The sequence below is a fragment of the Toxotes jaculatrix genome, chromosome 20 (assembly GCF_017976425.1).
Source record: "Toxotes jaculatrix isolate fToxJac2 chromosome 20, fToxJac2.pri, whole genome shotgun sequence".
Lineage (NCBI taxonomy): Eukaryota > Metazoa > Chordata > Actinopteri > Toxotidae > Toxotes > Toxotes jaculatrix.
Genome location: NC_054413.1, coordinates 11,939,636 through 12,083,814, shown reverse-complemented (window position 1 = coordinate 12,083,814; position 144,179 = coordinate 11,939,636). Strand labels below are relative to the sequence as shown.

General features: G+C 42.0%; 1 protein-coding gene across 1 annotated transcript; it reads left to right on the top strand.

Annotated features, from left to right (window-relative positions):
* Positions 1-71,787: 71,787 nt before the first annotated feature.
* On the top strand, positions 71,788-142,814 carry zfhx4 (zinc finger homeobox 4). Its single transcript, XM_041065337.1, is given in 13 exon segments — positions 71,788-71,877; positions 81,768-84,312; positions 84,802-85,014; positions 85,487-85,781; positions 87,565-88,106; positions 103,509-103,743; positions 123,246-123,344; positions 129,936-130,069; positions 131,397-131,597; positions 132,216-132,336; positions 132,530-137,938; positions 138,458-139,812; positions 139,814-142,814. Coding segments are annotated over 12 exon segments (11,322 nt in total). The 5' UTR covers positions 71,788-71,877; positions 81,768-81,813; the 3' UTR covers positions 140,033-142,814.
* Positions 142,815-144,179: the final 1,365 nt, after the last annotated feature.

Here is a 144,179-nt window from a genome sequence, read left to right as displayed (position 1 = left end):
GTGGAGGAAAGAGGAGAGGAGGGAGTGAATGCTTGAATTTGTCATGGACAGATAAAAAAAAAAAAAACAGGCTAGGGCCAGGCTGGAGGATGCCGTGATAGGGGCCCTCTTCTCTTCTTCTCTCCCTCCCTCTCTCTCTCTCACTGTGCCCTCCTCACTCTCTTTTTCAGGTTTATCTGACATACGATGAATGCAGCAATTTTATCTGAATAGACAAAGGAGCGGTGACATGCAGCCTCACTCTGACGATTGACCTTGAAGGAGACGAGGGGAAGGAAGGGAAAAGGGAGGAGGGAAGGAAGAAAGAGTGAAATGGCCACAGTCATTACTGCCTCTATCTGGTCTTAGCAACTCTCTGAGATATCTTATTTTCCAAATGCTGCTAATACTAGACAATGCAAGTGTGTTTGCTTAGCCATTTTTAAAGCAGCTGATGCACATTTGTATATTTCCAACATCAGAAAAAAAAAAAAAAAAAAAGTTCAATTCTTTACTAATTTAAAATGACAAATCTCATTGGAAGAAAAGTTAAAACAGAGCCTTAATTGAAAAAGCCGCCTTAAACCAGTTAAATGAATTCATGATAAAACCTTGAAAGTCTGTCTTGATTTTGTTTTTCTCTGTTGTATTTTTATTGCTGTATGACAGACTGATCAAACTCAGCTGATGTCACAGCTACAGCGTGAGTGTAGTAAAGAGAACGGTGGCCCATTTTCTGCAATCTCAAACAGTCCTGCAGAATTTAAGGGAAAGGGTTGCTTTCTAAAATTTAACATCATATCAGAAAATTGTAGTAGAGTACATTTTTCTACAAACAGCAACCTTAACAGTCCATAATGCAGCGGAGACACAAGAAATGTTACACTGTGAGTTTGAGGCAAAGCTCGCTTTTCTCAACTGGAAAATAAAAATAAAAAATAAAAAACAAACACTTTCTTCCTCTTACTATCCCTATATCTTGCGCTGATGCTTTCACTACCTACCTTAAACCAACAACTGGGTGCAACATGTTCATGCATGTTCTCTGGGGACTGCTGACAGTCATTCAGTGAAATGCAGGAAGTGACTCTCTGATGTTGAGGTAGACAAAGGAGGTTACTGTAGGACAGGCACATGAAAAACTAAACTACAACATTCCGTCTTGAAATAAAACCTGGAATCCAGTGAGGAAATTGCAAATTATGATCAGAACTTGCGTCTGCATCTGACAATTAACAAATTAGCGAATTATTTTGTGTGGATTTTTTTTTCCAGTGTATACTGGAATGTGTGCACCAACCTTTTAATAAAAATAGATTTTATTTGCTTAGTCAATCAAATCCATGTGAAGCACTGTTGATTTATCTTTTGTGACATAAATACTGAAATAGTGATAGAGTCAATAGAACTTACTTTTGTTTAATGCAAACTACTTTGATCTCTCATAATCAACTGCCTATGTGTACTAATAATCAACTGCCTATGTGTACTAATAGTTAATTGACTAGTGGTTCTGCTCACAGCAAGACATTAAACATACCAGACAGACCAGACTGGAAGAGATGAACAGTTTACTTGTTAATAACAGCAAACATCATCAAGAAGAACCCAGATATACCTTTCTTTCTTTGCTCTTGGTTGCATTGACCTGTCTTGTACTTTGCTTTCTGCACATGAAAAAAGATTTATTGACAATGTTGAGAAGGTTGTAGACAGATGACCGTATGTTCACTGTTATGTGAGGAATATGACCATAGCTGAATGTATGTGGCATCAACCTTTCCAACCTCTGAGGACTTTTAACCCAAGGTAGCAGCTGCTTGATGTCACCTGGAGAGCATGACTTTAGCTTAACACACTTTGGCACACCTAAACTTTATAGTCTATGGCTGCACATTGAAGTGGAACAGGGTTATATGTGCCCCAAAGCTGGCGTCTTCCCTTGTCATGGGACATTACCCGCAGCACAGACTTGAGTTCTGACCAAATCAATTAACAGATGTGTTCTGACATTGCTACGTAAACAGCAAGCTATGTCTCAGATATGATGTAAAAGACAGGCTGAGAAAATTGCTTGACTGAATTTGTCTGAACTTTCTTCTACTGCATGTTAGTAATTTTAAATGTCAGTAATTCTCTGTGTCACTGAGCTCAAGTCTGAAACAGGAAAGGAGTAATTTCATGATTGGGCTAAAGATCAAATATTATTTCAATGACAATATGGAATACAAACCAAGATAAACCCCAAGATTGGAGGAAACATTCATGACAACACAAAAATTACCTGTGAGTTCCAGGTACTGTTTACAATCACAAGATGAGTTTTAAATTTTACATTGCTTTGTGAGAAAAATACAGAAATAAACCCTAGGAGTTCACACAAAAATCAGTCTTACAGACATAATCATTACCTAACAATGGAGGTAACTTTAAACCTAGACTTCAGTAAAGTGTATTTTGAATTAACCAGTCTTTACTTGTTGAAATACAATTATCAACTTGTAAAGTTTAAAATGATATATAAATGCATGTACAGTATCATCTGCATAGAAATGTTAAGAGGCACTGCTGGGGAAAAACACACTTCCGTGAAGCTTGGGCCACGCCTCTTACCTCACCTGTAACTGCTGCAGTGCTGCTCCTGCCAGCCCTATCTTTCTGCCACGAGTTTGCCTTTGAGAATGTCCATCAATAATCCTTGATTTCATTTCACCTTTCAACTTTAAAGTATATTCTGTTTAGACAGAATAGAGAGAAAAAAGAAAGAGATCGAGAGAGAGAGAGTGCACTGGAAAACTACTGCCCTTCACAGAATGTTCTGTTAACCTCTTTACTTTTATGTAGGCTATTAAATATAGCCTACATTGGGCTTCTGGATAAGAGTATAGTACACATGCAGTCTACACTTCCTCCTTTAATAACATACAATTGCTAAAACAGAAAAATAATAGTTATTTCTTTTTTTCACGTCTGTGATATAATGTTAATGGTATGATTTTTGCTGGCAACATTGCACCTCAAATGTGAAAAATAGGCTGAGGTTCAGCAACCATCACTTACAGCTGAGCTAACTTTCACTGTAGCTGAGTATGAGAGATCTAAAAATGTATAGTTTATTTTACACACCTGTAAGTTTTTTCTCTTAGCACAAATAATTATCGATTAAAATTATTGTGACTTATTTTATTTTCATGCAAGAAGCAGCTGTTTCCCACTGTTTTGTATTCATCACTCATCATCAAGATAATGAACATGAAGTCGTGACCATTGCTTTGGATGTGTAACTTGCTGCACCACAAATTGACCAGTTGCACGTGATGTTAAGAATATCACCAGGCCGCCTTGTAACAGGTGTGCGACTCTATCCAGACAGTGATCTTTTAATCTGCTAATGTGAAGGGAAGAACAATCCCACATCTGGAAGTTTTACTACTCTGTAATTGCGGAGCTGCTGGTGAGCAGCCCCCCTCCCCGAGCCTTGCAGAAAAAGAATGACCTGCATTCAGTTCCAAACACAGACAGACGTGATAACATTTAGAGGGGATGAAATTTGTGTTAATTTCAGATGACTTGCCTTTTCCAAACCAATTTGGTTTCGCTCTGTTTGTTGACGTTGCTTTTAATGTGACGACTGTGACATGCATTTCCACAACAGATGGATTAATGTTTTTCTTTTCTCTGCATATCTTTTCCTCTCATTTCGTTCCCCTCTACTCCTCTCTCCCGCACTCTCTTTCTCTTGCAGGATTTCATCTAGACAGGTGCTTCCTGTACGAACTTTGACGTAAAATTAAACACAAGACCAGATGTGAACTGTGTGCGCCCATGTGTGTGTGCATGTCTAAGACAGAAAAAACAGAGAAGAACAGAGATAAGCATGTTTTAAAGTTGAAAGAAGAAGGAATGAAAAGAAATAAAGTAAGACAGACAGACGAAGAGAGAGGGTTATAAACAGTGTGACCATGAAAGAAAATGTACAAAAAATACAATCCCATAATTTGAACAAGTTAACTTTCTGTGAACCTGTTATTCTCAAAATTCCAGCACAGCAAAATGACATGAACTTTGTGTGTTCACCCCTTCCTTTATTTTAATTTACTTCTTGAAAAATAGAAGAAAACTTAACCTACTCAAACACCCACTTGAAATTCTGGCTTTTTGAATGAAGCGGTTTAAATTGCTCTAGCATTCTTCAACATATATTTGTGTGTCTGTGTTCATATCACATGCACAAAACTTTCATTCCTTTTATTTAATGTCAGCTTCAAGCTGATTCCAGGTTAATGGCATCACAATGCGACTTTCAGAGACCGATTAAATACAGTCGTCTAAAAGACGCGCTTTACCGTTCCTTCCTTTTGCTTTTTCTCGTCCTTGTCCTGAATGGAGAGACAGGAGAAGGGAGAAAGAGAAAGAGAGAGAGAAATGGAAAGGTCATGAGTGATGGATGCTTTGTGTGTGTCTGTCATTCCCAATTACTGAACTTTGCCTCTTAAAGCGTCGCTCAGATGCATTTCTCATTTCTGCCTTTCTGACTGATGAAGAGCAGGCTCTGACTGGGGGCACTGTGTGTTTTAAACACCGCCTCACTAGTCATTCAGTATTTACTTCAGATACAATACACTGCAGCAGCCGCTCCTGCTCTGCAGCATTCTTCCTCTACAACTTTCTATGTTTGTATTCATTCTCATGTTCTGTTATCAAATGTATAGCTCCCCCTTCTCTCAGGTCTGTTATGGTGCGATGCAATGAAAAAAAAAGAGATTACATATCATGTTTTTTTAAAGAAGTGTTCAAAGCTACAAAAATACACCACAGGGAACAGAGTCTTGGGGAGGGGGGGTGGTCCTGCTCTTTGATGCTGAGCAGTGCAGATGCATACAATACCTACAGTCAGTACCTCCAGCCCAAACCTAGAAATGCAAACAGTCTTATCGGCATCACAGTTATTAATTCCTCACATTTTGAAAAATGTTGAAACAAGATGAAAACAAATACAATCAAATATTATTTGGGTATTACCTCATTGAAGCAGCAAGCAGTTTATAATTGAATAGCAAGAAAAACAAAGTTACAAGCAGGATTTGAGTTTAGGAATTTTAAATCCTGTTTGTGACTTTTTATGCATTAAAAAAAAAAAAAAAATTCTGTATTCTCCTAATTCACATGTATACGCTACACCTATATTAGTGTATTTTACATTACATTATTTTCACTGATTTGCTTGATAAAAGTGTTTCAGATGCTTTCACTGCCCTATATTTAACACAATGTGTTATTTTGAAGGGAAAAGAAATAGAGAGCAGAGGGACAGGTGCTATGGCAGGCAGCTAGGTTAATCTCCTCTGTGCTCTGTCAGCCTCCTCGCAAAACTTTAAAAAGTGTCATGTTGACTAGCTGTAACACTGTGACAATATACAGGCAAAGGAAGAGGAGGTGGGAGGGAGAAAGGGAGGGAGGAAGCAGAGATTGAGACAGAGCAGGAGGAATGGAGAAAGAGGGATGGAAAGAAAACTGTTGAGGAAAAAAAATCCAAATATATACAGTGCTTTCAAAAAAACAGCAGAAACCTCCAACACCTTCCTCATTCTAACTTTTTTTTTCCACCCACTGACTATATTAAAATCATTCCCTGTTAATACATCTATTTTCTGCTCGTGAAAACCTCCCTAAGTGTCACGATAAAGGTGGAGGTGGTTTGCGAGGTCGGCCTGAGGAGAGCTTTACGAGACAAGCTGCACTGATATATGGCTCACAGAGACTCCATTAAAACCCTGGACCTGCGCCATTTGGGAAAATGGAGGTCACTCATGCTAGGGTCATGTGACATCTATAAAATCAAACTTTTTCTTAATATCTGGTCATATATCACTTGTTTTTCCCCCCTTTTTTCCATTTTTTTCACTAATGCTTGAATCTTAAACAATAGGGCCAGGGTCGAGGATGATCGTTTTTCAATTGGGGGTGTCTGTGTGTGTGTGTGTGTGTGTGTGTGTGTGTGGAGGGTGGGGGGGGGGGGGGGGGGGCTGATTTTGTGCAGGACGCCTGGCAAAGTGTACGGGGTGATGCTCAGTTTTTGATAAATGTACCATATCAGATCTGCAGAGGGGCATAAGGTTGGGTGGAGGGGGGGTCTGCAGTTGGTATTGTTGGAAAGACGAGAACAGGTGTGTAAAGGCATGGTCAGGAGTCCTTTTTTTCTTTCTCCATCTGTCTCTCCTTCCCTGTCCTCCATCATTCTCTTTTCCTCTATTTGCCATGCTCAGCTTCTCATTTCATCTATCTCTGCATGTAACCTAATTAAAGTGTCTTCACGCTTTCTCCCTCACTCACCTTCCACGTTTTGTCACGTATTGTCTCCGTCTCTTGCACTCGTTCTGCCGTCCTGTTATTTTCACTCACACTCTCTGTTAGAATCTTAAACTTGTCTTAAACGTATCCCTTTCCTTTTACTCCGGCTCCTGTCTCTGCTCATACTGTACACCCTTAAAACCCAAGAAATGTGTCATTTCCCATCTCTCCCTCCCTCTTCCTCTCTGGTTCTCCTTTCCCTTATCTTCATGTCTCTTTAAGCCAGAGTGGGTGTCCTGTCTGTCTACTCATGGCTCTCAGCTCCCCAGGGTAGCATTTCCAGGCTTCATTTGTTTGAGGGCTTTCTAATCTGGGGACTGGGACAACCTCAGTCCACCGTGCCCTCGTCAATCATCTCCATAGAGGAGCAGAAAGGAGGTGAAGAAGGAGTAGAGGAGGAAGGAGACTGGAGGTGATGGCATGATTAGTTATCTGTCCTCGCTCTCGCCCACCCGCCCCATTGCCAGCGACCACCGCTGCCTCCATTGTTCCCCTCTCACTCACTCACTCACTCACTCACTCACTCACTCCTTCTGCCTTTCCGTATCTTCCTCCCTCACTGTCTATCCATCTATCTTACCTTCTTATCTCTTTTTCGCTTGTTCCTCTCTCCTGCATCCCGTGCGCCAGCCTGTAGCGCCAGCCATCCCTCCATCCATCTGTCTATTTATCTGTCAGTCTGATTGTCTGACCTCAGCCCCGACGGTGGTCCCTTTTGTGTCTGCGGACAAATGAGGATGACCTTTTATTGTAAAACAGACACCTATGGGGAGGGATGAAACCGCCAGTGTTTAAATTAACAGCAGAGAGTAGAGAGGGAGAGGGAGGCCATTTCAAACAGAGAGAGGGAGTTGGTGAGAGGAAGAGAGAGTGTAAAGTTTTTGAAGTTCTGATAATTATAGAACAGTGTTTGCGTCAAACTAGCATGGCCACTGTTCAATAATAAAGTCCCCCACCTGGCTGGCAGCTATTGATGAACAGTGGTGGAACAGTGAGGAGCGGACCTCTTGAACGTGCCCCAGACCCATCAGTATGGGTGCATGAATTATAAATGGCATTGACAGTGGAGGCCATAAGAGTAGACAGAGTATTATTGCACATGAAGGTCCATTCTGATTTTGATTATTTTTATTCCAGGGGGCTCACAAAAGGCCAGGAGACCGTTGGTGAATATTCTAAAAGGGCACAGGGCTGAGATGGGCTTGATGGCTGACTTTGATTTCTGGCTAATAGCCACTTCAAACAGGCTTGGATGACCTGGAGACAGGGGAGGAAGATGACACTGGGGACAGAAGGACACATAGGGATGCACACAGAGGGAGGATACAAACCACACACAGACAGAGGACATGCTGCATTTTACAGTTTAAGTGTTGACATTCATATACAGAGCCTCAGGTTCAACTGTACAAACACAACCAGCCACACATGGTACATAAACATGTAAACACATTGATACTGTGTGTGCCATACAATGCCTTTTTGACTTTGTCCCAAAATGGCAGGATTTTTGCAAATAAGAGGTTGTTTGTTGCACCATGTTGCTAAGCAGTCTTGTTATGTTGTCCTTGCTGTGGGGGGAGACTAGTTCTCCAATTATAGTGTCTCCAATTTTTGTCCATTTTTGCTAATCCTTTTCACAAAGGTGGTGTAGGTCCTGTAGCTCATAACGTTCTCATCTTATGATTCAAATCCACTGCTTGAAAATGATGTCCATGAAGATTTAAAGATTCACCTATTAGTCTCTTATGATTGGTTGATACTGTATGCAGAATCCATTGTGTCTCTTTACTGGCAACAAACAGTAGACAAATTTAGGAGGGTGTGTGAGATCTAAAACCAGGCACAAGTTTGCTTTGAGGGTCATAGTAAAACGCATGTGCACGTATATGGTCATGTGTGCGTGTACACACACAAATAGACCTCATAACTCTGTGGATTAGGATGCTATTGACATTTTACTTCTTATCTCTTCCCAATCTCTCTCTCTCTCTCTTTTCCCCTCTCCACCTAGGCACTCACACTCATAAGCATGGAATCATGCAGACTGTCCTGTTGCCTTGGTGATCTGGAATTCTTTGTCTGCTTTGGCCCCAGTCTGATCTAAAGACTTCTGGGTAGGGACTCAAAAAGTCTGGATTATAGGATGAATTTAATATAACAAAAATTAATCTACCCCCACTGCAACACACACTCACAGCACAAACTCTCACACCCTATCACCTACACACACACACACACACACACACACACACACACACACACACACACACACACAAATACCCAACACAGTATTAATCTTCCTTAAGGTCCAGCTCCACCTCCTCTTCATCATAACTGCCTCTCATTCATTAGCCGCACAGTAACACACCAATGTGCACACTTGCGCGCATAAACACATCCACACACACTCATATACACACCCACTGTGATTGCCGCACGACTGAGATAGCCTCCACACCACAGTCCCACTCTTTCTCTTTTAATTACAAAGAATGGGCCTGGGTAGGTCACACAAAACAAATCAATATCTCTAAAAGAAATATTCAAATGTGACCTAGAAAACAGAGCTCGCGCACCCATTTTATCATTGATTTTTGACGCAAGGCGATTTAGTCTTTGAGGGAAATTTTTTTGTTTGTTTTTTGCATTGCGCCAAACAGCACATAAATATTTACTCCAAAGATAAAGCGCAAGTGCAAGAGAATGAATATTGAGTTTGGAGGTAAGCATGTGTGCATGATCCAATATCCATCCAAAGAAAGGCTGCACATTGTCTCAGTCAGAAAGGCAATATAAATATAAGCATATTTGTTAGAGGCAGGGTCAATATCATAAGGTGGATATGGTTTGTGCCTCTGAGGCTGCTTAGAGAGATAGTTTGAAATCAATGGTGTGGCTGGCACCCAGCTCATTGTCTGATTATTGCTTTGTTTCTTACAGCTACTAGATTAATTTATTTTTCAGATTCTATCAGGGTGGAAGATCCTGTCTTTGTTTTACTTACACTGATTTAAAACATTCACAACCTGTAGAAGCTATCTTTTTTAATACTTGGTTTATCTTCCCTAAAAAATCAAAAGTCTGTTCAAGAGTGATTGCTGAGCCTGTGAACCTTTTTTTTTTTCCCCACAGTGTGGTGCTTCACACTCGTGCCATCGCACATTTTCACCTGGGAGCTGCTCAGTTGGGCCACAGTCTTCTACCGTTGATGATAGCAGAGCAGTTTCACTGGGGCAGTTGGGAGTTAAGCTCTCACCCGTGGATTTAAACAACTGTCTCATTCCTACCTCTTTAACCTTTAGGCTTCTGCTGCCCTTCAGAAAACACTTTCAATCAACTGATTGTATTTTTGGAATTTGATAGATACAGCATTCATTCATGGTTTCTAAGTCTGCGCCGTTGAGATGTCAGCGTCTCCACTTGGGCGTTTTACTGAGAAAAAATTTCAATTTTCTTCTGGAGAAAGCTCAAATAATGATTGATGAGCTCCTCTATGAGAGAAGTTGCAACATTTGTAAGCCAGAAACATGATGGCAAATCCAAGCAATCATTAATGTCATACACTTATTCAATTTATAGTATTAGGCAATATTGGTGATGGTTTAAGGAGTGAGAACACAGATTACTTTCTATATATGCCTGAAGCTGCAAACTCAGCTGTTTATGATGGGTTTTACCCTTAGCTGGTTCTCTGCTCAGGTGTTCTGGACTTCTGTGTGTGTGTGTGTGTTGGGTTATGTCTGGGCATATATATGTGTGTGTGTGTGTGCACATTTTTTTCACGAGTTAGGAGGAAGAAGAGGATATAAGCCTGGATTAAGTTCAGAGGATGATTTTTATCCTTGTAGGGGGTCTCTAAACGGTAAGAGATGGATGCAAGGTGACCCTATCTGGACACACACACACGAACAGGCACTCTAAAAGAAACAATCATCACGCACTCGCCAATGAGCACACACAAACACATATAAACATACCCACAAGGGCAAGGACATACAGGAAGAAAGTCTAGCACAAACATGCAATCGTAGCTCTCTCTCTCTCTCTCTCACACACACACACATAAAAATACATACAGGTGTGTTGTGATCCAGTAAAATAGATTATATAGTGCTGATGTTAGAAGTAAAAGAAAGAAAAGAGCTCTGCCAAAGCTTCCTCCTCACTGTCACGGCGATAACGCTAACAGTATTGATAGTTCATAGAATCACACCTTCAGTAACTATTTCCTTTTCATCCTTTTTTCTTTCTTTCTTTCTTTTTTTAAATTTGTACCACCGACACTTATGTATGTATTTATGTTGTACTGAGAGTGTGTGTGAAAGACAGCAGCAGAGGACGGCAGAGAACTGAGAATAAACATGGAAACTCAATTAATCCAGAGGTGTGTGTGTGTGACTTCTCCTCAGCTCCTTTACCCTTACGTTCAGAGAAAGAAACAGCGCAATCATATGTTTCCTGATCGAACATCAGGTCGGCATCGTGGCATTAAAGAGCAAAGGAGCAGGTGAGCAAGAAAAAAAAATAAGAGAGAAAGAGTAGGGGTGCCCTGTGTCATTTCATCTTTTCATTTTCCATACTTTCCAAGTGATGGCAGTGTTTGATGGAGAAGCAGAGTATTGCGGGATTTCTCTTTGTTCTCGGCCATTAGAGCTCAAGATAATCGGTGGAAAAGCAAATGGAATTCAAATCCTCCTCCACCTCCTTCTCTATGACTTCCTCTTTTCTTCTCGTCCTCTTCCGCTCCTTTCTCTTTCTTCTCCTCATCGTCTTCCAGCTCTGTGTCCACGTCTGAGGCACTGATCAGATTTGGCCCTTGGAAATGAAATTTCAAGGGACTCAGTTCATCCCACAATGCTGAGCATGACCTTTGCTTTGTTTCCGTCTCTCTCTGTCTCTGCCTGTCTTGCAACATTTCTACACTATGCACACACACTCACGCACACTCACACAGGTGCAGACACTCAGGTCTGCACACACACTCGCACACACGGATTACTTCTCTTTGTAGCGAATTCGACACCAACTCTCAAAACAAAAGCACGTGGGAACAGGAACAATAAAAGAAACAAAGATGACAGAATGTGGATAAAACAGGCAACATAGTATAAACTGGGTGTTTGCTCTTACAAGACTGGGGGCCTTTGGGTCTTGACTTGGTCTTTGAGGTGGAAGTGTGGGCATAGGTCTGATCTAAAGAGCAGGTACAAAACTCTGACTCCCTAACATGCCTGCACGTATTGTTAAATAAACGTTTGAATCAGCATCAGTGTGACTTTATATTTGAAATGATAAACTCAGTGTAAGGCTGCAGCAGGAGGAGGAAACTAAAAATAATTTTGCCAGTTTTTATGGTCGCCTGTCTTTTTGCCCTCATGTCATATTGTCTTTAATTTTTTTTTATTTTAATTCACTCTCTATCTCCCTCTTCAGCTGTTAATACGAAAAAAAAGCTCTGAATCCCACCTCAGCTCCTCTGCTTCACATCGAACACATACACACAGTAATGGCAGTAAGTGATTAGGTTCACAGATGAGGGATCATTTTTGTCCATTTTCTGGGAAATGGTGATTGCTCCCAGCATTCATTAGCAAATCGCAGAGTTCAAATGATTCAGAGGCAGCACTCGCTCTTTTAAAACCACCTTGTGCAGTCCAAGATGAATAAAATGAGACCACAAATTAATAGACATACCACTAAACTAGTTCTACGGATGAAAAGGGCATGGTGTTATTACGTCCTTGATGTCTCTAGAAAGTTTAGTGAAATATGTAAGCACCAAAACTGCATTTCGGTGTTAATTATCAACGAGGCACATTTGCCATTTTTTACAAGAATATCTGTTTGTGGTGCCGTTGTAGCAGGTAAAATACAGCACAAGAGCCTATTTGAATGGCACCGTGTGTGAATGCATCATTGAAATGTGTAATCCCTGAGCAGCTCAGGAACTGTGTGTGATGGAGGGAGCTTGGTTTCATCATATCCGCTGCAGGAGACTGGACGAGTCCAGAGTGAGAGAGACAGACATAGACGTAGAGACTGAGAGAGAGAGAAGGAGGGAGGAGGAGAGACACCATACTGACAGTATGAATGATACATCATATGATTGTCTTGGACAGAGCTGTTCTCTCTGACTGCCTATACTGCACTCTCCAACTGTCCTCCATTTCACAAGCCCTGGTGGACTGATTTATTACACTCAACAAAACTGCTACAGACTAGACTCAATGTTGCTGCCCATAAGTTTTCAAACTTTTTATCAGATGAATGTTCCCAGAATATGTTTTTTTTTTCGTTTTTTTTTTTTGTTTGTTTGTTTGTTTTTCCGTGGCTTCTTTCACAGATTGCAGTGATTGCTAATCAAAAATAAGTAAATAAGGCCATAAAACTGTTTTTAGAATAGTCATATTTCAGCCACCATCACTGACATACTCATCAAGCATCATTCGAAAATCTTTATCTCTCTCATGACTCCCTTCGTGAGTTGTCTTGTATGACAGCCACTGAGAACTCAATCACAAAATATCCGATAAAAGTGGCATATGAAGACGTATTTGAGTGGATGTATCTAAAATGCATGTTTGTTTTTATTTACTATCATCTGTCAATAGTGGTTGATAAATCTTTGAAGAGCAAAGTCTTTCCCTTCCTTTTCTCCCACCGCTCAACAAGCAAAGGGGGCCGGAATAAACACATGTCATCAGTGGGATAACAAGAATGGTGTGTTTGTGGGATGTAGGTTACATTTCAAAGGTTTGAAAGGCCAGAGAAAGCTACCGTCTGTGAATTATTGAAGAGGTAAGGGATAGGATGAAGAATATGAGTGAGTAGCATTTAGAGTTCAGAAGTGAGAGAGATGGCTGGCTCACAGAGCAGCTCTGTGTGCATGACTACGATGGGAAATCTATATACCCTAACCTTTCTTTGTCTGTAGTTTTATTGAAATTGACTGGTCAGAGGGACGGTATTGCACTAGGATAGTTTGAGGTGAACCCAGTCCCTCTTGATTCCAGACCTCCACCACTCCTCAGCTTACAAACTGTGTTTGCACTGTATGCGGATGATGAAATCTTGTAATGTGAGACTCACTGCTTCCCAATTCTGTCTGGAACTTGTATCCCGCTCTTTTTTTTTTTTTTAGATTTATGGTGGTTGTTACAAGTATCAAAGCTGCAAGCCAGCACCACATTCAGTTTTTGTTTTTGTTTTTTTGTTTTAATGAAACACTTTTGTTTTCTGAGACTTTATGCAAACTCCACACAAATTAGATGTTCAGATATCACAGGTTATCGGGACACTTACGGGATTATGTTTATTTTGGACCAAAAGATATCAATTTTTCACTGCCATTTTGTACCTATTTTCTAAATTTGCCAATTTACCGTAAATATGGACAATCATCAGAAATGACAACATATGGCAGTGCAAAGAGGATTAGGCATAAACATCTCCCGTATCTCCACCAGCCACCCTGTTGAGGGAGGGCAGGTCAGCAAATAGGTTTTTCACATTTCAGACACCACAATGTCACTCCATCTCATTGCGGCATCCATTACTTGCTACCTTGGGAATGAGGAGAGGTCCATGCTGAGAATCAGGGCAGAAAATGGCCGCCTGCTAGGAGGGGTAAAATGGCCAGCATTATTATTCTGGCTCCCCCCAGGGGGAATTGGGTTGAATATAGATATGCAACATTATAAAACCAGGTTATTATCTGGGTGCAGGGTAACGGCCTCTCGCCTCTCTCCCCTATGACACACAGACTCACTGATAAACACATGCACGCACACGAGCATGCATCGTCTGTGCACGTATTCTAAAATCTGTGTGCAGTATCTGGGTAGTGTAGCATACTGTGATGATTGCAGCCCTTCTGGTGACTGAGGGATGTTTGCTGTCCGCGTTGTTGTTGTTTTTCTGTTTTCATCATGTGTCATTTGTGTGATTATTTTCTTGCTTCTTTATTTACAGAAAATTAACATCAAGCTTCCCGTCTTCCCATCTTCTTCCGTCTGTCTGTCTGTCTGTCTGTCTGTCTGTCTCTCTCTCTCTCTCTCTCTCTTTCTTTCTCTCAGTGTACATAATGTCATTTTATGGTGCAGTGATATTTCTGGTTTCAGTGATGTAGATGGCAGCTTCATATCAGTGAGCATTATTCATTTATGGGCTGTGTTCTTTAAAAACAGATCATTACTTTGGTAGTAAGATTGTTATTTGAATCAATATTTCTTTGTTGTTTGTGTGTGTGCATGTGTTGTGTGTGTGCGAGTGTGTGGAGTTAGGATTATATATAGATTTTTCAGATTATGCCTGATATGTTGAGCCATGTTCGCGATCACAGTGATTTAGCTCTTTTCACAAATGCACATATGGACAAATGAACATTTAGTTCTATCTCTACATGTAGCACAGGATTGACACAAGCAATTTAAATTAGGGGTAAAGCTACTGGCCATCCCTCTCTCCCTCTCTATTTCTTCATCTGTATCTATGTCTTCTTTCTATTTATGCTCTTATCTTCCTCTCCTTTTCTAGATCTTCCTCTCTCAGTTCTGTCTTCTCTCCCTCCTTCCTCTCTTGTTCTAAATTTCCCCTTTTTCTGTTGATCTATACTGATTGTGCCTCCCTTCACTAGATTTGCGCCTTCCTTCCGATGCTTTTCATACAATTTAATAGCTCTCTCCCCTCTCTTCCTCCACCTCTCTCTATCTGTCTATCTGACTTCTCCAGGTCCACTCTAATTCCCTCCTTTATTCATGAACCTAACCCTGCTGGGTTAGTTGGCTTGGTGTGTACAAGCACACGCTTGCGTGTGTGTATGTGTGTGTGTGCACCGCGCACAAGAGGAGAAGCAGACAGTAAATAGGAATATGAATCTTTAAGGGCCTGCTGCTACTGTGGCTGAAATGACTTTTCAGAGCCACAGTGATTTTCTAAGAAGGATGTTGATGAGGGCCAGATTGCAGGAGACGTGCGTGTGTGTGTACTTTGGTTGGTGTGTGTGTGTGTGTGTACATATATATATATATATATATATATATATATATATGTGAATACATGCAATCGCAGTCTATAAATCATTTTAACTTTATAATCTCCTTTCTTTTAATCAGACAGCAACATTTCCATTTCATTGTTTATCTACATATGGATTGGGTTCCAAAATGGTTCCTAGGTTTTAACAAAAGTACTAGATACATTGCAGTTAACTCTATGACTAAACAGCGTTTTTAGTCATCTCCTTGCCCGTCTAAAGGATGTAAACCCCAAGTGACATGTTTTCATTTTAACTCTGTAAATTTTCCCTACATCCATTCAGAACGACCAAATAGATTAACATATAATATAATAATATAGATAAACTTCACAAAACCTCCACTCTTGTTTTGGCAGGTTCATTTCTTTTATTTTCCAAAACCCTGAGCTCACGGGATTCCACCTCCCCTGTGAGTGCAGCGGACAGCATGAGGGACCAAACGACTATTTGAGCATCGCAGCCGTGTGTTTCGAGTCCAAAGTGTCAGACTAAATAGTCACCGCTGACCATGATGACTCAGCAATAATTCATTTGTGACCCGAGAGCACGGTTGGGGTGGCAGCTGGGGGGGATCAGGGTTAAGGTTGGAGGTTATATGGGAGGTGTTGCTAACGGAATAAAAATAAGTACCTAGCCTTGGAATGTGTTCGATCAAAATACGTGACATTTGATAGAATTCAGCGGTGACCTGAAATGTCAAAGGCATATTCAGAAAATGTAGATGCCAAATAGTAGATAGATGCACTGAATTTTCAAAATATGAAGATATCCTTAGAGATGATATTTAGTTACAGCTGCTTTTGTGTAATCTACATTTTCACTAATTTTATTTATGGAAAAAAATAATGGAATATGGATTTTATACAGATTAACCTTAAAATTTGGCTCATAATTTCATCTTCCAAATCGAGGCGAACTAGATTTGACTCTTTTTTTCTTAACTTGTGCATTTCGACTTGCCTCCAAACAATAGCTCATCATGCCTCACAAGGTTGACTCATAGGCTACAACTGTTTTTACATTAGATTAGATTTAGTTCTAGATGGAAAGCCTAGAAAGGTCAGTGGGTGAGATACTCCTGTTTCATAAACTAATCAAACCTGACAACCCCATCAAAAACGTGCAAGCAACTGCTGACAGATTCTAAAAAAAATCTGTCGTGTTCGTGTGTGTGTACATTTACTTCAATGGTGTGTGCGCCCATGACTGTGTGGATCTAATGCTCTACCGGCTAGAGTGTGCCTGCTACTCTGGGCTGTCTGTCACCAGTCTCTGTGTCATTACCATGCAGCCATGACATCTCTGGCAGCCTTCTGAAGCCTCAAATCTGATAAAAAACAGAGATAAATCTGATCTCTGATCTTCCTGATGAATATGATAAGACCTGCTCCAGGTTAATGGACCTTGACACCTATCAGGGCCCCAGGAACCGCTGATCCCGGATCAGAGGTGGAAGAGACTACGGAGGTGGAGTAAGAGGAAGTAAAACCCAGGAGGGGTTAGTAGAAGCTGCCCTAGAGAGATGCTTGCAGGCTGGGCTTGGATGACAGCCATGGCTGGGTGACGGTCCAAAGCTCCATGCAAAGCCCCCCTCTTGCCTGTGGAAGAGAGGAGGGGCTCATTCTCAGTCATCACACACGCCACACTTACTTGCCTTACCTTAGTTGTAGGGACACTCACTGATAATGCGTTTCCTAATTCCTTAACCCTAACTTTAACCAACACAAATAAATGCCTAACCCTGACCCTAACCTGATTCTATCCTGAACCTTAAAACCAAATCTTAACCCTCAAGCAGCTCTTTAAAGTTGTGAGGACCGGCCAGAAAGACATGTACATACACACACACAAGTTTCTGTCTGTCTTGTCCTGTTTTTAATTCACTCTTCCTATCTCTCTTCTCTTCTCTGTCTGTCTGTCTCTCATATTCTTGTAGACTCTCACTTGCTCCTATTTCTGTTTTCCCTCACTCGCACACACGAACACAGGCACTCACACACAGGGATCTGGGGGATATATAGGGGTGTGGTAGAGCTAGTGATGAGGCTCTGCTTTGATGCCCAGTGGGAGATTATAGGGCCAAGAAGCAGAGATAAAAGTACAACTGAAACACAGGTATCTGCTCTTGCTTATAACTTACAAACACATTCACACGTACACTTCCACACATCCAACACATGTTCCCGGGTTGAGGATCCACACACATGGAAACACACCTACGTACACACCAACATCTAATGGCTAGTCAGTGACACTGAGGTCTTTGCCCCTGTCTGCCAGGCCTCATTTGTTTCCCAGCCCCTCCTGTGTGTGTAGCAATAGCACTTGCTACTGGGTGTCTTGTTACTCCTCAGAAGGTCTATTGATTTAACTCTTGCCACAATCTATAACACTATTGTCTTGCCTTAAGTGTCTCATCTGTACAATTCACTGGCAGGAGTCTATACATCAAAAACCCCGCCTGCTTAAGGATATTGGTATTCTGCAACATGCTGGGAATTCTTTTTTTTTTCTTCTCAGTGAATTTCACATTTCTTGCACACTCAACTTTACTTTTTTAAAGCAAAGACGCTCGCAGCTAGGCATAACACCGGCTGGTACGGGTTTATTTTTACTGCTGTTGTGTTTATGAAGTCAATATTTTATTTCACAATATCATATAGCAGTGGTGTAGACCAGAAGTAATATTTTAGATTTTTCCGTGTTGGGACATAGATGAAGTACTCTAACTAGATGTGAGATTTTGACTCATAAAATAAGGGGAGAAAAGAAGAATAAAAAAAGAAAATATGGTTAAAATATACACATAGGCCTACAGCTGAGGAAAGGAAAATGTTGAAGTCACAACTGTATGACATATTTGCTGATAGGCTTGGATCTAGGCCTCAAAAGGCCTGTTTAAGTTCTAAATACTCTTCAGTGCCATTTTGAGAATATATCTACTGTATGTATGTGTTGGTATTTGAACATGTACAGATCTTTATGATCCTTTTTGTCCAAGCAGATCAAATCTAACTGAAAGAAACAAATCACCCTGGTATTCTGATAGAAAAAGGCATTCGCATTTTCTGGTGTGAGAAATGCTTACTTTCAAGCATCCTACACACTCAGGTGTTTGGCCAGCGCTGAAGACATTACAGTCCTATATTCTTTACAGTAACTCTAAGTCTTTTATTGATATTGCTTTTATACGTTTCTGAAGCAATATAAATGGGAACTATAAAGAATTTAAGTACTTACATAGTTATTCAGTTGATGCAAGCGCAATATTTTACTAGCTTTAGCCCACAGTGCACAAATCTCAAGGTTACTTTTCAGAATCCGGCAAGATCTTACAATTGATTACCTTCAAGTGGCACCTCAATACAAATTGTTACACAAGGGACTCTGGCCTCTTCAGAGCAGTATTAATTGATCTGGTAAGAATGTTTAGAGAAACAAGAATGGATGGTCAGGCAGGTGAATAGCACTGAAGCTGAATAGCAAAATTCAGAGACGATGCAGTTTCTTTACCTTTTTTCAGAGACCCAGGTGTCTTTGACTATCTCTGCTTCCCTGAAGTGTTGCAGTGTTGTAATGAAATACGTCCCTCAGTAGCATTTGCTCCAAAAGTATCATTAGGTGTCTCCTGTTGCATTGCATGCAAAACTGTAAGCGGCTAATTGGTGCAATAACAGTGGTTTTAACTAACAAAATGCTGAAACATTGCCAGAGAGAAACAAAAGTCACTTAAAATAAATACACAGAACAACTCTGTCTCCTGATTGTTTGGAGTCTCACATCTTTGAATGAAAGTTGTAGTACAAATACCACAGAAATTTAGGAAAACTGTAACTGTTTGCACATTTGCAAACCTGGTGGTAAAGAGCAACTCCATGCTACACCTTCTGTGCTCTTAGGTTGAAAGATTTACCTCTGTTGAAATGTGGGAGTGATGGAACACATATGTAAGTATTGACCTAGATCTCTGAGACATGGAAGACTGATTCTTACTTTTCAGCATTGTAACATGATGTTAGCTAGTTATTCCAGGCAAAGTCGCGGATAAATCATTGCCAAAAAAAAAGAAAAACTGAATCACAAATGTAAGAATCTGGGACATACATTCTGTTCCACAAATAAAATAACATGTAGTACACTACATATGATAGCATGCTGTGTCAGTCCATTTGGATACTAAATGCCAGTGATTGAAATCAAACAATCAATGAATGATCCCAGAGCAAAGTCTAAATTTTTTATAAAATCCTTTATCTTGAACCACAGTCAGCTGGTTTGTTTCAGATAATCTGTGATTGTGAAATCATAAATTAGTGTATGCTGCTTATTTTCTTTTCTTTTTTAAATTTCTCTCAGTTCATACTTCACTGGCATCTGTTTCCTCCATGATTAACCTGCAGATTCTATCTCTCTTTCAGTTCTGCTAGTGCACAGTGCTGCTGATCTCCATCTGCCAGTCCAACCACCTCACCATCACTTTGAGAACCCAAAGTCACACAGAGAGCTGGGAGTCAACATGAGGGCCTCTGTCACTGTGGAGACATCAGCAGTGTAATCTGCAGGAGGTACATGTTCCTCATCCTAGTTACCGTCATCAGGCTCGGCAGGATATGACACAGGCCCAGCAGGAAGGGGTAGTGATTAGAGAGGGACTGGGTTACGGAAATGCTATTACGCTGGGAAATGATCAGAGGTGTTTCATTAGGTTGTTTTTCCAGCATCAGTAGGCAAGCTGCTGTGGCATTAGAGTAATATTTATCTTTCTATGGCAAATCTTCATGTTTTAATAGAAACTAATGCCACAAATTAGAACAATTCAATAATATTTATCTATTTGTCCATATATCTGTCTGTCTGTCTAGTATTTCCTCTGATGCACACATTTTCACAAATAAGTCATTCCACCTCTGTATTGGTCCAGAGTATTTACACTGGAAATCAAATTCTGTTGTTGTTTGTGGTGCGGGCATGAATAAAAACATGAGGGTTATTTTTCCAAGGCGGAATAATGTGCCATTGGCGCCTTTTCCTCTGGAGTTCCATTGCCCTAAAATGAGGCCGGTCAGACGGGGAGCGATGCCGTTCCATGATGGTATTATACGATTGCTACCTTCACACGCGCTTCCCTCAACCTCTCCCGTGCTCCCTCTCTTCCACCCCCCTGTATTCCTCCTGCCTCATTTTAGCCTCACCCGAGTGTCCAAATACTAAAACTAGCCATTTTGGATCTGCATCACTGTCATTCCATTATGATGGCAGCGTGCAAGCTTGCATGCACATGTGCAAAGTTCACAAATACATATGGAGTAATGCACACGGGGCCACACACTGGCATTGTTTCACAGGGGTAAAATCCCCCCAAAATATACCCACCGTTATAAAACCAGTATTTGGTAGAAAAATATTGCAGCTACAATTTGTTGACAGGCATTCAGCATTATAACAGCTTTGAATGTCAGTTTACAGCACAGCTGGAAGGGAACGCGGTGCACTGTGACTCCACAGATCTATTTCCGTAGTGGCCTAATTGGACTGATACCCCACATAAAATAAATACATATAGGTGCACTATAAATTTTACATTTTTTTTTAACATTTTTTAACTTGACTACTGGCACCATAGTTCTACTAAACACATAATTTTACCAGAGCTCGCTATCCAAATTATGTGTATCACTCTCCCCTTGCATGGTGTTTCTTTGGTGCTGTTGTCCTTGAAACATGTCAGAATGTCTTTTATTAGTCTGCGAGCCATCAATATGTCTCACTGAATGTTCAACGTTCCTCTATTCCTGTACTTTAGCCATTATAGTGATTCTAATTCTTATTCTGTCTTTGAATAGGGAGTACACCTGAGACAGACTGTTCATTTATCCGCGTTGAAGGTTCCTATTGAATGTTCCAACGGGGCCTACGCAAAGTAATGTTCATTGCAGGAACTTGATCCTTGGATGATGGCTGTGTTAAGATGGCAGATAGGGAAAGAAATCCCTCCCCAGCGGTGCCTTCAGCTTTGATATGCAGGCCCTCCTCACATATGGCTCCCTCTATGAATGAATTCACATGTTTGTTTATATATATATATATATATATATATATATATATATATATATATATATATATATATATATATATATATATATATATATATATATATATTCATTAGAAGGAATTATGTCTTGGAAATGTCAAGGTTAATTTCCTGGTGGGGAGAGGGAGTGAGACAAGGGGGCGAGGCCTGCAACAAGGGGAGGAATGTGGAGGATTTGAAACGTGTGTGCATGTGCATGTGCATGAGTGTGTGTGTAGGAATGAATCACTTGGTGGGTGCATGTCTGTGTTAAACAACCACACAAGAGAAGGACAGCAGCCCATGTGGGAAAGATAGAAATACCTTTATTATTTACATATGCTTGTCATAGGAAGCAGTTGTTCAGATTTAGGAGGAGAAAGAGAGCGAGAGAGAACAGAAAGAATGAATAACAGGAATGAAAAGAGGAAAAGGGTGTGTAGAAAAAGTATGCACAGTAAATATTTTCAATATTTCCGTTTCAGCTCAGGCTTAAAAAGAGGGGGAAATATATATATATATATATTTATAATGGTTAATATTCTAAAAGTATATTTTCTTCTACAAGGTAATTCCAGGCAGCACAATAAAAAAAATATATTAACTCAGTAAATTTGTTACCCACATATAATAATGCAGAAGTTTCAGTAAAAAAAAAAAAAAAAAGAAAGAAACATGAATTGACAAAACGATATGGACATGAATGCAGCTGTCATGGTAACATCCTCGTCAGATAAGTTTTACCATACAGTGATGACAGCGAAAGTTCATCACAATGAAAAAAACAAGCAAGAAAATGAGTAAGATGAAATAGTTGGTATTCAGTCAAAAACAAAATATCACTGTACCCTGGCGCGCACAAACAAGCAATGAAGTGCATGTTGCTGTTTCGTGGTGTGCCCCTGCCTTCTCTCTTCCTTCCATCCAATTTACCCTCTTTCTTTTTTGTTTGGTGAGACATTTTCCCCTCCACTACAAAGCCAATGTCATGTTCAGAGCTTTTCTACATAAGTGTTTCATGTCACTTCTTTTCCCCTAAAACACACTTGCCTATTCTATGTGCTCCTGGTCTTATATTTGGGTTTGAGAGTGGATAGGTAACATTAAAGAGCTATCACTTTCTCTCGCTGTCATTCCCCTCCTTCATACACCATTTGATCTGAAGCCAGATATGGCTTTTAGATGTGAATGCGGACACACACACACACAGACACAGAGAGAATACCTGAGTGCACACACACACACAAACACATGCACTAACGTGCATGCTCTCTGTTTGACTGACAGATAAACAGTTTGAGGGAACACGCGTACATACACACTCAAACGTGCAAAAACACACCTTTATCTTGCAAGGCTTTTATTTTGTGTATTTTCTCCTAGCCAAACATCAAAAGGCGAATACCATCTCACATCACACAGACAAACAAGAATATTACAATTCTCGGTACTCGACAATGCCATTTTAAATGCTCCACCCTTGACAACTTGTGGAACGGGTTGAAGGAAAGGAAGAAAGAACAAACAGACATAAATACACAACAAATACCACCTACAGCCAATAAAATATGCATGGCAGAGGATGACTGCCTTTAAACTGACTACTGTCAGAATTAATAAAAAAATAATAAAACACAGCAACAGTGACTGCCTTCCACAGGTGTTTGTCTGTGTGTCTTCATATTCTATTCTATCCATGTTCTATTTTTGCACTTACGTGTGCGTGCATGTTTCAGCAGTCAAATATAATACAGCTCAATAGTGTGATGTCAAAATGCAGGGTAAAGATTATTAGACAAGTTGCAAGAAAAAGAACAAAAGGCGTAAAGTAAAAATACTTTTTTTTCCCCCCATATTTTTCACACTTTTTTTGTTTTACAAATTTTCATGCATGACTTTTACATATGATTTTGTAAAATACAGCTTCTTAGCATGACTTAAATCATCTCAATGACCAAACGGAACTATGAGACAAACTCTCCAAATGTGCGAGTGCAAAATGTTCTGAAAGTCAAAATTAATGCACTCAGATTTTAAGAATGTGCCCCTCAGAGAAACCTTGATATGTTAGATCCCAATAACTCATCTTTTTCTTTTACTCCTGCCTTTGTTCACTCTCTTTCTGATCTGTAATTGAAAAAGCATTCCATTTTTATTTTTCACCGCTATCCAAAGGCTAAATCCAAAACACCAGCCAAGAGGTTAGCCTGGTCACCTGGCACCCACAGGCACTCTCTCTCTCTCTCCCTCTCCTTTTCTCTCTCTATTTCACACACACACACACACACACACGCACATGCACACTGACACACGCATGCACACACATATACACACACATACACACACCTGGCTGCTGTGCTTCAATAAACTGTAAATTCCTCCTCTGCACCCACCGTACCCAAGCTAACCCTTTAAAAGTCACCCGCCTCCACCTTGTGATGCATGAACACACACACACATACATACTTACCCACAGTCACACACAACAGACGAGCCCAAACACACAAAAAAACAATGTGGCTTAGTGGATGGTATCAAATTTAGTGGCCACGGGGATCTGGCTGTGGTCATAAATCTATATCTAACATGTGAGAAAATCTCTACATGAATATCTGGAGACACAGAGGGAGAGGGAGACAGAGAGACAGACAGCAGGATAGAGAGCGAGAGACAAAGGAACAGAAGCAGAAGGCAAAGTAAGAGTCTTGTAGGGAGAAGGAGGGCCACAGACAAACAACATCAGTAGGAGACAGGAGGCTGAGCGAGGTATAGAAAGAAATAAACAAACAATTGCAAGACGGTAGAAAAACTGAGTGGGAGAGTGGGCGACAAAGCACAGCGGAGGAGAGAGGGAATAAGTAAGAGAGATAAAGATAAACCAGCAGAGGGAGAAACAGAAAGATAGACAGAGCAAGAGAGTCACAGATGGAGACTATGACAGTGAGAGATATATGGGCGGAGGGACAAACCAAGGGAGAGAAAGAAGGAGGGCTAGAGATAGATAGACAGACAGACAGACAGAGAGAGAGCGAGAGTGATACATGACTCCTCTTACTCTAACAATGGCTCTTCATGTGGTGCCCAGCTTAGCAGGCGAGCCGCTGGAATCAGGAATGTGGAATGTGGGATTTTAGGCTTGGAAGTGATAGCTACTGTCTGTGTGTAATATTTAGGGCCGACACAGGGAGCCTCTGGCACGCCATGAAACACATGGACAGCCCTGCTTTTCCTGCTGCGAGTCGGTTTTATGTGTGCGAGTGCATATGTACGTGGAAAAGTGCAGAAACATTTGTGAGTGAAGAGCTGGAAGTATGTAAAGCATTGTGGGTAATCTTAATAAAATGTACGTCTAAGAAAAACATTAGTGTATTTGTCTTCTCACTGAATTGTCTCTACTTTCTGTCAGCTTAATAATAATAAAAATAATAATAATAATAATATTAAATAATAATTAACATGCACAAACATTACATGTGGGACAATAAATATCCAGAACTTTTACTAAGTAAAATTATCAGTCCCACAATGTCAAAATACTATGTGACAGGTAAAATCCTGCATTAAAAAAATTTCAAATTCAAATTTTTGCTTCAGTAAAAATGTATTAAAAACATATTTAAAAAGGTTTTTCAGTATTATATTATTTATAAACTTTTATAAATCTATTAAGAATGTATTAAATTCTAAATGTATTATACTATTGCAAATGTGCCATAGGATTAAGATTACTGATGCAATATTTGAACCAGCATTTTAATACATCTGGTTGAGATCAGGCTAATTTAAATTACTTTATACACTGTTGAATAGTTTAATTTATAGCAATACATCCTGTTTTATTTGTTGCACATATGTTTTACATGAAAACACAAATCTGCGCAGCAGCTACAGCTATAAAATATATCCATCGGAGAAAGAAGTACAGTATTTGCTTTTGTAACATAGTGGCAGAAGTAGGATAAAATGGCACAGTGCTGAAAGTACAGAACTGGAGTACACTTGGTTATGTTCTACCACTGTACTGTGAATGTGTATCATAAACATAAACAGGACATTCATAAGTGTCCAAACTAAGTTCCACAAATAAAAGTTGAGCAAACCCTGTTCAGGTGTGTCTAATCTTCGCAAGTTCCCTGCATGAATAAAAAGTTGCAAGCATACACACACAGTATATTGTTGCTCTTTGTCTCTCACTCTCTGTCTCTCTCTCACTCTCTCTCTCTCTCTCTCTCACACACACACACACACACACACACACACACACACACACACACACACACACACACACACACACACACACACACACTGCTGCTAACACAGGAGACAGTTGTTGCTGGCCGCCCCAATGCCTGTCATGGCTGTCAGGCCAAATCCCATGAATTATGGCTCTTCCAGATGTAAGAGATTTCTAAGCTGCCTCCAACGGCCTGCGGTCTGTGGTGAGAGAGAGAGAGAGAGAGAGAGAAGAAAACAGAAAGAGAGAGAGAGAGAGGTGGAGAGAGGGAGAGATTTGGGTTTATGCAGTGTCATCCAAAAATCCATCTTCCTTTCTCTATCCCTCATCTTTATTATCTTTCTGTATTCTATCAGTAGAAAAACTGTCATTACTTCCAATTACCTTTAGACAAAAATAAAATATCATTTTGCGTATCAGACGTTTGAAATTTCTCATGAATATGTGACTTACATCTGTGAGAAAAAAAGAGTGACAACCCAGCACACTCACATTTTTCTTTTCTTTTTCTCTTTTTCTTTTTTTTTTTCTTTCTAAAGGGAGCTGGAAATTGGATATTTTGGGGGGGGGGGGGGGATATATATATTTTCCAGCTGAATAGTGGTGTTTGTGGGAAATGAAATCAGGGCGCATTCTACATTTTCCATTTCTGTTTATTACCTGTTGATGTTTGTAAGAGTATTGGAAGGAAAGTTAAATCATATTTAAAGTAACAGTGCAGTACAGCATTTGTATTTTTGTGTCCGTCCTTAATTATCGCATTGATTATCAGAAACTTAAAAACTATTTCTTAAAAACTACCAGTTGCTGCAAGATTATTGACGCATTGATCATTTTGTCTCACCCATGCATTAGTTTAATTTCCCCATATGCACGTCAGCACTTAAAATTCACTCCCCATCGTTCTTTTACTTCGTTCAGTCTGCTCTCACTTTTTCTCTCATTAGTACTTCGTAACCAGACAGTTTATTTGAAATTATGAAAGCATTACACTCTCTGATGTAGCAGTTTAAAAATCAATAGCTGAAACCCTAGCCGCCTCACTTAAGCCCTCTCCTATAGCAAAGGGGATGTCTCTTTCTCCCTCTCTCTTAAATGGTAATTTCATTTGCAGTCACTAAGACCTCACCGATAATTACCAATGCCCTGAGAGAGAAAGGCGAGTGAAGAGAGAGGGGAGAGATGGGAGACAGGAGAGGGAAAGAGGAGAGATGGATTAAGAAAGGAGAGTGAATGCCAGTCATTAGAAAAGCTTTCCTCTCTCCTTCCTTTGATCAGAGTTAAGAACACATTGCCTTCGCTCCATCGCTCCCTGACACCAACCTCTGAAAAGAAAAGATGGAGCACAGGTGGGGGAAAAAAAAAGGTGAGTGAGGAAGAGACCGACAAAAAAATGATCCCTGAAGTCTTAAATAACAGCCCTTAATTTTGACATTGAACCCTCTCTGTTCTTGGGTTACACCGGGGCCGTCCATTTTCAGAGAGCTCCACCATCCATTTTTTTTCCCCCTTCTTCATCTCTCAAATGAACTAATCAGAAAGAGGAATATGAAGTGTCCTGCAGGATCCATTTCTCTAGAAGCATATGGCAATGATTGATGGGGGACAACTTTGACTTTCCCAGGTCATCCTCCTTGCACACATCTGGGAGCATGCAATAATTTTCTTAATTTTAGACTCCATCCCTTCCTCCTCCTTCTTCTCTCTCTATCTTCTTTTTTCTTTTTTTTCTTTTTTAAAGAACTTCAATTTCACTTTGGTAAGAAAGCCTCGTACAGCATATCCCTCCCCTTTCTCTCTCGCTCTCTCAAGGCTAACACAACCAGTCATTTTGGCTGAAATAAAGGTACCCTAGTGGTTGCCAGATGTTTATTAGGACTGCTGGGGCAATCCCCTTGTTTTTTTATGGCTCCCATGATTTTTCTTTCTTGCTTAAAAAAGCCTTAAGAACTACTTATGTCATATAGCTATGGTAACTGGATTTACCATATGTGTAATGCTAGTTGATATTTCATCATGACAAATACTGTGAAAGAGCCACAAGGAATATGAGTTACCTGTGTTTATTGCTTTTGAACGTAGTTCAGTCGGAAGGCAGCTTCTTTAACAAAAAGCCGAACATCCTGAGATTTATGCACATCCAGTTCAGACAAAGGGGAGAAAAAAAAAAGATTTTTCTGTTTGTTTTGTTAGGTTGCTCCGTTAATTCAAAGCTAAATGAAATATAATGCGACTGAAGAGTTGCGTAGAAAGTGATCTTAATTAGAAAATTAGCATTTGGAATTCAGGCAAGCTCTTCAGTGTGCTATGAGAGAGAGAGGGAGAGAAGCAGCCATCTCAAGCCTCCCCAACAGCAATTGGGCTTTGTTAGCTGTGCATTGAAATCATCTTTGACTCTGGGTTTACAATAACAGAGAGGAACTTCGACCACTAAATGCTTTCGGGGAAACCCGCCCGCCGTCCTTCTGCCATGTGATGATCCCACCTCTGAAATATTCAGCACCATTAACATTCCGATGGGTATCATCCCCTTTCAGACACAATTCGCTTTGCTCCTCAGACCTGTGGGCCAAAGCAGGGAGAGGCCCAGAGCAGATGCTATCTGCTCTCATTCTTCACAAGATGTCTCCTCCACAAAACACACACTTATATGTGTTAAATTTGGAGCAGAGGAAACAGTACACTGACCAGTGACAGGATGTCTTAAAAAAAAAAAAAAAAAAAAAAAAAAACTGGATCAATATAATTAGATATTTGCTACAGAATAAGATTTTTCTTTAAATCTAGCTGTTGGAATATTTAATTGTGGTTCCATTAACAACCTCAGCGAGGAGATTTATATTTAATTTAACTGCTTGTAATTTGCTTGTAATTGTTTCAGCTTACTTTAATTCCTCTGTTCAGAAAATGTTCTGTTATGTTTAAATACTCAGCCGTTAAAAAACTTGCATTAGTGTTATTGACCAAACAAAGCTGAAATGTGTTTGATCTTAATTGCTAATGATGTGATGATGCGGGTAAATTGTTTTGCCAATCAAACCTTGTGTTTTCTCTTATACTTCCAGCTGCTTTCATGTTGTCAAGCCTCGCAGTCGAACTGCCCACAATTAGCAATGTGTGTGTCTTTGCAAGTGTGTGTGCTCTCTCTCTAATCATGTGTGATCATGTGAGACAGAGCACTACACTTTGAGCACAATTAGCCAGGCATTTAGGCATCTTAATTGGTGACATTCGATCTCAGCCACTCGTTGATGAACCACTTAGCAGCAGACTTATGGATTAGCACCTGACACAGCTCTCTCTCCTCAGATGTAACTAACAGGTCAGGAATTAGTGCTCTTAACACTGCCTTACAAATGAAGACAGCTGTATCGACTCGCACGGAAAACTACTTTATCTTCCAGTTTGCTTTTGCTAAATTCAGTCTCCTCTTGAAGTCTTACTCCTGTCCTCTCTCCTTATCATCTCACGTCATGGGTTTTCTCTTCTTATCAACTGAAACAAGGTTTTCTTTAAATTTTGCTTCGCTCTCTCCTGGACAATTTCAACTGCCATGTTGGCAGCAGGCCACTCACATTTGGCCGTGACAGTATTTGGCGTTTTGTTGTCATGGCGCTGAGGCTGTCTCAGTTGTCTGGGCAACATGCGCCGGGGCTCATGGGAGCCTCATAAATGTCATGTAACAACGGAACCGCTCAGGAGAGCAGGAAGTCCTTGCCAAAAAGAAGATAGATAGAGCGCCACTGGTGTTGGGGATGCCATGTTGCATTAAATCATGTTTGCGCACGCTAACGCAGACATGCACGTGCACACTTGTACAGATGTCTGTGCAGTCATGCATACGAATACGCCGACACGACAGTATTTATGCTTGTAAACAGGTAACTTTGCATGCAGTTGATCACCAACAAAAAACACACAGATATCGCTTGTGTGTGTATAAACTCTTTCTCCTCTGCCCTTTTTTTCTTGCCCTCCTCTTTTAAACTAACCCCTGCTCAAGGAACCAATTCAGCTGCCCTCACCCCACCCACTGTAGGTGTGTCACAGTTTTGCTACACTTTCCCCCTCTCCGGGTCACTGTCATGTGCTTGGACCTACTGAGCAGAGAGCCCTTAAACAGGAGAGACAGCACTTGTCCGTTAGATTAGCGTGTCCCCGACGTCACATGCCTTCGCCTGCACACGTCACCACTTGTCTGGAGGTGCCTGTCGAGGTTCATTAGAAAATGCCAAGATTTTAACAGACGGAGAAATTTTGTCAAAAGGTAGACAAAAATCTCTGGGATGCAGATAATGTGTTTTCTTTGCGTATGAAAGAATATATTTGACCTGATGTTGTATGTTGTGCTGTGTAAATGCTGGAAAAGTAGATTTTTTTTTTTTTACTTAATAAAAGTACCTTTTGAATTTTTTTTTTTTTCTCAGATCAGAAATAAATATTTCTGACCCCACATCATTATTATTCAACACAAAACACATATTCTAACCAACAAAGCAACACCAGGCCGAAGCTAGGGCCAGTTGGCATTTCAAACGCCCCTGAGATTACAGATATTCTAATACCGTGGGACCTCCTCTCATATTTATTGTGGGAATCAGAATTTATGATGAGTAAATTGGGCTTCTTCATCTGTGTGCCGGGGGGTTGCAACATGCGGCCGAGATGGCTTGACTTATTGATTACAGGGAGCAGTATGCCCCATTTCAAAGGGAAGGAGAGCCCCCGCCATGCAACTTCTGAGAATTAATTTGCCCGGCATGGGCCTTCATGAGAAACACATGTCTGTACACACACATAGAGACACAAGCATAGACACAAACACGCACACCAAAAAAAACCCCAAAGCCTGCAGGTAAAAGAATCACACTCCAAAAAAAAGAAAAAAAAAAAACAGCTACACAGGCATGCAGCCCCCTCCAAGCAAACATGCCCCAAACCCCCAACTGCCCCCCACAACCCCACTCCTCCTCCACCAAAAACACACACGTGTATACACACACACATATATAAATATGAATAAATATAAATATAAATATAATATATATATATATATATATATATATATATATATATATATATATATATATATATATATATACATATATATATATGTGTGTGTGTGTGTGTGTGTGTGTGTGTAAGGCAAGGCCATCCAAAGATTGTGATCGCACTTGCATAAACACAGACTCAGTCATCTCAAAAATTCTTCTACTATTTGACAATAATTTACACTAAGAAAGATACACATTTCTGTTTTTTTTTTCTTTTTCACATTTTCTTTTTCATAAAAACAGTATTTTATTTGTAGCTTATGGATGGTATTCACTTTAAAAGCAACCCTAATGGTGTTTCTTTTTTCCAAAATGTTTGCAAAGCTGTTTTTTTCATTATTACCTCCTTTAGATTTTAGGCTGTTTTTCTGGGAAATAACAAATAGAAAAGGAAAAAGAAGAAATACATATCCTGTGACAGAAAAGTATATATATATATATATATATATATATATATTTTTTTTTAGTTTTAGCTTTTGATCATTAAACCTTTCACATAATGTAGCACTGAGTGCCACTATAACAGTAACTCAGACGCGATCCCATCCAAAGCGTTTCTGCAGATCAAGCCACAGCTGAACTATCAGTGGTTCATCCCTGGCATTGTCCACTGGATCGCCCTCTGCACTAAGACACCAGCTCTTATTTCACCAGCAGCACCCGTGCTAATTTATCATCATGGTCATGACAGACAACACATCTGTGTGTGAATGGATTGAGCAAATAAAGAGGGAAGCGAAGAAGGGACAACGGTGAGAGTGTGTGTGTGTGTGTGTGTGTGTGTGTGTGTGTGTGTGTGTGTGTGTGTGTGTGTGTGTGTGTGTGTGTGTGTGTGTGTGTGTGTGTGTGTGGTGGGGGTGGGGGGGGGGGGGGGGTCTATGGTAGCAAGGAAGATTTGGATTGCACAATTGGCAAGGGTTTTTTAGGGGTCATATTTTGTTTGAAGGGCCCCATTCTACCCTTCGCTCGACCTCTCTCTATCCCTCCTACCTCCTCCCTCATAACACGCTGTCAGCTAACCCCCTCGGAAACTGGACAGCTCATTGTCTTCAGCTATCTTATGTTACAGCCCATATACTGCAGGTGTGATATGGGAAAGCATTAAAGAGCTTAAGGAGTGAATTGAGAATGTAGACCTGCTGAGGTTTACGTTGCCATATAAATAAGCAGCTTTGCAGGCTACAAAAGGGCATGTCCATGACGACTAGCTTCTTGACGACGGTCCCTGCATGAAACATTCTTTTTTTAAAAAGTATTTATCGGTTGAGTGACATCTCTGTGTTTGTCGGCGTGGCCGGGCTGAGCAGGTGTCCTGGTGATGAGCCTGATGGGCAGATAGGTGGAACTATGGACGGACAGATGTGGGAGATGCACACATATGTCTTGGTGTTCACATGTTCTGTGCTCATATTCATATACTATTTGTGCGCAGTTGCGCATACATGCATGCATACATGTCGAGACAGCAGTGTGTGCATACACGCGTTTTCATGTGTGTGTTCAAGCAAGCATATCTGTTTACTTTTGCTCTCCAAAACCCACTCACATTTGAATGCAGGAGACAGGACACATCTCCCTGCTCTGTGAGCCGCTAGACAGCTCAGTCAGAATATTTTAGAGTACACACACATAATACACCCCCTATACACACACACACACACACGTGCCTCCCTGGGGTACCCCATATGTGGCACCTGGGGAGTGCAAAATGGAACTTTTTAAAAGCCAAAAACACTTCTCCTGAACAAACTAGTCTCACTTAATAATACCACACCCGTGTTTCTCTCTCCTCTCTCACGACAGGCCATCATTATCTACAAGGGGTGGGTGTTTCAGCTGCTTTTTAGGGAAAGGTTGTGGTTGTTGTTTTGGTATCTGAAAGCCTTGCTACATGACAGATGGCAAATAGACTATAAACTATTTGGAATCTATGCATCAACAAATACATTTCGGTATGGAAATGAAAAAAGGAAGGAGTTTGGGAATTGTGGATTTAGCGTGAAGGTACTCCTGAGACGTTCCTCCTGAGACATTCGATTGACTGAATTGCTTATTTTGGACCTGCGGTACATGCTGCAATACTTTGATGTGCATTACATTGAGGAATCAAGAAAATCTATGTTGTTGAGCTTTTTTTATACCACAGGAGAGCAGCTAGGGTCTTTTTTCTTCAGGTGAGGTAAATGAACTTATGCACACACAGACAGACAGACACACACACACACACACACAAGAAAAACCAAGCAAACAAACACACACAGACTCGAGGCACACAACCAGTGTGTATAATGACAAACACGCATGCACCTTCTGCTCTTATGAAGATAAATATGGCAAGGGGTAGATTTTCACCCACACCCACTGAATAGGACACACACATTCATCTTTGCTGTATTTGGTGTTTTGGGGTACGTGTGTGTGTTTGTGTGTGTGTGTGTGTGTGTGTGTGTGACGAGGGGGACGCATATTGGGGATACAGCAGCAAGGGTGTGCGCACCTCACTGCCTTTTCAATGTATGGAAATGTATGTGCATTTTTAAAGTAGGGGGGCTGAATTTATTTCTCTTCCCCCCCCTTGTACCCTTCGCCCCTTCCTCTCTCTCTCCACACCTCATTCCAAAAGCTGATAGACCTATGGATACATGATAGATGGAGAGAGAGGGGGGAGAGAGAGAGACGGAGAGAAAGAGATGGAGGGTGTCTCTGCATGGATGCATACATGCATGCATGGATGTATACATACCCCATTCCCCCCATCCTCACACGCTATAAAGCCACTAACACACACACACATACACACACACACACATGCATACAAACACATCTCTGAATGCGCATACCAAACGTAATCCATAGTTTTACATAATGGGGAGGAGGAAAGAGGGGAGGCGAGCCGGCTCCTGTAGCCGGGTGATAAAGATAATATGAATCATCTGACTCTTTCTCTTTCTCTCTGTATGTATACACATTCACCTAGGGAGATGCTGATATACTATAGGGGAATATAATGAGATATGAAGAAGGTCTCCCCTGATCGTCAAGAACACATGTGGGTCGTGTGTGTGCTTTGTGCAATTTTCACAATGTATAAGGATTATGGTTCACGGTATGCAGAGATTTAAGGAAATTACTCCAAGTGCAAGTCACGTGTGTGTGGAATGGCAAAGCTGTTGCACTGTTTGCACGTATTGCATAAAGGCAGTTTCACTGGGAATGCACTCTGTTTTGATATGCAATTGATGAATTTTTCTGCATGTTCGTGTAATAGTATGTATATACTGGGAGTTTGTTTGTCACTGGAATTAATTAAGCAAAAAAAAAAAGTATGCAATGAACTCTACATACAAACAAAAAAGAAGAGTCACTGTTAATTATTCAGAGAAAGTTAATTTTTGGGAATATAATTAAAGGCATTTAACCATCAGGGACAGAGTGAGATCAAAGATGTATATTTGATGTCATGCAGATAGCATTTTTAAATTAGCAAACCCTCTTAACTTTATAATTATCTTTGGTGAGAGAACTGAGGCAGGAAGTTCTTTTGTGTTAATTCTAGGGCTGAAATAGTCTCTTAAGAATTAGATGAAAATTAATTAGAAATAATTGCAGATCGAGATGCAGATTGCATTTACAATGCAAATAAATCTTAGCAGAGCAGAACTAAAGTTTCTTTTTTGCCAGCATTCTTCTGCAATAACAGTAAAAATACAAGAAGACAATTTTTGTACAAATCAAATAAATTCGAGCAGGAATTTATGTTGACTGAGGGTCTGCTTAAAGGCATTTTATCTTCGCCTTAATTTCATTGCAGAAAACGACAGTATTTCCCTTTCTTATTTCTGGAAAAGGATTCATGTTTTTGGATGTGTCTGTCACAACCACTGTCTCTTCCCCCTTCTCCCCACGTTTCTGCTGAAGCTGACACACACAGTAATGTCCAGCTATATCAAGAAAGAGAAATAGAAAGAGGGAGTGAGATAGGGTGTGGTGTGGTGTGGTGTGGTGTGGTGTGTGTGTGTGTGTGTGTGTTTGTGAGAGAGAGAGAGAGAGACAGACAGGGAGGGAGAGAGGTTGAATTCTATCTCTCAGTATCAGCAGCCCCATGGAAAAATAGAATTGTTTCCTCCATATTAGGAATCAAAGCTAAGCCCGGTGTTATTGTGTCCACCATTTTGACTGCAGCTGACAGACCTTGAAGAAGCAGGTGCGCCAGAATGAGTGTGTCTGTGTCAGTAGAATTTATTTATTTATTTGCTTTTTACAGGTCATAAAGCTCCTGTGAATTTTTCTCCTCCAAAACTATTTTTTTGCTTGTGTTTGTGTTACATTTATCTATGTGTACATATATGTGTGTGTGTCTTTCCAAGTGAGAAATACGGAAGAGTGTGACGGTGTGTGTGGCTGGTACGTACGCCTGCAGGTGTCCGTGCCTTGTGCATTTATAGTCCCGGGGAACTGTTGACCTCACCCACAGGCCCCTTATACAACCACCCTGTGTGTTTGTGGTGGACTCTTGAACTTGACCGTGGAGGTAGAGGGGGGGGTGATGGGACTGGAGCTGATGCTTAAAACAAACCACTCTGATGGACAACAAAGACGGACGGGGGGTGTTAAAGGTTGAGATTCTCGGGGGGTGTGGGGTGAAGGTCCCCAGGGTGCATATGTGTTTGTGTTGGTGTGTGTTAGAGACCTGCTCCTTCATTCATTCACTCCTTCATTCACTCATCCACTTGCTCTCTTTTTCTTTCTTTTTTTTCAAAAATCCCTTTTAATCACATTTACATAATTTATAAATAAAGTTAAAAATTAATGCTTTTTTGCAATTACTGGCTCTTTTATATATTTTTTTATAGCAGGTCAAATGTTACCACAATAAAACAGCATGGTGTTATTAAAGCTAGTTCACATCAGCAACACATATCTGCTCAGAAACGTGTGTGCAATGTTTGTGTGCATTGAAGCTCATATTTACATTATTTTTTGCATGTATCCACAGATCTGATGAAGAAAACCCAGCAAAAGTGACCTATATCGATCCCCTCTGGTTCTGTAAACTGCCAAAATTATGAGCAAAACATTACTAAACAACTAATGCTTCCAAAGACACCATACAGTACTGCTGAAGTGAAAAAACTGTGTGTGAGAGGGAGAAAGAAAGAGACCAATGACTAGATGTGGTAAAGATGAGCTTAAATAAGAAGCTGCAGGAGAAGATGAAAGGAATCAGGCAAATGGGATGGAGGAAGATGGAGAGGAGGAAGGGAAGAGAAAGTTTGAGAAGAGTTGGAGATTGGAAAGGAGGAAAATAAAAGTTGGGGGGTAGAGAAGAGAAGGGGTTGATATGGAGAGGAAGATGAGAGAGAGGAGGAGAAGGAGTAGGGAAAAAATGTTTGGGAGGAGGTGAAGAGGAGGAAGAGGAGAGCAGAGGTTGGAGGGAGAACAGGTGGGAGTGGGAGGGGATTGAAAGAGGTCAGGGAGCGTTGCATCTTTTTGCGAGGAAAATGAAGGTGTGTGCGTGTGTGTATGTGTGTCTCCTTCTAATAGTGAGTAGAAGGTGAGGGGTGAGGTCTAGGCGTGTCTCTCTCAAAAACAGCAGATAGAGCTGGACAGTCAGAGGCAGCCCCGTACTGTGTGTGTGTGTGTGTGTGCGCGTACATCTGCGCATGTGGATGAATGTGTATTTACGTACTCCCTGTGCATGTGTGTGTGTATGTGCATGCGCCTACGAGTGTGTGTTTTAATAGCCACAGTCAGAGAGCCTCTGTCAGACGGTCAGCTAATTGGCCATCTTACAAGTACAGAGGAGGCTGCTCGCAAATTGGCAAAAAGGGCAACCGGCTTCAATCTGATACCAAACTCCTTTCTGTCACGATGCTGTCCATTAGACAACAGCTTAAGTCAGGGAAATGGAACAAAAATAAAGAAAAACAGAATACAAAACAGGGGGAAAATAGTGGCGTAATTGTGCTTTGGAGACTCGTGTTGTTGCGCTCGACCCGTGTGTAGTGAGACAACGGGGATCATGCCAGATTTAGCGTAAATAAAAATTTGGGAGGAAACGTTGCCAACTCATTGGGCTGCTGTTTTCTTTGTGTGTGTGTGTATGTGTGTGTGTGTGTGTGTGTGTGTGTGTGTGTGTGTGTGTGTTTGTGTTTGTGTATGTTTCCCTGTTGCAGAAGGCTCATGTATTTTAATCCATGTAAAGTCCCAACTGGGTTCCAATTAGGAACAGGTTTCCTAACGCCCTGAGGGGGAACTGATAATTATGCTGTTGACTGTGGTTGTGACTTAAAGTGTTTGTGCATTTGTGTGTGTGTGTATGTGGTTTCAGGCCAACTTAACACAGTGTATGATATTCTTTTTTATCTTTCTGTAATGTTTACAATGCTGACGTTGTTAGCTGTATGAAATGATTCTTCATAATTAGACGCAATACAGAGATTCAAATCCTCTTATCTCAGTTGTTTATCATGAGTACCGAGTTTAAAACACACACCCCGTGTATATCATGTTGCACACTAAATCTAAGCTCAAAGGCACAACAGCCTAATTTAGTTGAGTATAATTGTTTCTGAACATTTTGGGCCTGTCTGTTAAGCATGTGTTCAAGTGCTTGTATGTGTATGTGTGTGTGGTTTCAAATGTACAGTGTGTGATGGTCTGTTCTTGTTTTTTTTTTTTTTTTTAGTCTTTCTGTAACGTTCCCACTGCTGATGGTGTTAGCTGTACCAAATGATTCTTCATAATTAGTCATGATGCAGAGATTCAAATCCTCTTATCTCAGTTGTTTACACAGTGCTTTAGGTATAAAAATCGAAGCATGAAAGGACAGCAACCATTTTCATACATTACATAAATGTAGATGTACAGTATCTGGACATTGTCTATTAATACATGTGCATGATGAGTCGTGTGTGGAGGTGTGTGCATGTGCTATTTTGAGTGTGACAGGTAGCTGGGGCCTAATGCTCTAAAAAAACTCTCCCCGCCCGCCGTCTAACCTTGAAAAGAGAGAGTGACGCTGATGTAGTGGACAGCGCACCTCTCACATCTAAACCTAAATGCTGAAAAATGTCCCCTCAGATAAAATGGATGACCCAACTGTAGGAGCCATCAGTATAAATACATTGTTTTGCAAGGCTGAGCTGACAAGAAAGCCAAGAAAATGTTGAAATTTCTCTGTATGGTTTTCTGCAATATGAAAAGCTTATGCCATAGCAGCAAAAAGCAGCCCTGTGTTTATTTTCAGCACTGCAGTGTTTTGGGATTGCTAGGGCCCTCCTCACTGTGTATTCATGAACTCTTATTGTGGTTGCCTCTATTTCCATATCGTGTTGGCTCAAAAAAACACCTCACAGAGGGGAATTGAATATGAGATATTTACAGCGTTTTTCTTAATCCGTACAGATGGCCATGCTGGGGTATGTACATATCACTGTAAACTGTTGTAGACTTATTCATATCAGACGAGATTCTGGGAGGGGGTATGGTGTTAAAATCCAACTCCAATTTGCAAATCTGAGATAATTTTCACATGCCCTTCTGAAGATTTTTACATAGAAATGAAGGGAGTGGAGGGTTGAGAGAGGCACAAGGAATCTTTTGAGAGTGCAAAACAGCATAATTGTTTTGCTATCCAATCGGGTGTTATACTACACATAATATATGGTTATTTCATACAGCCTCCAGACTGCCAAGATGTTTTCAATTTGGCACAGCCCTGCGATCATGATATCACAGAGAAAAAAAAAGAGAGAGAGAGAGCTTCCAGTCTGGGATGGCCAGAGCAGTGAGAGGGCGATCATTTCACCAAACTCAAAGGCTTTTTTTCCCCCCTCTCTCGCTCTCTCCCTCTCTCTCTGGGACGAATAATTCCACAGTTGCTGAGGCACTGAAAAAGCAATCTGCAGAATACCCCAGGGTCATGTCTGTGGCCGGATGATTTGTGTGAAATGTCATACATTAAATATAAGTTTAACATTCAGCCCGGTGCACTGTAAAACTGCCCTGTCGTTGCCACAGTCCGCCATTTCCCTCTGTGCAGGGAGGGTTCAGGTTCAGGAAAGCGGTCACAAAGGAGTTGGACACACACAAATACACACAACAGACACGGACTCACACACACACACACACACACCACCCCCTGTGTCTGCCCAATCTTAGAGGGAGTAAGAGGAAGGGGGGTATGGACGGCAGGGAGTTGTGAGGCCATTCGATCCACAGCTGCATTTCATTTACGAATGCGAGAGCACTAACTTTTTTCTTGAATATATATATATATATATATATATATATATATATATATATATATATATATATATATATTTTTTTTTTTTTTTTTTTTTTTTTTTTTTTTTTTTTTTCAATTTCATCTTTTATTTTTCCCAGGGAGCTTTTGGGCCAGACAGGCATTGAGAAAAAGGAGGGGAGGGGGAGGTAGACAGACAGACGGACAGTTTGTCTAGGCAGGTGTTGGATCCGCGTCCAGGCTGAGATGAGAAAGTAAGAGAGGAGGTGAGGAAGGAAGAAAGGGTTGTAACTAATTCATAAAGTTTCAGGAAAATAGCAGCCACTGAGAAAGAGAAAGAGAGAGACAGAGAGAGAACAGAAGCAAGAGAGACAGAGGAAAAAGGTGTCTCGAGGGACTTCAGTGAAGCAGTCATCCCAGAGAGAGAGGGGAGATTCTGTCCATCCTAGCAGATGAGAAAGAAATGACAGAGAGGGTACAAAGGATGTCATCCACCAGATGGACAACTGATGAGTTTTCTCCCTTTTCTCTTTGTCTTCCTCTGATTTTTTTTTTTTTTTGTTCCTCATGGCTTGTTTGTTTGCACTCAGTCTGTGCCTCTGGAAAGTTTCTGTCTGAATGACTACAATAAGATCATGTGTTTGATATGTAAAGGGGGGGCGGGCGTTGTGGATATTTCAGAAATGTGAAATTCATTGAAGATGGCCAACTTTGGTGATGATCAAAGGGCAAACACTGAATGTTTTGAGTACAGAAAGCATAAAACACTATATCGTCCCTGATTAAGCTATGCCAGACTCAGGTGGATATTGTTCATGAATGTAATTATTTACCTCTGTGCTTTTTCAAAATATTCTTATCTCCTTGGCACAGTTCAATTTAGTTTTCGCCTGGTGGTGTTTGACAACATTTGCATCTAAAAAAATCCATGCACCCTTTCTACAAATTCTGCTTATTATTGCCATGAAAGAGCTTACCACCAGATTTATCAATTTCACCTTGAAGGTGTTGTACTTGCCAGTGCATTTGTAAGCAAGTCGGGACTCTTTGAAGACAAACACACTATCGTACAATCTGTAGCCCCCTTTTCCTACCCTTCTCCTCCCTTTCCACTCCCTACTTCAAAGCAGAAAGGCTGAGATGAAGGTTTGGAAAGAAATGGAAAACAAATTGTTAATTTGTATCTGGGAGGAGACCAGACACTTGAGCAAATTCTCTCTGCATTCTCTCTTTATACACGCCGCAGTAAAGTTCTTGAGGGTGGGGGGGGGGGGGGGTGAAAGAAAGAGCCAGAAAGAGGCAAAGCCCTAGCAATTGCTGTTTTAAAGTCTCACCCAGACAATCAAATGTGTAAATGAGTCTGAAGCTGGTCAATGATCACCTTCAGGAAAAATCTACAGAGATATTAAATGCATACAACTGAAAGAGAATTTTATACACTCCTCTGCAGGAAAAATATGAATTGATGTGTTGTTTATACAACAGTGGTTAAGAACTGCAATATAAGCAAGGTTACTGCAATGTTAACTTTTTTTAAATCATATTTTCTTCTTTATTAAAGTTGAGTTGATTAAATCAAAATATAAACTTTTGTGAAGTAAAATTCCACAAGAAGTAAAGTGGAGAATCATTTTAAGCTATGACCATTATTTTTTTTGTTAATGTACCAGTGCTTACACAGCCACACAATGATGAATCATGGTCAAAAGAGATTATAGCAAAGACCGACAAGGTGCACTTACATGTAAATGCATAAAATAAGTGTACAATCTTTTATCACACTCTTTATCTCCATATGCTATATGAAAGAAAAAGGGTGACGTAGCTTTGATCCTGAAGAATAAAATTACGCTCTTTAATTGGCAAAATAGAGGCTTTTTGATGTCAAAGGGCATGCTTGACTTGACTAAGATAGACCACATGGAGTTGAATAGATGCCATGTATTAAAAAATTTGAGAAGCATTCAGGTAACATGCATATGACTCTGCTTTACTCTCCAAAGTGACTCCAGAACTGCAATTTCAAACAATTTAAAAGATTCTAAAAGAAGAAACTGCTGAACACTCTTGAGTGACTGATGTACCAATTTATCGTTTAAGGGTTTGATTGATGAAGGAATAAGGATCATGTGACCTAACAAAATTTCCTAGCTTCCATTCTAGCACCAGTATAAGGTATCTGGGGACTTAACATCTGTTTGGTGTAGGATGAAACTGGGATTGAATACCTGAGTCAGTGCCGTACTGTAAGCCGAGGTGTAGTGTGTATGACAGTATCTGTACATACAGTATATTCCAGCCCATATAGTGTTTGTCTGAGGAAGGGTACATCACAGTAATTCATATATGTTTTGAGCTTCAGACCTGTGATAAGGAGAAATAGGTTGATGGGGAGAAGGCCAGACTGTGGCTCCTCTGCCATTATCCATAGGCAGGCAAATCAAGCCAGCAAATCAGGAACAATGGAGCCCTCAAAGAGCAGAGTGGGGATCAAAGCAGCGCTAACTGGCCATTGCAATCCAATTGAAATGTTCACTTTGCATCTCTCCAAAGGTAATGGATGTGGAGAGTGGGAGGTGAAAAGAAAGGCCTGCCCGCTCGCATTTGACGTAAAATTATGGAAGGTAAGAAGAGAAGAAAGGAGAAAAATGCATGTGACAGGCCTGGCCTTCTCAAGTCATCTACTGTAGAAGCTTCATAATGTCCCTTGGTTATTTTGACTTTGAATTTGCGAAGTCCCATTTTTTTCACTCCCTTTTTTTTCTTCCTTTGAACCTTCCAATGGTAACATTACAATGATATATGAGATGCTATACTATGGCCCTTGTGCATGTGGAGTAGGATTGAGGCAGGCTATTTCTTAAAGTGTCCTCTGTCTCTCATTCCCCCTGTGTCTCTCTATCTGTCTCTCCCCCCTCTTCCTCTCTTTGTCTCCCCCATTACTTTCTCTCTCTATCTTTCCATCTCTCCATTTGAATGTGTTGATCACCTGGGGAGATGCTGCATTAATGCTGACGCCTAGTAAAGAGCACAATCTCCTCTTTATTTATCTGCACTAAAATTCCTCCCAATCTTTCCAGCACATTTCACTCAATCACGCAACTCAGGCCATTCCATTAGCCACACAGGGGCGTTTTACCCCATTGAGCACAACACGCCCCACACTTCTATGAATATAGATTCCCCTAAATTATGTATAATGGGAGTGCTCAGATTTTAGCATTTTTACTAAGAGGGTTTGAGGGTGTATGAGTTGTTTCTGCTGCTTTTTAAGTGCATCTTGAAATCCACAGTGTGTGTGAGAAATTGAAGATGGTGTTTGCTTCCTTTGCGTTTGTAGATTGTAAATGGAGTCTTGTGGATGTGCATGATCATCTGAAGTTATTAATAGGTCAGACCAGAGTTCGTTGAGGGTATGTTTGTGTGTTACGGATGAAAAGGTTCAGCAGAAACATACAGATCTTAGAGTGCATGATCAGCTTTTTTGCAGCTAATTCCTCGCACCTCACAACGGGTTTTCCGAACAATTCCTGTAAAGTAATTCACATGGTAGATGATGGTATGCATCTTATATTGTTGCTTGTGCTGATAGCTGTAGCTAAGTAGTCCAAGTTGGACCTATCTCATGAGCAACTGTAAGGTCTTGGTCTAAGAAGTCTGAATTTGATCTCTTGTTGTGCTGAACATTTTCTGCTCCGAGTGTGAGCAGGGTGACTAATTGGATGGTAAGTAATTTTAATTCACATTTTGGCAGTTGGTGTCCGTGTTGCTCAGCGGGAGGGAGGGACACAGCTGAGCAATATCAACAAACAGACCAGCAATTCTATAATCAGAACAAAATCAACATCCTCATTACTGACTCCAAGCTGCTGCCTACATCAAAAGGGGCTTCAAAACTCTTTCCCCTTGTTTTCAGGGAGTGATTATGTTTAGTGTCAGGCTAGACATATCAACTTCTTTTTTTTTTTTGCAGGGAAACATGCTCACCAGAATACTAACAACCTATCGGGGGGATAAAGTTAGAGATATTTTAATCTGTTTCATATTTTGGCTGTTGATTTTCTGTAGCTCTGTAATAATGTCGTAACATCTCACTGATGTTAGAATCTTGAATTTTTCTTTTTTCTTTTCTTTTTTTTTTTTGGTAAGTAAAAACATGCCAATTAAAATATGTAGTAATTATTTCATGGCACTGGATGTGTAACTGTAAACACATAATATAGTATTTCAAAACAACTCCAAATGTTGAATGGCATGTTTTTATTTTGTGCTTTTAAGTTTTGCTGCACAAGTTCTCTGTTTCTTTTCTTTTCCTTTCTTTTCTTTTTTTTGTTTATAAGCATGCAGCTACAACTTTTTCACCAGTTGTTATCAGTTGTTTGTTTGAAGCACACCTACATCTCCTTCAAAGTAAGCAATTGATATTTTGGATATTAGTAATGATTGTTTTAGACATGAGGTTAATTAACAGTAGTTGGAGGGAAGTGATCGCCATACAGTTTCCATATGTAACTGTACATATTTTATATTTCCTTATGAAATAAGTTCTTTATCCTCATCTTCAGAAACAACAAGAAATATGTTTCCTTTGTTCACTTCTACACTTCTATTGGCAACAGCATTTCTCCAATTTTTACTTTTACTTGGCAAATTGTGATTAAATAACTGATTAGCTATAGCGGTTATGTAGTACACTATGTGCCCTTTGACCTCTTTGCTAATTGTGTTACCACTGAGCCACACTATGTTTGAAACCTTTAGTTATCTGTATCTGTGGTCTCTGCTGCAGCAGGGCATCTTTTTACAGCTACACCAGCAGTAAATAAGATGTGTAAGCATGTTGTTTACTGGGTAAAAAAAAAAAGTTGGAACATTATCTTTGTTCCTGGATAACATTTTCTTGTTAGAAATTGTACGAATTATAATCACATTCAAAATGCAAAACTTGTGTGTAGTGCAGCAGCAATAGCAGCCATTTATGCATAAACCATTCTGGTCTAACTCTTCATCCACTGCTGCAAATGCATCCACACTGCCAGAAGCACTGATTAAGCTGAGCACCTATCAGAGCTGACCAACCAACAAAGATGCATCAGAGCTGGACATCATGCAGCTTGGCCGCATTAGCAGCACTCACTCAGCTGTCCTGTCTGATCACAGCCTAACACTCCATAATATATTCTATAATCACACAATCACATGACTGTGCATTTTATTTGCTTGCGGCTAAGCTTGGGAGAAACCAGCAGAAAGTAAAGGCCAATAGGTTGAAGGTTTCCAGGGTCTTCTTGCATGTTTCATGAGCATTGCACCCATGACGCCTATTGAAATTATGCTGTATGTTGATTTAGTTATTATGCTTTTTTAGAAATGATTCTCGGTGATACAGGAGCAGCGGTGGCACGCGGACGAGTTCCAGAGGGGGCTGTCAGAGCCTGATTTAGGTTGAACTGGGGGTCTCTGATGCTGGCTTGTCCCTGTTGTTAGAGCGTAATGGACGTGTCACCCCTAGGAAAGGCTTCTGGCTGCTTGGGTCACCATGCCCTTCAGCTTGTGACACACACGTCACTGGTGTAAAGGGAACATGCAAAGAGCATGCAGACACCATGGAAACTGAATCTGTATACTGTGTATGTGCGTGTGCGCACGGCTGTGTGTATGTGCTTGTATTGATCCGACGTGTTGTCTAAACTGTATTATTGACCTAAATGTTGTTTCAAACATCTAATCGGTTCTAGCTCAGATGTAATTTTATAAAGAATTTAGAAACACTTGTTAGTTTCACTTAAGAAATTGTCGGCTGATGGAAATTTATTGCCATGATTCAGATGGATTGCTTTCATAAAACCTGATGTTGCATTGACGGAGACAAATATAGTAAGTGTTCCCGTAACTGTATGATGCCTCAGCACACACATATGCACACCTACACCCACACCCACACACACAAATAAACATACGACACAATACTTTCACATATACAGACGCACACGCACTAACATTTGTTATCGATCTACAGCTTAGCTCATGCCAGCAGGTAGTCCAACTCACTGGTTATTCTGAGGAATTGCTTTCAGTAGCTCCATCCACACACACACACACAAACACACACACACACACACTACATGATTGTTTCCAGTTGCTAAATCTACACAATTTGTGCACAACCAACTCTTAAGACACCATCACCACCTCTTCACAGATCAAGAGCTGAGTTTGTCGATACCACGCACGCACGCACACACACACACACACACACACACACACACACACAAACTTGCAACCTGGGTCAGCAACTGAACCATGTTTAATGCCATGAGAGGGTCAAGTTGAATACTGTTGCATAGGTATAACAAAATTCTTTATCCTGTCCTTTCATTCCTCCATGTCTGTCCCTTCCATCTCTAAATATTACTTTTCTTCCTACTCTGTCATAGTCATGCTTTCTGAATTCTCTCTACAGCCGATAACACAATTTGGAGTGTAAAGAATAAGGGATTAAAGCAATCGTGTGTAAGTATGTATGAATGACTTGGGGTGTGCCCGTGTGCATGTGCATGTCATGTTTGTTGTGATCCCAAATGGCCAGGTCCCGCCTCTACCGTCGTGCACCCCTCCCCATCCCCCTTTTTTTTTTTTTTTCTAATTTGAAAACGTATAAGAAGAACACAAAGTTCAGTTTGTAAACCCAATGTTTGGTACAATGGAATGTTTCTCATTAAAGTCAATCAGCCAGTAGACAACAAAAGAACCTTTCATTGAAGAATATGAAGTGAAAATAAAAAACAGGGCACCGTTTTAGCTGGCACCACTCTCCTTGTAATATGTTATGTGTGCAGCCTCCTTCTCCTCTCCCAAAATCGGCCTCTCTTGTTTAAAACGGATCGAATTAAGATGTTCAAGGAATTTCTTTTTGCCCCTTCCCGGTCTTCTGAAAGGTCATAAGTCTAATGTAATTATAGCACATAACTGTGGTAAGGGAAACACATGCCAGGAGATGATATGAACATACAAGCTGTAAACTGCAACTTTCTCTTCGCTAAGCAGAATGTTGCTTTTTTATGACTGAATTTAGGCTTACCTCTGCCTGACCTCCTCATACTCCACCTCGACTTTTCCCTGCATGAGAACAGCAGGAAGCCTTGCATAAAAACCAGGTGGTTTTACATACTGCATACATGAGGCTACCTCAATGTAGTGGATTTTCAATTTATCGTGATTTTTTTTTTCTTAATATGATTGATCTCCGAACTAGGCTGAAATGGATACTATTTTCCATGTTCACTTTTTAATAACATTCAAATTGTATGTGCTGTGTCATTTAAAATACCAAAACTAAGCCAGGCATTTATGATCGGTTAAATGTTGACATCAAGCGTAAAATAAAATAAAATAAAATGGATTAAAATTAAAGTGAGATTTACACTTATCTAAAATAGCCTGATGTGTTAAGATGTTACATAAGTCTGTAAAATATCCTAAAGGGAATAGACACAAGGTGTGTGCAGTTTTTAAAGTATAACTTATGCATTTCACTGGAGACTCTCAGTGGATCACTGTGGCATGCAGGGTGAGGGTCATCTGACTGGCGAGGTAGCCAAGCTGGCATTAGCGTTAGAGAGCTAATCTGCTTGCGTGTTTACTGCCAGATGACCACTATTGACCATGTGAGATATTATAACAAGAACATCTAATAAACCACATTGGTTGATGATGTCAAACCCACATTTCAGTAGGTATTAATTGTTGAAAATTATGTTTGTCTGTTGATTACAGAGGCATTTAAAAGTGTTGTCTTTTGCTGGATTGAATTTGTGGGAAGATTTTGCAGTAATTCTACTTTGCAAAGTCATTTATGTTGAAGGGATCCTTAAATATGGTTTTCAAAATAAGAAAAATATAAAAAATTTAAATTAAATGGGGTGTGAAAAAGTAAGGTTAGCAGCCAATGAAAACTAGCCTTTTTACACCTTTGGCTGTCACGTGACCCTTTGGCTTACAGGTCTTACGGGGTCACCAAGAGTCTCAGGCCCTATATATGCAGAAGAGCTCTGTAGTGTACCAGGGACGCTGAAATAAGGCAAAGCTCCCAAAAAGAGAAAAAAAAAACATACCATGTTTCTGCTCCTTCCCTTATCCCATCCCTCACTCTGTCACAGCTTTCCTTCTGCCCCTCTGTCCTCATCTGTCACCCGTTCAGCTCAACAATGCTGACAAATGTAGCAGCATACTGTGCAATACTTTTTTCTCAAATCCAAGAAATCTAGCAAATTTTATTTCATTTAATAGTCAGTTAGATTTAAAATTAAGTGATGTCTTTCATCCGATAATCATGTTGTATAAACACCCCTTCATTTTTTCTCCCACTTGACTTCAGCGTTGCCTGCCTAACTGAGTACATTTGGGTCTTGGATCTTCTGTGCCCCGTGAGGCCAGGTTTAATTCTTTCTCAAGCCAAGACAGAAATAAAGAGCTAAATCAAAAAAAAAAAAAGGAAAGGGAAAGAAAAACTTACAATAATTATAATAATCAGCGCATTGACTAACCATCAGAGAAACAGGTGTGTGTGTGTGTGTGTGTGTGTGTGTGTGTGTGTGTGTGTAGGAGGATGGAGGTGGCAGTGTGAGCATGCTCTCTCTGGTATTTGCTCGACTGGTAATCAGCCAAACACGCTACAAGTCTCCTGCTGTGATTTGCCCCCTGGTGTGTCTCCAGTTTAAATGCCTGTGAGTAAGTCAGTGTTTCTTTATGCGGATGTGTGCATGTATTTATGCTGTATACATATGCAGTATATGTCTGCAATGTGTGTGCATGGGAATGAGTCTATGCATCAGTGTACTGTATGTCCAGTTTTTGTGTGTGTGTGTGTGTATGTGCGCATCGCAGGATTTATTTTGGTTTCCTGTGCCTTACCCCCGCTGAGGGGTATACCCTGACTGAGGTTTACAGCTCATGTGTGTGCGCATGTGTGTGTTCAGTCTTACATGCTCACAGATGTGTGTATTCGCCGGATGGGAACACAACTCCTAGGACATTTAATCTAGGGGGAATTTCACGCTAGTTACTGCTTGTCATCAAACGTTTCTAGCGTAAAATACTGCAGCAATCTTTTATTGGCGGATATTCGGGACAAATTCACTGTCAGACCCCTGAGTGCCCCGCTGCCCTCCAGATAGACTGAGAGTGTGTGTACAAGTGTGTGTGTGTGTGTGTGTGTGAGAGAGAGAGAGAGAGAAAGAGAAGAAGACACTAATCACACACAAAGTTTGTTGCTTCAATTTTTATGCTTTTCATTTGAGACAAATTAACCTGAATCTTGAGTGTGTGTGAGAGCAGTTGAGTCGAAATCTGAACTTTATAATTCAAAGACACAGAGACGTGCAAGTTTTTTTTTTACACCCACATACACACACACACACGCAGATCTGATCCCAAGCTCAGAGAGAGACCAGTTCACTATATCTACAGTCGTATGTGTTCACTTAGCAAGCCACAGCTGCTAGCACCATTACTATGATTTCCTGTGCGCGTATGTCTCTTGTCTATCTGCCCCCTCAACACACACACACACACACACACACACACACACACACACACACACACACATCTAAGGGCCCTGTCCAAATGGGTTTTAGCAGGACACATATTTTACACCCGCCTGAGCTGCTCTGATGATCAGGTGCACTGTAAAATGTGACCCATGTTGTCTTCTAATGCATATCACAGCCTGAAAAAATTACATATTCCCCGCACCCCTGCTAAAAAACAAAGGAAGGAACTCATAACCTTAACTTTAAATGTCTGAACAAAGGAACGAGTAATTGCTTTTTTGTGTCTTCTGTATTAAAAGCTTTCAGTATTTAAGCGGGTGGCGAAAAAAACAAAGGACACATTTGTTTAATAGAATAATCATTTCAAATTTGAGCCTTAATGTTTCGATAAGCTGTACAATCAGTTGTTTTTTGAGGACATCACAAATGGCAGGCTGTCTCTGAAATGCGTTTGCTTGTTTTACCTGACCCACTTTTCCTTCACTGTGTGTGTTTATGTGTGTGTGTGTGTGTGTGTGTGTGTGTGTGTGTGTGTGTGTGTGTGTGTGAGTGCATGCTCTGTCCCTCTTTGCTCAGAAGGTTGTAAATGTAATCTTAGACACATGTTACTTCAGCTGATGTTTTTCAGATTGATGTCAGTTGCGATTAGCATATCTCCTGCCAAGACACAGGAGTGCTCTTTAGAGTCTGGCCTCATACACACTCACTCACACACACACGTACGCAAACCGTTGGGTAAACATAGCTCAGCTGCCATTTTGAATGATTGCACGATGATTATTTGATGCAGTGATTTATTTTGAACCCAGCCTGTAAGTAAACTGAGGCAGGAAAGGATGAGAAATCTGACTGACAAGCTCCAAAACAAAATTTTACCCCAAGACAGTCTCCTGACACCCCTTTCCCAGCAGCATATTATTACATCCAGGCCCCAAAAAAACACATTTTAACACTCCCCGGCCTCCAACTTTAATGTCACCCTGTCTGTTTCTTAAAATTCCGTTCTGCAGAGTACAGCCATGTAAATGCAGCTGTGACCAACACACCCCATGCCGAAACTGTTTCATTTACATTCATCTTGTGCTTGGGAATGGAGAATCCCTCCTCCAATGTAAGACAGCAGGGGGAACTGTGCAAAACGAATTTCTCACCATCTCTGGAGAGCAAACGATATAGGGATTCAGAACACACCCTTCAGACAATGAAAGAGGAGGGGATCTTATTTTTTCTTCTCTCTCTCCCCACTTTCCCCTGTCTCTCTCCACACCTCCCTGACCCTGCTTCCCCTCAACCTGCCCAGCCGAGTGAGAGAATAAGTGTAGCCCCAACAGGGGGTCGGGGGATTGGAAAGAGATGGAGAGAAAGTCAGATAAAAGTAGTTAAAAGAAGGGAGGGGGGCCGGGGGGGTGGGGGGGCAGTGGTGGTGTTGGTGGTGGTGAAGAAACAACAGGAGAGTGACTGACCAAATACTTAGCGACAGAACAAGAGAGGAAGACAGATGCAGAGAGGGAAAGAAAGGAAAAGTGGGTGGGGGGGGGTGAGAATATATATGCGGTGGCCAGTGTTGTGAGACAAGGCAGGTTGCTGTCACTTTAAAAATGACTGTAATAAAAGTGACCGTCGGAAGATGGATCTGGTGATTTTGGCTTGCTAATCAGTCATCTGTGAAGAGGACCACAGCCCAGATTCAGCGGCTGCCTGACACCTCTTGACTGATGCCTGTGCCTGATAAAAAAAAAGGCCCATTAACTGTCCTCCTATTAAACTGGGTGAAATGGCAAAAAATGATCCCCTCTCCCACTGTGCTCTTGTAATCTTTCTTTCATTTAAACCCTATATCTTTATATATATATGTATATATACTGCTACTTTTCTTAATCAGTTCTTCTGCGCTGTAGGTAGGTAAGCAGTTGCTACTGAGATGGGAGAGATGTTAATCAGCAAGGCCTGCTTGTGTTTGCATGTGTGTACTTGTCCGCGTGTGTCACACACTGTATTTGAGTACAGTCTTCACACTCCAATCAATATCTCAATGGGTGGCGAAAAAAAAACCCCAACAGCACAATAGTCAACGCTTTTCAGCCGGTACCTGCGTCACAAACTCTTGTTAAGTATGCAAATGAGCCTGCATAATGAGTGATGTCAGAAAGTGTGTGACTTCAAGCCTTCTGTTAGCCTCATGACATGCGTCAGGAAAAAATAATGACCCCGCAGCTGAATCTCATATCTCCTCATCTCTCCTTCTTCCGACACACACACACACACACACACACACGCACACAAACTCACACGCATGCATACACACACACACAAAGATTGCCTGCAATAATAATAACCCCACAGACGACAGCTTCAGCCCCGCTCACCTCCCTCCCATCCCCTCATCCCCACCTCATCCCCCCTCCCACATACAATCAAACAAAGCCTCTCTCTTACCTTGCGCATGACCAATCCTTCCATCTCTCCCTCTTTTTTCCTCCACCATCCTATCTATGCATGCTCTTCCCTCTCTGTAAACCCAACCACACCTAACAGCAACACCTTGCACTCTCCCGACCATCCCACAGCCTACAGCGTGGCACTCACACCCCCAATAAATACAGCCCTGGTCTGCCGTTTTCCCATCTATCCCTTTTTCACTGCCCCGGTCTCTTTCCCCCCTCTCTCTCCCTCTCTCTCTCCCTTTCTCTCTCCCTCTGTCTTTCCCTCTCCCCTCGCTCCTGGCTGGTGCTGGTGAAATATCAGGGCAAACGGATTCCAGCTTTTTTCTCTGGCTCAGAGGGGTTGTTCTGTGCGATTTGGCCCTGGGGTGCATTTCAGTGCTTCTGATGTGAAAGAGGGGGCGAGAGAGAGAGAGAGAGAGAGAGAGAGAGAGAGAGGGCAATGGAGAAAAAGAGAAAGGGTGTGTGTGTGTGTATGTGTGTGTGTGTGTGTGAGAGAGAGAGAGAGAGAGAGAGAAAGGAGACACTACCAGGGTTTATCCTTTCTTTCTAAGGGGCAGTCAGCGGTTTTAAAACGACAGGCTTTTGACCGGTGTTGAACCAGCAACTCAAGGTGTGTATGCTCCTCGTAGCTTATAGAGGCCTTGAGGTGATCTCCATACATAATCAGGACAATCCACCTCCATGACAGGTGCACGGCCATCTTGGAATCTCTCTAAGCCAGTGGACTTGAGTGGAGTGTCCACGTGCTGGTCTATGCACAGAAACGATGAACGTCTGCGCCCCAACACTTTTAACGCTTTACATAAATTGACAAGTGGTAAAATAAATAGAAAAATAGTCCCTTTTTAAACTATTTTTTTTCCATCACCAAACAAGTTTGTCTGGTATATTTGATTTAACTTACTTTCGCCATTGAGGTGCAGCAAGACACCTATACAAAGATATTAATATATGTTTTAAAATGCACCTGTATTATTAATTTAAGTCTCTAAATTTAAGGAGTTGTAATTACTTTTGGGGAAAAATTACAAAGTCATCAGAACAAACTGTACAGATTATTTTAGGCTTCTTTGATCCCCCCCCCCCCCCCCCCCCCCCCATTTTAACTATGTGGAAATATGCCTGGTAATTTTAGTTTTCAGGCAAGTCATGGCTTTAAAATACTTTTTTTTTTTTCAAAGCACATAATTTTGCAGCGGAATTCTTGCTGGAATTTCCACAGCTGATTGTGTTTTACCGTCTCTTTCTTGCATCCATGCACGTGTGCAATTTGCACAACTTAATGTGTGTGTGTGTGTGTGTATGTTTATGTTTCATAATCTCACATCTCACTGTGGGGCTTTCTAAAAGGATTTGTCATTCTCAGTTCAGCTGGGCTGATTGTGAATTAAATGTATTTTTAGGCACCTTTTTTTCCGTCCCTTTGTGAACCCAGTTAGAATTGAGGTCAGGACACACAAACAGACACACACACACACACACACACACACACACACACACACACACACACACACACACACACACACACACACACACACACAAATACACACACTATCTCAGAGAAAGACACATAGCTTTCAGAACAAATCACTGTTGAACTACCCTGTGTGGAATGATTCTGACATTTTGTTTGGGAGAAATAGCATTTAATTGAAGGGAGGGGCGATACGGATGGCAGTTATGCAACCAAGGGAAAATGTCTAGATTTCAACCCAAATTGAAAACATAACAGAGTTTGTGTTTTTGTGCGGCTGCGTATGTGTGTAAGTGCTAAGGGGTTGCTTGCACCATTTCACTGTTATCCAGAGTTTGCTTGCTTGTTTGATTGTGAATTGGTTCAAGTTATGGGGTTTATTCCATAAAAACAATATTGACTTTGCATTACAATACAAAGTAATTCATCTCTTGGTCTCTGAAATCTATCTGTCTGTCTCTCTGGTTTGATTGGACAAAATGTGGAGGTAGAAGAGTTTTCATGTTTATGAGGAAGTGAAAAGTTCTCACCTCACACATTAACTGTACTGGTTAATTTTTAATGCTTTGATATTATGTATTTTTTTTTAACAAAACCTAATGTGTGGCGATTTATGGAAATTAGAGATTAATTTATTTCATTTTTAACATACAAGAACAGAAAGGGTTCAGTTTAATCAACAATAAGGATCCATAGGCTTTGACTTCTGCTGTTTCTTTTTTATTTAAACAATAAATTTCTTCTTTTGCCAGGTCAGAGGTCAGACTCACCCACAAAAAATATAATATAATATAATATAATATAATATAATATAATATAATATATAAAGCTGTGAGAGATTCAGTGTTTTGCTCAATGACACTTCGGCACAGTAGATGCTTGCAGAAATGGCTACTTGAACTCAGGTCATCCGGTGTAATGATGGTCACTAGGAAAGGAGGCTGAAGAGCCCTCATAAGAACTCTTCTAATTCAGTGATGAAGCCAACAAGCATCTTTCAGGGTCAGTGAACACCTCAAAAAAAATGACGCCTCTCCCTCTCTCTCTCTTTCTTTTATTCTCTCTTTCGCTCCAAGCGTTGCCAATTTGTCTGAGCCGCATCCGCTAATCCGTGCGCATTGGTCATTGCGCCTCCGGTTGACTTGGTTGGCTTGATAGATGATGGCGTCCAGACAGGAGACTGACTGACTGACTGACTGTACAAGCTCACAGCTGACAACAGTGTTGGCTGGTAACTCTTTGCTTTGTAAAGAGCTGCAACACAAATAACATATAGTGAAAAGAATTACTATATCAGTTTTTTGTTGTTTTTTTTTTGGGTCAAAATATGACAATTACTTATTAAAACAATAAGAGATCTCTGAAGAGAGATCTCTTATTGAGAGATAAATTATTCAAAATTAGATCATTTTTTTAAGTAGAACATTTAGCAATAATAGGATATGGACATAATTAAAATGTCCTAATTTGTGCAAGACAAAAATCTTATTTACAGGAAGATAATTTAGAAGCTGCAGCGTAACAGATGTAGATCTCCTGCCACAGAGTAATAGATTACAGTAAAATTACTTTAAAGCCTTGGTTAACAGATTACTTTTATATCGGGACTGGCTATGAGACGCTCCTGACGTTTTTCTCCCCCTTAATGTCAAGATGTCAATCTGTTGCCAAAGAACTGACTTCTCGGTACTGACCGGGTTATTTGCCGTGTTGGGATGGCCCACTAAGTGTCAGGAGGAAAGGAAAGAGCGGTGGTGGGGGGGTGACAGTCCCCCAGAGAGAGGAGGAAGAGTTGCAGGGGGGTTGCTCCTTGAGATCTGAAAGGACCTCTCGGACCACTAAATTGACATGTTCAAGCTCCTGGTTTGTCATGAGGAAAGCACTTAAATAAGCCATGTGACAACATACAGCGTAGCAGTCTTACTTTCCAGAGGCCATTAAACAGCAGACCTTCTGTTAGATTTAGAATTACATTTTTATTGCTTTAATTTGACTTACATTTCATTGCAACAGTGTATGTGAAATCATACGTTCCATTTCCTCTTACTCTCATTATTATTATTGATTACCCACAATTTAGCATTTTTCACAAATTAGTATAACACAAGATTTATTTTTTTTAATCATTGTAGCGTTTTGAATTTGCTTTTCACTTATTTCTGCAGCAGTTGTTAATATTTAATATTTAAATATGCAAATTTTAGAGAAAATTACAAACAGGATCATTCAAGTTATTAGACAGCATTTAGGTTTCTCTTTGAAACGGAGCATACAGGTGCTATTGTTCCCATTCACAACAGCTTTACAGGTCTATAAGTGCATGTGTATGTGAGTGATAATCAATAGAATTTGGCGTTGAACAGGCAGGTAGGTAGGTGTGTGTTGTGTTTTGGGGCATCAGGAGGAGGCCGTTCATTTGGGGGGATGTGGGGGGGCTTTTTTTATTATTATTTCCCTGTCTATATATGGAGGACAGTCAGTGGACGCGTGTCTATTAAAAAGGGATCAACAATGAAAAAGATCCAGAGGACCACGGGGGCCAAGTGGGAGGAGGGCAGCAGGGCGAGGTGAGACTGTAATGGAGACAGCGGTAGTGTAGTGTTGGTTGTGCGAGAAGGGGGGACGCACGTGGACGAGCAAGGAGGGTGTGCGTTTCTGAGTATTTGTGTGCGCGGACTTGTAGTGTTGATTTCCTCTCGTGAGCAATCCGAAATGCGGGCGACGACGTCTGCCAAGTCACCCCTTCTCCTCCTCACTTGTTTCTGCTCTACTTCTGCTTCTTCTCCTTTGCTTCTTCGGGAGCAGTATCACAGCAGTCCTTGCCCCCGCCTGCATCTGGGTAAAGACGTTACAGTCAGGGGCCATCGATTGCTCTTATCAAATAAACAGAGTGGCACCGGCGGTTGCACGGACCCACCACCCGGCACCTCCACCTCTTCCTCCTTCCCTTGTCTCCTAAACTCACCCCACCCCCCCCCCCCCCCCCCCCCCCCCCCTTCCCTTACTCGAGAGCCCTAGCAGCTGTGGTCCCATGTAAATTTTACATGATTGACACCTCCTTATTTTACCCCCACCTTCCACCTCCCCGCAACCCCCTCCAACCCGTTTATCACCCCACCCACCCGCCCTTCCATATCATGTTGCATATTAATGCACAGTTTATGCAATTGCTCTCATCTGATAGTGCGCACTGGCTATCATGTCCATGCCTTTCGAAGGGAATTTGCATACCTGATTACAGTGCCTGAAGTGCTTGATTGTTGCTGGGGTAGGTTATGTGATGCTGAAATGTGATATTTGATGTGCAGGGGCGGAGGTTGGGTTGGGGTTCGGGAGTTTGGGGGACGGGGGGGGACTGGTGGGGGCTGAAACAGTTCCCCTTGACCCTTGAAAAACAATGTAATCCCGTGTGGCCTCGTCTGATTAGGGCATTTTTCTGTCTAATTGTTGTCATCAGGACTCGCACTATCATTTGTGCATCTGGAAGCACTTTGACGTCTAAGTCAGTGGCTCTCTCTCTCAAAAAAAAAAAAAAAAAAAAAAAAAAGTGGGGTGCAAGAATCCTCAAAGGGTCCACGAAGGCCATGCAGACCACCCCACCCCTCCAGCAAAATGAGGAATTTTTTCATTTCCCTGTGATTTCAATAACCAGAAATTATTCCAGGTAGAGAATGTACATGTCTGAGATTGTATCACCATTAGCGCCACACTCACAGCAGGCTTACAATGCAGTTCTAAATCATTAACAACAAAAAGAAAAAAAAAATATATTTGGAGTCTTAGGGACAAAATCCAATTAAATCGGGACCCTTGGCAAAAGGTGTGTCCGTTTGGAGGTCCTCGATATAAAAATGCTGGAGAAGCCCCTGATCTAAGTGACTGAGGCAAAGGGCTGCATTGACAGTCTTTGTTTTTAGCCCAGGCACTACAACACTCCCTTTTTTCTCTTCTCTTCTCCCTCCACCCCCCCACCCACCCCTTTCTCTCTCTCCCTCTCTCTCTTTAAAAGGGAGCGGAAGAGTGGGCTGATACCGGTCTCATGTTGCGTATGGATTTTCGTTTATATAATCGATTGAAATGTCCCAATACATTGATTTTGGGTTCAGTGTTTTACAGACAAGCGTTTATGGGTCTCGATTTTATGTTAGGGATATTTCCAGTGTGGCATCGACACGCAAAGAAGTCAAGAGTTGTTGATTTTGAAAGAAGTGATGATCTAAACACAAACAAATAAATCTTTTGTTTCATGAGTGGGGAAAAAATATATTTAGATAAAAACTGACACGGGAGGAGGTGGGGTGGGGTGGGGGGCAAAGAAGAAGGGAAACGGGGTGAAAAAGACACAATATTGTGCTGCCTCTCTCCTTAATCAAATAAAGTGGTGTAAAAAACACACACACGCACACACACAAAAACATTTCCTTCCCTCTGAATTTCTCCTTGAATTATATGCCATCACTAGTGTGTGTGATTGCGGAATATTAAATTAAAGTGGGATAAGTCCGCACCGAGGCGGGCTGCGTCCAATCCGCAACTCATTTCCCCTGTTGTAGCACCGCATCACTGCGCTCCTCTCTTTTCAATGACAATGTGCCAAATCTGGGCATTTTGAAAACACTTTCCATATGCTATTATCGGATCGCTACTGAGCAAAGGAAAGACAGAAAAGAAGAAAAACGGAATGCTTTATACCAAAGGTACCGAGTCTACATTTTTATCTATCTTCTCTTTCACTGGCTTATTATACTTTTTGTTTTTTGTTTTTTCTTCTTCTTTTGATTTGAAAGAGGTAAGAGGAGGTAAATTGAAGTTTTTATAACGATTGCATATTTATGGACCGTTGCTGGATTGCTTTAGGGCTGAGTGTGAAAACGTGGAGAGTTTGTGATGAGCATCTATATGCAAAAAACTTCATGTTTCTTTTGTTTTTTTAAATTTTATTTGTCCATTTTCCTCTTTTGTTTTGTTTAAGAGTACCCACTTCTCTGTGGGCTGTTTTGTCAGTAAATAATTTAAAGGAACATTTTTTAGAACATTTTTAAGACATTAATTTCGCTCAAATCTCACAAACAAGCCTGTCTTTTTTTTTTTTTTTTTTTTTACATTTTTGAATTTTTAAATAGGCCTACGTTTAATCCATTTTATATCTCCGCACCTTCATTTAACACAGGTGAACACTTGCAAGTTGACTTTACATTTAGAGGATTTCTGTGTGAGAATTTTCTTGCATTGTGGTTGAATTACAGTTTTACTACAGGACATATTTTGAAAGAAAGATTTTGAAGTGCATTTTGCATTTTGGCTTTGTTGCTCTGCAGAGAGAGTGGAGGTCTTTTATTGGCGTCATGCTTTTGAAAGAGTGTCACACTTAACTTGTTATTGTCTGTTTCAACGGCCTTTATAGAGCTTGTTGTTTGTGCATGTGTTTGCTGGAGGAGAGTTGGCCAGTGGGTCACTGTGGCAGGCTGCGGGTCAGAACTGTGGGCTTTTGCGTGGTTTTTTTTTTTTTTTTTTTTTTTTTTTTTTGAGTCCTGATGAGGCAGAAGGGGTCAGCCATTCAACCCCATGAGGGCGCCGACGCATAGGACAAACAAGAGTGGAAGTCTGTATGCACATCCAGAAAACACTGACCAGGTGACTGTTTGGAGTAAACACGAGGACCAACTATAGAATTCACAAAATTACTACTTTAAAAATATTACAATATAAAAATCCAACAGAGCATCATTTCAGGTTTTCAGATCGAACATACTGATGGACCAACAATGCTTCCATCCTTATGCATCTCCTCGCGTGTCAGTCTAATACGGCAAAATCTCCGGACGATTCAAAGTTATTGATCTACTGAAGTGGCAGAAGATCACTATGAGTGTTCAGTGCTAACTTTCATATGTCAATAACAGATGCATTGGAAAATAAAACAAGCATGTTAATCGTTGATAATTACTCTCTACTTTAAAGAGTTTAATTTCAGTCGTCCTGGTCGATGTTTCTAGTGATGTCACTTTGAAATCTCTTATTTGCTTTACAACATAAATACTCGCACACTCGCACGGGCACGCAGGCAGACAGACACACAGACAAGCACGCGCATAGACACCAGACCGCAGTTTGCCGATAAAAATCTATAATTAATTGAGGATGCCGCTGATATGGAAATGGGACGAAATATTAGTTAACACGGTCTATTGTCAAGCAGTTCTCCGGAGAAAGAACATCGTCTGCAGGGAGAGAGGGAGGGTGGAGACCAGAGGGGGGGGGGGGGGGGGGGGGGGCGGGGGATTTGCAAAACGCAGGAGGTTAAGATAAGAGGTAGCCTATATCACTTCTCTAAATCCGCTTTGTACTTTCTCGTTTTTCGCGGAAAACAAGTGAAATAACGGACGAAACTTCGCTGAAAACGTCAACGGCGCGCACACATTCAATCTCTAGAAAGTGGAAAACAAGTACATCCTTTCACAGAAACAGAGATGCTCATATTAAAAAAAGAAAAAAAGAAAAAGTCGCGGTGGTTTATGTCTACAAAAGTCCTCCGTTCTGGGTTGTTTCAAGTCGCAGATGAGAAATAGGTCCACTCCATGCAGTTCAGCTCGACGCACGCCTCAGTTGACTTTTTTTTCTTTGCGCGTCCGCTGCAGCAGCAGCGGCGGGTAGAGTGAACTCTCCAAGCCGTCTGTGAACGATGTCTCCCAAGGCTTGACAGACTAGAAAACCCCCCTGGAGGACAGGGAGGCAGCTGCAGCGGTAGCGGCAGCAGCAGGAGCCTTGGATCCGGGTGAAAAGTGACGCCTCTGTCTCCTCACCTCGACCCACCCACCCCCTTTGTCAGAGACCTCTCTAAACCCAGAATAAACAGCCTCGGGTCGGGTCGGGCTCGGATCTCTTGGCTTCTTAAGGATCCAGTTGGTATGGGTGCAGTCCAGTCAATGTGGCTGCAAAGTAGACCTAGTAGTTCACTTGCCAGCAGCAGCCTTATAATCACATCCCAAGCCCCGGCTCATGCAGTTCAATTCACCCCCAGCTTCGATTTTTTCCATGAAGGCGAACAAGATCTCTTGATTTTCTCCCCGATTGAGAGTGTGTAAAGTCTTCCTCTTGTCCAAAAGCCACTATTAAAAACTGGGGGGGGGGGCACACAGTAAACGGTTTGCATTGAAAAGGATATAGGACCAACAGACCGATGCACTTTGTAAGGACACTAAATGTAAACGCCAGTGAATGGAGCTTTGAATAGAGAGGGGGATTTTTTATGTGACCTTGTATTGGATTTTGCAGTTTAGCTCTATTGAACCCACACGGGGCCTCAGCGGTCCCGAAAGGGCAGTGATGACTTTCCAACATGTGGTGGATTACTGTGATGTTTGGTGGCTTTGATTTTGCATCTTGAATGTTTACATGTACCAAGATATGAAACAGATCGGTTGCAATCTCCTCACCTGCATTAAAAAACCGTGTGTACTATTTGAGAGTACAATATTGTAAGGCAAAACAGTTAAACAGTGTGTAGCTTAAATTACTCACGTGTGTGAATGCGCTTAGTGCTTTTGTGCGTAAATGATGTTACCTATAAAGTATATTCTCTTTTATGTGCAGGCCCGTTTTTATACAAGACCTTTTCGTGGTTTTCATTCTCCCTCTCGTGTGTGTCTGTTTTTTCCTTCTGTTTTTACGCACATTAACAATCTATTTAAAAAAAAAAACAGTGTAATTCACAAAGTCCCCCTCTTTCATTCATTTTCATAAATTGTTGCAGACCGGATAGAAAGTGACACACACACACACGTCGTTTTTATACATTCCTACGTTTCTCGGAATCTGCAAAACCCGTTCATAGTGCGTAAACTGAGAGAAAAGTCATTCACCTGAAGTGTCATAATCAGTAAAATCAAGCGGGTGAGATTCAGAAAGAAGCACAGTGGGTCGAAATAATCCAAAATAGTAATTTTTATATTTGTTAAAATCAAAACTAAAAGCACGTTGTGTTAGAGTATCGTGCGCTTTCGCTCGGAAATATTCATCTGCAAAACTTATTGTTGTTTTTTTTTTTTTTTTTTTTTATAGAAAAAGGTGACTTCTAAGTACTTGTTAGTAATTCTAAGTCCAGCCGGGTTTGGTGTGCAGGAAGCGGCTGTCCATTGTTCTACATGTGATTTGGCCCTTTGAGAGAAACTGTACAAAGGGATTTTTCTGTGCGCATAGACCTATGCGGCCGCCAGGCCTCCGTGTGCGCGTCATTTGCAATGTGGAGACTGTTGATCAACTCACTAATTACACTTCTCTCCTCTCTCTCCCTCCCTCTCCGTCTCTCTTTTGCTCCCTCCCTCCCTCTCCCTCTCTCTCTCCCTCTCTCTCTCGCTCTCTCTCTCTCATTCGCCCTCTCTCTCTCTCTGTCTCTCTACCCATTCCCAGAGTGCATATCGGGAAATAGACACACAAAGACATGCGCACTCAACTTAATCAGCCATTTTTTTAAACAGGGCTAAAACGATAATAATTAGCAGAATAAAGACATATCGGATTTTCATTTCCTTTCCTCCGTTTCCCGACCCCCGTCCACAAGAGAAACTGCAAGGCAGCCCGTCGACACGTCGTTTCACCGCCACCGGAACCAAAATAAGGGATAGCTCTCAAAACGCTTGACATTTGTGATTTTACCCATTCTTCCCAATATAAAGTTGGAGGATTATTGTAATTTTACCTGTTTTTCAACGTTTTGCTTGTCCAATTACGCAAGCCGCTGGATGTGACTGTTTTATAAACCCAAGAGAAAAGACAGAAGCGGAGGTGACGGCTTTGGAGGGGGGAGAAAGTAAGTTTTTTCCTTTTCCTTTAACTTTTATTAAGTAGTTTGGAGTGTGTGTGTTAAATTTAGGGGTCGGGTATCGATTATCTATCTCGCTGGTGGATCTTTGACATCGGGGCTCTTTCGATAACAGGTGCTGGGTGTTTTTAGTCCGGAATAAAAGGCGGATATCGGGATGTTAGAGCAACTCCGGCGCTTCGGCTACAATAAAACGAGCGTCTGACAGGATCGGAGGCGTTCTTACGCATGGGTCCGTGGTGTTACAGTAGGCTATCACGTCCAGACCTGCCTTTTTTGCAAAGTTTATACGATTGTTATTGTGATTGTGTGGTGGACAGACACACCGAACACTCTACGTTTGGTAGCACGAGACGAGACGTTAGCGTTTCTCCCCGCTTTTGTGGCTTTGCGGTGCGGATATGGTGTTGCCTTTCCAGGAGCCCGATCCCTCGGACATGTCCGCTTTGAGCTTGTTTCTAGTCGAGGGGTCCAGCTTGATGTTTCCCCCACCACTACCACCACTTCCCGACTCCTTATTTCAGCCCTCCTACCATCAAATGTTTCATTTGAAGATATATGGACGCACCGCAGCGCTCAAAGCCATTTTTATTACATCGAGTTTCTTGCACCTTCCAGGCATTCACGGCCAAAAGTGGCACGATCAGTCCAATCGACACGATCTCCCCTTTCGCCTGAATGAGTGTACGTCTTTAAATTAGTCGAAGCAACACATTTATTTAAGGATCTTCACAAAAGAAACGTGCATTCGCCCATCACAGTCCATACATGTTTACCTGCTGCGCTTTAAAAGTAGTCTCACTTTACCGAGGCGTGGGTGGCTGCGTCGTCCGGAAGGGAGACCGATCGTTGGGCTACTGATAACACAGCGAGTCCCTGTAGAGCCAGCCAACTCCTGGGTCCCCCCTGTTTTTCTTTAGCACCGGCATTTGATAGATCAGGATGTATCCGAAACTCTCACTATAGTGATATTTATTGAGATTGACACATTTAAATTAAATTCCTTCCATGCATAGTCTATAAGTTCCATTTCCACCCTCTGCCCCCCGAGTCCGAGTCGGTAGGTTTGTTTCCTTACATAAAATTTCCTTTTTTTTAAATAAATCCCAGAGATGCCGATTGCAACATCTTCTTTAAGTTGTCGATTAGTGTTGTTTTGTGTTCATTTAGAGGAAACAGAGCGCAGGGAAAGGTGTTCTCAAGTATTTTTACGCCCTGATGGCTTTTTTTTTTTTCTTTTTTTTTTTTTTTTTTTGAGGTAGGTAGATAGACTTGGCTCGGATTGGGACGCGACAGTGACAGGGGGACATCGATCGCACGGGAAGAGGAAAAAAAAAAAAACATCAGGGCCAAGGGGCCAGTCTGTCTCCAGCCCGGGTATGTAACGGTGTAGTGAGTGTGTGTGAGTGTGTGCCTAGAGAGACTGTATACGCTCCAAATGAACGGTGCGCCAATATAGGATAGGCGACCTTTTTATCGGACTGTCTCTATTCATACACGGCTTCTCTGGCTTTTTACATGGATTTCAACGCGCATTTATCACCCAAAAAAGAGGGTTTTCAAGCAGTTTTTCCACCCAAATGTGTCATACTTTTAAAATTGTATGGATTATTGAATGCTTACGTTGTTTTATATGCAGAATGTAATCCCTTATTTTAATCCAAATACGGGATTTTTTGTAGAAACCCAAAGTCAAATAAAGACACGTTATTACTGCTTTAATAATCAGAATTAACGTTTTTTCCCATTATTATTATTATTATTATTATTATTATTATTATTATTATTATTACTATATGTGAACACGTAGACTGGCATTTAAATAAAAAAAAAACAATTAATTAAACATCTCCATTTTTCTACAAATTAAATGTCAGCTTTAATCTGATCAGTTTTATAGATTGATAAACTATAATCACTGATGTGTTTTGTTTTGGGGTTTTTTTTTTGGTTTTTTTTTGGGGGGGGGGGGGGGGGGGGGCTGGTGGATCTCCATTCTAGTCAGATGATTTAACTGCATCTGCATAAAATCTCACATTTCATTACAAAAATACAGCTTAGGCCTGATAATAAAAAAAATAAAAAAATAAAAATAAAAAAGTGAAATTAAGAGTGGAGATGATCCTGTCTAATTGCAGCGTATTTCATCAGTTAATGATGGTATTGTCTCACTCTATAATAACAGAATCTCTGTGTTATTTTTTCTTGACTTGCAAATGAGAGAATTTTTGAGGTTTATGTTTGCAGAAACCCAGGCCCCTTGTTTTTGTTTTTCTGCTCGCTGTGTCTTAGCACTATCAAAGGCTGGGTGTGTATATCTATGCATGTTAGTTAAGCAGCTTGTAACATTCATTTTATCCATAGCAGTAGAGAATAGGAAAAAAAAAACATATAGTGTGAGACATGGGCAGATAGCCCTGGGAGGACAATAGCTGTTGGCTTGAAAATGCTTCTTGATTATTAAAAGCTAATGCATTTTCAGCATTGCAGCCTTCATTAAGGGTGCGGATGGAGGGTGGGTGGGGGGTCGAGAGGGATGAGAGGGTACTGGGAGGAGGAGAGACTGGTAGAGGGGGAGAGAGAGAGAGAGAGAGAGAGAGGGAGACAGGGGCTGAGTCTGTCCTATAACTCCTGGGCCCAAGACACATGCAGCTAGAAGATTGGCTCGGGCCTCTCCTAGGGGTCGACAATGTGTCATTTCCACCCGGCTAGATTGCCCTCTGCCTATCTGATATTAATGTGCAAATCAATATTTCAAGGATTAAATTTCCCTTCTTCATTTTTTATGGTTTCTACCTCAATAAGTCTCCCGTCTAATAGAGGAGGCTGGATGATTTAGAAGCCTTTGCTGCAGAAAGAGAGAGGGAGAGAGAAAGAAATAGAGAGGAGCTTTGCAACAAGACTATCGCTGCATTTTAATGTTCTTCTTCGTGGATCCCCCATAGGCCCTTAGTAAGGAGGGCTATATCGCTGCTTTACAGTGTAAAGACAGCCAATTTGGCTAAAAAGGCAGAAAGGGAAAATATGAGTCCGGTTGAATACTTAAGACGCTGTGGTAATCCGAGTAGCAGGTATTAGTGAACGGGAGCTCCCCCCTCAACGACATACACACACACAGACACAGAGCTACATCCAAACCTGCATTACTAGCTGTCATGCTTGAGCGAACAGTATAGCTTACTACATGCTGGACAGCTATAACAATATATTTTTTTCTACTTTTTCTCCTCCACGTTTCACCTTCTTTTTTTTTTTTTTGCATAGAAGCCCATCAACATCCGTTGGAAGAGATTTACTCTCGTGCATAATAACATCTGGCGTATGTGTGCAATAGAAATGAATCACTCTGACACAATGACCCATGTATGATTATTGGGGAAGGGAGGAGCGTATTAGCATAGTCATAATGCTGCATCTCATTGAAAGTCAACTAAATGAGCTCGGACCCTTTGACTCCCCATAGACATTCATTAAGGGGCAGTGCACACACAAGGTGTCTGTCTGCCAATAGGTGTGCATGTGTGTAATCATTCCTGTACCATTTGGTGCGTGTGTGCATGCGTGTGTATATGTGTGTCCAGCAGAAACACAGTGTGAATCCACCACCAACACCCCCCCCCCCCCCCCCCCATCCTCCTCCGCTCCTCGTCCCCAATTTTGTTTTTCCTCCCCATTCAGCCTTTCCAGCAGAACAGAGTAGACTGTTTTAACATACTCATGACAGGGAGAGTGTCAGCGAGTGAAAACAAGAAAAGAGAGGGAGAAAGAGACAGAGGAAGAGGCACAAAAGATCTCTAATTGTAGCACGACCGCTTGGCTTCCTCCCTGATTCACGGCCATTACGATGTGAAAAGCACAACCGCCTGTCCTCCATTATTAAAACGGCAGGCCTACACACACTCTCACATCCATACACGCATACTCACTGGGGGGAATCACGTTGATTTTTTTGTCTCTTATCTATGGCTCAAATAAATGCTATCATTCTGGTCAGCGGTTTTAAAGAGATTCAGTGTTATCTATTATTACATATAATCTATTATATTATATATTATCCATTATTCTGCTATACAGTACTGTCCTCACCCAGATGATTGGTGGTTGAATTTACAAAGTAAAAAAATTAAGTTCTTCATTTTAAGGTTTCTGAGCCATGGCAGTGTAGTTGTAATCTCAGCCAAAGGTATAAAAACACAAACACCGTTTTGCAACAATAGTGTTTGACTCTGATGGACCAAGTTGTCTTTTTCAGACTTTCTTCTTCACTAGTTCTGATCCTGCACTAGTTTAGTATTTTCATAGATGCTTTATGCAACATGTATTATGTAACTGTTCACAGCATGTCGTTTTTGATGCAAAGACCTATCTGCTGATTTTTCTAGAAAGATCAAGGTTCTGTATTTTCTTGGTTATGTAGTGTGTGTGTGTGTGTGTGAAAGAGAGAGAGAGAGGTGACGATCTGCAGTAGTAGTCTCAGGGTCTCCTGGCTCAGGGAGGCCTGTAGGGGGAGAAGCTAAGAAGTCCACAGCAGCTCAGCATTATGTCTCAAAGAGGGGGGGCTTCCTGTGTCAGCCCTGGGGCACCACCGCTAACACACACTTTCTCTCTATCACACACACTGAGCGAGAGGCGGAGGAGGGTTAAAGACTTGGAATGAGATCAAGCTCCTCCATAGCGCCCAGGGAGGGGAGCTTGTGAATATGCGAGTTTTAGTGTAATTAGCACTTAATTATATTAACATATGCAAATTGTCAGGCGGAGAGCTTGTACCGCCGGTGGGTATCGGCTGAGATACAAGTGACTCTATTGTACCGCCACAGCAGAAAAGAGAATAATGGGTGTGTGTAAGGCAACCAGCCAGCAGCCAGCCAGTCAGCCCCCCGTGGTAGCACATAACCAGCTAGCTCATAAGTCTCTGGCTGGCCGCTTTGCCAAATTTCATTAGTCGCCATGACGACTCGGTTAATTGTGCTGACTAATGTCCCCTGATCTGTCAGTCGAGATGGGTGTGCATCCTTGTGCCCCCAAAACATGAGAGGGGCAGAGGGAGAGAGAGCGAGTGGGAGAGAGGCTCCGACTGTCCAGATGAAACCAGCTCACAGTGACTCCTACTTCCACACGTTCCGCTTGTATGAGTGTTTGCATATTCAAAAATACTCTGCCATATTTCCTTGTCTACTCAATGTGTGCGTTTGCATGTGCACACCTGCACGGGCAAGGTTGTGGGCATGTGTCGGCAACGTGTCGGAGGGGATGACAACATTTCAGTTTCATGTTGTGTGTGTGTGTCAGTCAGTCCGTGCATGTCACATGTGTTACACACGGTCTGTCTGTGAAGCGAGACTTGGACTGTGAGACTGGTATGATCCTATGTAGCGACATAGCTGAATTTGTTTTTGATTATTGTACAAGACTAAGAGTCTGGCGAAGAGTCGCTTGGGCCTAAATAACAGGGACGAGGAGCTCTGCTTTTGAAACCTTCAGCCCTCCTTTTCATTCCATCCAAATATCTAATTTCAACACATCTTTGTAGCTACCCCCAACTAAGAAGTAGGACTTTATTTTTTAGGGGGAGGGTGGACAAACATTTAATGTTCTGTGCTTCCCGCTAGCCAAAGGTGGATAGAGATTGGGTCTAGTTGGTGCTACTAGTACTTGCATGCTAATCCTGTTTTTTGACAGGAACGTAAACTGATATAATTGCTTTTCAGAGGCAGGAACGGCGGTTTATACAAGTGTGAAAGCACGGGAAAGGGGATTAGCATTATTTTGCATAATGCTGGGCAGGCGCTGAATGGGGCATTGAACGCTTGACTGGGTGACAGAGATGAAAGAGAGATGAAATGCTCTACCCCTCTTCTTTCTCTCCCTTCCTCCCTCTGTTCCATCTCTCCCCTCCAGTCCCTCTGTCTCTGGCCGCTGTTGCTGGTGGAGGACTGCGTTTGCTGGAGAGGACCCCGGAAACACCAGGCCAGTGTTTCTGGCTGTTTGTTCGGATGCCAGCAGATGGAAGCTGTCATGTGAGGCAAAATGTATGATAATAGAGTAACTGTGGAAACTAGTAAACTCCAGGCTCCCTAAGCCTTCATGTATATACTAAACTGCATCCCTAAAGCACTGGAGTGTGCAATTATGTAGTGGATGGATGTGGCTCAGGTAGCATTTACATGGAAGGAAGGGAGCGGCTTTCGTGGATCAAATCAAACTACACTGTTCTTACATTTTCCTTTATTGAGATGTTTACTAAGGATTTGGTCGGATATTGTCTGGGTAGAAGGAACTGTGGAACTGCTATGCAGGTGTGTTTTATGTGAATGCCTGTGTGTGTGTGTGTCAGCTCTGTTGGTAGTAGTAGGAGGAGGAGGGAGCACACGGGTGGTGACGCAGCTTAAAATTGCCACGGTGACTTCCATATGACCCAGCTCGACTTTGTGAGTAATTTATGATCAACCGTCATCATTGCTATTGCATCTGGTGTATGGAAATGATCCAGGGTTGAGGGAGGGGCGTGAGGTTGGGTGGTGGAGAACATGAACACCACAAAGGCTGGTGTGGCCTGTTTTTGTTGTCTCTCATTGGACAGGATCCTCTTTCTTTGACCTTTTGCACGCCTTCCCTCGCCTTTCATATGCTAATGCTGGCCAAACCCGAGGAGGAAACGTGCTGGAGCTGAGTGGAGGAGGACAAAGACTCCTCTCTCTTTCTCTGCCTCCTTTCCACACTATATCTCCTTTTCTTGCCTCTTCCCCTCTCAAGCAACTTGACAGACTTTGGCATGAAAGGAAAGTGAGTGCTTAGTGGATAGGAAAGGTGGGGATGGCGTTGTTGCTGTGACCCGCACCACCTGTGAGGATCAAGTGCGCTGCAGCGATCCTTGGTTATGTGTGTATGTGTGCGTGAACTGTTATTTTTGAGTGGCCCTTGTAGTGGGTATTGCAGATCGGTAATCGTTTGAGCCCTGCCGCCAGTAGTGTTGTAGCTCAGGCCGAGTCGGTTGAGGAGTGATTTGTTGCTTTTCCAGTGAAGTTAGTCGAGTTGTCATACAGGGTCTATATTCCTCCCCGTCTCTCTCAGCTCTGCCAACTCTATCTCCTTACAACCAGTAAAGTACTGTCTCTGGTGGGGTAAAAGGATACTAATATAGTTACTACAACTCTCCCCTAACGTAGTGCTCCAGTGCACCTCTGTAGAGCATGATGTGGTTTTGAGGCTCTTTTGGCTCTGTTATGGGAAGGGGGCATGTTATCTGTAGGAAATGTAATTTTTGTCCTCATTGAAATCGTTCATTATTGAGCATGGTTATCTAAATGTTTTTGTTGCTGTTGGTCCAGCGCCAGTTAGGATTGCGTTACCCTCTCTTACTCTCTCTCTCTCTCTCATGTCTCTATGTCTGTCTCTCTCTCTCTCTCTCTCATCTTGCCAGGCCTTCATCAGTCTCTTAAGGGAAAATAAAAAGAGGGGGATTTTTCTCTTCCCTCTGCGCTCTGTCCCGTTCTCAGGCTCTCCTGCCTATTTTGCATCAGCCAGTCTCATACAGGATATTAGCCACAGAAAAACATGGGTCTGGGTATTTCATTTAGAATAATATGTTTATTCTTTTCATTTCAAAGTGGAAGTGGGGGGATTCCGTCGGGTGGGGAAAGAACAATCGGGGCCGTGTGTTAGAGGACTCTTTCTGTTTGATCTGAGGTCCTGTGGGCCCCGGGGGTGGCTAAGATTCTCAGGTTTAGGTCAAGTAAAATGGGCTGGTGAAAAAAATGAGGCCTCTCGCTTTCTCTCATCTTGTCTCGCAGATTTGCTTTCTCTGTATCTCTGTTGGTGTCTCTATCTCATGTTCTCTGTTGCTTTTTGTCTCAACTTTCATTTGTGTCCATGGATGTTTTTTTTTTTTTTTTCTTTTAACAGGCATGGCAGTCAGGTTGGGAGGGGATATAATACCAAACAATGATTGGGCAATTTGAACTCCCTCCTCACTGATATCTGCAAACTTTTGCATTATTGCTGTGTGTAGACTTGATGTAGCAGTTACCTTTCAGACTGTGACATTTGTTTGTCCTCTCTACTCCTTGATGCAGTCACTGTGAAGGACACTTCCTCAGCCCTTCAGGTCCATGTGGGTGCCTCAAAGTCCTCATCTTACATATTCAACAAAAGCATTCAGCAGCCTTTTGTTTCAGAAAGGTTTGTCCCACTTGTTCTTACCAAGAAAATAATGCATGGACAAAAGGTTACAAGCCGCATTTTATCGATTGCTCTCAGAAGTATTTTTATATAGCGGCAAAACTTGGCAAGGTTAAAAACAAGTTTCGTTTCGCAAAGATGTGCACAACTACATCATCCAAACAGAAGTTAAAAAGACAAGCTCTGAGTGAACAGAAAAAAAAAGTTAATGAAAGACTAAGTTTCTCCAGGTTTTATAGAACATACACCACAATAGCGCAAGACGTCTCATGACAAATGATACTTCTTTTCCTTGTTGGCCAAAGACAAAGGCAGGGATTGAAAAGGCAGCGAGCCCAGTCACAGGACATATGCACATTAATAGACCTCAAGTCAAAATGAAGAAATAAGGAGCGAGTGATACTGTATATCTGTAGGAATAATTTAATAAAATGTTCCGTTGCAGATGAGATAACAATTATACTATTTTTCCGTCGGAATATCCGCATTAAATCACTTCCATTTTCTCCTTTTCTCATGCATATTATTTGTACGTGTGTCGACATCTGCACGTGCCTCTGTATGCATGTATATCACAAGCATGCGACATGATTGGCATGCAGGTCTCCTGAAGGCAATAGCATGTGGATATCAAGGCCATTGGCAGGGCTAGTCAGGGAATAAGTGGCTAATTAATTATGCATGACTTGTGGGCTTAAACAAACAGTGTAATGAGAGATGATATGAATTTACCAAAGAATTTAACTCGAGATGCATGGAGACCCTTTTATTATTATTATTATTATTATTATTATTATTATTATTATTGTTGTTGTTGTTGTTGTTAAAACCCATGGTCCTTTGACTTAACAGCATGAGTCCTCTAATAGAAATGCAGATGTTACGTATGATGTGCAGGTGCCGAAATACTCGCCCACGTGGTGGCCTGACTAAATGCGAATATTTCTCTGTACTATTTTGTAACTACAGGGATATGTTTACAGTATTAAACACAAAATCTTTTCTTTTCCATCGCGGTGCTCACTCTGATCTAATATAGGCGAGCAAGTATGTGTCTCCTCGACTCCCCTGAGGAAACTCCAGCCAACACTATCCCTCTAAAATCCTGCCTCTTTTTTTTTTTTTCTGGCCTGGCACCAGCTGTGGAATAATTTTTAATTATTTGCTTTGAAAAGAAAAAAAAAAGACTCCCTCTCTTTTTCTGTGACAGTAAAGAAGAAGAGCAGAGCAGATGCAGGAATGTTCTTGTATATGAAATTGTAGGTATTAACAAGGCTGGTTTTGTCAGTGGTTTCACTGATGTATCAGCTCTCTGCCCCTAGACTAAATAAAGAGGGGAGTATTGCCGTGTTTCATCCCAGCTGAGATGAGCAGATATAGGAAGGCTTTGGAGGAATTGTTAAAAAAGCAAAGTCTGGCAGAAGGATGGACTTCTTCCTTAACACAATACCTAAACAAGTGTCATGATGTGGTGATGGATGGTTTGCTGGCCTTTCTGGCTTGTTGGAGACACTCACCTTTTTTGTATTATTGTAAAAGTAAAGGCAAAGATTTTATTAAAAGAACAGAGAGGAGAGTGTTTGCTTGCACCTTTTCAGAATATATATTCGGTCTAATTTTGTAAAATAAGGTATGTACTGTAACTGAGTGTGACTTTGCTTTACAGGAAACATAATCTATGTGTGGGTGTGTGTGTCTGAGAGAGAATGGAAAAACAAGAGAGATATTGCTGACTCTGGACTTCAGCTGCCTTGTCACTGACCCCTATGGTCCCCTGGTTGTCACATTGAGGGCAATGTTACGCACATACACACAAATATAGTTAGAAGCCTTAATTTCATGTTGTTAATTTTAGGAATTTTCTATGTTACATATTAGATTTCAATATGTTATTGTGTCATTTATATCTAATAGTAGTAATTTTCTGCAGCAAAGAGTAAGATAATGGGTCCATTTCATCCAGATTCCCTCTCAGTGGGTTGGCCCTGGATTTGCGTGACATGGTGGGAGTTTCTTTTGATAAAGGAATATTGTGGTGCTAATATAGAACCACACAAATTACGTCTGACAGTTGTTTGTTTGTAGTGAAATCCAATTAAAATGTACACTTTTCAACTCCATTTCTCTCTTTTTTTTTCTCCTTTTCCTCCCCCATTCTCTTTTTTTTCCCCTCCCACGGTAACCAGAAAAAGAGCCTATGATGGCATAAATAACAACTGTGCTTTCGTTGTGGTTTTTGTGAGAAGAGGGCAAACTCACAACAGCTGTCAGAAAAAGGGGGTTTGTTTAAAAAGCAAATCGCTTTGGTCTAAAGTTCATTTGGAGACCTCTCTAATTAAATAGAGAGCCAAAAGCTTAAGTTAATTAGTAATTCCCTGGGTCCAGAAATTAGACCTGTCACGAGTATTCGAGCTCTTGGAAAACCAAAAGGTATGTGTGCATTTGTGTTTTGTGTGTGTGTTTTTCCATAAATCCCTTATGCCTGCTCCCATCTCTGTACACAAGTGTGCCTAAGTGTGTGTTAATCTGCACTTTTTTTTTTTTTCTTATGCAAGGCCCGTCCCCCCCACCTTTTCCGAAATGCTCAAGACATTAATGGTCTGTTTGTGGCGTGTCACAGAAGTGCTCGGGAGATGTTTAAGTGAGGGGCACATAGCTTGTGGCGTCAGTCAGGATACCTGCCCTATGATTATGTTTATGAAGATAATGACAGGGCTAGGGTCCTGCCGAGTACCGTCTTTAGAAAACAGTTGGGGTTTGAACTTTAAACTTTATTGTTATCCCTGGAAAAGAACTGGAAGGGTTCGGTTGCCATGTCCAAGAATTGTCTGTACAATTAACAAGGTGTCTGTATTCTTTTACTAACTGTAAAAGCAGATGCTCTTCTTCTCTTCTCTTCTCTTCTCTTCTCTTCTCTTCTCTTCTCTTCTCTTCTCTTCTCTTCTCTTCTGTATGACAGTATGACTGGACAGATAAGCATAGGTTAAGCAAACACAACTGAGCGACAAGATGTCCCTACTTGTCCATTAGAGTGTTAACTATCATTTGGGATACCCAGCAACCACACTGCTATGGGACAATGCAATGCACTGATTAATACTGTATTATAACTATTCACTAGCTGTACCACTAGCTTTTTTTGTCCACTTGATACCAGTAGACATCTTTCACCAAATAGGGCAACATTTGTGACATTTTTTTCTCCTTTCCTAAAAAGGAATGAACTTTTGGCAACAAGTAGCCAGAGTTGCTACATTAGTTTGTAATGCTTAATAATAGGTTCCAAAATATCAGCAGGACTCACTGCTCTTGCAAAACTGATTTCAGTGCTGGAAAAGTACTTTGTGTTTTTTTTTTTTTTTTTTTCATTTCAGACCACTGAGCCTGTGATGAGGCAAGTATTTTAAGAATATATTATGCTATTTTTGAGTCATAAAATAAGTTCCACATACAAGTTGTTTCACAAGCGTCAGAGTTATCATAGCATAAAATAAGCAGAGAATCTGAGACTCATGGTAGTTGATACAGCATAACCAGCCGTTTATATTTGCCAGGTGGATGTGAAATGCCTGCGTCAGAGACTGCTCTCTCTGTCTGTCTGCGAGCTTGTGCTATCCTTGACTGACGTGGACAGTGTTTGCTTAACCTCTTCTGCGCTGTGCTACCACGGCCTTGTCAATTTAAGTGTGTGTGTGTGTGTGTGTGTGTGTGTTTTAGAGTGAGGGAGAGAGTCCAGCAATGGTAGCTTTCATTTTTCATTTCCCCAGCAGTATTTTTTCTAAACAAACCTGCTGAGAGGCAGAGTGAGAGATAGAGAGGGGTCTGAATCAACACAAATGAGTGATGTTTGTTATATTATTTCCTGGGCTGGTATATAATGGTATGCATCTACACACCCCAAGAGAAAACATGCATTTTAGAGATTTTTTTTTCATGCTTTGTATTTAGCGGGATTATTAATTTCGCTTTGCAAATAATCCAACCCTGCCACCCCCTTCAACTTGCTATGTTATTGCAGAGATGAAGTGTGTGTATGTGCGTGGTCTCATGCTTTTGCCTCATCCAAAAGATAAGGCTGTGATTTATGTAACCGCTAAGCCCTTTCATATTGTGTATGTTGTACCTTACAAGAGCATGATGAGCAGGCTAGATTAATATTTATTTAGCACAGACAAATCAAGGATTAAGCAGTCATCATTTTAGCACTAATCCATGTCTCTGGTGAGATGCAGAGACAAAGGGAGACAGATTACTAAACATATAACACCGCAAAACTACAATTAGTTGGTGACTCGCTTTCCTCGAACTGTGTAGAAAAGGAGATGGACAGTAGATGTGCAAACACGTGCACAAACACACACGCAAAGTTATGTTTCACTTAATCATCTCTTGCTCTCTTAACCTATCGTTGCCGCTGTTTGCCTGCTTCTCCCCAACTTTTAACTTCTCATTCTCACCCTCCTCCTTTCTTCTTTCTTGAAAAGAATCCCTCTTTGAAATTAGCGGCGGTTTGTCTGATTCACTCATCTGACGTAAATGTGTCTCATGATCTTTCCACTGTCCGAACACACGCACCCATGCACGCACGCACACACAGACAGCTCGACACACATGCATGAGCAATGAATACTTCTTTCTTAGCTCCAACCACGTGGGAGAGGGACAGTTTGCTTATACTCTATGAGGCTGGGTGTGTGTATGAGTGTGTGTGTGTGTTATGAGTTACTTGGGAGTCTGTAAATAAAATTACATTCTTTGCTAATTGAGTTAAACTGGTTTGCTGGAGATGTGGCAAAAAAAGATGAAAGCTCCCAGTGTGTGTTTTGTGTTGCGATCCCAAGTGTGTGTGTTTGTGTGTGAATTTGAGAGTGTAGGGTGGTAATCCAGTTAGCTTTTAGCACTTTAAGGTGGTAACCAGGTGTACTGTGTGTGTAACGCTGTCATAAGTTACAAGCCTCAGCATATGCAAAGTGTCAAACTTAGCCTTGCAAAATAGATAACAAAGAGCTGGAGGAGAGTTGGAATAAAAAAAAAAAGTAGGGTGTGTGTTTGACTGCATTTGTCAGAGTGTGTGTTGTCTGCAGGAGGGCACCCTTTACATAGGGAACAACAACAAGGAACAGCAAAGGGGCCAAACAAGAGCATTGGAGAGCTGTTGCAGTATAGTAGGGGGTGATTTGGGTGGGAGGGGTGGTTGTGGGGTCCAAACCAGATGTGAGGGCAATTGAGAGAGAATAAAAAGAGAGATAAATTAAAAAGAATGAACAGACAAGTCATGCTGCGATAGAGAAAGACAGGGAGAAGCACAGAGAGAGAGAATGCCATCCTCAGTTCCCCTTTGCCCTCCTTCCTCTCTCTCACCCGGCCACTGAATGTTAATAGCTTTTCTGCCTCCCCTACACACACACGCACAGATATACACACACACCAACGCAACACCCTCCCCCCCTTCCAATCCCTCCCCATGGACACTGGCGCATTGTTTGTGGCAGTGCTTCTATTCTTTCAAACTTAATTACCTTCTTGCCTTTTGTGGCGTCAGGGGCTGGAAGTTTTGCTCCGTGGCAGTGGAGGTCGTCACACATTCTTTGGCGGTGCATTCCCTTAATCTAGAGGGTGGAGGTGGAGGGGGTAAAGAGACAGAGGAGAAGAGTCTAGAGAGTGGAGCTTTTACCAGTGTGTGCTTCTAAGGTGGTTATAATACCCTCCTGTGCACGTGTACACACGCGTGCACAGTCATAATAGTCAGGGCATAGGCTGCCCTTTGTTTGTGCGGTTCATTTCCAATCAACCCTAATTAACTAGAGAGTGTTTCCAGATTGCCGGCAAAAGAAAAATCCCCACTTTTTTTTCCACTCCCATTGGTCTTTGCTGTTTTGAGTTCGAGGAAGGGGAGGAAAAAAAACTGGAGGCATTAGCCATGTAGATTGGCTTTGCCTTTGATGCTGGAAAAATCTTTAGCAAGGGCAGTAAGTGGTGACTGCAACCCAGCAGTGTCTGACTGTTTATTTTCATGTTTCAGTTTGAGTTTAGTTTGAAATATTGCCTCTTCAAAGGCGTGAGACTTGTGCATATATTTAGACTGGCCTGTGTAAGCCCAAAGTCCATTTGTAAAAATGTTAAATCCAGTCAAAGTTGTCTTTAATCCATTAAACTTTGTGTCTATGAAGCCATTCAAGAAGCAGATAAACACTGGCATTGACCTAGGGCCCACATCCAAAGAATCATAATGAAAACCTACTTAATGGAAATAAATGTAACTGTTCTCTACACTCAATAGGATATTTTTTAGTCTTGGGGTGGTTGTCTTTAAGGACTGGAGGACGTGAGAGATGCTTTCACCTCAGCCTGGTTGAAGTTAGGATAGGGGCCGGTGTACCTGTAATCTGATCCTAAATCAGATTTTAGGACCCATCTGTGGCTTGAGTGATATAATTCTCCTGTGATCTGAGAGACAGAGAGAGCGAAAAAAAAAGCAAACATGGCCTGTGAGTTCACAAGTCACTCATCTGGTTAACAAGTTGGTTTTTGCATTCGTGATTATTTTTGTTTCCTGTGCTCTCATCTCACATGTTGCTGGTTATTTTCTATGTTATCCAGACAATCCTATATATATATATATATATATATATATATATATATTTATTTTTTTTTTTTCAACAATAGAATATCAGGTACGGACCTGAGGGCAGCTTGGTGTAATGTAATCTGAGCAACCAATGAGACCAATTAACTTGTCATCAGCCTGAGGGATAGAACCTGCATACCTGCTCTAGGTTAAAAAAAAAAAAGGGCCACTTCCATCCTCTACATTTCTCCTCATTATCCTTGTTCCCTCTCCTCCTCTAAACATTTCTCTATTCTTTTGCCTCCTTCTACAAACCAAGATCATTGCTCATGTAGGCGTAATTTTGATTTGCTAAAAGGCATTTTTGCGGAGTAGGTAATTTGTCGAACAAGATTCCTGTGCTAAATGGAGTGGTGCTTGCTTAGGTGTCTGGACCGCACCTTGCAATAATGATAAGGTGTCTTTTGGTAATGAAGGCCTTTCCTCACAAGGGAGACACAGGGAAGAGGGCAGGCAGATAGAAAAGGGTGTGGGGGGCCCACTGGGGAGGTGTACTGCATCTAACGTCTAATATTACACCTCCAGGCAACAAACAAGGGCTGCATGAAAACTCTTTGTGAGTAAAGAAGACAAAAAACAGTTGGTCACGCAACAGTCCGCCCCCCTCCTCCCCGCCCCCGTCCATCCTTTTGCAATTTTCTCCCTCTGTCCTTTCTTTTGAGACTTTAAACAGAGAGCATTAGACCTTCTTCTGTGATTCTGTGCATGTGAGCATACGTGTTTGTGCACACATGCATCAGCGCTCTTTAATGGCAGCCAAAGCCCCTCTCGTCGCATTGTGAGGAAGGAGATAATTCCCCTCCTCCTTCATCCACTTTGTTTTTCATCCCTCCATTTTTATTTATTTATTTATTTATTTTTTGCATGGCAACAAATAAATAGGTCTAATTAGACCAGAGTAGGCCTATTCATGGCACTGACAGTGGGAGATGGATGCAGGGGCTTTCACAGCACCCTTTGCCTTTGTCTTTGGCTAACGCTTGGTGACATTTTGATAGAAGATTTGGTGTTAGACTGAGGGGCCACATGCCGAGAGAGGGATGACCTTCTAGGAGACCTCAAGGAATGGACAGAAAGCAATAGTCTCATGCTGTCTCCTGACTTTGTTGTTTGACTTTGCTAAGCTTCATGGGTCACCTTAAAGATTCCGTCTGGATTTAATTTCACCACAGGTTATTACCTGTTCTCACATATGTCCCCATACAATTTGACAAGTAGAGGGAAAATATAACCATTTTAGAATTCAGATGACCACATCCCAAAGCACACATCTGCCTAATTCCAATGTTTACAGATATTATAAATAGTCACGGCAGCATTAACAGCACTGTCTTCCCTTGCATTAAAATGTCGGACAGTTAACCATGTAAACAAAGACGGCAGTGTGGCGACATTGCAATTACAGGTTTGGCATTTTACAGGCTGAGACTCTGGCTAATGTGTGATGGTCTTGACAGGAGGACAAAAGCAGTAGGAGACGCTGACTTTGCTAGGAGTTCAGTGCCTCAGATCTGCACCGTGGACACATTTGTGTAACACTTTATTTATTATCAACACATTGTAGTCTAGACTCAGATTCTGATGATGTCCACTCTCTGACTTTTGTTGCATACAGGATCCAGCTTCTGTCTAAACTGGAAGTGCTTTAAGATTAACCCCAGTCAGAGAGAGAGGAGAAAAGTTGGAGGAAAAAAAAGGAAAAAAAAGTGGAGAAATCCCCTGCTTTAGAGTGCCTCTCTGTCTCTCAGGGAGCTACTGAAAAGCAGATGGAGGGATATGGGGGAGAGAGTCAAGGGGAGGTGGGGGGGCGAAAAACAATAGGCCAAGGAGTCTCTTAGCCCCTTTCTCCCATCAGAACTAGCAGTGTCCAAAGTAGGCATTCCTGGGCTATTATTTGCCTCTCACTGGATCTGATCTGCCACTTTAATTACCTTATGTGTGTGTGTGTGTGTGTGTGTATATGTGTGCGTGTGTGTAGGAGAGAGAGAGAGAGAGAGAGAGAAAGCCTGTGTCCATGTGCATGCATGTGAAAGCAAGGGGACATGCTTAATTAAAAAACAGAGGTGGGAGCGGCTCTGGCCATCTCTTTTGTTCTTCTGTTGTAAGAAGGGAACTGTTTCTGCAGTGTGGAAAAACCTGGGCTTCATTGTTCATCTCTCCCTTTATGTATCTGTCTATCTATCGCTGTCTCTCCAATGAAAGTAGTCTGGCTGGTTAGCAAAGGAAACCGGCAGGGGAGATAGAGAGAGATCAAGGTTTCGTAGCCAGCAGTAACATGATCTACCTTAAAAGAAGCAGTAGTGGGCACTACTGCTGTGAAAGGTGTGAAGCCTGGAGAATGGAGGAAAACAAAAGTCAGAAAACCTCTCCACCTATTTATTTATGAGACAAAATGTCAGTTAATCAGGTTTTATAGAGTTGAGTACAAGCTATTGTATAGATCTGTGCAAGTCTAAAGATTTCAGCATCTAAAATGCTACTTTGAACTCAGAAAGGTAGACAAGGAAATTACTGAATTGACTTCATAGTAAGACCAGACATATGATTTCTTCTGTGTCCAACTATATTAAATTAACACATGCTGAATGGATCAGGATGACTTCAGACGCTTAGAACAGGCTGCACTGCCAATGCAAAGAAGTTATTTTGAAAAAAAAAAAAAAACAATATCCAAAATTAAATATTAGTCTCATTTGTTTTTCAGTGTCCTTTTGGTTGCAAAATGACTGGGTTCAGGTAGAACCAGAGGCAGATAATGGACAGTTACATTATTGTTGGCAGACAGCACACGTAAACAGCTGCTAACCTGTTAGCATTAGAGGTGATATGTCAGTGGCAAATGCTTAACACACTGCCTTACCCAGAAGACGTAATTCCATACTTAAAGTGTTAGGAGATGCATAATTCATAAACCACAGTGTTTTATGTCCGAGCTACAATTCAAAGGGGTTGCTCCCAAATGAAATAAGCAGTCAAGTGACACCACTGACAAGTAGTAATTCCTGTCGTATGTGTCGCATTAGCTCTCAAACCGACTGCTTATAAACAGTTTTACCCTCAATCACAGTTTAACACAAGCCTTGTTAAGAGGGGCACTTGTCGAAAAGTGAAAAATGTATATGTTTGACTGCAAGGAGCAAGGCCAGTATGTTGTTTTGGTGCTAGTTGAGGGCAATGGATGTGATGCGAAACTGTGAGTGAGCTCTAATTTGAGTGCCTTTATTTTTTTTATAATTTTCATCACACTGGCAAATTATTTTGTTTTCCTCTTCTTCCATAGTGGCAGTGCAGCTATAGCTAATAATTAAGACATATTTGTGGAGAAACAATGTGTTAACACTATGCGTTCTTGTAGCATGACACATATTTGGCCTGTTTTAGCTCCTCTAAGTGTGAGTTAACGCGTAGACAGGTGTGTTTGTGTTTTTAGTGCATCCAGTGTCGAAACCATACTTGTTATCTTCAGGATCTGTGATTTGGGCTCGAAATCGCTTGGGTGAAAAAAAAAAATCAGATAAACTGTAATGTTTGTCTTGAACTGTCTCACTTGGGTGGAGTTTTTTTTTTTTTTCTGGCAGACATTTTTGCACTCTGTGTGGTAAACACCACTATTTCAGAAGTTAAAATACTTTTAAAATGTGAAAAATTAAAAATGTTTTAAGCAGGACTATACTTTAGCCCTTAACTGCCTGACTGTACAAGTTATGCTAAGAAGACAGTTTTGTCATGTACATGTCACACATCCACCTTCCACCTTTTTGATACGTCCATGCTGAACAGATAAGTATTAAAATTAATTTCCTGCTCCTTGTGAAGTTTTCTTTAATCTCATGAATAGAGAGGCAGAAACTGAGTGAGACACAAAGAGAGAGAAAAAAACAAACACAATTTCTCTCTTTTAATCTATCACTAGTCCTCATGGAATCATCTCTGGGATATGTCAGATTAGACCTGATTATAGCGCGTGCACATGTATGCACCCACAAACATACTCGCACACATGTTTGATTTCATTCCTCACGCTTTTACTGTCCCTCCCCCTGGCTTTGTTTAGCCCTGGATTGTTGCGGATTAATCCTCTAATTGCTTTGTAGCTTTGTTGTGATGGAGAGGGAGTGTAGAAAAAGAGAGAGAATTAAGCAGCAGGTGGATTGGGTTAAAGGTTAACATGTCTCTTTAAAGCTTTCTTTTAATGCCAGCTCATTTACATGCAAGCATCTGAAAGGCGCTGGTACTGTATCAAGTGAAAAGACACTGGCATATACAACTAGTTCTCATTTGTTGCATTCAGCTGAGTGAGAAAACATTTTCTTCTAAGCAGCAATGAAGGTTCAGTTCTCAAGCTTTTAGTCTGTTTTTCTTTATCTCCCCTCATGGCTTTGACTCAGTTGTTTCTTCTTGTTCTCTTCAGGTGATGAGAAATTATGCCTGTGATTACAAAATGAAATGATTGCAGGCTGCTGTGTGTGTGTGTTTCTGCGGCTTAGGAGGCTTCCGTTCTGCATTGTGTGCATGTGTATTTGTCTGTGCCTTTACATTTGTGCCTTGTTGTGAAAAGCCAAGAGATTGAAGTAGTGAGGGGTTGAGAAATGGGCAGTTGCCCAGGATTGATAACATCTCACTGGTATTCCAAACATCGTTCCTGATGGAAGCTCGTTCTCTCTCTCATCCTCTATCTCTGTCTTTCTCTCTTTCTTTGCTGTATTGTTCCTGAATGAAAAAGAAACACATTAATATAAAAAATATAAATATTCTTTAGTTTCCCAATGCATCCCTGTGTGTGTGACTCCTGTCTAGAAAATTTGCCAACTCATTTGCCAACAGGCAGTCACACACTTTGTATAATGTCAATATACAGTGTCTCACTGTCCTTGTCCACACAGAGTCTAAGCCATACCTTTGGGGCATTAGTAGGTTAATAGGTGCTGCCTAATTAGTAACTCCTGACTGGCAAGAACATGCCAAGACCGATTTAGCCAATGACTGAAGACTCTTCTTACTTCAGTCCACTTTTCCTCTTAAAGGAAGATGCTTATCTTTCTGCATATAAGCTGTTTGACAGAATGTGTTCACAACTGTACTTTTGAGGTTATCCAAAGCGAGCTTGTACTAGCCTGAAATCATTATCTTTTAACACAGCATTAGCACACACAGGACACAACGGAGGAAAAACTGCTTCCAGTGTTGCACAGTGGCATGTCGATCAGAGAGTCTATTTACCAGACAATTGGGTTATTCCCATAAACTTATCCACTGCCGGCTGCCATGGGAGCTGTTTCATTCATTTATACCTCATTTCCCCTGTTTCCAGGCTCTGGTCCCTGGGGTCAATAGGAGACAAAACCTTAGTTTAAGGATGTTTTTTTTTTTTTTGTGGTGTGGCAGGCAGTCTCATTCTGTCACTTAAAAGACACAGATGCAAGTGGAAGCAGTTAATTTTGCATTTGTCTACTTTTCAAAAGTTGTCGTGGTGCTACCTTCTTAACACTGTTTTAATTTCTCAGTGGTTCTAATATTAAAATCATTACTCGTCTTACTGATGTAGTACTGGGTATGAATGATGAGTGAGAATGATTTGGAATTAATTACAGTAAAGTAGTTGGTGGTTCAGAAGTAGCCTTTGTTGATAAACAACCTACTAAATCTCTGATGCCCTTTTTGTATTTTTGTTTTCTTTTTTTTCACAACTCAGGTCCCTGTTAGGCTGGATGAGATGAGATCCCTATGTAGTGGTCGTCATGGCAACTTGTGACTCTCCCCCTATGGTGTCGTCACGGCAGCAGGAACATGGTGGCCAGAGGCTGGACGCTGCTGCTGAGGACAACTCCGTCGTCGCCATGGAGACCAGTGTCGCCAACAGCAACAATGCCAATAACAACAACCAATCGTCACCTGCTGCCATTGGAGAGCCGGAGAATGGCCTTGGACAGCCTGCAGTGAGCCCACTGAGGTCCACTGCTACCCCCACCACTGTCAGTGCAACCACCGACCCTCTAGCTGAACAGAGTCGGAGAGAAAGCTTTACTACCGGTAACAAAGGGAGTGTTACCGGGACTTTACCAGGAGTAGGAGGAGGAGCAGTTTTGGGTTCGGACTGTTCTGCCCCAGCCACCTCTCCCGTGGCGCCGGCAAAGGAGATCCCCTGCAACGAATGTTCTAGTTCCTTCTCCAGTTTACAAAAATACATGGAGCACCACTGCCCCAATGCACGCCTGCCTACCACTGGAGGTCATGAGGAGAGTGAGGAAGTTGAAGGGATGGTAGGGGAGGAGAGTGAAGATGATGGAGAACGTGAGGTGGGTGCTACAGAAGGGGGGGGGATGAACAGCGAGGTGGAATTGGAAGAAGATAGTGATGTGGAGAACCTGTGTGGTGAGATCATCTACCAGCCCGATGGCTCTGCCTTCATCCTGGAGGACTCCAAAGAGCAGCGTGGCAACCAGGGGGGGCTCTCTACAGCTCTCCAATTCAGGGGCCTGCTGTCCCCCCAGACCTTCCCCAGTGTCCAGGCCAGCAGTGGTCAGAGTGGCCTGAGCCCAGGGGGGGAGCGGTTGGAGCAGCCCGCTGCACCCATGTCCTTCTACCCCCAGATCATCAACACCTTCCACATCGCCTCATCCCTGGGAAGTAAATCCCTTGCGGTTGACCACCCCTCCTTCCCAAATACCTCAGCTGGAGGGCTGGTGGGCCCTGGTCCCGTGTTGCACAGTTTCCGTGTCTATGACCTCCGCCACAAGAATGACAAAGACTATCTGACAGCGGATGGTGCAGCCAAAAACTCCTGTGTGTCCAAAGATGTCCCTAACAATGTGGACTTGTCCAAGTTTGAGGGCTGCGTGGCCGATGGGCGGCGGAAGCCTGTGCTGATGTGTTTCCTGTGCAAGCTGTCTTTTGGCTACAGCCGTTCCTTTGTGACACATGCTGTCCATGACCACCGTATGACCCTGAATGAGCAGGAGCAGAAGCTGCTGAGCAACAAGCATGTATCTGCCATCATCCAGGGCATCGGCAAGGACAAAGAACCTCTTATAAGCTTTCTGGAACCAAAAAAACCCCCCAACTCTGTGCTACCCCACTTTCCCACACCTGCCAACTTCCTAGGGCCAGACACGGGGCTCCGCGGATTGTGGAATGCTTTCCACAGTAGTGGGGAGAATGCAGATTCCCTTCAGGCAGGATTTGCCTTCTTGAAGGGCAGTGCCAGCAGCTCCTCCAATGACCAAACCCCCAGAACCCAAACCATGCCAAAGGCTGAGACCAACCCAAACCTCGGGGGAGGGGCTGGCGCCCACAGAACCCCTAGTGGGAGTTCTGCTGCTGCCGCCGCCACTGGTGGTAACCTGGAAGGTCGGAACTCTGATAGTGACTGCAAAGGCCACGTTAGGGACACATGCACTTTGCAACCCAATGGGCCGGACCTGAGCCAGTACCCGCCTATCAAGCGGGAGCCCGGTGCAGTGGGAGGAGAAAGTCCAGAGCAGGATGAGGATGCTTACTCCAATGGTGGTGGAGTAGAAATGGAGGTAGATGAGGAGGAGGAACAGGCCATGACCATGGTGATAACAGGCAAGCGGGCCGACAGCACTAGTAGCAAAGATTTCCCTCTCTTAAACCAAAGTATTTCCCCCCTTTCCAACAGTGTGCTAAAGTTTAACATTGACAGCAAAGGCCCTGCATCCACCTCCTCCTCCCTGCCTGTGTGTGAGAAGCTGGAGATGGAAAAGAGCCGCCTGTCCACAGCCCTGGCAGCTGCCAGAGAGCGGGAGAGCAGCAACGACTCAACCAGTGAAGCCCTGGCAGGACGGGATGGGTCATCGCCATCCGCCCACCCCCTTGACATGATCATGTTGCGCAGAGATGATGAGAGTCCTGGGCCTCTGCATCAACACACAGGAAATCCAAGTACACCTGGAACTCCAGGGACACCTGGTACGCCTGGTCCAGGTGAAGGGTCTCCAGGTAGTGGGGTGGAGTGCCCCAAGTGTGACACGGTCTTGGGATCCTCGCGGTCTCTGGGAGGGCATATGACGATGATGCATTCACGCAACTCTTGCAAGACGCTGAAGTGTCCCAAGTGTAACTGGCACTACAAATACCAGCAGACGCTGGACGCCCACATGAAGGAGAAGCATCCAGAGTCTGGTGGATCATGTGTGTACTGCCGCACAGGACAGCCTCACCCTCGTTTAGCCAGAGGCGAAAGCTATACCTGTGGATACAAGCCTTTCCGCTGTGAGGTCTGTCCATCTAATTTTTCATCTCTATGGATTTCTGTTATCCCTGTATTTTTTAAAAAAATCTTTCTGATATTTCAAAATTAAGATAATGTCATTGTTTTTTGGGTTGGATTTCATAAGCCAACTTGTATTTTTGATTTAGCCAAAACTGATTACTGGTTTTGGACATGCTAACAGAAAACGCATATCATATCAGCAATACTGATAATGCATTTGAAGCCATTTTTGAATCAGAGACATTTGACCAGTAAGAGCAACTTCTACAGCATGACATCTTTACTCAATTGGAAATTCAGTATCAGAAGGCAGGAACGTGACAATTAATGTGTTTGTGTCTTCCTATCACAGTTTTAAAGGTTAATGTAATTATCTCAAAAGACAAAGTCAGAATTTTGATACTAAATCATCTATCAGATATCAGCTAGTTTTTTTTGTTAAAATTGCATATAATGTTTATTATGCATCCCTATGTTAATTCTTTCCGTCTAGGTATGCAACTACTCAACCACCACCAAAGGCAACCTTAGCATCCACATGCAGTCGGACAAGCATCTGAACAACGTACAGACACTCCAGAATGGTGGCAGTGAGGCACAGTACAACCACAACCATGCCAACCCTGTGCCCAGTGCCAGCCTTGGTGGAGGCTGCAGCGCACCCTCGCCATCCAAACCCAAACAGAAGCCCACTTGGCGCTGTGAGGTAATGAAACAAACAGAGCGTCATTGTAGGGCTGTGGTAGCAACATACCAATTTGCTTGTTGCACTGTCTACACAATGAGCCAGTCATTTCCCTCTGCATCTCTGTGTCTATTATTTTTCTTGGCCACATCATCTGACCCCTGGTCATTATAAAACTGAATTTCTCTTACCTTCTGGGATTATCTCCAAATGTTGTAGAAACCATAAGAAATTTATCATCATGAATGCATCACTAAAATGCTTGCACCATGTGATTTTTGTGGATTATGGATTATTATTTTGTTGTTATAGCTGCTGTTATTTTCAATTCCCATTTTCAACATTATATAAATGTAAATGATAAATGAACCATATGTTTTTATAAAAAAATGTTATAATCATTAATTATAATTGATATTTAAGTGCAATATGATGATAATAAACAAAATTTGTCACATGCCCTTAAACATAGCATTTATCCCACTTTCAATAGGTGTGTGACTATGAGACCAATGTGGCGCGGAACTTGCGAATCCATATGACCAGCGAGAAACACATGCACAACATGATGCTGCTGCAGCAGAACATGAAGCAGATCCAGCACAGTCTCCATCTGGGCCTGGCCCCGGCTGAGGCAGAGCTTTACCAGTACTACCTGGCTCAAAACATGGGCCTGGCAGGTGTAAAACTGGAGAACCCAGCCGGCAGCAGCGGCCCAGACGCCCAGATGATGATTAACCCATTCCAGCTAGATCCTGCAACCGCGGCCGCTCTTGGATCTGGTCTAGGTAAGTGAAGAAGAACTCAAATGGAACACAGGAATACATACTGTAAGTCTGATAAGTTTTACACATTAATCAATTATAATGCAAAAAAGAGCATTTTATTGAGGTTGTGACAAAGTACTAAGTATTTTCCTTTTTAATATTTTTGCCCTCATACTCTTTATGTGGTTTTCTTCTGCCCATCTGTCACTTGGTCATTTTTATCTGTTCTGTCACACATATCTGGATATTATTTTTATCTTTGTACCTTTTCTTCATTGCTCTTCATTTTTCCTGCCCTCTCACCTTCTCTTTTTCTGCTCCCATCCGTTTTAACTTGCCCCCCTTGCCGCACCCTCTTCTTGTTCTTTCTCCCTCTTATCTCTGCTCTCATATTGTCCCTCTGTCATTGTCTCCTTTCTTTGACCCCTCTCACTGATTAAAAAATGATTATGAGACGCCACATGAGAATTATTCTTAATCTTTCATTTGTAATTTTCTTAAGTCAGCCTAATCCCCCCCATGCACACCCTACCCCACCTTCGCTCACCCTGGAGAGAACACACATGTACACACATACACACACGTACACACACTCTCGCACAGCAGGAAGCAGATTCCCGTAGGAGTGAGAGAGATTTAACAATGACCCTGCAGTGTTGCACACCCACTACCTCCTCTAGTGTGGAGGTCACAGCCCAGCCAGCAGATGTACTCTCAGTGAATTACACTCATAACACACTGCTCCCCATAGCGAGTGCAGCTGTACATAGGTTTAGATGGTGTGAGCAGGGTATTTATATATTCAAACACACACATACACACACAGAATGCATGCATAGATGACGAATGTTCACATGCAGACACACAGTGTACACATTCTAAATTTCTGCCCATATTTTGCATCCACATTTGGGTAAAAGTGGGTTCTTTTTTGAAACAGCACGCACATTCACACACCATCACACAAACACACCTTTCATTGTGCAGTAATTGGGGGACTTGTAGTTATTAATTGTAAAAAAATTAAAAACACAATTCAGATATCACAATTAAATCCTCTGTACTCCAAACACCAAAGTATTATCTGAAAAAAAGACATGATGGGGGCATTGGTAACAGGCATAGAGAGACAATGAAGGGATCAAACGAAAGAGTTAATTACATTTGTATGAATAGCAGACCTGTTTTTTTTTTTTTTTTTTTGTCCCAGGGTGGGTGGGCAGAAGACAGAGAAAACGTCTGTAACGCATTGATCAGCTTTTCAAATCTGTGTGTCGATGTGAGAAAAGCCTGGAGCCTTCAAACTGTCGTCCCACCATTGCTGAGAGCAGTAATTAAAGCTACCTGATGAGCGAGTTAGCAAGTTGAAAAGGATGATTGTAATTGATCCTGATTCAATCCTATTAGGGTTTTTTATAGACAAGACTTTGTAAGGAGCCCTAGTCCTCTGTGAGGCTTTATTTTATCAAATCCTTTTGTGTGAGTGAGGCCTGTATAGAGGACTCACTTTTCTCTCCACACTTAATTTCATTTAATAAAAAGAGCCTTTTCTTTTCTCTCTATCCTTTATCCCTCCCTATGCATGTGGGCCTTTCATTTTCACCAGAGCTTTGTCTTTCTGTCATACCTCTTTGTTTTTATGTACCATTCTTCCTGCTGTGCATATTGCCTGCCTTCTATTTGACGTTATCCCTCTGTGCTTCCATGTATGTAATTCTTTTTTGAGGCCTTACCATTTTAAAGACCTGTCCTTACCGGTTTCTATTTCACTGTCTAATCTTTGTTTTGCTCATTTTCTCTATAGGGAATAGTGACCTATCAGCTGAGTTGCGTCTCGCCACTGGTCAACTGATGGCAGACGACCTATCCCTGGTGTCCGCGGGTGGAATGGGGGGCATGTCCTCGTCAGACCCGTCCATGTCCTCCTTGTCGCCACCAATCAATGACCCCTCACTGCGCCTCTACCAGTGTGCTGTGTGCAATTGCTACTCCACAGACAGCCTGGAGGCTCTCAATGCCCACGTCAATGCCGAGCGCTCTTTGCCCGAAGAAGAGTGGCGTTGCGTGGTGGGTGACGTCTACCAGTGCAAGCTCTGCAGCTACAACACACAGCTTAAGGCCAACTTTCAGCTGCACTGCAAGACAGACAAGCACATGCAGAAGCACCAGCTGGTGGCCCACATCAAGGAGGGAGGCAAGGCCAACCAGTGGAGATTAAAGTGTGTGGCCATTGGCAACCCCGTGCACCTCAAGTGCAATGCCTGTGACTACTACAGTAACAGCGTGGATAAACTGAGGCTACATGCTACCAACCAGAGGCATGAGGCTGCCATCCGCCTCTACAAGGTAAAAACATTTACCCATGTTGTGAGTGTCCTGCAGGAACATTACTTATCACTAATCTCAGCAACACAAAAAAAAGCTGATAACCAAAAATGGTTATCTAAATATAATTTATCTTATATTTTATGTTTATATTGTACTTACAGCATAATACATTCCTGCTTCTGGTATACATGTGAGGAGAACACAGCTCAGATTCAGGAAAAGCATACATTTTTTTTCTTTTTTTTTTGTTTATAAAGACTCTGCCCCATCCTCTTAACTGCAGTGTCAAAAGGATAAAAAGTTCCCATGAGAATGGAATGACAGAGATGGAGAAAGGTCACTGTTAAGAATTCACAGGATGATTTTCATCAGATATGGGTATGCTATCTGCGTGTGATCAGCTGGCACTGCTGTTACCGTTAATTATACACAATTTCAAATGTTTCAGATTTTTGATTATCCTAAGCTTGTCTTTTCAGCTTGTTTTTCAAGCTGGAAATCATTCTGGAATAATTGAAGAATTTGTTTTCAGGACAAGGTTGTAGATGCATATTTAGAATTTATTTTTGCATTGAACAGTGACACAGTGAAAGTGGATCCTACCACACTCTATAGGTGGTGTTTTTGACATCTGATCCCTACATGATGCACCGATACACATGCTTCTATTTTTTAATTTTGGAAAAAAAAATTAGATTTTTTAAAATGAAAATTCACATATTTATATTTTATGCAGTACATTTCATAATTGGTGTTTCCACACTGTTTACATTATCATTTATGGTCACATAAAAACAGCTCTTATGCAGACAAACACTCCTTTGCTCTTTAGGCCAATAGGTGAACCATTTTTTCCCTGTGATTGTTTGCTTGGGACTTTGTTGCCCATCAGAGTGGTACACTAACGTATGAGTGACTTACTGAAATAATCAAACTCTTCGCACTTTGTGAAATAAACAGTTTCTGCAGAGGAATTTCAACACAGCCAAGATTTGGCATCTTTCTTTCCTGCAGTATATTTAAGGGGATTTAGTTTATCAGACGTCTCCTTCAGCCTAATGGGATGCTGTTATATTTCCGAGGCCTTGACCTACAGGACAGGATCAAGTGCATTACATTAATGAGGATTTCTTTACTACAACATTTGGCAGTAGTAGGTGTTTGTGTGTGTGTGTGTGTGTGCGCGTGGGTGTGCATGAATGCCTCAGATGTAGAAATGGTAGTGAGAGGAGATAAAAAAAAATGACTGCAATTTTATTTCTATAATTATTTACCCAATTTTGTGGATATGACAGGAAGACCTTGTCACAATTATTTGCTCCTAGTTTCAAAGTGGGATTTTTATTTTTAAATAACAGAAATTTTGAGCTGTATTTAACAAAAGGTTGATACAAGATGAGACAGAATGTGATACAACAAAGATTTTGATTACAATTTGTATCTGCAGCATTACGTTTATAAAAGGAATCTTACTCTGCTTTTTCACCAGACTTTACTTGTGAGTGCGGTGCCTGTGTTGCACAGTAACATTTAAGGAATTGAACTAATTTGAAAACCTGTGACTGATTCTTACTCACAGTTCCAAGGCTTGAGTGGCTTAAGCACATTGGCATTCTGGGGGTTATTTAAAACAGTTGTAGTTGACTTAAACAGGATGTACATATTGACACGGGATTGGCCGGCAGTCTGGCAAAGGTTGAACTTGGCATGGGATGAATTGGAGATGTTTATGCTCAGGGATTGTAATTTAGTAATTGCACTGAAATGTTGGGAAATTTCTAAATTCTTAACAAAAGTGTGGCCTCCACACTGGCCTACATTAGCTGAGGCCCTAAACTACGTATAGGATTAGCTTGATTAGTCTTCACTAATCGGGACCTCTTCGCTGTCAGAGGAAGATTTAAGCACAGGTGTGTGTATGTGCCTTTGTGTACTCATGCATTTTAGAGTGTTGAGCCACTTTTGGAAGCTGTTTAAGTGGATTTAATATGAGGCAATAGCCAGGTAGGTTACCCGGGCTACACCGAACATTGGCAGCCATTTAATCATGCAAAGACAGCTATTTATATCAGCGGTGATTAAATGTACAAACTTGAGCCTCACAATCAACAGTACTGAAATGAAAGGAAGTGGTTTGTCTGAACGTATTCTTAATTTAGTTCTTATTTCGCTTTCCAATAATGTTAAGTAGAGCAAGGGAGTGTCCTCCACAACCACAAGTTTAGCCAAGGCAAGTAAGGGTCATCCCAATGCCCCCTCTGTGCACCCATACATCCCTGTACGTCATCTTCCCACCCACCTACCCTACAGGCCTCAACAAATCTGTTCCACAGATGACGCTTTTAATGCCTCTGGCAGAAATCCCACTATTTTACCCTTGGACATGTGGTAGTAAAGCAGAGAGAGGGGGAGAGAAAGCATAGAGCAGCGGCGCAAGGAAAAAAAAATAATTTCTTTATTTGACCAGAAAAACACCTTTCCTTTTATGTATTGGCAGAGGTGAAAAGCACATGGGGATGGAGGTAGCTTGGCCGGGCGCATAAAAGATCCAAGTGTTGACGACTTTACCATCTGGTTTTTTGGAAAGACAGAATATCTTTACAGCATGGGAAACCATTTGAAGATACAAACAAAAAGCATATTCAGGAGATTTTATGACTGCTTTGTAGCAGCAGTGGAGTACTTCTAAGGGGAATTGAGAGTTTTAAAGTGTTTTTTTCCTTTTTTCCAGACTTTGAAACAGTAAGAGGAAAATGACATTAGCAGCACATGCACATCAAGTCGTATGGTGTCCAGGACACAGCAGGTGGTGCAGGAAGTAGGCCTTATATGGAAAAAGCGTAGATCTACGCTTCGCTGCTTATTGGAGAGGAAATGAAGGAAATCTGATTGGTGGCTTTTTAGTTTTGAATGAGAATACTTTCACACAGGGTGTTTCCCCCCCCAGTCTCTAATGATACAGAATTTTGTTGCAAATTAAAAGTGTGTATCAAACCTCGCTTTAGTATTATCACAGCTGTCAAGTGCAAATCTTTATCCCCTTTGTAAATGGCAAAATTGAATATATTTTAACGTAGCGTTTAGTATGCTAGCAGCCTGTGAGGTAAACTTTGCATTAAATGGTGTCATAGCATAGCATGTCCATAGCTGGCCTAGCTGGTGTTTTGCTTAGCGCCGAATATGATGATGTATGGTTTCGTTATGATTTTTAATAACAAACACTGGCCTTAATACCCATGGAGACAGGAGTAAATCTGTCAATGCCATTCACAAGTGCTGCAGGGCTAAGTAGGGGGTTTAGTTTGTAGCAAGCATGTGTGTTTGTGTGTGAGTGTGTGTCCAAGGAGCTTTGAGGTTGAGATCTGGACTGTGCTTGCCCCTGGGTCATTAGGAGTTGAGAATGTTCATGGTCAATGTGGCATGGTCAAGGACCACACACACACACATATACACACTCTGTGTCTCACAGGCCGTGGCACCTGTTTCTCAGATGGCTGTCCAAATAAATCTTGAACTGTCCTCAGCTGCAGCCACCCCACCCCTGTCTGTCTGCTTCAGCTTTCCATCGTAATTCAAGCAGAAATGGACGTCCGGGGTCCACTGGACATTTCCATATCTCTGTTTTTCTTTTCATTATTTTTTTCCCCTTCCTTCCCTTCCCTCACACTCTCCTTTGAACTCAGAATCTTAGGCTCATAAAATGCTCAACTTTTTATGATGGAGGGAGAGAAGGAGGAGAGAGGACATTTGGATGGAAAGCTTTATTAGTGGGACATACAGAGAGTAAAAACAGAGATAGAGAATGTTTCATTCCCTCTGTCTCTTTCTGATGCCATCCCTCCCACTCTCTCACTCCCTCTGTCCTACCCACTCCCTTTGTTTTGTCTCTTGACTCTCTCTTTCTCTTACTCTCTCTCTCTTTTTCTGTCTCTCCCCTGGGGAGCCACAGATAGGCCATCTCATTACCCATGATCCTCTTGGCAACACCATGGCCGAGAAGCGACGGGTGGGGGGAATTAAACGAAGGGGAGTGATGGGAGGAGGGAGGGATGGAAGGAAAAGAAGAAGAAGAAGAGGAAAGGAGACTGGATTTGTAGATGCATCAAAAGAAGTCTTCCCTTTTCTCATTTTCATCGTCTCCTTTGTATTTTTCTTTCTTTTTTCTTTTTTTCAATCAACCAAGGGACTTTTTTTTTCTTTCAATCTTCCAACTCTGCCCCCCTCTCTCACATTTTATTCTCATCTCCCTCAGATGGAGATGGCTATGCTTATGCATCTGTGATATTAAGTCTACCGCTGTGCCTTGGCTATTAGCAGGGGTCAACCCAGCCCACTCTCATTTGAAAATCAAATGGCCCTATATATATGCAGCCCAAATTATTGGACTGTCATTTGGACACGTGTGATGGGAAAATGGACAGGAGATTGACTCCCATAGATTTGCATAAAAAGCCATTGTGCTAGTCCTCCGGAATAGAAAAAGAGACTGGATCTACTTCAAATGCATGGCACCATTTGTGACACACACTCACACAAACGTGTATGTGCATACAGAGGTATGGCATTACATACATTCACAGAGGCACACTTATATGTACAGTACAGTAACTTCATACACACTCACACACAATTGTAGTCTTGGTTATCAAGTTACCATTTTCCACTTGAGCCCATGTCCGCTTGTTCCAGACACAGGCTCTTCATCACTGCGTCCTTGTCTCGCACTCACAGACAGACTTAAAGAGTTGCTATTCTCTTCAAAAAAAAAAAAAAAAAAGGAATGTTCAGAGACACTTCACACTAGATGCTACTTGACTGCAAGATATAGATTTTCATGTTCTGTCATGGAGACGAATGATGTAGCCTGCCGCCGAGAGTTCACTTCAGTGTTTTTGCCAGAAAAGATCTGTGGTCTCTGTGTCTGTCGGTCTCTCTCTTAATTTTTCACTTCTACAAGTTGTTTTTTCACTCTCATTCTTTCTCCCTCCCTCTCTCTCTCTCTCTCTCTCTCTTTTTCTCTCTCTTCCTCTTTCTTTCTCTCTCTCTCTCTCTCTGTCTGTCTGTCTCTCACTACAAGAGGTAAATAGACACCAGTTACTAGATTATTCAAATTGTCTTCTCTATCACCTGCACGGAGATTACAATGGAAATCTTTCAGAGATCTGGGGGTGGTGAAGTTGGTGGGCAGAGGGTGGTGGCTAATTAAAGCATAAAAGCAAGTGTGTGCGTGTGTGTGTTTGCGTGTTGCTGTTGCTTTATGTGTTTGACAGAAAGGTTTGAATGGTCGGACTTCCCCACCCTCCCCTTTTCTTCCTAATAATCCTCATAGATATTAATAAGAGTGTCGCCCCATTCTTCCTTCAACGCCTTAACCAGATGGTCGGCACAGCATTAGCGTGTGTGTGTGCGCGCGCTTGGTGTCCAGCTTTGGTCCAGGTCTTGACTGACACTCATATGTAATGTTTAATTACCCTAGCCAGCTTCCCCCTCCGCTTCTCTCTACTTCTTGACTCTCCAGTGAATTAGTTATGGGGAACAGATTGTGATGGCCGATACCTTTGTTTCCTCCTTCAGCAAGGTGTGTTTTTCTGTGTGTGCAACAAGGAAACAGACAGTGCTGGTTTTCTCATATTAATAGCCAGATGTGATCCTCTTCATGATCATCCCCACCCCTTTCTGGGCTGTGGGTTATCTGGGCCGGACCAGGGCCAAGCCATTTGTCCATGTGCAGGGTACTGTGAAGCAGATCGGGGCTGACAGGTATGGGAACGATAGCAGAAAGTGGGGGGGTTAGTCGTGTGTGTGTGTCGGGGGGGTGTCTCCCAGACCACCACAAGGAAGGGAACATCCCTTGGATGTGGGAACAAAGGAACAAGCAGGAGTTTGTCTTTTTTTTCTGTCTTTTCTCCCCTCCGCCCTCACTACATCCCCCAACACCCACCCAAATACATGCTTGCCCCCCTCCTCTTCCTCCTCCCTTCCATCCTGATGCCCCCTACTCACACACTTGTCTTCCTCCTTCTCCTTGTTTTCCCTCTTCAGCTCCTCCCTGTCCCTTATTTTCTCTTGGGTCTTGATCATCCTGTTGAGACAAAGATAACAAGAGTGTTTAAACAAAAAAAAGAAAAGAAAAGAAAAAGAAAAAAGTCATAATCAAGAAAGGCGCATGATCTCAAATATGATCTCTCGAGGCACATTGCCTTCACTTTTGATGCCTTGATTTCATCAGAGCCGCCTCAGACAGATCACATGGCAGCGAGATCAGATAAATATTTTTGTGTAAGTTCATTAGCTTTACTTTTGAAATCACCTGACATTTAAAATGCATCCCTAATTTGTATGAAAGTTGTCAGAAAAATTAAGTCTCTTTATACTGTTATGTGTCAGTTTGGGACAATGTTATTTAAGTAGGTGTTCTATTCTTGAAATAGTCTGAAATGTTACATCAGCTTTAGAATGCTGTTTAGATAGCACAATCGCGCTTTTCCCCCTCTCATGAAGCTATCAGGATATTGATATGGACAAAGTTGAACTGAAATACTCCTCAACTCCTTTCCAAATCAATAATCAATCGATTGGAGGTAATTGTGCCTCCCTTGGAACAGTCCCAAGTCTCTCTCTCTCTCTCTCTAGATTTCTCTCTCTTCCTCACACTCTCTCTGTCATTATCAGCATGTGGCTCAGTATTCAGCATTTCAGCATTCCAGCTGTAATTGATTTTAACCATTAGGTGCTCAGTGAATAGATAAGTAGAAGGAGATATTCGATTATACGGTGAAAGAGAGAGACCGTGATGAAAAAAAGAGAAGAAGAAAGAGGGAGGGAGAAGGATTGAGGGATGTTGCTGGAGAGCCGGAGAAAGAGGAACTGACCTGTCCTGCTGTCTATCCATCTCTACCACTGGCCTTCCAACCTTGCAGCAGCACAATACCGCTGACCTCCTGTGAGTTCAAGCAGCTTAGTTTCTGTGAGGTAATCCCTAAAGCTTTGAAATAGACCTGATAGAAAGCCCACTTACTTGTTCAGGATTAATGTGGGTTGTGGGGGGGGTCCTGAGTTTTCAGCACATTTACTTAAATTAACCCATCGGAATTATCATATTCAGGTCTAATTGTGGACTTAAACTTGCACAGGGATGAGGAGTGGGCTGTTTTTTAAAAGCATGTTTCACTTTATGTGACGATAGAAGGAGACTTGCAGTTAACATCCTTATAGAATATCCGCTGCCATGCATTAAAACACCACCCTTCTCTGTTGTTTATGTTTAGATTTACTATGCTGGTGGCCAGAGTGTGATTATTCCTTTCAGTGGATGCCTATCCCCTACAGAGGCCATTTTGAATCTTAGTGGAGCTGGGGGTGGTATTGCTTTCCCACTGTTTTCTGAAGATATAAGTCTCATTTTTTTCACTCTGTCCTTTCTCCTCTTTTCCTTTTTCTGGCAGGAGTGTAGGTTAGGACTAGGGATAGGGGTGGATGGGGTAGTGGTGGGGGGGTGGGGGAACAAAGGCAAACATTTGAGTAATCTTCAAAGAGCTCATTGGTATGTTGAGTGGACGCTGGTATGCGGACTGCGGCTGAGGCTTTTTCAGAGGAAAACAATGTCCTTCCTTTAGACAGCTAGGGCCTGGGCAAACACTACCAGCCAGACAACTCTGCCCGGTGCTGCCACTGCTATCAGCTAAACGCCCCCACTCCCCGACCCTCCCGGATCATGTGGAAAATGGTGGGGGTCCCTCTGTGTTGCCGGAAAAGCACAGAGCCCATCATTACAGCTTTATGGGCATAGACAGAACATCCCAGGTTGTGGAACATGGCTGAAAAAATTATCAGAAATTATCTGTGTGTGGCTCTGTGATACACGGTCGCTATTTAACTCTTGAGTTTTGATATAGACTTGCGCCCCTCTGTAAAGGAAGTAGGGAGAGATTAAGTGTGCCATCTTGTAGGTCAACTGCAAGGCATTTGATTTGCTGTGGCAATATGCAAAACGGTGCAGCTGAAGAGGCACCCTTATTGTGCTCTCTCTGGCAGAGGCACCACTACAAAATGTGCTCACACACACACACACACACACACACACACACACCTTGTACACCTTGTACACATGAGCCACATTGTTACATTGCTTCCTGGGAACAAGGCCTCAACCTCACCTTTTGTTCTATCAAGTCTGTTGAAATATTACATTTCAGTTTTAGTGAGTGGATTTTGTAATGTTATATAGTATTATGTAGTAGTAAAGTGAAGTATAAATTAAGCATGTCATGTGTGCACTGATGTATCTATCAAAAAAAAAACAGCATGATAGCATACTCATTCGATAAATACAGCTCTTAAAAGAAAGAAGCAGTCTGCCATTTTGTGACAGTTTCAAAATGAACTCCCTTTGTCCAGTAATCACCAGCCATTTTCTCACAAGGATCCACCCCAGGGATAATTTCTCCCATTTCGCTGTCATTAGCAGGGCCTGGTATTAGGCTTGTGTTTTGTTCCCTGTACCTTTTGTTTTGTGCTAAGTGAAACCATGCGACAGGGTAGGGGCTAACTGGAAAACAATACTCCCCTTCACAGGCTCAGGAATGTGTAATTAGTGATTTGAACCCGACTACGCTTGTCTAGATTCTTCCCTATCATTCTCTCTCTCTTTCCATCTCTTGTTCTTTTGTTCTCTCTGTCAGAGATTCTTCAGTCTCTTTACTTTACAAGCTATCGGTTGGTTTCTCTCACTGTAAGTTTCTGCCAGTCCCTTTGTCTAACTCTTGCTAATAGAATTTTTTTCTGAAAGTCTCCTCTATGAACATAGTCAAGAAAAACAAACTTGGCAAAAATCGCTTCTGCTCTCGGCACCAAAATTATTTTCCCTTCTCTTCCTTTTCAGTATTAGTTAAATATAACAACATCAGTGTAGTGCAAACCTCTTTGATGGTACCAGCCAATAAGCTGAAGCCCCAGCTTTTCAGCCCCTTCAATTTTTTTTTTTTTTTTGTTTTTTTCTCCCTGTCTTTCATATATCCTGTCGATTAGGCCTTGCCTTGATTTCCCAAAAGCATCTTTGCATGTTGGGAAAAATGAAAAATGATGAACCCTACCCAAAAAGCATGTTAATAGTTCTGCAATATCCCTCCCTTTGCAGAGCACTGGAGAAAGATGAATCCCACAAGTATGTTAGCATTTTGATGATCTTTAGCTCAGCATTTTATGATCTCTGTCTCATTGTGAGTCGATGGAAAAGATAACCTCAGCAGCGAGATGGTTTAGGGAAATGGTGAGGTCTGGTCAGTCTCACCTGGCGGCGGTGGAGACAAGCGGGGGCTTTTAGACCCTAATGGGCTAAGGTCAGGATGGCTAATAGGGAGTAAGTGGCTGAACCATGCAGTCTAAATCTAATGCTAATGTAAATACTGATCCATTTTCATGTGAGGGGGAGGAGGCGAGCTGGCTTTCAAGACACCTAACACACATACACACATGCACCAGTAAGTAAGATTTGTTCTGGTGTCTCTGTCTCCTTGAATCTGTTATTCCCAGCTGCTGGGTCAGTAAATTAAATATGTGGTGACTGTGTTTAGAGACACAAGAAAGGTGTTTCCTACACATTTATTGACCAGAAGACCAGAAGAAATGGATCAGTGGATCATGTTGTAAATCAGCAGAGTTGTTTTTTCCTTGTTTCTTTGCTCTGGTATGCAGCATAACTTCTGTGTGTGTCTGTGTTTGGGAGAGTGGGGATAGAAGACAGAGTAAGAGATAGAGATAGAGAGACTGAACTGATTTTTCCAAGCGAGGGGTCAGGAAGCTGTGAACTTCAGATTGACCTTTGCCCCATATGTCACGACACACTTACGTCACTGCTACAAGTGTGTGTGTGTGAGTGTGTGTCCATGTGTGGGATGGGAGTTAGAGAAATAGCAGGCAAGACTATTAACTGGACTTGAGAGTTACATTATTTTCCGAGCTCTCACAAGGCCTTGTCACTATTACGTCCCCTTTTTTTTGTCTGCTGACAAATAGCAAATAGGAATAAAGAAGAACTGGAGTGAAAAGAGAGGGAACGAGGGAAAGAGAGACAGCACAGAAGTGGAGAGAGGCAGCAGAAAGCTAGTATGAAAGACTCATTGTGATAATTCATTTATTTGGCTTGGCGACCATTAAGCGATGGATGCTTATTATTATTGGGTGACCTATTATTGGGTAAGCTCGCCCACAGGCCCTGCACCTCATGGACAGGCCCCAGAGCTGTGATCACATGTGACTGCCAGCAGGCAGAGCCGAGAGAAACAGGAGAGGCAATTTATCTCAAGGAAATATTTTTCTTTGCATTTATGAAAGTGAGAGTCTTGGTAGTAAAGAAAGGAAAGACGACCATCAGGAAAGAAAAGAAGGTCACATGGATTTTTTTTTGGGGGGGGGGGTTCTCGGATTGTTTTCTGTCTCCAGCATCTTTAGATCACACACACAGTGGCCTTGTAGGAGTGAGAGGGAGAGAGACAGAGGGAGAGAGAGAGAGGGAGAGAGAGAGAGAGAGAGAAAGAGAAAAGCAGGAAACGTTGTGTCTGTATATTTGTGCATTTGCAATGTGCACTCAGCAGTTTTTGTATGTGGCTCCTATTTGCATATTTTTTTTTGTGCAGCACTGAATCTGTCTCCTCATACACTATATTTGCTGCTCTCTTTATCTGTGGAAGCGAGATGGCACATACCTGGGCCCTCAGCATCTCTTTTCTGCGGTGCAGTCTGCCAGCAAATCCATTGAAAGTGATCTTGCGTTACATCTATGTCTTGGGGGCTGAGCGGCGGTTAGCAGTAACATGTGTTAGGGAGGTGGTAGCACTGATGGAATTCTACACTTGGCAGCCTTCCAGGCAGCGCTGGTATGTGTTTAAAATACTTTCAAGGAACAAAACACGCTTTTGTTGTTTGCTGGGCCAAGTGAGGCTGTTTTTGTCTCCGATGGCCCCCAGGGGCCCAGGGGATAGCACCGGAAACTGGTGACGTTCCAAAAAAGAAGGTATACCCAACAACAAGCTCACTGCTTCCCGTTAAAAACACAGATGAAAGGAGATAAAGAGGTTTTCATTTTCACAATGTGTGGGGTGCACATTTGTATGTATGCACTTACTCTCAGTGGACACAAACAGGAACATACTGATTTTTTATGTATATAAAACACGTACACACACGCCCCAACACACACATACTGGTTATTAAGGCATAGCTGCAGTAGCAGAGGGTTCTTATTTTCAGTATGTGTTCATTAGCTGCCTGGTTCTACACTTAATGACAGGAAAGAGTCATGTTTGTACTGAATACCCTAATTTGTCATTTGGTTTATGGAGGAAAACACAAACCCCGCTGCTTTGCTCTGCTTTCGAAATATTTTTGTCATGTTACCAGTGTACACGCACAATCACAGGCAAAGACAAAAAAAAAAAGAAAAGAAAATGCACGATTGAAATTATAGACAGACACAAAAAGAGCACTTGTGAGGTAAAATAAAAAATGTGAATTCAAAATTACTGATGCATAAACACACCAAACACTCACATATGTACAGTAAGAAGAAAAAAAACATGAAGCAGTGGAATTATACCCACACCCACTCATGCACGCACACATACACACTTACTTTCACGTACATGTTCATGCACCAGAAGATAAAAGAAGTTGTGAGAAGATGTCTTTTGCCTTATTAAGAATTCAGTTAATGAGGCAGCTTTGTCACCACAGATAGAACAAATGAATATGAGACAGCAGTGCCTCTACATTCCCTACAAACCCAGGGAGCGAGCGGAGGGGAGATGTGCACGTTTGTGTTTGTGTGTGTGTGAGAAAGGTGTTTTGTAAACATCTCATTCTGCATAATGAATGCAGTCCCCTGTCATCCTCACCCACACACACACATACACAGAAACACACACATGGCAGCAAACCGCTACACAAGGGAGCTCCCCTTACCTGTCAAATTGACTCTTCTCCTTTCCCCTCAATACAAATCCCTGGTGTGTGTGTGTATGTCATTGACAAGGCTGACAATGTTGTGTTTTTGACAGGTAAACAGGAAGTCCTGGCTGTCGTAATTTGCATTCTGTGTGTGTGTGTGTGTGTGTGTGTGTGTGTGTGTGCGTGTGTGTGTGTGTGCCTGCACCTCCTCCAACATCCAGAGATGGCTGTGCCATGTTTAGGTCCACCCAGGGAGTGCTGTTTAGCTGATTTTGATTGGCCCACAGGGAGTGTTAGCTTATTTGGTTGTTTGCCAAACACTAATCCCCAACAATTAACCACCAGGCACTCTGGAGAGGTGCCATATTGACAGGGTTGTGCCTTTTTCCCCATTGTGCACGCACAACACACACGTACAAAGACAGTCATGTGACACCAATGTTCATACAGCACATATACACATTTACACGGACGCAAATCAGCTGCGGCATAAATTACATACACATTTCAAGCAGACACGCACAGGCGCAAACCCAGGAGCAGAAACAGTGTGTTTGTGTGTTTGAATATGCATTACACAGCCCACGCCTGGCAGGAGTCAAAGTGCTCCTTTAAAAGTTCATAAATCATGGATGTTCTGGCCTGTGATCACCAGACCGCCTGCATTTCAGGCCTGCAGAGTGCCAGAGAGCGACAGACAGCCTCTAGTTTAGGTCTTAAACAAACCCTCTGGAATGTGCTGATGAGGAGAGAATTAATATTAGGTCTAAACCTATCTGGCAGCCCAGTTCAACCCCAAGTATATCATTCAGCTGCTCTTAGCTGAAGCCTCATATCCTAAAAACAAATAGAATCTCATAAGCTGAGACACTGAAGGATGTGTTGTATTTCAGGTCACTACTGATTTATGTGAAAATTTTCATTTATATCCAGTACAATTACCTTAATGGCCATTAGGAGCCACTGGAAATGATCTTGGATGATTCCAGTGAAAACCCCTCTGTTCTGATTAGACTCTCAGCTATCATGTTTGCCTTGTCTTCGCACACTTTGCCATGTTTCCAATGAGCTTTTCTTCTGCTGCAGTTGTTGTGATATATATATATATATATATATATAATGTAATACTGAAGGTTGTCACTGAGGGAAAGAAAAGACTTGTCTCATTACCAGTTTTTTTTTTTTCATTCATTTCTAAGGACTACTTTCAGTTTCCATTCAATACTAAGTAGCCCCCATTTCTATCAGAATGGTCATGAAATAAAAGTATATTGGAGTGGAGTCCAGACACGACTGAGGCAAGAAAAATTACCCCACAGCAGTGAAAAGTATTCTTGTTTTTATACGGTAGTAGTAATGATTGATGACAGAATGAATGACACAGGGGATGTATGTAAGTATAGGCTTTTGTGTATGCTGTATAGCATTTGGCATGGTTGGGGAAGGTCATTGTGAAGGGCCAGAACAAGATGATTGGTGATATTTCAAAACCCTGTCACAGGAAAGAATTAGAAAAACACAGAAAATCTGAAAAGTTTCTAATTTGATGAAAAAGACATGAACTCAAACCTTCTTGTGTATGCATATTTGTGTGCGCTGGGTGCTCCATGAGCACATGGCTGTGTGGTTTCCACGGTAAGGTTCGGCAGTCCAGTTCTCCTACAAGGGAGGGAGAGGAAGAAAGAAAAGAACCAAAGAAAGAGAGAGAGAGAGAGAGAGAGAGAGAGAGAAGGAGCAAGGGAGGCCTCCTTTCACAGAGAAACAAAGATAGCTGTAATTAATGGCCCTGAGCCCTGGACTAGGGGAGCTTTCTTCTGACAACTCTGACTTAATTAAAACTTAAGACTTCTGAAAGGGCCTCTGACTGCGAGGGGACGTCCCACCGTCTCGTGAGAAAAACCTTGTAAGATTTCCTACAAAAGAAAGAAAGAGGGAGAGACAGAGAGAAAAGATGTGTTAGCGGCTGTAGCTATGTTGCTAATCCCTGTTTGTCAAAGGAGGAAGAGGGAAGAGAAGGGGGGGTAAGAACTCACACACCTGCAGCTAACTATGCCCCCCCCCAACCCCCTTTCCGTACACACACACACACACACACACTCCTCCCACACATACATTTTTCTAAACTCTCTCTTCTTGCTTCATATAACATGATGTAACAATGCTCAGGAAGAAATATTACCTTGCTAACTTTTCATGTGCTTGAAGAATGAAACATCTTCCTATCGAAGCCATGAGAGACAATGTAGGGTTAGTACAAACACACACCATTATGTGTATTAATTCATGCTTAGGACCCTGCACCTGTTTCTCACGTGGCTGTACCTTCTAACCTTCATGAGCTACCTCTGTGTCTCTCTCTTTGCCTTGCTCTCTTTTCCTCTCTGTGCTTCCCCACCACCCCCCACCTTCTCCACTCTCCCCTCCTTTCACAGAGGATCAGATAATAAAAGCTTGGCCTGGTCTTTTGTTTTTGTGCATTGTTCATTAGCCCGGCAGCAACAACAGAGGCACACTTGATATGCTTGGCTTGACTGGGTGTATGGGAGTAGGGCAAGGTGGGATGGAGGGGGATGTGTGTGTGTGTGTGCGTGTGCGTGTGTGTGCGTGCACACACCGGGGCAGGGCAAGAGGTAGGGGGTAGCTTTGCATGGCTGCAATGCCATTAAAGAGGCAACTGGAAATTAAGGGCTTGCAACTGACAGCACACATTGAATGAGAAACCCCTGCAGCTGCCAACAATGAGGAGAGCTGGACAATGAGCATGTTAAAGACAAAAACAGTGTTCTGAACTCAACCCCCTTATCTGACTTTTTGTGTGTTTTTAATCTTTATGTCACCTAAAACACATCCAGTTAATTTGAGTTTGTGTGTAGTGCCTAAACTGAACACAACTACTTAAAACTGCATCTGTTACTGTATTAATAGTGTTCCCTCTGTTTAAAACTAACTAACAAAATTAAGCTTGTCCGTAGGATTTAATTGTTCCTGATCTTTCCAGATTTAGAGTTCTAGTATTTAAATGCCATAGGTTTTGCAGTTGCAATAGATTTACTTTGAATTTTTCAGGGAACTTTGCTCACTAACAAACACATATTATAGAAAATAATGAACCAAGTGATTGAGATTTTGCCCACCGACACTCTGCTGGCTTGTTTGAAGCCAGAGAAATGGGATTTCTGGGGTGTTGGATTTTTTTTTTTTTGGGAACCTAACTAGAAGCCAGAGTGGAAGGAAGTATTTTACAGCAATAAAGCACAAATGACTAAGAACATGATTTTGCAGTCGAGACGCACTTGTTGCATTTGAATTCACCCAAACATCTTTATAACACAACAATTATTGAAAACACTACCATAATAGAAATGCTTAGGAGAAATTTAAGTAGCTGTTACAACTTCAACATCTTGAATTGGCCATAGGACCTAAAACCTGAACAACACGTTTAACATCTGCACTCTCCTCTCGTCTTTTCCACAGCACTTGCAGAAGCTGGACAGTGCGCACAGCCCGGAGTCGTATGTCTACTACTGCGCATTGTGCGACTACTCCACTAAGGCCCGCCTCAACCTGGTGCAGCATGCTCGCTCAGCTCGCCACCAGCAGAATGAAGGACTGAGGAAACTCCAGCTGCACCAGCAAGGCCTGGGAGGAGACGAGGATGGACTGAGCCTACACGAGCTGTTCCAAATCAAGGAGTGCCTCTCCAGCCAAGGTCTGTGTTTCTTTAACCTGCTCTGTCTTGTTTGCTTAAGTTGTTGTCACTTGAGGTTTCTTTTTCCCCTTTTATTTTTAAGGCTATTTTGGGGTCGTGTTCGTGTTTTGCACGTCATTTCCTTTTTCCCGTCACACATTTTTTAATCGCCTACCTGCTTGCGTATTTGTTTTTCAAATTTGTGATTTTAGCTAAATGCTGATGTCAGTTATATAGTGGTCAGTCTTCTTTTGAAGCCAGATTCATCTTTCTTTACTCCTCCCGTCTCTTTTTTCTCTTTTTCTTGCACCACTCCCTCCTTGTTCCATCAAACCTCACTCCCTCCTTCCTTCCTTTGGCCTTCATATCCAGATCATGTCTTTCCGATACAGACCCGTCCATTCCTCCTAATCTCTCCAAAATGAGCATACTGTTCCTATTAGGCCTCCGCGCTTATATCTGCAACACACACACACACATACACTGTCCCGTGCACAGGGACATCCCAAGCAGGCAAGCAGTCAGCTTATGAAATTTCACCTTGGGAGGATCTCATAGTGAAAAGGCCTGTGCACACATGTGTTACTCACACACACACGCACACACACACACGTATGCTACGGCTACACAGTCTCTCCCTGGAGTGAGCTTTCATTTCCTTTCTCATGACCAAAGCAATTTGGCTTTCATTTAAGAGTCTCCGTCCTGCCAGCAGCTAATAAGTGTAACAGAACTGTAAAACATTCAGAGAGACAAAAAAAAAAAAAAAAAAGATTAATCGTTTTTCTTTGAGTGGGGGTTGGATGGTTGGTGAGGGGTTGCAGGGTGTAAGGGGAGGGGGCTGCACTGTAATTTAAACCAGAAGACGGAGAGTCAGGGTCCATTATTTAGTCATCCCTATGTTAATGCTGCTAGGAGAAAATGAGTGCTTAACTTGTTTTTGCTTTGCTTGACCTGAAGGAGCGGGTGGGGTGGAGGGTGGAAGGAGGAGGTGGGTAACACTTTTTGTTTAGTATTCCAGCATAGCATTAGTTCTCGCATCATTTGTGCGTGTGTATGCATGTCAGTAAGTATGTGTGTGTATTTCTACATGAATCTGCGCTCCCCAAAGTGTCCTGTTTATACTGTACATGTAGAAGAACAGATGGGGGCCCAGCGCTTAGAAACATATGTGAATCTGAACAGACACACACATACACACGAACAGGAGAAGAGCTCCCAGTCCTGAAATGGAGACTGTTGCCGGTGTACGTTTGGTTTTAATTACACATGGATCAAAGTTTCGGTGAGATTTGGGGTGCAGCAGAAGAAAAGCATGCTTAGATAAATCATTACCACCCCCTCCCACCCCACCTCCTACAACACACACACATACACATACACACACACACACACACACACACACACTCAAACTCACACTTTTCCTTCTTTCTCCTGCTCTCTTTCTGTATCTTTCTCTCTCTCTCTCTCTCTCTCTCTCTCCTTTTTTGTCCTGCTTATTTCATCTCCCACTCTCTCCTGCCCCTGTCCGTTTTTTCATCAAGAACACAAGCCCGGCTGCAAACCTTTTTTTTTTTTTTGCCTCTCCCTTTTTTTTTTAACATCTCAAACCAGTGAGCACAACCAGGTTTTAAAACTGTCAAAAGCAATATTCACCCACTGCACCTATTTCAAATGTTCCACTCTTAAAACACACCGTATTTGTTGCTCGGGCTCATTTTATACCTTGGCTTTGGTGCCACATGTTGAATTTCCATGAGGAAGCTAGTGCAAAGCTTAAGCGGACGCTGGCAATGTCCAAAATGTTAAGCCACTTTTCTGGATGCCCTCCTTTTGCTCACTCTATATAATTTTTAGTGAACAACAGTATTCTTTCAGACGGTACATGGTAAATGTTTCAAAGGAATTTCCTTGTAGGCCGTGCACATTTGGCAGGTGTAGGCAGAAAGGGGACTAAGAGTGTGTCAACTAGAGATCAAACTCTGAAAGTTAATGTAATAAATAAAGGTTGTAGTCTTGTTCTGTAGCTCTGCAGTTAAACATAACCCTTTGCGTTTCAGATTACACAGCAACATATACCTAACATTACATGTTAGGTTATAGAATAAAAAGGTATATTATAGCTGCTTTAGGTTCCTGTAGTGATAGATGATATGAATGTTTTCAGTGATGGGAAAGGCTCTATAGTAGGCAACATTTCCAAGCACCGTTCAGCTTAAGGGCCCTCTATTCATGTGTGCGTGCACGTATGCATACTGTTTTCTGGGGCTACAACTCCTGACTCGAGCACTTTCTGTTCATTAGAGACTGGTATGAAAAAGATTAATTTAAGTGCTGACCGGTATCTTTCTCTTAAAGCCTGGGACCTGGCACCAAGCCAGATAATTATAAGCCCATTTGGGAATAAGAGTTCTAATGCTCTGGACTTTATGTACATGTGAATGGCTTTCATTAAACAATTTTGATGCTGATTTTATGGCCTAATTAAGGATATAGTATTGCAGAGACGCACCGCAAGGGTATAGGTGTTTTGAACAAAGACTGGAATATACAAACAACACCTCTTCTGGACTGCATTGTGTGCATGTCAGTGTATGTGTTTGCTGGTGCATGTTTACTTGAGAAACTTTCACTCTTTATCCTTTTGAGTTTGTAATTCCCCAAACCTGGGCCCAGGCACATCATCCTTTACACTAGGTAAACGCCATTGTGAGGTGGAAGTGAAGTGTGTGTGTGTATGTATAAGTGTGCTTGTCTACTAGTGCATGTGTGGGCACTAACTCTCACTGACTGTACAGCAAAAACTTTTTACCATGATCTCTCAGCTGTGTCCTTCAGAGACAAAAAACCCACTGTGCCCACATTGCTGAGATAAATCGTCTCTCCCTGTGTACAATTAGAAGTGTTAAAGAAAATTGAGTTGAGTTTTTGAGTTTGCATCAGAAGAGCAAGCATAAATGAATTGCCTCTCAACATGGAGGACTTGGAGGCCATTTTGCTTTGAGGGTCGTCCAAAAGTTGTTAGAGAAATTAGATTTTTTTGTGCCCTTCTCTGTTCTATAATGAAGTTAAACCCTGAATGCAGCTGCTTAGTAAAATTCAAGCAGAAAAAGAAAAATATGACAGATTGCGAGTCATGGGTATTCCATCATCGATTTTATAATTTGAACAATTTGTTTAGCTGGATTTTTGGAGACATTAACAGTCTCTGAAGTTTAGTTGTTACAGTGATTTTTCTCCCTCTGATTGTTTTTCTGTTGCCGCCTCTGTCTCGAGCATTTGACCATTTGTTTAGCAGTAAAGAGCACTGTGGGGAAGTGTGTATATGTGTGCACGCATGTGTTTTTCTCTGTGTGTATCCTTGCCCATTAGCCCTGTGCTCCATCATGTGTAAAGCTCCTCATAAGCCAGACCAAGCAGAAACACTAGGGCCTTTTCTGCATACTTTACTTTCTGTCATTTTTTTCTCCCCCTTTCATTCCCTCTGTCCCTCACAAAAAGGAAAGGGAGATGGGATCTTATGGAGGTAATTATTTCTGAGAGCCCAGCCTGTCATCCATCCCTCCACCACCCCACCACCACCCCACCACCCACACATCTCCATCCTTCTAAACACCCCCCCACCACCACCCAACATGCATTAAAGAGGGAGGGAGAAGACCCTCTTTGTCTGAGTCCCCCTTTTAAACAAAAGACCTCCTCTGACTTAGAGAGACCAATAACACTTTTATTATGTGCATATGGGTGTATGTCTGTGTATACGTGAGTGTGTGCATGTGTGTATTCAGAGCCTTTTGTTTTCTCTGGGTGATAAGGCTCTGGGACATTTTTGGTCCAAGTCAAATTAGTGTAGCTGCGCTAACCATTTACATAGCAGCTGTAGGCTAAAAACCGAGCTTAATGGACACTTAGTATCCCTATATGTGCTTGTGTATGCATGTAAATGTGTGTGTGCGTGTGTGCACATCCAACAGGAAGTGATGGAATATGGGCAGAGAGCAAGTGTGTTATCCTGTCTCCTGTCTCCAAGGCTGCTGACATTCCTTGTTTCCAAATTTACCCAACCCAACTGAGTGTGTGTGTCTGAACTGAGCCAAAGCATCAAAAACACACACACACACAAAAAATGATCATTCAGTTTTCAATGTGGGAAAGGGCTTTGCTTTTTCCCAAAGAGCATTTCGATGAGATGACACCAAGGCGTCTTTTGAGGTATTAGGTTTTCCCTCCTCCCTCACTTTCACTCCTTCATCTAGTATTTTTTTTTTTCCTCTGGGTGGTGGCGGTGGTTTTGCCATTCCAGCGGTTCTCTTCTTCTTTTTTTTCTTCTTTTTTTCAAGAAGGTCTCTCCTCAGACAGAAGTCTATTTCAAGGGTTTGTCTCAGTAATTTGTGGCCATTACATAAACATTCACGGATGGCCAGAGGAGTGAGAGAAAGGATGCGACACACACCCAGATCTAGCTAACCACTAGAGTTAGCGCGGTGGTGGCCATTTTCGTTTTTCGAGTCAGACTGTAATAGGTGTGACCTGCTCATCAAACGACAGTTTTGTCCTCTTTTAGTTACTGTTTTCGTGCTTCCCTTGCATATGCCATGCCTCTGATGCATTCATCCATTAGCTAGCCATGTTTACAACTGGCTTTAATAGGTTAAGGCAGCCAATTATATTGCATATTGATTTGTTTGCATACAGCTGATTTCCTACAGTTAACAAATTATTTGTGACCTTTCGTTTCTCATTTATTGTGAAACGGGAAGTTACTTAAATAAACAGTAAAGTCCACGAATTTCAGTCAGGCGGGATCCATTCCTCGCATAATAAAAACTTGGAATGTTATTTTATGTGCCCAACATGAGTGAAATGCAGTTCCTGGGAAGAACTATTCTGATGAGAATGATGTGATTTTTACCCAAGAGGAGTTTTGTGAAGTATGTATTTTTTTTATTGCTGTGCAATTAGTTGGAGACAATACACAGCAGTTTAAATCATTTGTCAAATCAAAATAAGACACATTCATATATGTATATTATTATATTTTCGGCAAGTAGCAATTTACCCCAAATTTCTCAAAACCATATTCTCTATGGCTGAGTGAGTAAAAGATGTGGTCATTTTTTGAATAATTCCATCCAAGCGAATTATAATTACTTTGCGGTCTGTGTGCACATAGAAAAAAGAAGGGCAGCAGGCTGACTTGTGCTTCTGAAAAAAAAAAAAAAAAGAGCCTCGTTCACCATAAACTATTTTTGAAATGGTGTGTCGGGGCGGTATGGGCTCAGGCCGATTGTTTTTCTTTGAGTTGAGCAGCTCTTTGGTGGAGGGGTATTACCCGGGCTAAATTGTTCCCTCATGTTTTCCGCCAAGGTTCTGTGCCCACCACACTGACAGTTATAATTTACAGAAATTGCGCTGATTATCTGAATTAGCATACCTGACCAATGCCACATTAGTCTTATTTACAATACAAAGCCACGGGGCTCTGAGGACGCATAGTAAATATGACTTAACCCTTTGAAGAGGGGACAAGCATCACAGGGCCAGGATGTCTTTCACGTCGATGATATCACAAAGGGAATAAGCTCCATATGGAACTTAAAGCCACTGCAAGGTCCTGGCAAAGGAGGTGGTGAAATTAAAGTCTGAGGACCATATTGAAATCACAGGATTATTGCATGTTTTACCTTACTCTCTTCCCATATTTTGTTTCCACCCATCAGCTCTTGTCCCCATCTTTTTTCCCTGCCTTCTGCCCCCCCTCACTGCCACCCTCCGACCCCCACCCCCACCCCTGCTCTTCTTTATTTTTATTCTCCTTCACCTCCATTCTTTTCTCTCCTCGATACCCTCATACACCCTCTGTCCATTGACTCTTAACCACAGATGGACAAAACAATGGGCCGTGTCACACAGCATTAAGACAAACAATCCGGTGATGGGAGGAGGGTTGTGTGGAGCTGGAGCCGCGGTAACCAGGCAATACACTCACTGGGTCCAAGCAGCCACTAATCTCAGACTGCGATGATACAATTCACAGATGGACATTTAAGGCAGCCTTGTACGCACACACTCTCGCACACAGGAAAAAAAAAAGCAGAAACATTACGTTAGGAGATAGTATTGTCAGGTAGAATATTTTTGCCATTCCCCGCACCAGCAACAAATTCTCTTCCTCTAATTCCTCCTTTCTTCTTCCTTGCTCTCCTCTCTGTTTCCTTTACTTCATCTATCAATGGGAGGTATGGAATTGATAGCAGCTATTGATTACCTATAGCCAAGGCTAATCGTCACTACCCGGAGGAAGCTTTGCAGCTGTCAGTGGCTCGTCGTATATGTGTGTGTTTGTGTGTCAGTTTGGCCCTCCAGCAGTTTTGTGGCAATAGTTGTTCTGCTTCAGTGTTTACATACAGCAGACAAAGTGTCTAAAACTAAGACAGCATATGTAAAAAAAAAAAAAAAAAAAAACCAGATTCTGGATGTTACTTCCATAATAAGGGAAATGTATGTTTTGTCTGCCCAAAGGAACACTGAGAGTTTCACCTCCCCACCTATGTGAATAAGACCCATCTACCTCTCTCTCCTTTTCTTCATCTCCCTAATAGGAAATTTGAGCACACTGTGTGAGATTAAAGCAAAGAATCAATGCCTTGTGAGCAATCATTTCCAGACAAATCTCTTTCATCTCCCCCCCCAACCCTCGTTCTCTCTTTCGTTTTCTCTCCCACCTCCTAATGCTAACAGGGGGTCCCGTGTCATGACATCCCTTTTGCTTTTATCATGTCCTAATAACGTTCTGAAAATAGAGAGAGAAAGAGGAATGTGACAGAGAGAGGAAAAGGATTCTAGGGAGAAAAAAAAAGAACAAGAAATGGATAGACTGATAAAAATCCATTGAATGAGCTTGTGTCCCGATTTGTGCTTTGATGTGGATGTCTTTGTGCAAATTATACAAATATGCCCACTGCTTTAGTCATCTTGAAGCTCTTCATAAGATGCCATCTCCCTTTGCTTTTTTTTATGAAGGATAGAAGGTAAGAAGGGAAAAATGACTGACAAGTTCATTTAGGGGCATAGAAATATACGTTTACAAAATTTGGGTGACTGACTGGAGAGACAGAAACATGGTGAAGAGAAGATGTTACGGTAAAGTGCACTTTGCAAAATGTGGCCTGTATAGTGCGGTTAAATAAAATAGAACACATAGAGAATTTAAGGTATATGCAGAAAAGACACTGGTGTTTCTGCTTGGTTGGGTCCACAAGATGCTTTACTCATGATAGAGCATAGGGGTAATGGGCAAGGATACACACAAACACACACACACACACACACACACACACACACACCTACACAGGCACACCTTGGCCAGGCCTTTGTTTCAAAAGCAGGTTAATGGAGAGTGAGGAAGAGGAGCGTTGCAATTTTCTGCTCTTTAGGCGCCAGAGAATTCTCTCCAGTGTAAGAGAGACCAGACTCTCAGTGTAATAGGCATTTTACACCCTCATCACCCCTTGCACAGAAACACACTCACACACACACACACAAACATGAACACACACTCACCAGAAAATGTGTGGGAGTGTAATAGGCATTCTATGGTGTGTATTGCCAGTCCCCAGAGTGCCAGTAAGTGTTAGACATGCATAGAGTCGGCAATGAGACAATCAGCATGCTGAAATTGAAACCTTGTCTGGAGTCACACAGGAGGAAGAAGAGTGGGGTGGGATGCAGGGGGGTTATGGGGGCATGTGTGTTGGTGGGTGTGCGTGTGTCTGTGGGGGGGGGGGGGGGGGGGGGGGGGGGGGGGGCGCAGGTTGGACAGGAGAGGAGCAAGGAGAGGATTAAATAAAAAAAAGCAGCAGAGGAGCGGCGATGGGAGCACAGATGGCAGGAGAGAAAAGGATGAGGAAGTGGAATAAGAAGAGAGACGGGGAGAGGGAGAGGAAATAGGAACTGATGTTTGTTTAATTGCCTCATAAGTGATGACACAGATAATTATGTCGAAAAAAGAGATGTTCCTCTTAGGCAGGGCCAATGAGCAGCTGTATCTGTTTTGTGTGTGTGTGTGTGTGTGTGTGTGTGTTTCGCTCTGTCTCTCCCTATAGCCCCATCAACTGTCCCCTCCAGCCACATCAAGTATAGGACACCATTAAAGCATTACGGTTTGTGTCATATCAAATCATTCAGCTTAATTAACAGAAACACACGCAAAAACATACACACACACTCATCATTTGGAATCATTTTAATTACTCTGTAACATCCTTATTTTTAATAGCTCCGCTTCATATACCTGGGGATATGAAGACGAGAGCGTGTTCACCTATATTTCCTGTGTGCTGTGTGTTTGCAGGCGTGTGTGTCCATGTGTGTGTAAGTGATGCTCCCTTGACTTGATATCTAATTGTCTTTTTTAATGACAATACTCCACTGTGTGCCGGCTGTATGTAATGAGTCAGGGTGTGTCAAAGTGCAGGCCTGCGCTGTCTGCTTGAGTTAAGCTCTTCCCGTCTACTGTAGAAGCCTCCAGCATACACACTTGCACACGCACATGTGGCGCACACACTCAGAGAGACTGTATCAATGTGGGAGTTCCTGTATCTGACACGAGATTAAGAGGGCCAAGTGGAGGAACGTCGAAGAACTGCCCTGTTACATTTGCAAGAGGGAAAAAGGACCATCCTGTCACACATGCATGTATACACACACACACACACACACGCACACACACACGTGCGAGCATCCTGTGCTGTAAGTGAGCAGTAGCCTTCCTTGCATTATTCACAGTGACCGAGTGATCGAAGCTTGGTTCAATAGCACTAAAGCGGCGCATGCTGGAGAGATTTGTCTTACAAAACCTTGACACACTCTCTCTCTCACACACACACACACACACACACAGGCACACATATGCTCTCACACACATTGATTTTTGGTGGTGGGAATCTCCCAGGCTTTGGACGAAAGGCAGCGACGTGAGAGGGGTTTCCCCTGTCAGAGCGACCCCCTGACAGATGTATAAACACACAGACACACACACACATACACACCAATACACTCTTTCTGAACTTTACACACAGACACAGTGCATAGGAAAATACTGTAAGTACATATTTAATTCTCTCAAAATGAGATTTGATGATGATGAGGTCAGCCGATAGCATGAATAAGAAAATGAAAGTAAAAATTGGAGACGGGAGACGAAGGTTCTGCCTCTTAGATCTGATGGGGTTTCATTTACAGTAAGATGAGCTGATGGTAAAATTAAAAGCAAGAAAAAAGTCTAACTGATCATATTTCTTTTTTTGCTGACTCTCCCTTTATGCGTTCTACCATCAGGAGGCTTTTTGCAAGCTAGGCAGAAAAAAAAAATCACACATTGCCTGATATGTCATATCTTTCCACTGCAGTGTGTATGAGTGTGTGTTTTCTTGCACACAAGCATGTTCAATTTGAAGCTTTCACTTGATTTGAATGGCTATTTTTCTAACACATCAGTCACTTCATTCAGTTTTCCTATTTTCTTCAAGGCAGCACAAAGTAGCCTAGGACATACCACCCCCTCTGGCATTTTTTGACATATTAACATGTATTGACAAGCCAGCACTCACATGCCTGTAAACACTGACACACACATGCACACACCTCTGTCCCCTGAAGACATGTGATCAACCAGACCCAATCCCTTGTAATCATCTGGAACCCCGCACACACACATATAGTTCCCCTTCAATCCTGGGTAATGGTTTGGGGCAGGGGGCTGAAGCAGGGGGCTTCTTTCCCTTAGCCGCAGTGTCTTAAGCTGTCATTGATTAAATGTTAACTGATATACTCAGCCCTGGCAATCTTGTTAGAGCTGGAGCAGGCAGGCAGCTAGACAGACAGTTTAGGACCCGCGTCCTCCTGATCAATAGCACAGATAAAGATTTCATCCATCAATGAGCTCCCAAAACAAAAGGTACCTGATACCTGATTAGGCCCGTGGGGACATACACACACACACACAAACATAGACACACACATATATAGTTGAACATGAACATGCAGTCACATAGAGATAACAAACGCACATAGATCCCAAATAAAATACAATGAGATATTAAAATCTGCATGTAAGCTTAAAGAAGCATACATTTCTCACACACACACTCTCACACTCTCACTTTATTTTTGTCCAAATAATACCTCCACCAACCATTCTGAACTTAAATCAGCTGCACACCTAATGCTTTAATTACAACAGATTCATATACACACACACACACACACAAATACACACACACATATGCAGAGTCAAGTTTGCAGATAAGGCAGCCCTGACTTTTCCCTGATGAAGGTTAATTACCCTGTGTTAGTTCACTTAGGTGTGTGTATTTATTTGTGCATGCAGGTGTGTATGTGTGTATCTTTTCTCAGTAGTATGTGTGTGTTTCCTCAAGTGCATGTGCATTTAGATCCTTGGAGCATGCCAAAGGCACCGCAAAACGACTGAATCAATGTCTGTGCGACCACCACTGTTAAAGTGTATCAATAATGTTCCCCTATCTTCTTTCCCCGGTATTGTCACAGGGCAGTTTGAAAGTCCAAGCCTAGCCGCAATTAAGACTTAATTATAAATCAATATAAGGAGTCATTTGAATATTGATTTTTCCTTTTTCTTCAAATTGTTAACATATTCCCCCACCTTGTCTACGCTTTTCTCCTCTTTTTTTGTGTGTTACAACTTTAAAGAGAATCAATACTTCCCTTTACAGTCATCACAGAAGTGCTTTGGCATAATCTGAGCCAAAAACACAGAGGGATATCTTGATGAGGGTCGATTCCCAGAGGTGGTCCGGGGGTTAAAAAAATGTCATAGCCCCTGAAAATTCTGATAACTTTTCAAATACATTAAATAATGCTTTGTGGCTCTCAAACAGTCATCTCATTTTTTTTTTTTAAATTTTGTGACATTTATTGTCACAATCCCAAAATGCATTTCCATAATTTTCACGGCTGACATTTTCTTTGACATGACACCGTATCATAGTGCACTCCAAAAAAAAAAAAAAAAAAAAGATATCAATGCAACCCAGTAACCTGCATTTCATTTGATTAAATGATATCTTTGCTGTTTTTATTTTCCTGCGCAGCCATTTTGAGGGGCTGTGAGATTTTCAAGTGCCGTGTCAGGGGCCGGGAGTCTAATGCATGGAAACATGGAGCTTTCTGTTTTCTGACGGCTAGCAGAGATAAGGTAGAGATATGGCTCTAGCGCTGGCTCAAATCTAAAACAGATCCCCTTGGGAGGGTTGGGGGAGTTAAGAAAGTGAAGGAAAGGAAAGGGGGTGGGGAAGGGAGGGGTGGAGGTAGCAAGAAAAGGGAATATTGTCAATCCTCTAAGTGTCTGGCGGTGTCTCTCTTTCTTTCCTTCTTTCTCTCACTCGTTCTCTCCCCCACTCTCCCTCAGTAATCTGATTTATTCGAAGCATATGTGTGCTGCTCTGTCTTTGTCTGCTTCTATTAGGGCCAGTGGGGGCCCATATGACATTGTTTAGCCAGTAATGAAATGGACATTTTTTGCATGTTTTTGAGAAAGTCAGAGGAAAGCCAACACTCCTTATTTGTAACCGTCTGTGAATACCATCTCCAGGGCAGTTGCTCTAGGTCTGTGTATTCATGTGTGTGTTGCATGTGAACATATGTGCCCATGTATTACAGGTTCCATGTGGTCATTTTGTGGATGGTTCTGAGCAACCTAATGAATATTTGGGTTTGAAGATATTTCTCTTTTTCTCCCGTGACTCCATTCTTCTTATGTTGAAGCGTCCTCACTAACCTCAACACATAATAAGGCCCTGATGATGCACACATTTTTTGTTTTGCACACTGTTCTGTGGCAAAAGAAATGTCACATGGACTTATTGTCAGTATATGAAATTTTTATGTGCTAATGGCAGCTATGTGGTGCTGCGGACTCAACTGAAGCCTCCATCAATAAGGAATGTAGTCAGAGAAAAGCGTCGAAAATGAATAGAGTGAATGGAAACCCAAAGTCTTTTTTTTTGCCATGTTTCTTTCTGTGTAGTTCATACAAACATGCTATTGTCCTAGCTAAACATGTTAAAAATGAAAAATCATAAATGTGTAATTGTTGAAAATGAGGATTATTCAAGTTTGTGTTGAGTTAAATGGTGACATTTTAATTTTAGCATATAAATTAGTAAAAACTACAACATGACTTTTTCTGATCTTGTAACTGTATCGTTATCTGCCCTCTCTATCGATTCAAATCTTTTCCTTTGATTTCCATCCTGGATTACAGTCTTGTTTTTGGTGGCGCTGAAAGCAGATGGTTTTTATGCAGCTAAAAACGGGACAGTAGCCCAATAGGATAAAGATCTGTTTAAGCATTATCCATTTGGCCACTGCCCGTCACAGGCCTATTTTAAGCATACACACACACACACACACACACACACACTTACGCAGCCATTCTCTTAAACCATGGCAGCCATTTTATTAGATTCCCTGTTTTCAGGCCCTGTATTAGTTCCCGAAAAATAGATAAACCTTGAATACATGACAAGGACCAGTCTGGTCAATTGGAAACTATATCTACCCTGCTGGGATCTTTGTTTACCAGTGTAGTGATGAATGGGCAGATAGAGGGATAAATGGAGGCAAAGAGGAACTGATAGGATAGGTATATGGATGGATAGCTGTGTGAAAAGATAGAAAAATAGATGGACAGATGGATAGATAGGTGGATAGACAAATGGATGGATAGATAGACAGATGAATGCGTCAGGGAGATCTTGTTGGGCTGATAGAGTTGAGCAGGTATGCCGAGAAACAGCTGCTTTCTTCATTAGGTTCATCTATCGATCTCAGACCCTCGCTGTGCATGTGTGTGTGTGTTTGTACGTTCATGCCTGTGTGTGTGTGTGTGTGTGTGTTTTGAGGTAGAGAGAGAGAGGAAAGACAGCAGCCTCTGTAGATAAGTGCTGGTAATAGAACAGAATGAATTCTTATCACAGAGATGGGAAGGCCATTAACCCTCAGCTCCTAGTTCTCTCTCTGTCTCTGTTTGGTCCGACTCTTTCTCTCTTTCTGTTTCTCCCTCCCACCTCCTTCATTCTGGACCTGACAGGGTCACGTTGGCGAGCGTATGTGATATTTCGACTATGTGTGTGACTCTCCAGGAGAGAGTGTGTGTGTGTGTGTGTGTGTTTTGCGGCTGCTGCTGCCCCATCGCCCAGATGTTTATGATCAGGGACTAGATAAATATTGGACCTAGGAATCATAAAAGACCAGGAAAAAAACAGAAAATAGAGAAAGAGATGGGGGGAGATGAAACAGAGGAGAGGAATCTTCAAATTATTCCTAAATCCCTCTGTAAGCTTGCCGTGCCGCCTCTTCAGTTCACCTACTCAGCCTAAGGTGATTCAAACAGCTGAAATGCAATATGGCTGTTGTGTAAGATGCAGGTGTGTGTGTGTGTGTGTGTGTGTGTGTGTGTGTGTGTGTGTGCGCACTTGTGGAGGTGTACAGTAGGTGTGCTAGCCCATTGTATGAGGCCAGGTGTTGCAGCAATTTTTTTTCCACTACTGAACCTTTTGAAGCCATACTTTTGTCCCGTGAAAACCTTTTGTATTTGCTATTAAAGAATCATTAACAACCCCCTCCCCCAGTGCTCACAGCACTGAAAATGAAACCCCTCTTAACACGAAACAACAGTTTCTGTCTGCGCAGCAAGCAAGCAAGACATGCAAGCCTTTAATCTTGGCTATGTTTATTCATATGATTTTCTTTCTTTCTTTCTTTTTTTTTCAAAAGAGTAATAGGTGTTTTGTTAGTCCCCCTGCAAGACAGCGAAGCGGGCAATTTGAGCGAAAGAAAATACAATGAAGTGTCTCAGGAAGTCGTAATTGACAACAACAAAGCAAATTTGGAGCTGCTGATACAAGCATTTTTACACAAAAGTCATTTTTTTCATCTTATTCTGTCAGTTCAACTTATTGACATTCACACCAGGAGCATATTAAATGTGACAATCCTATTGTCTGGCTTTCAGAGTGAACCTGAAACAATAGATTTTTTTTTTTTTTTTTTTTTTGCTGGTGTAATAAGTTCTCATGTGTTTTAAGCAATAAATGGGTGGGTGTGGGTGGACTGGAGCGTGTGGATGGAAACACGTGTGTTTGCTTGTGCTGGTGTGTGTATTTACATGTTAGCATGTGGGCTGTGGACCTCTGTGCATGAAATAATACATTGAACGCTGTGTGGGAGTATATGTGTGTTATGTGCAGAGAGTTTCATGTGTAAGTGTGTGTGTGAGCATGTGCGGATGTGTGTGTGTGTCAGTTATTCCCAGGCCCTGTGCAGGAGCTGTAGCCCCTCTCCGCTGGGTTGATGTTTAGTATTTTAGACATGCTACATTAACAACATCTGGTTAAGATCTAAATGCTTGTTAAACGCGCTGAAATTCGGGGGGAAAGGTACAGGGAGAACGAGGGGAGAGAGGGGGGATAAAGAGGGAGAGTAGGGTAAATAAAGATTTGAGGGTGAGAGAACAGGAGGGAGGGAGATCAGTAAGTCTGTAAGGTTATTACTCTGGCAGTATTACCACTGGCCCTTGACTGTGCGTGTGTGTGTGTGTGCGTGTGCACATGGCTGTGACTATGTGGGATGGTGTAATGTTTCAAAGCTTTCTCCTTTAAAACCTAGAGGCCAAACTAGAGCCACGCGCGCGGCGCAGGAATGTGACATCACAGGGCCCCAATTGCTCGCACACATGCAAACATGGTCTCACAGGGGACATGACCGGAGTTGTAAGAAGAAATCATCGTCAACATCACGGCTAAATGGCGGAGACATGGCAGTCATGGGTGTTACACAAAACATTATGGCCGCGTTACTACCACAGAAACACCGGACATAGACCATAGCTAGTCTCTCTTATTGTTTTTAGGCGTATAAAGCAACAGTGCTAATAATAATGTAGCATATAGAGTCATAACAGCTATATAGTAACAGTTTCTCATCTCATATATTTCTTACGATATTTTCTTTGGCAGCAATTATCGTTTCAGTTGATGTCCCGCTTTCATAGTGTCTGTGATTTAAGATAAACAATAATGTGAGAGAGGGATTCTCTTTTTTTTACTGCTCTACCTCCTTAATGAGCACCATCCTAGCCCTAAGGAAGCAAATTAGAGGCAACTCGGCCCAGCTAATGAATTCAGCCATTTTGGAGCCTCCGTGTCCAGTTTCCTGCCGTGGCATTGCTCTGGTTGTGTGCTGTACAACTGAGTCTTCCACCGGGCACATAATGACCCGGCGTGGTGGTTATGGGCCCTTAGGGGCAGATGGGAGGGGGAGAGGAGTGATCTCAGAGCAGGTCATTATACAGCTAGAGGGCACACACACACACACACACACACACAAAAAAACACGCTGCACTGACACTTTCAATACATCCTCCATTGCCTCCATCTTCCATATGTCTATTCCTCCATTTTTTTCTTTCCAAACATCTATTTCTATATATCTTTTTCTCTGTCTTCCTTCATCTATCCCTCCTAAACCCGTTTTTCTGGTTTATTTTTTGATTGAGATGTTTTTAAAGTAAAACCGTAAAACCTTTTTGTGCTACAAGTTATACAGAAATAATTCAGAACGTCTTATTTTCCACAAAGGTCGTGAAAACCAAATACATTGTGTTTGGGGATTTCAGGAGTTATTTCTCAGATAAGCAAGCGTGTTATTCATGTAGGAAGCTAGCTGGTTATACTTGTTTCCAATTATTACTTAAATCTAAAAGCAGACTGATTTGCCTGGACCCCTGATCAAGAGTCATTTAATTATTCTTCCTCTCTAACGGTTAAATATAGGCTGGTGTTGGTTGCAGGGTAATCGGACCCATGGTCTGTGGTTAGCTCAAGCTCACCGGCCAGCTTTAATGTTCTGACTTACCCACATCAAAGAGAGTCCCACCAGGCTGCCAAAATCACACACCCTCCACAGCCTGACCCACTCCTTCTGTGTGTGTGTGTGTGTATAGGCACAGAGGCAGTGGAAGGTGACTGCGAAAGTTTTGCTCTGTGCGTCCTCTGGTAGCGATTAAGTTGATAGTTAAGAGTCCTTGCCGTAGAACCCCCCGCACACCCCCACCCCACCCCATCTTTCTCTCTCTCTCTCTTTTTCTCTCTTTCTATCTCTCACACACGCACACACACTTGCACATGACAACTCACATGCAAACACATGCAGTTACTGTCTCACTCACTTGATCAATGGCGCACATCCACATGAACACACTCAAACATCTGCACACACACACTCAACCACGCACACGCACTCCCGTACACACTCGTGTGGTGTGTAACTGTCAGGGTCAGTCAGAGGGCAGACGCTGTGCTGATGTATTGAGAGAGCTTGTCTGGGAATGTCCTCAGTGTGGAAACACATTCCCCGTATGCACGCACGCACATACACACAGAGACTCACCACAGATCTAACCGACTAGAAGGGGAAAGGAGTGAAAAAAACAAACACTGATGAGGCCCAGATGATCAGCCCTCCTCTCCTCCCTCTTTTTCTCTTTCTTCACCCACTCTTCACCCTCATTCCTTCCTTCCTTTCCTTCTCTCTGTTCATTGTCTCTCATTTCTCGTGTCCTTTCTACCTACAGGTAGAGTGCCCCCTGGAGGTTAGTCAAAACGGTGGTTTAGTCATGTCATGATCAAGCACTGGCTGCAACTATGACCCCTTTCCCTTACTGTCCTCCTTAAGAAATACAGTGTGTTAATATCTTATTAATGTAAATGTTAATGTAATTAACATTTTTATTTAGAGTCACTGGGTATATAAGTTGAAATTAAATGCATTTGTGTATATTGCATTTGTGTGATCATGTTTTACAATAGCAATAAGAAGAGGATAATGAGGAAGGAGAATGTACAGTCAGCCTGTTACTGCCTGAAAACAGGTTTTCAATTGAAGTGGTGGTAAAAGATGTTTTTTTATTTTTTATTTTTTTTTTATTCACTCTTTTGAGACGTTGTCCTGACCTTGCAGTATGCAAGATCTTCGGGAGCTTTTTTTTCTCTCTATTTCTGTTTTGACCATTTTTCCTCCCCTTTTTTTCTCTCTCTCCCGCGAAACATGTTCAGTGTTGTGCCATTTGCTTTTCCTTGGCAAGGAACAAAAGTCAGGTATAGAAAAAAGATAAACCGGTGATGAAGGACTTTCCAACCCACTGCACACACAACATTTACACCCATGCACACACACTCAAACCTTCCTCTCCTCTTTCCCTTTATATGAAGGTGCTGTGAATTAAAATACAAAGATGGACGCCGCAGCACCAGCAGTGAAAACTGCAATTTCTGCAGTCCGGGCTTTCTTGGCTGACAGGAGATATTTCATCCCTGTTGTCACCTATATATTAATAAAACATCAGGAGCAGAGTGCAGCCCTAGTCTCTCCCTATTTCACACACAAACACACACACGCACACACATACAACAAGGGATTCATGCACCTTGACACAGACTGTGTATACACATGAAAAATGTGTACAGCACCTCACACGCATGTGCAAAAATATAACTGTTCATAAATATGAACACGCACACACACAACAGCAATTTTCCTCCTCAATCACATGCCAGCATCTGCCATGAAAATTTCATGCTGTATATAATGTCCACTTAATGTGTTGGCGCTTAAAGCAACGGCGCCAGTGCTTAGTCTATGTGTCTGTGTCTTTGTGTGTGTGTGTTAGTGTGTGTGCAACCCGCAGTATGTGAAAGGGTTAATCATATCGTGTTTCCGAGGGGGTTTTGCAGACCGCTTGTGCTCGTCATACAATGGCCGAAGTGATTGTATGCAAATGCAAGCTGACCTCAATGCACCCTTTGCTTGATTTCTATGAATATGATTCTGTGTGAGTGCATGCATGTGTGTATGTGTCTTGTAAAATATGGTTATTAAGGCAGTGCAAGGATTGATGAGCGCAGCTCTTTTGCACACACTCACACAAACACACAGACACATACACTGGTTTCATTCTCTGGCAGAGTGAGGGGTTTGTGGTGAAAGAGACCCCCCCACCCCTCCTTCCCCCCTTTCCCCGTTTAGAAGACATGAAATTTTTAACGGTTTTGCTCTGTGTGTGTGTGTGTGTGTGTGTGTGTGTGTGTGTGCATATGATACTGCGTGTGTATGATTTGACACCTATGTGCAAGTGTTTCTGTTTGATTTGCATTTGTGTGCGTTAGCCATGAGATGGAGGAGGGTTGTATATGTGTGTTTATGTATATATATTTGTGTGTGTATGTGTGTGTGTGTGTGTGTCTGTGTGTTCATGGCTGGTTATCTGGCCTCTCTCAGACTGCTCAAAATTCATTACAAAGTGACATCAGCCCAGCCGGAGACAAATGATGGCTGGATGAAAGGGATCGCTGGGGCTCGGCTAGGATTAGTGTTAGCGTGTGCTGGCGACACATATACACACATACACACTTGTACACACACACACGCACACATACACACACATACACACACTTTAATCCACTGGCAGAACACTGCAGATACACAGAATTATCAAACAAGGGGCTGAACTCTCAAAGATGGGCAGGCTAATCTGCTAATAGTACAGAGCTGCACGTGTGTGTTAGTTTGTGTGCCTGTGCGTGTGTGTGCATGCACGCACTTTTGTTTTCAGATATACAGAAACACAAAGACATTTTATCTTTATACATTTATATATTATACATGATATTATATATGTACACAATTATATTTACTTTCTAGAAGAGAAAGCTGCTGTAGGTTATATGATAGTGTTAGTTAATAAAGGAGACTGGAAAGGTTTTTCATTTATTTATGGTTTTACACTGAAACAGTATTATATCTATTTCCTCTATGTTGTAATATAAACATTTTTCTAACCTGAAATAATGATTTAAAAATGCTGAAGAAATAACAGGAAAAATATGTACCAATGATTTTAAAGAAATATATGGAAAAGTATCTATTATTATACTATGTCTTTAAATAATAATTGTTTTTTGAAAAGTATCTTCTGAGGAGGCAACCAAAATTACTAAAGTAGTTTCCCAGTAGGGCATATATTGTTTTCACAGAACTGCCCTGCTTTCATGCCACGGATGTATTATGTTTCACCCTCTAGAATTGGCATGGCGGGGCTATTTTCAACAGAACATGTGTTCAAGTCACTAGAGGCATTATTTGCTAGTGGGATACACTGCCCAGTAGGGTAAATTTGACATTTGTGTAAGAAAAAGGGGTTTATGAGGATTAACCGAACATGTACAAACAGGAATATTCCAAAATGACTTGAATATGATACAGTAATATCTGATGAAAACATCTGCTCTAATTCTCAAGTGAGGGGGGTTTATTTTTAACTGTCCCTGCCAGCAAATGCTATTTTGTTTTTTGTTTTTTTTTTGTTGTTTTTTTTTTTGGAGAGCATTATGGGTAATGTAGTCATTTTCTCTGTGCATTTGCAGAGGACACTGCTGAGGATGGCGAGAGACCTCCTCGCTCTTCCTCCAGGCATGGACTCAACCTCACTGACCAAGACTTGACTGACAGCAGGAGAACTGACCGTAAGTTTGCAAACACACACATACACAGACACACACATACACATACAAAACACATATGAACCATAAGCTTTCCTTCTTTTCTGAGTTATCGTTCATCTCTTGCTCTCTCTCTCCCTCAGATAAGGTTCTAACATGTGTGTGTAACATGTGAATGCTGCTGACTAGCCTCCATGTGACCTGCTTTAATCGTTTCCATCTGACAGAAAGAGAAAAAGAGAATGAGAGACAGGAGAAGAGAGAGTGGGAAAGAAGGAGAGAGAAAAAACAGAGAGGAAGAGAGAGGGATAAGTTGAGTGTTGTGGATATTACCAGGCAATGTCCAGGCCCCAGATTATTTTTTAATCAAATCAGTTTGCGTGCTTGTAATTTATAAGCGCCTTGCATTAATCTTTTCTCGTTCTTGTGCCCTCTCCGATGACATATTAATTTTTCATAAGCGCAGGATTAGATGGGGGGGCCTGTGTATATGTTTTTCTAATATTGCACCACATCCCTGCAACCCTTAAATTAGTTTTTTTTTTCCTGAACCCTGCCTTCATTTTTCTTTCTCTCCTATTTTTCTTTGGCTCTGTCTATCCCTTAATTGTTGTCCAAGCTGTGACCCTATCACCAGGCATTACCTTGGATAGAAAAAAAGAGCACAGGAGAGAAAGGGGGAAGAAGGAACAGTTTATTCGTTTGTAAGAATGGCAATGTTGTAAGTAGGGAGGGGCAACAATCTGTACAAGACGGCTTGGTGTTTTTGTTATTTTGGGGCGAGTTAGGGAGCACATAATGCCTCTGCTGCCAGGCTGTGGTCGGGATAGCCCTGGCTTTGTTAGATTTGATTTACCCAAATAAGAATTCATATGATCTTTTTATGTATGAGATGGAAATCCATGGCTGGGGATGAATATTGCATGGGGTCTCTCTTTCCTCGTTTTTTTTTTCCTCTGTCATTGCATGGGGTTCTCTCTCTCTCATTCTTTCTCCCTCTACTAATATCTCCCCACCTCTTTCTCTCTTGCCCCTGTCATTCCCCCCACCCCCACCAACTCACTCACACACACACACACACACACACACACACACACACACACACACACCTTCCAACTCCCACCCTCTATCCATCTCAAGCTCCCTCCCCACCTACTCTTCCTAGCATGCCATACCTAGCTCCATAATGTGAGGCTCAATGAGGCAGAAGGAGAGCTGAGTGAGGCTGGGGCCTATTAGTTTAGCTAGTCATCTATCTTTCAGCTCTATCTCTCTGACAGGCCTGTCTGACGGACTGGCGGGGGAACCACCATCCATGCATTTACTGCCGCATATTACCGCCAGCGTCATTTAACACCGCCGCACAAATGCAAAAAAGCAAAGTGTCCAGGTCCCTCCTACTTAAAAGTGCGCTTACGCGTGTACAAGTGTAGTTTATCAGATGTCAGAAATCTATATATTAAACCAGAATTGTATGCCTTTTTTCTTTATTTTAGTGAATAATTTGTTCTAGGAATTGCCTTGGGGTCAGCTGCTAGTTTGGCTCAGAATCCAGATATAATATTTCTAGTGGGTTTTTGGTGTTTTATTTTGCATTTGGATTAAAGGAGGTTTCAGGAAGTCAAATGCCAGAAAGGGAAAAAAGGGAGCCTAGGTTTGTCAGCGTGTTGTTATGCTAGGGTTATCATCAGAGACAGGGCCTTGTTTTTCTTTTTCCAGCTTCATGTAGTAAGATTTAGCATCTCCTTCCTCAGCCCCAAATCTCTGGCAAGCTTGAAATGTTCCGATCTGTGTGTGTGTGTGTGTGTGTGTGTGGGTGCGCGTGTGTGTGTGGGTCTGTACAGCGATCTCAAGGGAAGGGATTACAGTGTGACCAAGTGAGCAGTGTGTTTGCGCACTTCATCTCCAAGACCAAGATCCTTTAAACAAAGAGGGGCAGATAGATTGAGAGGGGAAGAGAGACACAGAGAGAAAGAGAGAGAGAGATGAGGCAGGAGGGAGGGTGAGGGGGGGAGGCAAGGAAAGACAGAAAGAGCTTTTTCCCTTGCTTCATTTACATTGTCTTTTTTAATCCCATGTCACTTTAGATTAATTATAATCCATGTTACATTCTCCATGCAAATGTCCCCTATGTGGATTATTTCCAGATAGCTTTGTGCTGTGTGTGTACTGTAGATGGCGCATGTCACCACCATGGCTCAGGGGCCCCACTTCATATAAATAACCAACTAAACAAAGGCCTCGGCATGGAAATGAGCCTGCGAGGCAGCCTAAGGAAATTACAGATCTCTACCTGCTTCAAATTAGCAAAGAAATTACTACATTATTCCTACAGACAAACGTTACGTGTTAATTTTGTGTACAAATTTGAATTGTGCAGATAAGGGAGGAAGCAAAATGGAATCACATTCATACAAGATCAGATGATAAATATTCCATATTAGCTTGTTCACATTCATAATATTTTCAGTCTTTTTTTTTTTATTTGCATGCATTTTGCAAATTTACCCAATTTGAGATGAGAGGTTTGCTCTTTTTCTGTCCCTCTAAGATGAGATTAAAATATATTAAATATATTAGCATGTTTAATTACAAGCCTGCGGCAGTTCCTTTGTGCATGTATGTGTGTTTTCTGTGTAATGACAGCTTGTTGAATGTCTCAGACGATTTGTCAAATGTGACAAGGCCATGCTCATATTTATCTCTCATTAGAATACAAGCTGGAGATGGAAGAGAAAGGAAGGCTAGTCATTAAAAATCATAAACTACAAGATTGCTGTTGTTTAACAGCCTTTCTCTTCCTCTTGCTCCCTCTCCAGCTGACTCTGTCTCTACTTCTCTCCATCTCACTCCTTCCCACTGTCTCTCTCCCTCTCTCTCCCTCTTTCTCTCTCTCTCTCTCTACCTCCCCTCCAGCTAGATCTGGACCTGCTGAGTGCTTCAGTGGGAGTTTGGGGTGCAGAGTGTGTTGCTGTAATGTTATCAGGTGACCAGGGGTCATCCTAATGCGTAACCTCAGAGCACTAGGCCAGTAAATCATGCTGGCTGGCCCACCCTGGCCCATTTTGGCCAGCTCTCGCTCGTAGATTTACTGCTCCGTAACCTTAGCCAGTCTGCCAGGGCTCAGGACAGCTAAATTGAATACTAAATCCAAGCTGCCGCCACCCAGCCTGCTCGTTCTTAATTGACAGCCAGCACCCCCCTCACCAAACGCTCTCTGCTCTATGTTTGTGGACTTTTTTATTCTCATGAAATGAAATGTCAGGAATGGAATCTAATTGTTTTGCAGCTTGTAAAAGAAAAAAAAAATAAAGATTGCAATAGGCTAGGTACTGTTTGATTGTTTTCAAAGCCCAGTCCAAGACTGGATCCTGATGATGTAGTAAGTCTTTCTTATAAAGTCATAGTTGAAGAGATATAAGGATTCAATGATATGCTTGTTTGTGCGAAAATCTTATTTGTTTGGATCAGTTTGCACAAAATGTCTTACCCTTTACAACACAAAAGGGCAGATTCTAAAACAGATCCACAGGAAAATCTTTAGCTACAATGGTATTGTCAGTCCTCCTGCCTTTTGAGGAACAATTTGGGACAGAAACATCCTATGGTGTTTAGAGCTACAGGCTTTTCTGTCCCGCTCTATCATATTTTTCTTGTTCTTCCCTCTGTTTCTCTACATCCTCTCCCTCCATTGCACTGTACTTCTCTCCATTTGAGCGCCCACTTGCATGTATATAAGTGCGTGTATATGCGGCTCCCTAAACACCATTGACAGTTGCAAATAAAGATGGGTGGTGAGTGTGCCGCTTTCTCCCCCCTGCAATGCAAAAGGGGTTGAGTGTCATAAATCACCTTTTGATTTATCTAATCAAGCAAGGTCCTGCTGCATGCAGACATTTGTCATTGGTGGAGTGGGGTTGGTGGTGTCAGGTTTATTCTGCCCCTCCGCTTCACTGGGCTGCAGCTGGTGGAGCCCACATAAGGATGAAGGGATGTGGCGGAGGAGGGGAGGTGGGACGGGAGGGGAAAGAACAGGGAGGAGGAGGAAAAAGGACACAGTCATTAAGTGTTGGGTGCAGGCTTAGAGACAAAGGAAAATGAGAGGATAGTCTACTGTTCCTGTCTTGTTCTCAATCCTGCTCTCTCCCATTATTTTTCTCTAATTATTTTAGCTACCCATGCACTATTGAGGCCAAGAATACAAATGTGGTCAGAAACTACAGGCAGAGGGATATTTTGATTTTCTCTCATAAATTTTTAGATTGTGTTTGGATTATGCTAGACATTGTTTATTTGTGTTACACATGATTATATCCTTGGAGGACATTCTGCAGTTTTGAATGCAATTCCATGCCTCAAAACAACTTTATTATTCAGGCACAGGACTTGCCATTTAAAGCTCCTAAGTGGCCATAGAGAGAACTGCTCTCTCAACATTCAAGGTTAACCAAGCGTTTTTCTTCGTGTGAGTGTCATAAGTGTTGATAAAAGCACTAGGTCAAAGACAGATCTACACCAGAAGGACAGATCTTCATGTTGCACATGCACACACTTTCACACACACACACACACACACACACACACACACACACACACACACACACACACACACACACACACACGCTACACAAACATACATTTACATTCAATATGATAGTAATCAATGGTGATGGGTGGGCTCTTTCCCCCTCTGCATTGTAAATGTGTTTGCAGTCTCTTGTCCGACAATCGCCTCATCTCTTTTTGCAGGGATGTAATTTAGTTGCAAATTGACTGGAAGATGGGAGGCAAAAATTGAAAGTTGAAATTAGAAATGGTCATCATAAATACGGGAGGCGGGGCACAGGCTTTAGAAAGGTCAGGTGATATGACGGGTGCTACCAGCCTGGACCAATCTGACCAATGGAGTGTCAGAGGCCTGTCATGAAGCACAAGATACACACACATACATGCACAAAGACACACACACACAAGCCCTGCAGGGGCCATCACAGGCTGTGGAAGACGAGATTACCTCGCTATTCTGAGCTGCAGAGCAATTCTCGGATGTTCTTGGAAATTCACATTGTACCCATGTGTTTTTTTTTCTCCCCTCTCGCTCTCTTTCTTCCTTTCTTCCCTCCCTCCCTCTCTCTTGTCACTTTCCTTGACAGGCCAATATTTCAGGCTCCAGATATAGGGGATTACAAATAAAATAAGTGGAACGCCTACTTAATGCAACAGAATTAAAATGCATGAACGAGCCGGAGGAATTGATATGCGCCCAATACAAACATGAGCCACGGAATAATATGAAATACAAAATGTTTTTTTCAACCCCCTCTCCATGTATCAGTGCTTTGATTTCCCTTTTTTCCATTTGTGCATCTAGCGTGAAGCGTTGATTCGCAAGAGTGAGGCTCACATATTGCCTTGAGTGACCAGACAAGGGGGTGGGGGAGGAGGGGGGGGGGGGGGGGGGGGGTGCTTGGGTGATGGCTTAGGGAGAGAGGGAGGAAGAGTGCAAGGGAGCAGGAGGGAAGGAGGGAGGAAGAGTTGCTGTTGCTGTGTCTTTGTATTGTGTGGGTAAATTGCAGTGGCAGTATATAGCAGGGCCTGCACAGCCTGTATTTTAGGATGAGGCTAATGAAAGATTTATCAGCGGCTGCAGCATTTATACAACCAGAGGCTGATCTCTCCACATTGAGCCCTGCTGTTAACGTCACACACGCTTACACGCACACATACAAATAGACACACACAAGTAGTGCCGCTACTGTACCACCAGCCGTGACCAAGCCCTGAAAATTTAGCATCTTGTACAGACAGAAGAGTTGTTGAGGCGGCTGGGGAAATGTATATGAACTAATGAAGTGTATAATATTACCATAACATTTAATGTATGTCGTGCTGTGATAATGAGCCTGCCTGAGTTTTCTCCATTTCAGATGTCCTCAGGGCAGAAACACATCAGTGTGTATGAATGTGAATAATACAGTCCTCGCTTGTATCCATGCTTATGTTGTCTTGTTGTCAAATCATTTTTTAATTCATTGCATATGTCCCACTGAATATTAATTTGGTACACTCGTAATTCACTCTATTATACATGTAGCAATGGTCATTTGACCATTTTGTGATCTAACACAGCCACAAAATGTCAGATATTTCAATTTATTCACTCAATTGTGACACTTTTATACACTTGATATATTCTAGATTAAGATTCCAATTGCTCATACAGTATGTATGTGTGATCTATGGGACACTATATATCAAAATGACATGGGGCCTTACTCTCTCTCAACTCTTATGGGTAATGTATAATTCTGGTTCTGTACTCATTCCAAAACACCTCATTTAAAAAAAAAATGAATCTATTGTTTGGCCATCAATCATTTTATAATTTTGCAGCTTTCTTGTATTCTTAAATTATTAATGTGCAGCATTTTGTTCTAAAATATATCTAAGCTTACATCACACAAATGCAGACATACAAGCTACAGAAATAATAACTGATTACCTGATCAAAAACATTAATTTTTAATCCTTTATATTCTGTCTCCTCTTTTTTCTCTCTCTCTCTCTCTCTCTCTCTCTCTCTCTCTCTCTCTCTCTCCTTCCACCGCCTGACAGGAGTGAATGCCATATCCAAAGAGGTTACCGGACTGAATGCTATGGTTAAACATTCCCTCCTGCCAGATCGACAAATTGAAAGCCCACCCAAAAGGCCAAAGTCTGCTGAAGGGAAAACCTCTGCCAATGAGCAGGTAAAGGTTTGTAGTGTATCAAAAGGAAACTGCCAAATGTGTTACCATAGCCACTATCTTGCAAGTGTTACTGGGCTAGTACCTAGCAAGTCAAGGAAGGTGTGTTCTAGTTGATCCTGAAAGTGTTAGAGGCACATTTAGGGTGATCATGTACATCTAACTGTTTTGACCTTGTCAAAAAAAATGCATCTATAGGTTTTGGAGCTTAGTGTGCATATATTTAGAATGGACATCTAGCAATTCATATTCCAAGTACATGATGGAATTTGTTGTTACATGTACAGAAGGCTAATAGCTAATGAGAGAAGTTCTCCTTCATAAGCACTAATGAAATGTAACCTTCACTGTCACTGTGTGATGAGCTAATGGGGAGATACTTATGAACCGTAAGAAGCAGAAATGCTAAGCTAAGCATTAAGCAATTGCTGGCGCCAGCTTTCTATCAAAGGGTTAAATGTGGTCCACCATTCCCTCCCTGACAGAGCTTTTTAGCATCAAGCACAGTAGGCCAGTCTTTGTGTTCTAAGTGGAATACCTGCACTAGCCTTAGGCCTCCCTCCCTTGCTTCTTTCCCCCTTTTGCATCTCTTTAAATTATATGTGTTTTTAAATTAGATTATGAAGTATTAGCTTGTCTGTTTCTGGGCCCTGTAAGGAGGGAGGACTTAGTCATTTCAGAAATGGATTTTATTAAGACAGGTGGTGGGGAGGCAGCTATGTTCAGAGTACTCCCTGTAATGAGGGCATGGCGTAGCTTGGGAGAGTACACACCTTTGTCATCTGTAATCTCCTGATTAGAAATTCTGGCCAATCGTGTTTTCTGCTAATAAAATTGCATGAGTTGAGAGACTTAAGTGAATTATATGAAACATTGTTGATCTACATTTTCTGTCTTAAGGTGGGCATGGGGGAAGGTGGGGAGAGGTGAATGTGGTGGGATGAGGTGAGTGGGCAGTGAGGAATAGAAAAGCCCTGTAAAGATTCAATTTGATTTTGCAGCTATGCTGTTATTTTCACCCCTAACAGTGTGGGAGAGATGGTTCTTACATGTCTTCATCAAACCCTTTTTTGCTTTTAAAAAGGTGATGTCTAGCTGGTTTAGTGAGGCAGACAGTGGACAGCAGGCAATGCTAATGGATGTGTAGCACAAGAATGATACCCACTAAGGAGTACACCTTGTAGAAAAATAATTCTTGTTCTTAAATTAATTTTACACTGCAAAGGATGCCCTTCCTCTTGAATATCATTTCATTATTCCTCCACTCCCAGCTAGACATTATTAGACGTTATTATACCATCTTACTTTTTTTTTTCTCTGTGTTTTTTAGGTTCAGCAGTGTCCATATTGCAACTACAGCAGTAAAGATGCCAACCGTATGCAGCTCCATGTGATGTCCCAGCATTCCATGCAGCCAGTGATCCGCTGCCCACTGTGCCAGGATGTCCTGAGCAACAAAATTCACTTGCAGCTGCATCTCACACACCTTCACAGTGTGGCTCCTGACTGCGTGGAAAAGCTGATTCTGACTGTATGTAGAAGTAATGATTATAAATAAGATTTGTGAATGTGAATGTGTTTCCATGTGTATGTGTGTGCATGTGCACATGTGAATGTGTTTCCATGTGTGTGTGTGTGCATATGTGCGTACAAAAATATATTTTCTGCAAATTGTTTTAAAAGGAAAAAGAGTATTCAAAACAACAAACAAGGATGGTTTATCACAATTGCAGAATGTTGTACTTTACCTGATACATATGAACAGGTTTCTGTCACTTAAAATTTTTGAGAAGTGTGTTTATACACCTGGACAAAGTGTTTTTCCTTTTTTAAAGAACTGAAGAGGTGAACAGGCAATGAAAAATGGGAATCATTTTGTCAGGACTGTCCACTCCTCTCTCTGGTCCCCTGTGTAGTTTAGGGCAAGAACTTACAGCAAAATTTACATAAAGCATTTCCAATGCATTGATTGTACTCCCTTAATACACTGCCATAAACTTGATGTTGTTCACTGAGAGGATCAAATTATCTCTTTAAATAAATTTTAAACACTTTCCCAACATTTATAAATATTGGAGATAGACTCCACTATTTCATATCATTATTTTAAATTGATATAATAATGAACAAATTGTTTTGGTCTTGATAGGTTGTTGGACCTGATTCAGCAACACCAAATAATATAATGCATCCCCAAACTGGACAAGACAAAGGTCTATCTCTAATGGATTCCTCTACCTCTCTTACTGATGGGTCCGGAAAATCTCAAGGTAAGCAGAATATGGTACTTAAATAAGTTTCTTACTGTCATTATATTGTGCAAGTCATAATAGGTTTGATTGGTATATATGATTATATACTGCACCTGTATAAATCTTAGATTTATTTATTATTCATTGTTTGTCATGTATCAGAAAAAAACAATGGAATACATTCTTATGCAAATTGTATTTCTACTTTTAGGAAACATCTCAAAAGATGAACTGACCAGTCAAGAAAAGAATGAATTGGACCCTCAGGGTGAGGAACTCAAGCCCCCAAAGGAGGCCTCAGAGGCCCCAGACTGGAAGAGAGCCAGTGGGTTAGGACATGATAGCAAGTCCCCGGATACCCTACAGGACCATCTCAGTGAGCTCCAAAGGCTCCAGCAGCAACAACAGCAACTCTCAGTATCTGATCGTCATGTGTACAAGTATCGTTGCAACCACTGCAGCTTGGCCTTCAAGACAATGCAGAAGCTTCAGATACATTCCCAGTATCATGCCATCAGAGCAGCCACTATGTGCAGCCTTTGCCAGCGCAGCTTCAGGACATTCCTGGCTCTCAGGAAGCATTTGGAAAATGGACATCCTGAACTTAGTGAAGCTGAAGTGCAGCAACTCATAGGAAATCTCCCAATAAATGGAGATATCACTGAGAGTGAGGCCCGGGCCTTGGAGGAAGCTCAGGCCTTTGAGCATGACTTAGACAAAGATGATGAAATTGACCAGGAAGAGAAGCCCAGTCCTACAGGAAGTGACAGTAGCTCTCTTCTTGATGACATGGGAGCAGAACCAAAACGGACCCTACCATTTAGAAAAGGGCCCAACTTTACAATGGAGAAATTTTTGGACCCTTCTCGGCCTTACAAGTGCACAGTTTGTAAGGAGTCCTTCACCCAGAAGAACATCTTACTAGTCCACTATAATTCAGTTTCCCACCTGCATAAGTTGAAAAAGGTCCTTCAAGAAGCATCAAGCCCAGTTCCACAAGAGACAAGCAACAACACTGACAACAAACCATTCAAATGCAATATTTGTAATGTTGCCTACAGCCAAAGCTCAACACTTGAAATTCACATGAGGTCAGTGCTCCACCAGACCAAAGCAAGAACAGCCAAAACTGAAATGAGTAGCAGCAGCAGTATCTCTGGAACTAGTGGTCCAGTACCGGCAAAAAGTCCAGCACCAAGCACACAAGGGAACAGCAGCAACTCTGATATTGCTAGAAGTGGAACACCGTCTGCAAACAAAGAAAACACTGTGGAACCCAAAGATGCTAGCAGTGGCAACAATACAAAACCAACAACTACTGACCATGTTTCAGCACAAGCAAGCAGCCACCAGTCAGCGCAGTCGTCAGCCCAACTGCAACTGCAGCTTCAACATGAACTCCAGCAACAAGCTGCCTTCTTCCAACCTCAGTTCCTTAACCCAGCTTTTTTCCCCCATTTTCCAATGACCCCAGAAGCGCTGCTGCAATTTCAGCAGCCACAGTTCCTCTTCCCCTTCTACATCCCAGGAGCTGAGTTCAGCCTTAGCCCAGAACTTGCTCTGCACTCAGCAGCAGCTTTTGGAATGCCTGGCCTTACTGGGTCGTTCCTAGAGGACCTTAAGCAGCAGATGCAACAGCAGCACCAGCTTCAGCAGGCTCAGGCACAGCAACAGGCTCAGCAGCAACAACAGCAGCAGCAGCAAGCCTCTCAGACTCAGTCACAAATTCAGCAGCAAAAAAACCAGCACCTGCAGAACCACAAGCCCAAAATGGAGTCCAGCACTGTGTCAGTTTCAGAAATTCAGATGTCAAGAGAGGCAGAGGACCACTTAGAAAAACAAGAAAACAGATCAAAGATGGAAAATGGATGTGATGCATTAAGTGATGGAGGAAAAGATAACAAGGATCCTAAAAAGTCAAAGTTCCCAGAGCCATTGATTCCCCCTCCACGTATTGTGTCAGGAGCAAGAGGTAATGCAGCCAAAGCTCTGCTAGAGAACTTTGGATTTGAATTAGTCATCCAGTACAATGAAAACAGACAAAAAAACCAAAAGAAAAACAAAGATGGAGTTGAACAAGTGGAAATGAACACTGATAAGCTTGAATGTGGGATGTGTGGAAAGCTCTTCTCCAATATGCTTATTCTCAAAAGCCACCAGGAACATGTGCACAGTCAGTTTTTCCCATATGTGGAGCTTGAAAAGTTTGCCCAACAGTATAGAGAGGCCTATGACAAACTCTATCCAATAAACCCTTCTTCACCTGAGACTCCACCACCACCGCCACCGCCACCTCCTCCTCCTCCTCCGCCCCCAGCTCCAGCTCCAGTGACAGCTCCTCAGCCTCCTTCTACATCAATGGCCAAGCCCCAAACCCCAGTACCTTCTTCACCAGTTCCTGTTCCCCATCAGACCACACACCAACCCGCTCACCAGGCAGCACCACCCCAGCCACCACCTCCTCCTCCACCACCTACTGCCCCTCCTGCACCTCCCCAAGTGCAACTCCCTGTTCCCTTGGATCTACCCCTTTTCCCACCTCTAATGATGCAGTCCGTCCAGCACCCAGGCCTACCTCCTCAGCTGGCCCTCCAGCTGCCCACTATGGACTCTCTATCCACAGACCTCACACAGCTCTGTCAGCAACAACTGGGTCTTGATCCAAACTTTCTCCGCCAGTCTCAATTTAAGCGACCTCGCACTCGTATCACTGATGACCAGCTCAAGATCCTCCGTGCCAACTTTGACATCAACAATTCCCCCAATGAAGAGCAAATCCAGGAGATGTCAGAGAAGTCTGGCTTGCCCCAAAAAGTTATAAAGCACTGGTTCCGTAACACCCTCTTCAAAGAGAGGCAGCGGAGTAAAGACTCTCCTTACAATTTCAATATTCCTCCCATTACTACATTAGAAGATATTCGAATGGAGCCCCAGCTCAGTGCTCTGGAATACAGAACTGACTCAGCCATGAACAAGAGATCCTCCAGAACCAGATTCACTGATTACCAGTTGAGGGTACTTCAAGATTTCTTTGACACTAATGCCTATCCAAAGGATGATGAGATTGAGCAGCTCTCCACCGTGCTCAACCTACCAACCAGAGTCATTGTGGTATGGTTCCAGAATGCCCGCCAGAAAGCTCGCAAGAGCTATGAGAACCAGGCAGATTCGAAAGACAATGAGAAAAAAGAGCTGACCAATGAGCGATACATCAGAACCAGCAACATGCAGTACCAGTGTAAAAAGTGCAACATTGTGTTCCCACGCATCTTTGACCTTATCACACACCAGAAAAAGCAGTGTTATAAGGATGAAGATGAGGAAGGTAATGAGGATAACCACTCTGAGGAATACTTAGATTCTGCAGAGCAAGGTCCAGCTAGGACCACCCAAGTACCTTTAGAGCTACCAAGACAGTCCCAAACAGGAACTGCCACCAGTTCTGGCTCAAGTTCCCCTGTGATGGCTTCTCCTCGTGCCAGCATGGGGAAAAATTCCCCCAAGCCAGACATTGGCCTTGAAAATGAATTTAAACAAACTGAGACCGCTCCCTCTCCAGTGATCAAGTCACTACCAGAACCCAGACCATCTAAGGCTTGCACACCTCAGCCACCTCCTCAGAAAGCTCCCCAGCCACAAATGTCAAGACCCCATTCCCAGCCACAGGCAGCTGCAGTGCCCTCAAGTCCACTCTCCCTGGCCCTGTCCTCACTCTCAAACAGCCTCCCCCACCAGATGCTTCAGTACCAGTGTGACCAGTGTAAGATTGCATTCCCCACTGTGGAGTTATGGCAGGAGCACCAGCACATGCATTTCTTGGCTGCCCAAAACCAATTCCTTCATTCCCAGTTTCTTGAAAGACCAATTGATATGCCCTATATGATATTTGACCCCAACAACCCCCTAATGGCTAGCCAGCTGTTATCTGGAGGCCTTTCCCAAATCCCTTCTCAGGGTAGCTCTGGTTTGGCCTCTGCAGCAGGCTCCGGAGCAATGAAGAGGAAACTGGATGACAAGGATGAAAGTGCTAACGATAAAGATGGTGGAAACAGTAGTGAGGAACAACACAGAGATAAACGTTTGAGAACCACCATTACACCAGAACAGCTGGAGATTCTCTATGACAAATATCTACTTGACTCTAACCCAACAAGGAAGATGCTGGACCACATTGCACGAGAGGTTGGCTTGAAAAAGCGTGTTGTGCAAGTTTGGTTCCAAAACACTCGTGCAAGAGAGAGAAAGGGCCAGTTTAGGGCTATAGGACCCTCCCAGTCCCACAAGAAATGTCCCTTTTGCAGAGCACTGTTCAAGGCTAAATCTGCTCTAGATAGCCACATACGATCCAGACACTGGCATGAGGCTAAACAGGCAGGCTTTAGTTTGCCACCAAGCCCAATGATGAATCCAGACAATGAAAGAGGAGAAAGCCCAAATAAGTATAACTTCTTTGACTACCCACAGCTGCCTACCAAGACTGAGCCAAATGAGTATGAGCTGCCTGCTGCATCCTCAACACCACTCAAACCATCTGAGGCACAAATAAAAAACTTCTTAAGCCCTTCATCCTTAAAAGCTGAAAACTGTGATGAAACTGAAGGGCCTAATGTTAATTCAGCAGAAGCTTCATCTTATGATCTGACTAAGATGGACTTTGATGAGACATCATCAATTAATACAGCAATTAGTGATGCTACAACTGGAGATGAGGGTAATAACAATGAGGTTGAGAGCCTCACATCCAATGGAGGTGACAAGCTAAATGACAACAAGAGTGGCCTGGTGCCAAATTCTGATGGTAGCAATGAAAGGTTCCAGTTCAGCATGGTGAGCCCTGCCCTCAGCTTCTCTGGAAAAGACTGTGACTCTTATTTTAGCTCCAGAGATGATGAAATGGATGAAAACAATGACAGGAGTGAATCATCAAGCCTCGCTGATCCCAGTTCCCCTAGTCCCTTTGGGACAGGTAACCCCTTCAGTAAGTCTGGGAAAGGGAACAATGGTGGGGATAGGCCAGGCCACAAACGATTCAGGACTCAGATGAGTAACCTGCAACTTAAAGTCCTCAAAGCCTGTTTTAGTGACTACCGCACTCCTACAATGCAAGAATGTGAGATGCTAGGCAATGAGATTGGACTCCCCAAGCGTGTTGTCCAGGTGTGGTTCCAGAATGCCCGTGCTAAAGAAAAGAAGTTCAAGATAAACATTGGAAAGCCATTCATGATAAGTCAAGGCTCACCAGAGGGACCCAGGCCTGAGTGTACTTTGTGTGGTGTAAAGTACACTGCCCGGATGTCCGTCCGAGACCACATTTTCTCCAAACAGCACATCACCAAAGTGCAAGAAACCCTGGGAAACCAGGTGGATAGAGAAAAGGACTACCTAGCACCAACCACTGTCCGTCAGCTGATGGCCCAGCAGGAGTTGGACCGCATGAAGAAAGCTGGTGAGGGACTCAGTCTGCCTGGCCAGCAGCAACAGACTGCAGTGGACAACAATAATGCACTTCATGGTCTCAGCCTACCCTCAGGCTACCCAGGGTTATCTGGCCTTCCGCCGGTGCTACTTCCTGGGGTCAATGGGCCATCATCACTTCCTGTTTTCCCACCCAACACACCTGGTGAGTTAGTATGACAAACAATGAAAAAAAATTACAGACTAGGAGCTTTATGAACTGAGCTTTATCATGCACTATTTTATTCTACTATACTACTGGTTATTCTGTATCACAGTGGTGTTTGTCAAAAAGTCTTATTTTTTAAAGCTATTTTAAAATTAAAAATGATGGGAGTTAGTGCATGCATAATGTCAGCATCAGAGTTGACCTGCTAATTGATAATTTAGAGATTTTTTTACAACAAATGTATCTATATCATGGCTTTTGTTTGTGTTTGTTTTTCCCCTTATTGTAGGTTTGGTATATTTATATTGTAATATATTGGCAGGTTGAAATTATCATAAAGCGCATGTAACAGTTTTGATCCATAACAAAATCTTAACAAAATCTTAAGAGAGATAAAGCCAGTGTCAGCCAGTGACAAATTAGGCATCTTTATCTTGTCAAACAGTTTCCATAGTGATTTGGGGTTTAATATTTAAATATTGAATATTTCCATATTTATATACCACTGTATTTCAGCTTTAGCGTCTCCCGGTGCTGGCATGCTTGGGTTCCCTACACCAGCCACCCCCTCTCCTGCCATGTCTCTCAGCACTACCCCAACCAAGACTCTTCTGCAGACTCCTCCTCCTCCTCCTCCACCTCCTCCTCCTCCTCCTGTTCCCTCCACACCTTTGGCAGCAGTAAATCATACAGAGCAGCAAGGGAAAGACTCAGAGAGAGACCCCAACAAGAAACCAGGAGACAAGCCACCTCAGATGAAGGTGAAGGAAAGAGAGAATGAGAGCGGCTCACGCCCTGAGACCCCCAGTACGATCAAGAAAAGGGAGAAACCATGTCCAGCTCTGGGGAAACCAGGAAATGAGACTCCCCTGGATGCCACACAGCTTCAGGCACTTCAGAATGCTCTTGCAGCAAGTGATCCCACCTCTTTCTTGGGGGGGCAGTTCCTGCCCTACTTTCTTCCTGGATTTCCCAACTGCTTCTCTCCCCAGCTTCCTAGAGGGGTCCAAACAGGGGGCTACTTCCCACCACTGTGTGGAATGGAGAACCTGTTTCCGTATGGCCCGGCAGCAGTCCCACAGGCTGCCATGGCAACAGGTCTCTCCCCAACCGCTCTCCTGCAGCAGTACCAGCAGTACCAGCAGTCCCTCCAGGATTCACTGCAGAAGCAGCAACAGCAGCAGCAGAAACAACTTGAGCAACAGCAGAAACAACAACAGCAGCAGCAGCAACAGAAGCCAACCCCTGTGAAGACACCCCAGAGCATACAGAGCACCACCACCAACTCGTTCAAACCAAAAGATGCTATAGATGCTAAGGATGACACCAACAAAGGCTCTTCAACAGAAAGCACAAAAGAAGAACCCAAAACAGATACCAAAAGTACCATGGATTTTCCAGATGCTTTTATCGTACCGTCCGTCAAGCATGAGTTTATATGCAGGAAGTGCCAGATGATTTTTGCTGACGAAGACTCAGTGGTGCGTCACCAGAAGTCCTTCTGTTACTTCGGACATCCTTTTACTGACCCGCAAGAGACAGTGCTACGAAAGGCAGTGAGCAACTACACTTGTGTTGCCTGCAATGTGGTTGTTAATGGGAATGAAGCACTTGGCCAACACCTTCAGTCGAGCTTGCACAAAGAGAAAACAATCAAACAAGCAATGAGAAATGCCAAAGAGCATACTAGATTATTACCTCACTCTGTCTGCTCCCCTACTCCTAACACCACATCTACCTCGCAGTCTGCAGCTTCTTCTAATAACACCTTTCCTCATCTCTCTCGCTTGTCCATGAAGTCCTGGCCAAATGTCCTGTTCCAGGCCACCACAGCCCGGAAAGCTGCTTCCTCCTCCCCGTCTGCCTCTCCTCCCCCCCCCCCTCTCCTCACCTTCAACGGTTACCTCAACTTCCTGCAGCACCTCAGGGGTTCCAACCTCACTACCCACCGAGAGTTGTTCAGATGAGTCTGACAATGAGCTAAGCCAGAAGCTGGATGATTTAGAAAATGCGTTGGAAGTCAAGGCTAAGCCGGCCTCTGGCCTAGACGCGAGCTTCAGTAGTATCAGAATGGATATGTTCAGTGTGTAGGAGTGACAAAAGGATCCCTTGCTTAAAGAAAAAAATAAGACTTTTTAAACTGCAGTTCCAAAGTCTCTCTTAACCCAAAAAATTACAGTACCAAATGATTGACTCAGGATTGTTTTTCCCATATTGATATGCTGGCAAGATATTGATTGATTTTTGTTATGGACAGAACTGTTGCAGATGCTTGACTGAGCTTATATTGTATACAAAAACATGGAGTAGGAAAAAATCCCACAGGCTCCCTTGGGGGGCTTGTTTCAAGCCAAAAACTCTCACGATAGCAAATTGCACCTCAGCTGGATTGTTTTCCAAATGCTAGCATGTACTGTATGGGATGACGATCCAGAACCCTCAAAGAGAATCTCTCTTAGTTTAGATAGGTGTAATTCAGTAGCTTTAAATTCTCAGGTCAGAACATAACATTTCTCATTTGTTAAAGCAGCAACAAGCCTGGGTACACTTGGCTTATAACCAAAACATGTCAAGCTTTATCGGACGCATTTCCTTGATGTGTATAGAGTACCAAGAGACAATATTACTGTTACAATGGACGATGTGCATATCCTTTTAGTTTTGCCCTACAAAGACAGTATGGTTTTGCCACTGAGGGAATTTAGAATGGTGAAGTAAATGTGTATGCTGCCCCTGTGTTTGCCAGTTTGTATTACAACAAACTGTATCTATTTCCCACCCCCTTTTTCCTTTTTTTCTTGTAGTATATACTAATCTGTGCCAACTCTTACCTTCTCACTTTTACCTCTGCTCACACCCTTTTCTGAAGAGGTAATAACTCTAGTTTTGATAGACTCTCTCGGATTATGTGAATATAACATTTTTCATTTGTGAATTGCTGTACTGTTACGGTACCTGCTTGTGTCTGGACTATAGTGCACTTATTTTTTGTTTGTCTTTTTATTATTTGAGTAGGCCATTTGTTAATTTAATAGATTTTTTTTTCCATTTGTATGTATGTTTGTATTTTAATTATTATTTGTGTCTATTGCAGCAGCATATTGGTCCATATTTGTTACAGGATTGATGCCTAACAATCTAGAGACCTATTTAAGAATTGGTGCATCCATGAAAGCAGTACTGTATACTTGAAACTGTTAAGGTACAAGTTGGTCACAATGTTAAAAAAGGTATGATCATTTGCTATACGTTTGCAAATATGCTGCTTTAAAAGGGGGACAACAGCATTTGTGTTGTATATTAAAAACATGTTCATGTACTTGTAGGACTTAAAACAGTGTTACACGTATACGCAGCCATTTATTGCATAGGTTGACGTCCTCCCATCAATTCTCTGGGCACTTCTGATGATCTACATTTAAAGTCAACAGTTTAATTTTTCCACATTTAGTGATTTCAACATCGCAAAGTATTACCTTACAAAGTTTGCTGCTACTGTGTAATGTTATTTTGCTTGCCATAAATTCTCTCAACTTTCTACCAGACAAAATACTGATCCATTAATTGCTTTGCTTTGCTACTTTTTATGTTATGTTATTTTGTTATTTTGCTGTGGAACTAAGAATGTGAAAGCTGTCAAAGGGTGTTCAATTTTTTACGAATCACTTTCTAGTTTGGTAATTGAAACCAATGTGATTCATTCCAAAGTAACAGAAGGCTATTTGTATGAAAGAAAAAGGCTTGTGAACAAAGAAAGCTAAGCTGTTGTACATATTCGTAGTTGGCTGTGCATGGTACAAATTTATTAATATGAAGAAATGCAAAAATGTATTGCTTTTGGTATTTCCTATTCTGAGATGAGCAAGTAGCATGTAATGCAACTGTTTGACAGGTTAAATCAAATCATGCTTAGTTATTGTTTCAAACAATGAAATCAAGTAACATTTCCTTTTTATGTTTTATTATTGTAAAGGTGTTTTTTTTTCAAAGTTTTAAAGCAAAATGTCAGTTTTTAATTTTCTGCGTGAGCTTTTTAAATGTCATTTTTTGGATTTTTAGTATTTTAACATTTACTTTAATCCTGAAGACACTTTTCGATTGTGTTTCATAAGAGACATCCTGGCCTCCCAAGGTGCAATTCTGCCATTGTACAAACATGAGCGACTGTCCTGATTCCAAAGGCTTTCACAACTCTGGCTTTTTGCCTTTCCCCACTCTGTGGCTCAGCATTATAAGACTGAACTGTCAGCTAGCATCGTGTGCTAAGATGTTAGCATCAGACAGGACGCTTTCCACACCAAGGACTGGTAAAAGCTAACAAACCAACAAAAAGGATGGTCCAACAATATTAACTGTACATAGATATTGCAACTGCACAGCAGCCAAAAAGAAAAAAAAGAACTTTTTAAATAAACAATGGATGGATTGTGTCATGTTTATGGGGACAGCCTTCAAAAGGTTGAAATTGGAATTGTTCTTCTGGATGTCAAAGGGATTTTCATGGCGCAATCATATCCTACACAATATGTACTCTTCAACATCTGGGTTACATAGGAAATGCACCCTGAGGTTTTAATAAGAAGAAGCCCCTATGGCTAAAACTTTAAATAAACTAAACCAAAAATGTTATTGATGTTTTATATATAGAGAGTAGTCGCATTAGTTTTTGTTACTGTACTGTTTGAGGTCTCAACTGTACCGTATCACGGTAATAACATGGTTTTGAAACCGTTTTTTTATTTTGTCACAGACCTGTTGTCATAGTTGAAATGACGTTTATTGTAGATGGTATTTGAACAACTTCTGGAAATAGTTCATCAAGTATGTTTGTTGCTCATTGTTGTGATACATTAAAAACTGTATCTGCAAACCAGTTTGTTCGCATCAAACATTCTTTATTTAATTTTCTGTCTTTCATGTTCTTATTATCTTATTATCTCTTTGGAAGAAGTTTTACATATGTCATTCAAAACTTTTTGCATTTAACTCAGTTATCCACAAAAACATAATCTAATTTGGCTGGCAATCACTTTTAATGCAGTGCTTAAAATTTTCATGTGCATGAATATTCTCTTTATCTTATTATATTATAATGTAATATATATGCATTATGTGTATTGTCATATTATATTACAAAGTTACAGTATATTGTGTGTAATATACTTGGATAGTACTTTTGGTTGTGGCACAGGAAGTAGAGCAGTTCGTCCACTTATCGGAAGGTTGGTGGGTTGATCCCCAGCTACTCCAGTCCATATGTTGAAGTGTCCTTGGGCAAGTTGGTTTGTGAGTAAAATGTACTGTATGCGTGACTGTGAATGTTACTTGTAGCGTAAAAGCGCTTTGAGCAGTCGATAAGACTAATATATACACATATATATATGCAGTCCATTTACCATTTACCATTCCCTAATATACCCTTAAATTTACTTTTGAATGTAAAGGTATGTTAAGTAGTACATTGTAAATGAAGATTTATTTGTGTCACTACAAATTTCAATGCAGCCCCAGATGAGCATACTATTTTAGACTGAAGTGGACAATTTACCACACATTTGGAAAAAGTTTTTGTTTTTGTTTTGTTAATGTAGTTTCCATTAACGTTACACTTTGACTTAAGGCACATTCTTTTCCCCAAAACTTTCAGGTGTACCTCTGTCACACTGTTAACATGATATGTACTGTGCCAACATCCCTCAAATAATTGTCATCCCAGTCACTGACAGACTAAAATTTGAAATCATTTAATGGATATTTCCCATCATTATGCTATTTGCGGTAATCTGACTCTAAGCAGATGCGGGGATTATGTTTGGAAGTGTTTGCCAATCTGGATCTGATCAGGTGCTGATTTAGACCCCTCCCATTATAAGTCAACTATAATAGATCACAACCACGGATAAACAGATGTACAACCACAAAAGAGAGCAAAGAACGTGTTTTATTTCCTACAACTGGAAAGGTTTAGCTTTTTGCTAGTGGTGTGTAAGGCCCACGATGATGTTTCAAACAGTGCATAAAGTGCATACCACTGAAAACTGAAGGGGGCCAAAGCACATTTTCACGTAGATTTCCCATTCTATGGATAGATAGAATAAGAAATTGTATTTTGTGGCACAGATTATATACTGCTTTTAAAATTCTAAGAAGCAAAATTGACGCTAATGTGAAAAAGGAGGGTGACTTTAAGACCTAAGGTCAACAGATGCTGTCACATTAAATATTGCGCCTCAGTAAG